The sequence below is a fragment of the Pagrus major genome, chromosome 12, assembly GCF_040436345.1.
Source record: "Pagrus major chromosome 12, Pma_NU_1.0".
NCBI classification, from domain to species: Eukaryota; Metazoa; Chordata; class Actinopteri; order Spariformes; family Sparidae; genus Pagrus; species Pagrus major.
Window position 1 is genome coordinate 25,768,602 of NC_133226.1, and position 142,089 is coordinate 25,910,690.

General features: G+C 41.6%; 8 protein-coding genes across 11 annotated transcripts in view; 1 reads left to right on the forward strand and 7 right to left on the reverse strand.

Moving 5' to 3' along the window:
• Positions 1–2,716: 2,716 nt before the first annotated feature.
• il1b (interleukin 1, beta) lies at positions 2,717–7,123 on the reverse strand. Its single transcript, XM_073477621.1, has 6 exons — positions 7,018–7,123; positions 6,092–6,143; positions 5,336–5,540; positions 4,993–5,172; positions 4,238–4,368; positions 2,717–3,422 (listed from the first exon to the last, which is right to left on the reverse strand). The coding sequence occupies exons 1-6, from the start codon at positions 7,059–7,061 to the stop codon at positions 3,210–3,212; spliced, it is 825 nt and encodes a 274-aa protein (XP_073333722.1). The 5' UTR covers positions 7,062–7,123; the 3' UTR covers positions 2,717–3,209.
• Positions 7,124–23,339: 16,216 nt separating this feature from the next.
• On the reverse strand, positions 23,340–35,908 carry LOC141005676 (metal transporter CNNM3). Of its 2 annotated transcripts, none has more exons than XM_073477620.1 (11): positions 35,225–35,908; positions 33,508–33,842; positions 33,255–33,431; positions 32,764–32,921; positions 30,953–31,096; positions 30,718–30,876; positions 30,148–30,317; positions 29,881–29,977; positions 29,018–29,148; positions 25,775–25,901; positions 23,340–23,678 (listed from the first exon to the last, which is right to left on the reverse strand). In XM_073477620.1, the coding sequence occupies exons 1-11, from the start codon at positions 35,900–35,902 to the stop codon at positions 23,629–23,631; spliced, it is 2,226 nt and encodes a 741-aa protein (XP_073333721.1). In that variant the 5' UTR covers positions 35,903–35,908; the 3' UTR covers positions 23,340–23,628. The 2 variants fall into 2 exon arrangements, with proteins under 2 accessions (XP_073333721.1, XP_073333719.1); XM_073477618.1 differs by lacking the exon at positions 23,340–23,678 and adding an exon at positions 24,912–25,543.
• Positions 35,909–40,933: 5,025 nt separating this feature from the next.
• On the reverse strand, positions 40,934–65,423 carry cnnm4a (cyclin and CBS domain divalent metal cation transport mediator 4a). The gene is made up of 7 exons (XM_073478388.1): positions 63,935–65,423; positions 57,138–57,281; positions 55,914–56,048; positions 55,227–55,396; positions 50,937–51,033; positions 45,908–46,083; positions 40,934–45,380 (listed from the first exon to the last, which is right to left on the reverse strand). The coding sequence occupies exons 1-7, from the start codon at positions 65,403–65,405 to the stop codon at positions 44,850–44,852; spliced, it is 2,724 nt and encodes a 907-aa protein (XP_073334489.1). The 5' UTR covers positions 65,406–65,423; the 3' UTR covers positions 40,934–44,849.
• A 1,710-nt stretch (positions 65,424–67,133) lies between these two features.
• On the reverse strand, positions 67,134–75,127 carry sec14l7 (SEC14-like lipid binding 7). 2 transcript variants are annotated; one of them, XM_073478389.1, is made up of 12 exons: positions 75,040–75,127; positions 73,479–73,554; positions 71,265–71,308; positions 71,115–71,177; positions 70,562–70,750; positions 69,823–69,918; positions 69,674–69,734; positions 69,485–69,568; positions 69,056–69,162; positions 68,824–68,963; positions 68,572–68,741; positions 67,134–68,002 (listed from the first exon to the last, which is right to left on the reverse strand). In XM_073478389.1, exons 1-12 carry the CDS (start codon positions 75,091–75,093, stop codon positions 67,872–67,874), a joined length of 1,215 nt encoding a protein of 404 aa, XP_073334490.1. In that variant the 5' UTR covers positions 75,094–75,127; the 3' UTR covers positions 67,134–67,871. The 2 variants fall into 2 exon arrangements, with proteins under 2 accessions (XP_073334490.1, XP_073334491.1); XM_073478390.1 differs by lacking the exons at positions 73,479–73,554; positions 75,040–75,127 and adding an exon at positions 73,044–73,434.
• A 1,329-nt stretch (positions 75,128–76,456) lies between these two features.
• Positions 76,457–103,092, reverse strand: zfyve16 (zinc finger, FYVE domain containing 16). Of its 2 annotated transcripts, XM_073477659.1 has the most exons (18): positions 102,879–103,092; positions 97,641–97,750; positions 95,364–97,420; positions 94,256–94,352; positions 87,966–88,142; positions 87,720–87,859; positions 87,242–87,458; positions 86,359–86,481; positions 86,086–86,241; positions 85,777–86,001; positions 85,362–85,444; positions 84,544–84,648; positions 83,940–84,090; positions 83,692–83,772; positions 83,437–83,599; positions 82,570–82,675; positions 82,298–82,474; positions 76,457–82,181 (listed from the first exon to the last, which is right to left on the reverse strand). In XM_073477659.1, exons 2-18 carry the CDS (start codon positions 97,708–97,710, stop codon positions 82,023–82,025), a joined length of 4,287 nt encoding a protein of 1,428 aa, XP_073333760.1. In that variant the 5' UTR covers positions 97,711–97,750; positions 102,879–103,092; the 3' UTR covers positions 76,457–82,022. The 2 variants fall into 2 exon arrangements, with proteins under 2 accessions (XP_073333760.1, XP_073333761.1); XM_073477660.1 differs by lacking the exon at positions 87,966–88,142.
• A 2,349-nt stretch (positions 103,093–105,441) lies between these two features.
• ube2l3a (ubiquitin-conjugating enzyme E2L 3a) lies at positions 105,442–112,267 on the forward strand. The gene is made up of 4 exons (XM_073478360.1): positions 105,442–105,535; positions 110,230–110,325; positions 110,451–110,637; positions 111,418–112,267. Exons 1-4 carry the CDS (start codon positions 105,509–105,511, stop codon positions 111,570–111,572), a joined length of 465 nt encoding a protein of 154 aa, XP_073334461.1. The 5' UTR covers positions 105,442–105,508; the 3' UTR covers positions 111,573–112,267.
• Positions 112,268–114,313: 2,046 nt separating this feature from the next.
• On the reverse strand, positions 114,314–118,975 carry ckmt2a (creatine kinase, mitochondrial 2a (sarcomeric)). The gene is made up of 9 exons (XM_073477836.1): positions 118,792–118,975; positions 117,249–117,447; positions 116,922–117,017; positions 116,594–116,815; positions 116,061–116,146; positions 115,569–115,692; positions 115,335–115,469; positions 114,897–115,022; positions 114,314–114,682 (listed from the first exon to the last, which is right to left on the reverse strand). The coding sequence occupies exons 1-9, from the start codon at positions 118,938–118,940 to the stop codon at positions 114,566–114,568; spliced, it is 1,254 nt and encodes a 417-aa protein (XP_073333937.1). The 5' UTR covers positions 118,941–118,975; the 3' UTR covers positions 114,314–114,565.
• Positions 118,976–124,391: 5,416 nt separating this feature from the next.
• rasgrf2a (Ras protein-specific guanine nucleotide-releasing factor 2a) overlaps positions 124,392–142,089 on the reverse strand; it is a 30,097-nt gene continuing 12,399 nt past the window's right edge. The window contains exons 2-28 of the mRNA XM_073477837.1: positions 139,482–139,588; positions 138,344–138,491; positions 137,946–138,035; positions 137,045–137,298; positions 136,868–136,947; positions 136,116–136,309; positions 135,895–136,004; positions 135,697–135,815; positions 135,447–135,610; positions 134,190–134,256; positions 133,969–134,105; positions 133,787–133,869; positions 133,451–133,699; positions 133,176–133,268; positions 132,249–132,757; positions 130,497–130,622; positions 130,331–130,420; positions 130,087–130,193; positions 128,237–128,349; positions 128,013–128,073; positions 127,600–127,703; positions 127,388–127,472; positions 126,432–126,629; positions 126,257–126,336; positions 126,054–126,171; positions 125,552–125,620; positions 124,392–125,473 (exon numbers count right to left, since the gene is read on the reverse strand). Of these exons, the coding sequence (XP_073333938.1) occupies positions 125,378–125,473; positions 125,552–125,620; positions 126,054–126,171; positions 126,257–126,336; positions 126,432–126,629; positions 127,388–127,472; positions 127,600–127,703; positions 128,013–128,073; positions 128,237–128,349; positions 130,087–130,193; positions 130,331–130,420; positions 130,497–130,622; positions 132,249–132,757; positions 133,176–133,268; positions 133,451–133,699; positions 133,787–133,869; positions 133,969–134,105; positions 134,190–134,256; positions 135,447–135,610; positions 135,697–135,815; positions 135,895–136,004; positions 136,116–136,309; positions 136,868–136,947; positions 137,045–137,298; positions 137,946–138,035; positions 138,344–138,491; positions 139,482–139,588 (3,651 nt within the window). The 3' untranslated portion in view covers positions 124,392–125,377. The remainder of the gene's footprint in view (positions 125,474–125,551; positions 125,621–126,053; positions 126,172–126,256; positions 126,337–126,431; positions 126,630–127,387; positions 127,473–127,599; positions 127,704–128,012; positions 128,074–128,236; positions 128,350–130,086; positions 130,194–130,330; positions 130,421–130,496; positions 130,623–132,248; positions 132,758–133,175; positions 133,269–133,450; positions 133,700–133,786; positions 133,870–133,968; positions 134,106–134,189; positions 134,257–135,446; positions 135,611–135,696; positions 135,816–135,894; positions 136,005–136,115; positions 136,310–136,867; positions 136,948–137,044; positions 137,299–137,945; positions 138,036–138,343; positions 138,492–139,481; positions 139,589–142,089) is intronic.

Here is a 142,089-nt window from a genome sequence, read left to right on the forward strand (position 1 = left end):
TGAACTACACCTGCCAAAAGTGTCACCATGCAGGAGGATGTGTGCATCTATTCATGGACGACAGGTTATGTTACAGCTCAGCTGAGGAGGACGCCATTAATGTTTACATCCCGCGCTGTCACAAGACTTTCATCCATGAGTTGATGGACGCTTCCTTCTGCACAGTGATACGAAGGAAGAGGATAGTTCCTACATGAAACTGCTCACAACAAGGTCTGTGGATTATCTTGAGTAACCGGGTCATGATTTCTGGAAAGAGACATCGCTGTTGAGTTTTTCAGGTGTTTTTTTCCCCCCTTCGAACACAACAAGCCGAGTGACATCTAGTTCTTATACCGGAGAGAAGGCAGACATTTCCATGGCTGATATCTCCAAAACTCTGCAACTCACACAAGAACAATCTAGATAAATATTCAGCTCTTCAAGTAAGAAGACAAATGTGTATTGTTTATATTGGGGTGAACTGTACCTTCAAAACAATAGCTCAACATTTGTGCCATGAATAAGATTAGAAGATCGATGCCACGCTCATATTTGTGAGGCTACCGCCAGCAGCTGGCTAGCTTAGCTTAGCTTAGCTTAGCTTAGCTTAGCGTAAAAACTGGATACAAATGGAAACGTGATAATACTTATGTATTAAATCTGCTGCTGTGACCATCACGCTGCTAATCCACACAAATGTAGGCTATTAATATATTTAAAAAACATAATTACATCCCATCGTGTATTGTCACCTGATGTTTGCACTGGCACCAGCTCAGTTTAATTCCGAGGTCAATAACAGCTACTTCCTGGCTGTCCGCTGCAGATTGGGATTAGTATTTTTTTTTTTTTTATCTGATAATTTCATCAGATTATCTGACATCTAAAGGACATCTGCAGGATATACAGCAACTGTGCAAATGTTCACTACGATAAAATGTTTATCTTGATTATCTTCTATCCTGACCCACCTCGCAGAGCAACAAGCCTGCAGACACTACTCAGGGCTGGAAAAAGTCCACCAACTACTCTGCATTTTCAGATAAATAAATAAATAAAAAGTAATTTTAATGTTTTTAATTTATTGATAATTCTAACTTTTAACTTTTGAACATTGTGGAAAGTTAGATCAATTTAATCCTAATTTATTATTTGCTACTAGCCAGGTGAGGCGGTGTGTCTTGCCCTTCTCATAAAACAAAACATAATTTATAACAACAACAACAACAACAACAATACTCCCTTTTTAACATAATTAATTTTTCTCAAAGTTTACCCAAAGACTACCTTCTAGCAGGGTTCAAATAACAGGGGACTGGAGGGGGTCTCATCACTAATTACGAGTTTGACCACCACAAAAGAGGTAAAAACAACATGAAATGCCATTTGGAACATTTATATGACCTTCGTACCTTTAATCTTAAAGTATTATAATCTATATTTCCCATATTCATGCCTAGAAGAATCTTGTCATACGATTTCAGACACCCCCACACTGGACCATACCATTTCCTCACCTTGACGTCAGCTGCGCGCCGTCGCTCGCTGTCATCACGTCCTCCTGTGTAGCTCCTGTCTGACGGCTAGTAAGTTAAAAAACTTCACTTTCTTACCTTTAAAGTTTCTGAATTTGATTGTATAAAACGTCTACAGGTGGATGAATGAAGCTAACGTTTGCCTTAATGTCTACCTGGTCGTTACTTCCCCCTGTATGTTGGTTTAATAGCTAGCTAGCTGCGTTAGCTACCAAATGTCATGCTAGCTAAATGTTTGCTAGCACTCAGCTCAGTTATGAGTCGTGAGGAGTGTGACAGAGGATTATTAGCTGCTGTAGAGATACTTTTTGACATAGATATAGTTTGTATTTCTTTAGGTTTTAATAATCTTTGTGTGGTTGTGGTGGTTTACCGTGTTTTCTCAAATAGAGGCCCAGGCCTTTATTTAACTCACCTGCAGCGGTAATGTGCCTGTATGTACAGCAATGTGTGGAAATGATGCTCTGTTGTTGTTATTGTTGTTGTTGTTTTAAATTGTTGTTGTTTTTTTAAAATTGCCAAAGCCTGTCACCATGACTGAAGGCATGGCTTGCACATGTATCCCCATGAAAACAAGTTAAATCAGATGTGTCTAAATGCTACTCCGAACTAAATAACGACAGGGAGATGATGTTACCACCATTTCCTTTTATTTGTGCAAGATTTTATGATTCTTATGACTCTTATTACTTTTTTAAGATTCTTTGATTGATTAGTTTTCACTAAAAGAAGCAGGGCCCCACTAACTTATAGGTTGGCCGATATTATCCGCCACGATTGGCCTGTTACAGATATATTGATAATGGCAGGTATGTTGTCAATATCAACTGATATGAAAACATTTAGGTTTCAGAAAAACAATGCAGAACAATTAAAGCTTTTGCAAATCTGTAAAATACAACTACAGTTCACCGAAGCACAGGCCTGCACTGTATTGAGCCCCCTTTACCCCCCGAAACACTGACGACACGTCAAAATTACATCTCTAAAGCCTTAAATCTGTGTAAACAACTCACAGATCTCATGTTATACGGAAGTCTATCAACTTCCTTTAATTTCAATTTATATCGACTTTTTAATCCAGGTTCAAAAAAAAAATATTATTTATTTATTTATTTATTCAGCCCATTACACTTTAAAAGCTTTATTTTCCTGTTGCAACAACAGAACACACAAAAACTCATTTGTAAAAACAGACAGTAGAGATATAAATTTAATTGCATTTACAATAATGATGAACAAGAGATGACAATAATTTAAATCAGTAGTTTTAAGGAATATCCAGTTACGACTTTCTCTGCCAAAGAAAATAAACTAAGTTAGCCTTTTTTTTTAAGCAGTGAGTAGAAATTATATAAAGTAAAACAAGGTTTAGTGGGTTGCACTGAATTATTTGTTATCTCTACCACAGCACCCACAGGGATTATTATCACTGCCGGCTCAGGAAACATTGCAGACGATTGCTCCATCTAGTGGTGATGCAGAATAAATTAATAAATGATCCTTCACTGGAGAAATTCACTTGTTACAGCAGCTTAAGAGTTAAAAACAGAGGAAAAAGTGATTAAAAGAAATTTAAGAAGGCATCATAAAATAATAGAAAGCTAAAGTAAAAATAATAACGACAATAATGACTGTTTACACACATTGTGGTTACATTCAATCAGTACACAAAAACGCAACCGTAGGTTTTTAGTTTACTCTGAAGCTGGTGAGACGTCTGGAGGTGTTCGCTTCACACATGTCCACGGGCTTTTCTTCATCCTCACAGGTGCTGATGAACCAGCCGCGATACTTCACCGACTCAAAAGTGGTGTAAGAGACTCCCGTGTCTCTCCTGTAGAAGAGGAAACGATCCCTGTCGTCATCTTTGCTGATTGTTTGTAAATCCGCCTCGCTGCATTCCTGACAGAAGATAGATAAAGATAAAGTCCTTATTATGTATGGAAGCACATTTCTGCCAGTAAAAGTGAAAAAGAAAATGGATGGCGTTTGTCACGATAGAAGAAATGCTTATGGTGAGTCAAAAGCTTCATTCACTGAAGCAAAAATGATGAGATAAATGTTTTAAATAGAAAAAACTTTTGAAATATTAACAAAAAAATATGAGATTAAAGCCAAAATTTGATTTTCTACATGTACTACCAAGTCAAAATTATGAGAAAAAAATTAGTTATGGTATAAAAAACATGTGAAACTATTAAATAAAAAAGATGAAAATGATAAAAGTCTGAATTATAAGATAAAAAGTCAAACTTATGAGATAAAAGGTCAAAATTATTTCATGATAAGTGAGAGTCATGGGATAAATCAAAATTATTAAATTAAAAGGTCAAATTCATGACATTGAAGCTGAAATTTGAATTCAAGCACTCAAAATTATGAGATAAAATTATGAAATATGAGATATGAAGTTCAAATTCAGGTCAAATTCATGACTTTTAAGTTAAAATCATAGGTAAAAGTCAGAATTTCGAGATAAGAAGTCAAAATTTCGAGATAAAAAAATCAGAATTTCAACATTTTTAGTTAAAAAAATCTGCATTGTTTGATAAATTGTTTTGTCAGTGAACTGAACTGAAATGTTTCAGGCCCGTGCAAGTGTCATGTTAAATATTCTAATATATTGATATTAGCCTATTTTGTCATTATCTTAACGAAGGACTAAAAAATCCGCTTGAATCACATCAGAAAGAGAGAGAGAGAGTTTTTCTGCTTGCCTCCAGATTCAACGCAGGTCGGCCGTCTGTCATCGAGCAGGAAATGTGCAAGTTGTTGGTGATGGACAGAACGACACTGTGACTGACCGGCGAACCCTCAGGGTGGATGTACTTGGACAGTCTGAAATTCACTAATGTGGGGAAAAAAACGACAAAACACAAATTAACATTTATTAGTCATTAGTTTGAGTTTGAACTACTTTATATCCATTTTCTGTCCAAGTCTGATCTAAATTGTGTTCTCTCCTGTGTTTGTGATTTGAGAAGTGGTGGAAAAAAAAGTTTTCCTAGGATAATCCGTCTAATATTGGAAAGGGAATGAGCCTTAGGGCGCGCTCACAGCTCTCCAGTCCCCCTGCTGGCCTGCACTCGCATTGCTTTCCCAACCGGGCCTGAACATGGGTACCTTGTGGACATACGTGCATGAGCAGTCGTATCGTGCCGAAGCACACCCCTCCAACCGTGCCAGGGCCGTGAAAGTGTATGGACCGCTCACACGAGTAAAACAAACTGGACTTTGGGGGTTAAACGTGTTTGGGCACCGTATGATTTTTTTTCCCTTGTTGGTTCCACCACACATAAATAAAAAATCTTTGATAATTACTGCAATTTTTTTTCACAGGAGAGAAAACAATTTAGATCTGACGTAGAAAATGGATAACCAGAAAAAAAAAGTTTCTTCATTTCACACAGTATCGATGTAAAGTATCATAAAGTAGATGTATTTTCTAGCACCAGACTTGTGCCTCTCATACCTTTGCGTTCGCGGTGTCCTCCTTTCAGCGTGATGGCCTGCAGTTTCATCTCTTCCGATACGCAGATGAGGTCTTTCTTTGAGGTGTCGCACAGAGTGCACTGCCTCACGCTGCCGAAACGCTGGAATTGACTTCTTCTCTCTTCCGCGGAGAAGTTCACAGTCGTCTTGACAATCGTATCTATGGAAAGGTGGAGGCAGAAGTTGGAGAGAGTTATAAAACAACGTGAAAGATTTCAGGTAATATTCACTTTCCATGCAGAACAAACTTTTTCAAGACTATTATCGCAGGTGTAACATAATAATAATAATTGCAATACGAAAAATGTCCTGTTGTCACCCACCTTCCACCAGGCTGTCCATGATCACGCAGCAGAGCTCATCGTCGCTGAGCCCCTTGCCACAGCGAGGAAGGGACTTTTTGAGCCTGTTCACCGCCAACATCAGGGTAACTACACACTGCATGGTCATTGGGTTGTGGGAAACCACCAGGTCCAGTCCATCCTCAAGTCTGAAGGTCTCATCCGGAACATCCTGCACAGTACAGGGCTAAGAAACAGAGGAGAAATCACACATCATGTCTTGCTAGAGGTTTTTTCTCTTAGCTGAGTCACATGAAGTGGTGACGCTTAAAGAATTTATACAAAAATAAATAATACAAAAGTAAATACATAAATAAATTAAAATAAAACTGCAGCTCAGGATACGTACGTGGGCCTCTCACACACATGAGAGGCCCAGGATGGAAAAGGATTCAATTTGCTAGGGAGCCTCTACCCTATAAGCCTGTTGGGGCAGTGTGTGATCTGGGGTTGATTCAGTTGGTCAGGTCTAGGTTCAGCAACATTATGAGGTCAGCTGACTACCTGAATATACTGAATGTCCAGGTTTTTTTTAAATACATATCGAATGCATACGTACAAAGACTCTCAACTTACACACATATATATTCTCTATAATATCCGAGTAGGACGTCTCAAAATAAAAATAGATGAACAAAAGAGTGAAAAGTATCTCTAAAATGAAAATATGGAAATATGAGAGTATAAGTTTATTTATTTGAGAGGCTTAAAGTGAATTCTGATCATAATTCATCTTACCGTCATGCTGAAGCAGCGGGATTCAATTTCTACATCGTCTAATTCAGTTGAGCTGAAATACAAAGCAGATAAATATTAAACAAAGAACAGACACATTTTTTTACTTTAACAAATGTTAATGAAGTAAATGTTGACTGGCTATAGAATAATGACACCGACAGTGTTTAGATTGGTTCCCTATAAACTTCCCTTTCACCTTGCTGTTCTGTCTGCCACCGCACACGAAATCTCCCGGGACAATGAAGCAGCCCGGCGCCATTTTTATCTGCTTTTACGTCTCCATTATAGACTAAATGAACAAATAAACTCATATTTGGTCCTGTGTTCTTAGAAGTTGTGACTCTTGGGAAAACAGAAAGAGATCTGTTTGCCTCTGCGACAGCGGCGCCAACAAAAATACCACTTGAAAATGCTAAAAAGGGGATAAAAGTTGTCTGTTCCACTTCAAAAAGATCTTTATCAATGTTCTTAAAATCAGAAGTTGGAAGGCGTCTATCTGAGGGAAGTTGAAATATCTATTCTGCTGTAACACTTATTTAGTTGTACGTTCATTTTATGCAGCCTAACTATAAAATCTTCACTCTTTTTGACCTGTTTTGTTCACCAGCCACATGTTCATGATGCTGTGAATGAGAAGTGAAACACATGGCCAGACAGGCGGGAACTGTTCCGGTTTCAGAGCAGCCACTCAGCATGTTGGGCTTTTTGCAAATATTTTTCAGGAACTCCTGATTTCACTGGTTTAATCAGTCACTACAACACGGATTTCGTGCTCTCAGCTCTCCTAAACAAATAAGGTACCATCTAAAATCTCACGTTTTTCACTTGTAAGCTCAGCACTTCCAATAATAAGTGAAGAAGAGACTCTTTCAGTTGTATTTAAAAGTAATGTATGGTTAAACAGAAACTTAACATCGTAGACTTACCTGTCTAAAGCTTGAGACAGATCCAAGTCGCACATTTTCTCCATGTAAACCGTTAACGAATGACTAAATATGGAAGATTTTTCTCTGTGCCTGGTTTCACTGAAGCTTCGAGTTGATACTCTTGTCGCACCTGCAGACTGACTGAGCCTCTGAGTCTGAGTGTGTCTTTTATAGGCAGCAGCAGCAGCTTCCTAGTTGTAGTAGTTGTGGGTTCACACACGAACTTTCTCTGAAATCGAAAAAACCACAAAATAGGACACATGAAGTGTGATTTCCACTTGTAGAGTAGGACAACAAAGGTAGTGGAAGAAATATATGAATATTTATATAAAGAGGGTTTTGTGAAATCTAACATCTTCTTGTCTCAGCAGTGGATTTTTCATTCATTTTCTGAAACTGGGCGCAATAACAAGACATGAGAATCACAAAAACAACCATATACGTGAACTGTAAAGCAGCTCATCGAGACCTGTTTTTGTTTTTCTTGTTAGGCGACGATCTCGAGCGGCCGTAGCAGTTAATGAGTGTGGTAAAGAAGAAAAATGGGGATGGACGGCTGTTGTTCGTGTGCAGTGTGAAACCACAAGTCAACAATGAGTTAGTTTTATTTAATGACATCAACACCAAGAAAACATTGTGGTTTGGGATAAAAAATAAACACATTACTGATGTAACTTCAGTAGCCACGTCACGTACTTCAGCTATGTTACATACCTAATGTAACTTAACTTCAGTGACATCAGGATGTACCTGATGTCACTGAAGTTACATCAGTAATGTGTTGATATGTCATTTTGAAGTCGCTGGTAATCGACCTATGCAGTTGTTTCGGTGTGAGGATGTGTTGGACTGTTCGCTCCACCATCTTTAGTTTCTGTTGCTCCGTCAAGCTTTACGTTTTGACACTTAGTAGGCGACAACCATGGATTTTGTAGGCGGTGATTCATTTTGAGTGTGGTGTGTGTGTTTGAGGTGCAGCGGTGGGGCATGCAGGGGTTGCTGAAAAAACGCAGCGGCCCTGCAACAAAAAAATTACGTAATCAACTCTTGGAGATCATGCTGCGGTGATCAAACACATAAACTATCCAATATGATCACCTCGTCACCAGCGTTGATGTTCAAGCTTTTTATGTTTTCTTGTAAGAGCTGGTGGACATGACATGTTTTGGTCTCAGGGTGAAGTTTCTGTTATGATGCAACATCGTGCTGCAAGGTGACTGCACCGACAGGGAAGGAGAAATAGTCTCCAACTTGTTGCGGATGGAGAGAGTAGGAGTTTTTGACCCTAGAAACCGGGTTACAATTAAGTTCAATTTCCTGTTTTATCTTTAAATACTCTCCTTGTGTGTCTGGTTTTGTTTTACACTTCCTGTCCTTTCCCTGCTTTTAGTCCAGTTCACCTGTTCTTTTGTTATTTGATCCCAGTGTTATTACATCAGTGTTTTCCCCTCACTTTTTGACTGTTTGTCTGCGTTTCATAGCTTTTCCTCTGTCTTGTTTTGCGCCTCGTACCTTCCCTTTTTGCTGCCTGTGTACTTTGAATTATACTGGTTTGTACTTGGTTCAGTTTTGGTCTTGGTTTCTTGCCTCTGTTGCCTACATTTTTGGACTTCAGCTTTGTCAATAAAGCTCGGCCTTTGTTTTTTAACCTGCCTACCCTGGTGTACTTGGGCTGGCAGTTTGAACAAGATATAAAGGTATAAAAAAAACTCAAGGGAGAGTGTGTATTTTCAGAACAATGGGCCTTTGGAGCAGTGAAATCTTCGTTTCAGGAAAGTGCTGTTGGACAAACAGGCTTTCAGTCCAGTGGGACATTTTTTGGACTGTCAGGGTTTCAGAATAATCGAAACAAAGCGTCTGTATGTGACGACCTGGGAGTGAAACCCAACAATCAACCATCGCCTCCCTACCTTCTTATAAACATTGAGGCAGTTAACATTCAGCAGCTTGTTCACTCTTTTCAAGTGATGGTGTGATGTGTGGTTTTGTTTTGGAGGTGACTGCCGGTAACATGAGCTTACCTGACCCAGATAAAAACTTCCCCCCACCACCTCCAGCTTCTCAACACTGAGAGGTGGTTTGTTGAAACGTGGCAACTTTCACCAACATTTACTCAATCTTTACAGACGTGACAGATAAAGTGTCGATGGAGCTTCCGGATTCCCCTTCTGTCCTACGATATGTAAATGAAGGCACAAGTCAGCGGTGGGGAATTTCCCACGGGTAAAAGGTTAAAGGGCTGATTTTATTTAAACTTCAAACTTTAAAACATCAGATCAGTTTTTAATCTGCCTGGAAGATCCCCGAACACAAGTATAGTCATCCAACGAGTAGCTAGTGAAAGGGTGTTGAGAGGGACTGATAACCAAAACACCAGAAGAGGAAAAATGAGTAATATTCACCACAATGTTTATTTGAATTTAAAAGTCTAGTGGATTCAGCTTCTCCTGACACATTTAGATAGTGCACTGATACTGAACTTCCTGAACAGTACCTGTACTCTGTGTTTATGAGCTGAAACCTTAAAGGTCCAATGTTGATGAGTTGATTATTGAGTCTCATCCCCAACTCAAATTTAGGTTTTGCATTTGAATTTCCACCACAGCTGGACTTCCTGCTTGAAGATGTGTCTTAAACCAGTGATGTGCTTGTCTTGATCCCTGCAGTTGGTTCCCGCTTGGAACCAAAAGACACCAAAAGGCACCAAAAGGCACCATCCTTTAATGAAAAACCAGAAAATTGGTGAGCTGAGCCGCACCATGCAGTGGAAACTTGGCTGTTTCCTTCCCTGCAGGCGTCTCTTCAGTTCCTCTTCAGTTCTTCCTTTTACTTTGTTTATGTGAACCTCACAACACTCACACTCTCACGCAAAGCCTACATTACTCCACTCTCCATGTGTTTTTTTAACTTAGGTTTACAAATTTGGAGCTTGTCTGCGATCCAGGTTAATTTATACATATGCAGGTATTTTAAATGTTTGAGTGTCTGTTTGGTTGGTGTGTTTGTGCTGATTAGTTGAAGTGGCCAGGTTGGGTTTTCGTCTTCTGGTAGTCTGGGAGACGCATCATATTTTGCAGTCACGCTGAGGAGAAGCATTTGTTTTCCCCTTTTGAAGATCATTTGTCGTGGTCCAAAGAGAGAGTCGATGTTGCCCGAATATAAACCTCTGGCTGTCGGGAGCACTGACTCTCTCCCTGCAGGTTCTGTTTGGTTGTGTTGCAGCTTTAGTTCCTCTTCAGTTCTTCCGTTCAAGCGCACCACATCATTCTCACACACTATTTCCACATGTTACACTTCTCTTGGTACGTGTCCACAGGGGTGTTTTTTGGACGCGTCCCAGTATTGGACACTTGACCAAAAAAGGCTAAACCTTCCATCAACCATGTAAACATTACTGGACAAATGCTACTCGTGGGCGGTCTGCTTTACTAACATTAATTTCTGTAAGCACGCTGTTGCTGAAACTGTCTTTATTTTAACTCGACGGCACGGTTTTTCCTGGGTTTCCAGCAGAGGCACATCACGGTGGATTATCTATTTGTCAGATTGTGTCACACATGATTTTCATTGGCTACACCAAACGGCGAGATACAAAATATCCGTCTGGAGGAGAGGGGTACCAGGCTGGTACTGAGTAATGGTGTGGAGAAAAGTACCTCTAATACTTTTCACATTCGGTATATTCCCGGTCGGCACTGGTTTGAGTGTTTTTGGTATTTGGCTCTTAGCTGTCTGGATGATGACTGACTCAGTCGGGGTTTACCGTTCGTCACGGCGGTGCTAAAGTCGATAAAAATTTGATTTTATGTTGATGAAAAAACAAATCGATTCAGTATGACATGTCCCCGGAAAAGATTTTTATCTCTGATCTTTGTTCGTATTTACATTTATTGAATTTGTGATCTCTGTTTTGATGAGATTGGAGGAGATAGCAGTGATTAGATTTGTCAGTTTTAATGATTTAGAGCTGGAATATGATGCATCTTTTAGGGAAACCCATAGTCTGTAATCATAAATACACCCACATCATTCTGTGCTTTGTTACAGCCATAAACATAACTTCTGTACCATTCAGGAAGAATCATTATGACAAATCATTCATGATGTAATCTCTAGGAAACACTACAAATATATGGACTGTGTTCATTTTGTTGCAGTTGTTAATCAGCTCAGCCCCACGTAGAAAGTTTCATTACACATTTAGAAATGCAAAATCTCAAAGTTTGTACTGTAGCAAGAGATGAATTATAGATAGTGTAACATACAACATAAAAGACAACTAAGTCAGTACTTGATGTTGCTGTTTCTGTGGCAGGAAGTGTCAAAACAGATACGAGAGCCGTGAGCGGGTGAGAAAACCCAAACCAAAGACAGAACTAAAGCTTCTCAGAGGCGAGGGCTTGTTCCTGATAAACCCCTAGAGAAGTGGGTTTGTCACTTTAAGTGACCTACTTTCACACCACACAAAGATTTCAAGAGAATTCTCCATCCATCATCTGAAACTGCTTTTCATTTTCAGGGTCACAGGAAGCTGCAGCCGATCCCAGCTGTCACTGGGCAGACAGCGGGGTGCAAACTGGGTAAGGACAGCACCGCCGTGCTGCCATTTTTTTTTTCTTGTCTGAAACTGAGTGATTTATTTTCTTTCTGTTCAGAAGTAATTTTTTTTTCTTTGGTTTTCAGGAGAATGTTTTTTCCCCAATTCTTTTTTGAAATTTTTTTTTCATGTGTGAAACCAAGTGAAACATAAACGTTCCTCGTGCTCACGAGATACTTTTCTCGTGAGCACGAGAAAGTCACTATTTATTCATTGAAGTATAGTTATGGTGAACTCGGCCTGCATCATGATCAGGACTCACAATGAGGATATGGAGTGTACCGATTCTGTGAGAGCTGTCACTGACTCTATTTACAGGCTTTCATAAATCACACAATCCATATTTGCAGGTGGTGACGATGATCCAGATGAGATGACCGGAGAAGGCAGAGTGTGCGGCGGAGACTGCGCTGTCTCCAGTGCGCTCTGCGCGCTGTCTCCTGTGCGCGTTGTGCGCCTGACAGCACAGTCGTGTACACTGCAGTGATTTCACACAAACTACATGAAAACTAAAATCATATTTGGTGAAACATGAACCGTAGGCTATTCATTCTTTAATGGTTTTTGATTTAATCTTCGATTTCTACCATCGATTATGATTACTGGATCAGTTAGTTACCAAAGAGTCCGGCCCTCTCCGCTGCGCTCCAGGACAGGGAATGATGGCACAGCGCTCAATGGGGAAATATTGATTTAAGATGTGTGTTGGCTGATATTTTTACAACTGAAAGGTGTTCATGGAATAACTATTACACTTCACTATTGTTACGACCATAAGCAAAGGGGGTATGAGGAAGTAACATAAGAACCAGATTTTAAGGTTTAACAACAAAGGATTTTTATTAAATGAAGCTTCAGGTCGTCTTAACTAAAGGAGGTGAGGTAAAAGGGAACAGAGGGCGCACGAGTGCTGTTCAAAATAACAAACAAATATAACAAAAGGAGAACTCTAAACAGAGCCTATAATCTTCTAACTGGAAAACCAAAACGGGAAAGAAAAACCTCACTAACTAATCTACTATAAACAACAAAATACACATCAAACAGCACCCCTAACTAGTGAATGTAACAAAGGAATATCTTCGTGATGAAAAAATCAGTGAACAGAATAAACAACTAAACCCTGCCCAGTCCCAATACATCCAGCTACCAACCTCCACCGTTTTCCACGATCTAATACACAAGAGTAGTTTTAACCGAGGCAAGCTCATCACCGATACACCACAACAAAAAAGCCGCCTCGATGCTCAGGCAGCTCCATTTAAATGCCCGAGCCACGGCAATTGTCTCCCGCTGATTGGTCGGCCCGAGCGAAGGTGCGGCACGGGTCGCACCAATCACAGTCCGGTTCCGGTTCCAACGTCACCTGCCGCACGTCCCCAGCTGGCAGCCACACCTAGAGATACAGGGGATAAACACAGACTCACCCGCGCCGGGACGTAACGGCGGGGGCCGTAACACTATAAACTCAAATACGGAATTGCAACGACACGAGTAACACTGCTGGTTTGAATGTTTTTGAAAACGTGCTCACGAAACTTTTCTCATGAGCGTTTTCATAAACCTCGAATTTGTAATAGCCTTGTATTTGAGTTTATAGTGAAGTGTAATAATTATGGGGACTGGAGACAGCGCGCAGAGCGCACTGGAGACAGTGCAGTCTCCGCCGCACACTCTGCCTTCTCCGGTCATCTCATCTGGATCATCCTCACCACCTGCAAATATAGATTGTATGATTTATGAAAGCCTGTAAATAGAGTCAGTGACAGCTCTCACAGAATCGGTACACTCCATATCCTCATTGTGAGTCCTGATCATGATGTAGTCCGAGTTCACCTTAACTACAGTTCAATGAATAAGTGACTTTCTCGTGCTCACAAGAAAAGTATCTCGTGCTCACGAGAAAAGTATCTCATGCTCACGAGAAAAGTATCTCTTTTATAAATAACTTTCTCAAATTTCTGAGTTTTTCTCCTCAACTTTTTCTCAAATTTCTGACTTTTTTCCCTCAACTTTTTCTCAAATTTCTGACCTTTTCCCTCAACTTTTTCTCAAATTTCTGACTTTTTTCCCTCAACTTTTTCTCAAATTTCTGAGGTTTCCCTGTCAACTTTTTCTCAAATTCTGACTTTTTTTCCCTCAAAATTCTGACTTTTATCCCTCAACTTTTCTCAAATTTCTGACTTTTTCCCCTCAACTTTTTCTCAAAATTCTGAGTTTTCCCCCTCAACTTTTTCTCAAATTTCTGGCTTTCCCCCTCAACTTTTTCTCAAATTTCTGAGAAAATGGCCATTTCTGACTTTTTCCCTCAACTTTTCTCAAAATTCTGAGTTTTTCCCTCAAAATTCTGACTTTTATCCCTCAACTTTTTCTCAAATTTCTGAGAAAATTGCCATTTCTGACTTTTCCCCTCAACTTTTCTCAAAATTCTGACTTTTTCCCCATCAACTTTTTCTCAAATTTCTGACCTTTTCCCTCAACTTTTTCTCAAATTTCTGACTTTTTTCCCTCAAAATTCTGACTTTCATCCCTCAACTTTTTCTCAAATTTCTGATTTTTTCCCCTCAACTTTTTCTCAAAATTCTGAGAAAATTGCCATTTCTGACTTTTCCCCTCAACTTTTCTCAAAATTCTGACTTTTTCCCTCAACTTTTTCTCAAATTTCTGACCTTTTCCCTCAACTTTTTCTCAAATTTCTAACTTTTTTCCCTCAAAATTCTGACTTTCATCCCTCAACTTTTTCTCAAATTTCTGATTTTTTCCCCTCAACTTTTTCACAAAATTCTGAGTTTCTCCCTCAACTTTTTCTCAATTTTCTGACTTTTCCCCTCAACTTTTTCTCAAAATTCTGAGAAAATGGCCATTTCTGACTTTTCCCCTCAACTTTTCTCAAAATTCTGATTTTTTTCCCTCAAATTTTCTCAAATTCCTGACTCTTTCCCCGTCATTTTTTTCTCAATTTTCTGACTTTTTCCCCTGAACCTTTTCTCAAAATTCTGAGTTTTCCCTGTAAACTTTTTCTCTAATTCTGACTTTTATCCCTCAAAATTCTGACTTTTTCCTTTGTCATTTTTTTCTCAAATTTCTGACTTTTTTCCCTCAACTTTTTCTCAAATTTCTGACCTTTTCCCTCAACTTTTTCCTCAAATTTCTGACTTTTTTCCCTCAACTTTTTCTCAAATTCTGACGTTTTTCCCTCAAAATTCTGACTTTTTTCCTTCAACTTTTCCCCATCAGCTTTTTCTCAAATTTCTGACCTTTTCCCTCAACTTTTCTCAAAATTCAGATTTTTTTCCCTCAAATTTTCCCAAATTTCTGATGCTTTTCCCCTCAACTTTTTTCTCAAAATTCTGAGAAAATGGCCATTTCTGACTTTTCCCCTCAACTTTTCTCAAAATTCTGATTTTTTTCCCTCAAATTTTCTCAAATTTCTGACTCTTTCCTTCAACTTTTCTCAAAATTCTGACTTTCTCCCCGTCATTTTTTTCTCAATTTTCTGACTTTTTCCCCTGAACTTTTTCTCAAAATTCTGAGTTTTCCTCGTCAACTTTTTCTCAAATTCTGACTTTTTTTCCTCAAAATTCTGACTTTTATCCCTCAATTTTTTCTCAATTTTCTGACTTTTTCCCATTAACTTTTTCCCAAATTTCCGAGAAAATGGCCATTTCTGAGTTTTTCCTCTCAACTTTTTCTCAAATTTCTGAGTTCTTCCCCTCAACTGTTTTTCTCAGGAAAAATATTTTTAAGTTAAGGGGAAAAAAGTCAGAAATTTGAGAAAAAGTTGAGGGAAAAAGTCAGAATTTTGAGAAGAAGTTGAGGGGGAAAAAGTCAGAAATTTGAGGAAAAAGTTGAGAGAAAAGTCAGAAATTGGAGAAAAAGTTAAGGGAAAGTCAGAATTTTGAGAAGTTGAGGGGGAAAAAGTCAGAATTTTGAGAGGAAGTTGAGGGAAAGAAGTCAGAAATTTGAGGCAAAGTCAGAATTTTGAGAAAAGGTTGAGGGGGAAAACTCAGAAATTGGAGAAAAAGTTGAGGGGAAAAGTCAGAAATTGGAGAAAAAGTTGAGGGGAAAAGTCAGAAATTGGAGAAAAAGTTGATGGAAAAAAGTCAGGAATTTGAGAAGAAGTTGAGGGAAAAAGTCAGAAATTTGAGGAAAAAGTCAGAATTTTGAGAAAAAGTTGATGGAAAAAAGTCAGGAATTTGAGAAGAAGTTGAGGGAAAAAGTCAGAAATTTGAGGAAAAAGTCAGAATTTTGAGAAAAAGTTGAGGGGAGAAACTCAGAAATTTGAGGAAAAAGTTGAGGGAAAAGTCAGAAATTTGAGAAAAAGTTGAGGGAAAAAGTCAGAATTTTGAGAAAAAGTTGAGGGGAAAAAGTCAGAAATTTGAGGAAAAAGTCAGAATTTTGAGAAAAAGTTGAGAGAAAAGTCAGAAATTTGAGAAAAAGTTGAGGGAAAGTCAGAATTTTGAGAAGTTGAGGGGGAAAAAGTCAGAAATTTAAGAAAGTTGATCGAAAAAAGTCAGAATTTTGAGAAGAAGTTGAGGGAATAGTCAGAAATTAGAGAAAAAGTTGAGGGGAAAAACTCAGAAATTTGAGAAGAAGTTGAGGGGGAAAAAGTCAGAATTTTGAGAGGAAGTTGAGGGAAAGAAGTCAGAAATTTGAGGCAAAGTCAGAATTTTGAGAAAAGGTTGAGGGGGAAAACTCAGAAATTGGAGAAAAAGTTGAGGGGAAAAGTCAGAAATTGGAGAAAAAGTTGATGGAAAAAAGTCAGAAATTTGAGAAGAAGTTGAGGGAAAAAGTCAGAATTTTGAGAAAAAGTTGAGGGGAAAAACTCAGAAATTTGAGGAAAAAGTTGAGGGAAAAGTCAGAATTTTGAGAAAAAGTTGAGGGGAAAAAGTCAGAAATTTGAGGAAAAAGTCAGAATTTTGAGAAAAAGTTGAGAGAAAAGTCAGAAATTTGAGAAAAAGTTGAGGGAAAGTCAGTATTTTGAGAAGTTGAGGGGGAAAAAGTCAGAAATTTAAGAAAGTTGATCGAAAAAAGTCAGAATTTTGAGAAGAAGTTGAGGGGGAAAAAGTCAGAAATTTGAGGAAAAAGTCAGAAATTTGAGAAAAAGTTGAGGGAATAGTCAGAAATTTGAGAAAAAGTTGAGGGGAAAAACTCAGAAATTTGAGAAGAAGTTGAGGGGGAAAAACTCAGAAATTTGAGGAAAAAGTTGAGGGAATAGTCAGAAATTGGTGAAAAAGTTTGAGGGGAAAACTCAGAAATCTGAGAAAAAGTCAGAAATTTGAGAAAAAGTCAGAAATTTGAGGGAATAGTCAGAAATTAGAGAAAAAGTTGAGGGGAAAAAGTTGAGGGAAAAGGTCAGAATTTTGAGAAAAAGTTGAGAGAAAAGTCAGAATTTTGCCCCATGTAGAAAGTTTCATTACACATTTAGAAATGCAAAATCTCAAAGTTTGTACTGTAGCAAGAAATGAATTCTAGACAGTGTAACATACAGGAACAGCAACATTAAGTACTGACCTAGTTGTCTTTTATACTGTATAAAAGTTGTCTTTTATACTGTATAAAAGACAACTAAGTCAGTACTTGATGTTGCTGTTCCTGTGGCAGGAAGTGCCAAACAGGTCACTACGAGTGAAGTGAGTACTGACAACTCGAGCTTCTCAGAGACGAGGACATGTTCTTGGTAATTTTCTGTGAGTTTGTCACTTAAAGCGACCCACTTTCACACCGCACACAGTCATTTCATTACCAAACTTACAGCTAACCTGCTAACATCATGTTTTTCTGACCGAGCTTTGCGTACTTAAAACCAGTGAGAAGAGCACAGGAAAAAAAACCACAAGCACATATCTTTCTGTCTCTGCCTGATAGTTTATTCTCTCCATTTCCAGACAAAGAATAGACAACAATGTTGCATGATGATCTTTAATTCAGAATTTTAAAATGGATATAAAAAAGAACAGACAAGAAGAAGAACGTCCAAAAGATTTACCAGAAACGAATCATACCCACACAGAGAAGGGGTTTTGTACGGAGGCCCTGAGGGACAAATGAAAAATGTTTTGTTTTCTTCTGGTGATCAATTTTCTAATTCTGATGTAAATTGTTTTCTCTTCTGTGTTTATGACTTGAGAACAGGTGGGAAATAGTAGTTTTGCCAGGATCATTTTTCTAAGTTTTTATTAATTTAATTTTTTTGCATTTGTGTGAAACAGTGAATAAAAGGTTTTGGCAGGAGAAAAAAATGTTTTTGTAAGAGTCAGTTTGTATACATCTATTATCTGTGTGTGTTTGAGAGACCAAAACTCATCGCTAATTCCTTGGTATCAAAAACATGTTAAAAAAAATCCTCTTTTATATAATTTGCTAGTGATAAATAATCTACTTTAAGATCATTTGTTGATATGTTGTTGATGAAGGAGCTGTGGGGTCAGACAAAAAGGTCAGAGACAGTTTCATTTCCACTCTCAGATGACTGTTTCTGCTCGACTTACTACAGTCACCTGCTAACAGGTGAATGAAAATGACAAAGGTGGTTCTGCTATTTTGCCTTTTAATGATATCGGTTCAAAATGTTCTGGTTTGTGAAGTGTATTGTGAACGTGAAGAGGAACTGAATGTGAAAGTTCAGGCCTCGGGTGCAGAAAGTTTCTGTGGTGCTGTGGCTTTTGTTTGTGTACCGTTTGTGAAAGTGTGTCAGCGTGAATTAAAGCTGCGATAATCGCTGTTGATCACTGTCACTGTTGTATTTAAAATGACAATATGAAACAATGTGAAAGTTACAGTAACAGTAACCTGTGTCGCTTTATTTTACCAGCTGTTAAAATGACATTATTACTCTGTATGACTGAATGAATTTTATAAGAAAATAAAAGTCTGAACAGCTTTTGGATATTGTGAAAAATATCACATATGACATAGATATTGTGATATTCGATAATATCTCATCTCGTGATACAGTCTGTGTGTGTGGGAACAGTAGAGACGAACAAAAACAACACCTTTAGAACAGGATTGAGTTTATTTCCTAAGAAACATGATTATTGAAAGTGTTAAATGCAATGGCGTCTCAATAATGCACCCAAAAACTGGCAGCATTCCCCCCCAAAAAAAGAAATTAATAATAAAATTGAGAAGTTGTATACAAATGTAACCTGGACAGAAAGAGGAATCGGTTAAACTGTTAAAGTCAACTCTTGTAGCAACAGTGTTGTACCTGAAAATTGAGACTTACAACCTAAAAACTACGTCTTCAAATGATATTCTACCTAAGCGGTCATATATTAATACACATCATCAACACCCTCCCACTGTTTCTCTCAATCAGTATAAGAAGCACAAAGTAATGATTCTTTTTTTTTACATTCAGTCTTCTGATACCATAGAAATGAACTTATTACAGCGAAACAAAATAAAAGTAAACAGCTGAAAAATATTTACTCAGAATCACACAGTTTAAAAATTTCTCCTGGAATACGGCAGAAATGCTCGAGAGTGATAACACTGAATGAATCGAAATGCAAAAGAGACAGAACTGGTGCGAATGTAACACAGCTGGTGCAGAGCCGACTCCTCAACAACCTGCCGACGCTGCTGCCGCCGACGCTGCAGGGTCCAGATTCCTCCAAGTTTATCTTCATACAATACTCACATGTGACACTGTCTGTATGCTGAGAGAGGAATTATTCCTCTCTTCATACCGGCTGTCAGGCTCGAGCCAACTACACTGTAAGAAATTGAGGACAAAATTCACAGTTTTCTTGTTTTGTGCAAAGTTCAGCCGATGTTGATGTGAGGGAATCATGAGGGAATCTCCCAGCGTTAGTCTCTTTAATACATAATTACAGACAGCGATTGTCCAATCAGGGTTCAGAAACGGTAACGGGGGTTAGAGAGGGAGCGGCAAAGAAAATCATGAGTAAAGTGTTTGACTGTGTCACAAGTCTAAAACACTTTTCGAAAAGAAGATCACACTTGTCCAACATTCTCAGAGAAATGTAATCAAAATGAACATTTAATGATTTAAATACAAATGTGATGTGGACAGAAGTTCTCAGGTATGGTGGCGCCAGTCTCCCTCAGCCTGAAAAGCATTTCTCCCACAGACTTTATTTAAGAAATGTCTGTTAACTATTTGTTTTATGATTTTTTATTCCATTATGTTTGTTTTAATACAGAGCTGCAGGAGTGAGTCCTAAAACATGAAAATGACTTTGCATAGTTGCACTTTGGGTTCACTTGTCTCAAAGACGATGGGTTTTTTAAATGGATCTTGGGAGAAATATTCACGTTTTGTTCAATGACATAAAATGTTAAAAAAAAAATGACTGTGATTTATCATTTTAAACTATTTGTGTTTACATGCTGAGCCACAGCGGAGGGATACGTCCTGGTAGCTGCTTTAGTACTAGTCTTTTGTTGAAGTCTGTTGCCTACGGAAGCCCCAAGGGGCCAGAGAGGAAAGTTGTGTTTCTTGTGATACATTTTCTAAGTCTGATCTAAATTATTTTCTATACTCTGTGACTTGGAAAAAAAAATCTACTGGAAAAAAAAAAAGTGTGATCGTTTCACACATGAAAATAATTTCTCCTGGAGAAAAAGACATTTCTTATTTTTTCATGTTTTCACAGATGGACTAGGGATGGACAGAGGGATTAAGGAATTTAGAAAGATTATAAAATTTCTCCTGAAATAATTTTTTTTAAAATAAAATAAAAAATTCACTCAGGCTCACCGATGGAAAAAATCCTGAAAAAAAAACTTTTTTTTAAATTTGGTTTCACGTGTGAACATTTTTTATTTTTCTCCTGGAAAAAATAATTCACTAGGTCTTACAAACACTTTTTTACCCATTTGGTTTCATGCATGAGAAAGAAAAAAATGTTCTCCTAGGAAAAAAATGTTGTCACACATGAACATATTTCTTTACTCCTGGGGAAAAGATTTTTTTTTTTCCACAGATGGGGGAAAAAAAAAAAAGCAGACTCTCTTGGGAAAACGTATTTTTTTCCCACCGGTTCTCAAGTCAGAAAATAATTTAAATCAGACTTAGAAAAAGGATCACCAGAAAAAAAAAAGTCGTTATTTATCATGACAATGAAGGTCACCTGACTTCATCTTTTCCTGCATGGCCAAAGCTAAAATTAAAAAATGAGGACATCGTTAATGAAACACAAAAAGCTTAAAATGCGTAGACATTAACACCAAATGTCCTTAAAAGTGACGTGCTATTAATACGCCATCCCGTATCACGTTGATTGTTTTGTCCTCCATTTTTTACAGTGTAGTTGCAGCATGAAGGCGTCTCTTCAGGCCCGTATGGACCGGAGGAATGATTGTGTCACTTCCTCACAGTACATTTGGGCCGATGAGTATTGCGCTGAAATACTTGATAAAACACTGATTTTGTTGAACGGCTCATGGAGAGTCGGCCTCGACATTTCCCTCCTCATCATTATTATATATTAATGTACACACACAGAGAACACAAGGAAGCGGGTCATTAAGAGGCCGGTTCTGACATAATCCACGTTTACACACATGCAACAATGACTGACAGATGCTTACAATGCATGTTTGGTTATCCACACACAATACAGGTAATGGAGTTGCAGTGAGGACTGGATGCTCGCTCGCTGACATGTATTAGTTAAATACTGTATCACACACACAAACACACACACATTCATAGACAGACAGATGTGAACATGTACTGGAATGTAACAAGACTCAGATGTATGAAATAACACAGACGGGATGACAAACGAGAAGCTCCTGGGCCAATTAAGTGTTAAACTGCAGGATGGATCTGACCTCGTGCACCGTTTTACTGTTAATCTGACTTCCAGTTCCAGGGTTTGAAATTTACAACGAGATAAGTGCAGGTGTCAGACTCACAGCGCCCTCCGCTGGACGACACGCTCCTCAACCGTCAAAGTGCATCACTGAGAACACTGAATGTATTATTAAAGCCTGATATATCTTCATCTCCCATTAAAAAACACATCAATGAGTCACACTGTTGTTCCTTCATTACCATGAACACACAGTCCCACACACACACACACCATCCTGCTGCACCAAATGCAGATTAATCCCCCGCTGAAAGTAGTCCCCCCAACAAATGCTCCATTTCCTCATGTTTGTTTGATAAAAACACTACAAACTATATGATTGATCAGCTGTTTTGTCTAGAAAAGGTAAGAATGGAGTGAAAAATAAACCCAAAGTGATTCTTCAGACGTCTCCTTTAAGAGATATTTAGATTATGATGCGATTAAGCAGCAAATTTCTAACATTTTTTCAAGTATTTTTGCTTGAAAAATTGCTTAATTGGATGAATTGATCATCAAAATGATCATTAAATTTAAATTTATGACGAAGTAATTTCCTTTGGATGGGACGAGAGCCTGACCGATATGTGCCGATACAAAAACCCTTTTTTTAGAAATCATAATTGTATCAGAATTTTGATTTATCTCGAAATTAAATCAGTCGAAATTATGAGAGAAAAAGTTGAAATTATGATTAAAAAAAAAAAAAAATTTAAGGTCGTGAAATGGAAAAAATCAGGAGAATTTTTTTTTTTCCAGGAGATTTTTTTTTTCATTCAGTTTCACACATGAAAAAAAAAAATTCTCCGGATTTTTAATCATAATTTCAATTTTTTCCCTCATAATTTTGACTCGTCTCAGGATAATCTTTGTAATTTCCTTAATCTTTCTCACCATGTTTTTCACAACGAGACACCAGAATACAGAAAAAGATGTTTGGGATAATTTACTATTATTGATTTTCGTCTTTTCTTCCCCGTTTAATCCAAGAAGCCGACGTTCTTAAATATTAAATATTGTTTGAACACAAGCGGCTGAACGAGAACGTCGCAGTTTCTTACTAGAAAATAAATTTTTCAATCTCATCAGAGTTTAAGAAAACTAGTAATGAATCTGACCGGACGTTTGATACTTTTTTTTCGTACTAAGTTGAGTTTTGACAGGAAGCAAATGGACGTGCAGCTCGTTAAACAGATTTAAAGCTTTACGGGGCTGCGATGTAACGATTGTTTTCATCAATCTGAAGGTAATTTTCTCTATTAAGCATTCAATAAATATAACGTCAGAAAATAGGGAAAAAATGTCGTCTTTAAAGGTCTTGTTTTGTTTGACAAAACCCAAAAATATTCAGTTTATTATCACATAAAACAAACTGCAGCATCTCTTGATTGTTAATAATTGTTCAAGCTCGACTTAAAACCACTCTGAGGTTTATCTGGAGGCCTTTTTGAGCTTCTGTTACCTTAAGCAATAAAACACTATCACTATTTGTCAGCGCTTATTTTTTATTTTGGTTACAAGCCTCAGTTTCTAACTTGAATATTTAAAGTAAAACTAAACATCAGGTGTTGAAAGGTCAAAGCTAAAATGATATTTTTTGGCAACACAAACACCTCGACTGTCGTGTGAGGCTGTAACAATCTGGACGTACGTTACAGCCTGTAAAATAGCTTCATACCATCAACAGCGCACTAATTTAATGTGCAAATCTGCTTTTGACCAGCTCGTGTGTTTTAGTGTCTCAAACGGACGGATGCTTCAGTACGCACAGACAACACACACACACACACACAGACACACACACATGTAGCTTTGGCACCCAGACAGGCAAAGTGATGAATGGCAATGCAGAGTTTAGTACGAAAGGCTAAACCTGGAAGAAAGGCACCGCCAACTTAAAATAAAATGTATTTATATATAATATATATACACACATATATAGTCCAGAGTGTATAAAACAACATAAAATAATAATATCAATGAAAAGCACATACAGGAATGGGGATGGAGATGAGGCGTGTGGATCGACAGACAGACAAATAAAATCACTCTCACTCCAGTCTCGTCCAGTAACTACGTTCCAGCCATAGATGATTCATCAAGAAAAACAAAACAAATAAAACTAAACTAAGATCTCTACTTGGTTGGAGCAGGTCTTTCACAGCGGGGCAGACAGAAACCGCACTACCCATGAGCCTCCTCTTCTGTGGAGCTCTCCTGGGTACTACTGCCACCTGTGGAACCCGACCAATGAGAGGAGAGCTGGGGTGAGTGAGGGATGTGGTGACGTCACAGCGAGGAAATCTCACACAGGGACGTTAAAGCGCATTAAAAAGGCGGGAAAAGACACTGACGTGAAAGATGGCACAAAAGAGACGAAGAAGAGCCGGAGTTTCAGAAGAAGAGGGCGTGCATAGAGAAACCAGAGCTTCCAGGTTCATTCAAAACCCCATTCACTTTTTCAGTAATTCTACAAACTGAACACCCAGTGGAGGAACAGTCCTTCTCAACGGTACGCTGCGATGGAGATCATTTCAGTTTTCACATCTGACGGCTGATTGTGCTTCTTTCAGGCTGTTTGTCGTCACTTTTGTGCATCTTTGTCAGTTTCTTTGTATCTGTATACTTGAGGCGATGTAACTCGTCCTTGAAGGGAACTGAACAGCTGAATGTGATCAGACATGCAGTCGCTGAGAGGTTTGTGAAGCCCGTTAATGTCAGTAACAGAGAAAGAAAATCAACTGAAAGTGTTGCCAATAAAAATGTAACCTTGGCAAGTCATGATTATTATGAGATTCAAATTATTGAACAAAAAGTCAACTTTTTATCTCATCATTTTCAGTTTTTATCATCATTTTGACTTTTATCTGAATTTTTGACTTTCTCTCAATTTTGAATTTTATATAAATTTTGGCTTGTTGTCATAATTTTAACTTTTTCTCTCAATTTTGATTTTTTTTCTCTCAATTTTGAATTTTTCCTCTAAATTTTTCCTTTTTATCTAAATTTTGACTTTTTAATCTAAATTTTGACTTTATGAAATTTTTGAATTTTTCATTCAATTTTGAATTTTATATAAATTTTGGTTTGTTGTCATAAAATTATGATAAAAAGCCCAAATTTATATAAAATTCAAAATTTAGATACAAATTCAAAATTGAAAGAAAAATTCAAAAATTTCATAAAGTCAAAATTTAGATTAAAAAGTCAAAATTTAGATAAAAGGAAAAATTTAGATAAAAAGGAAAAATTTGGAGAAAAATTCAAAATTAAGGGAAAAAGTTAAAATTATGATAAAAAGCCAAAATTTATATAAAATTCAAAATTTAGATACAAATTCAAAATTCAGAGAAAAAGTTCAAATTAACTTTTTCCCTTAATTTTGAATTTTTCTCTAAATTTTTCCTTTTTATCTAAATTTTTGAAATTTTCTCTCAATTTTAAAAGTTTATATAAATTTTGGCTTTTTATCATAATTTAAACTTTTTCCCTTAATTTGGACTTTTTACCTAAATTTGGACTTTTTAACTAAATTTTGGCTTTCCGGATCGTAAAAATTAGATTTTATTTCATAAAATCCAATTTGATCTCATAATTAGTTTTTTGACCTTTTGAGCTTCTTTGAAATCAAACATTTTCAGTTTTCTCTGACGGGCAGAACCGGGCTTCGATAGAGTTTACAGATGGGCCACATCTGCGAGAGTTTACGTACCCAACAGTACCCGAAGTGAGATGATCTCAGGGAACAGCAGGGAGGAGGAATGACAGAGGATGAAGGAACAGAGGTTACAAAGCCTCACAAACACACACATCTACACTTACACACATCCTGATCCCAGAAACACAATGCACCCAGTGGGACAGCTGATTTTACAGGGTAAAGGGTGGAAACGGTCCCGTTACAGTTTGAACAGGAGAGCAGGAGCGGGACGGGTCAGAGTGTGGGGGAAACTGTCCTCTCCTGTGTGTTTAGGTGTGTGTGTGCTGGATGTGCAGTCTGCTGTCATGCCACAGACGGGCTGCATTTCATTTACCTCATGCAAAATATACTTACAGTAGTTCTCAATGGTATCAAAGAATGAAAAGTCTACAGGGAAGTCTGGACGAGCCAGAGGACAGAGGAGACGTGGAGGCACGCGAGGAGGAAAAAGAAAGAGAAAGAGAAAATGATTTTAGTTCAGCTGAAGGCAAACAGGAAAGCACTCAGTAGAAATACTACAAAGACGTTTGTAAACTACTCCAAAGAGTTTCAGTGCGATTTATGATCATTAACACGTGTTAGCTCTGATCCGCGGGGCAGCAGGTCACACAGCGTGCTGAGCAAAGCTACCTTGCGTGGTGTTTCTGTCGTTGAGCAGCTTGGTCTGACTGTTGGGCAGGATCTTAATCTCAGGAGGATCTGGACTCTGACCGACCCGCGACGCCATGAGAGCGTTCAAATACTGGAGACGGGTCACCTGCGATTCAAACAGCGGGAAAAACACAGAAGCTGAAGAAAGTCACAACATCACTGAAGTGCAGTTATACAAGTATCATGAGGAAAATAGACTTTAAATATGAAAAGTCAAACTTCTCAAGTTTCACTGTCACACCTGATGTTTTAGATTAATATCACTGCTGAGGTAATGTGTATGTGGCTTTTTACTGCTGCACATGTTTAAGGTTGATTTTTCCTTCAAATCTCCACTTTTTATCTCAGAGTGATGTTTGACCCATCCTCATAATTTAGACTTTTTCCCTCAAAATCACAAGTTTTATCGCAGAATTTTGACTTTTTATTTATTTAGATTTTTTCTCAAAATCTTGACTAATTATTATGATTTTGACACTATTTTTTTTCCCCAAAAATTACTTTTCATCTCAGAATTTTGACTTTTTCCTCAAAATTACAAGTTTTATCCCATAATTTCACCTCTTTTTCTCAAAATCTTGACTATTTATCTCATGATTTTCACACTTTTTCCATAATTGACTTTCTTTTCCAATTTTGACTTTTTCCTCAAAATCTTGACTAATTATCAATTTTGACTTATTTTTTCAAAATCACAACTTTTCATCTCAGAATTTCGACTTTTTCTCAAAATCTTGACTAATAATCAATTTTGACTTTTTTTTCAAAATCACAACTTTTCATCTCAGAATTTTGACTTTTTCCTCAAAATCTTGACTAATTATCAATTTTGACTTTTTCCTCAAAATCACAACTTTTCATCTCAGAATTTCGACTTTTTCTCAAAATCTTGACTATTTATCTCATGATTTTCACACTTTTTCCATAATTGACTTTCTTTTCCAAATTTGACTTTTTCCTCAAAATCTTAACTAATTATCAATTTTGACTTTTTTTTCAAAATCACAACTTTTCATCTCAGAATTTTGACTTTTTATTTATTTTGAACTCTTTTCCAAATTTGACTTTTTCCTCAAAATCTTGACTAATTATCAATTTTGACTTTTTTTCTCCAAATCACAACTTTGGAGAAAATTTTTTGACTTTTTCCTCAAAATCTTGACTAATTATCAATTTTGACTTTTTCCTCAAAATCTTGACTAATTATCAATTTTGACTTTTTTTTCAAAATCACAACTTTTCATCTCAGAATTTTGATTTTTTCCTCAAAATCTTGACTAATTATCAATTTTGACTTTTTCCTCAAAATCTTGACTAATTATCAATTTTGACTTTTTTTTCAAAATCACAACTTTTCATCTCAGAATTTTGACTTTTTCCTCAAAATCTTGACTAATTATCAATTTTGACTTTTTCCTCAAAATCTTGACTAATTATCAATTTTGACTTTTTTTTCAAAATCACAACTTTTCATCTCAGAATTTTGACTTTTTCTCAAAATCTTGACTAATTATTATGATTTTGACACTATTTTTTTCCCAAAAATTACTTTTCATCTCAGAATTTTGACTTTTTCCTCAAAATTACAAGTTTTATCCCATAATTTCAACTTTTTCTCAAAATCTTGACTATTTATCTCATGATTTTCACACTTTTTCCATAATTGACTTTCTTTTCCAAATTTGACTTTTTCCTCAAAATCTTGACTAATTATCAATTTTGACTTATTTTTTCAAAATCACAACTTTTCATCTCAGAATTTTGACTTTTTATTTATTTTGACCTTTTCTCAAAATCTTGACTAATTATCAATTTTGACTTTTTTTTTCAAAATCACAACTTTTCATCTCAGAATTTTGACTTTTTCTCAAAATCTTGACTAATTATCAATTTTGACTTTTTCCTCAAAATCTTGACTAATTATCAATTTTGACTTTTTTTTCAAAATCACAACTTTTCATCTCAGAATTTTGACTTTTTCCTCAAAATCTTGACTAATTATCAATTTTGACTTTTTCCTCAAAATCTTGACTAATTATCAATTTTGACTTTTTTTTCAAAATCACAACTTTTCATCTCAGAATTTTGACTTTTTCTCAAAATCTTGACTAATTATTATGATTTTGACACTATTCTTTTCCCAAAAATTACTTTTCATCTCAGAATTTTGACTTTTTCCTCAAAATTACAAGTTTTATCCCATAATTTCAACTTTTTCTCAAAATCTTGACTATTTATCTCATGATTTTCACACTTTTTCCATAATTGACTTTCTTTTCCAAATTTGACTTTTTCCTCAAAATCTTGACTAATTATCAATTTTGACTTATTTTTTCAAAATCACAACTTTTCATCTCAGAATTTTGACTTTTTCTCAAAATCTTGACTAATTATCAATTTTGACTTTTTTTTTCAAAATCACAACTTTTCATCTCAGAATTTTGACTTTTTCTCAAAATCTTGACTAATAATCAATTTTGACTTTTTTTCTCCAAATCACAACTTTTTATCTCAGAATTTTGACTTTTTATTTATTTCAATTTTTTTCTCAAAATCTTGACTAATTATTGATTTTGACACTCATTTAGATTATTTTTTCAAAATCACAAATCTTATCTCATAATCTTTACTTTTTAACAAAATTGTCAATTTAACGTAGAATTCTGACATTTTCTCATCATTTAGACTTTTTCCTCAAAGTCTTGACTAATAATCTCATGATTTTGAAACTTTTGTTTTCAGAATCATAACTTTGATCTCTTAATTGTGACTCATCTCATAATTAAAACTTTTTCATAAAATCACAACTTTTTAATCTCTTAAAATTTCATTATAAAGTTTTATTTCATAATTTTGAATTTTTCCTCAAAATCTTGACTAATACTCAATTTTGACATTTTCTCATAATTTTGACGTTTTTTTTCAAAATCACAACTTTTTAATCTCTTAATTTTAACTTCTCAAAATCCTAATCATAATTATGAATTCTTGTGAATCTGTGATCTCAAGTTCAAACTCTTTAATTTATTGTTTGTCGCCACGTTCATTGTCCATCAGATTCCTGACACTTTGGTCTGAGACAAAAATTACAATTTGACGACCTTTAGTGATGACAGCTGTCAGAGCGAAAACACACACACACACACACACACACACACACACACACACACACACACACACACACACACACACACACACACACACACACACACACACACACACCCGTATGAGCTGCAGGTCAGTGAGCGCTCGGACGGTGTAGTCGGGACAATAGCTGGACGGGCTCGTAGCTTCTGCTGACTCAAAGGGATCCCTGGGGGAGTGACGCTGGGACGACACTGGAGACTGGTGCACTGTAATCACACACACACACACACAGTCAGCACAATATCCGCAGTCCTGCTAACCTCAGCCGTGGTGCTGTCTCCTTTTTATAGCCACTTATATAAACCTCACTTATATAAACACAGAGGAAACCTGCATTACTATTCAGCAGAAATCATTTTAAACAGAATGTTTCATCTTATAACTAATAAAATGATCACATCTGAGTATTTAAAGAGATAATCAAACCTAAAACTGACTTCACGTGTTATTTATTTGATATGATACAAGGCATAAATCATCATCAGTGAGGTGATCCAGAGAAAAGGCCACCAAGATGAGATCAACCATCTTTCTCCAGGAGTGTCTTCTACAGCTTGAAGCAAAGACGCTGAACATATTCTGCTGTCAGCTTCATAAGTATGAGGATTTGTTACTTTCCTGTTTCATGTAATTGTAAATTAAATATTAAAAAACAAGCAATTTCAACCTGCAATGAAACAGCTTTCTGCCCTTTTATATCCTACATCATTAATCAATATCAAAAATAATCATTAGTTGCAGCCCTCACTGGAAGTCTGACGTCCAAATAAAACTCTTGAATGAATCTCTGAATAAAATCTTCCCTGTCGATCAAACTCCCATCACGATCGATGACATCACTAATAATCTGATGCAGACGGCCGTCTGTGTTTGGAACATCTCGGTGTGAAACCTGTTTACACGTGAGGCGGACGGCGTCCTGCTGTTCCTGATCTCACCTGAAGATGGCAGCGTCAGAGCGGACACACCGTAGTACGTGAACGCCCCGTTCTCAAACTTCAGCCCCTCTTTACCGATCTCCACCTCCACACGACCCTGAGAGAGAAACAAACGGGAAGGATGGAAGTAAAAAGAATAGAAACTAAAAACCAAATCATTTCCAGAGATGTCCTACAACATGGTTGAAAGTGAAAATAAAAAGCAAAAATAAAAAACTGACTTCATAAACGTGTGACTGATGCAGCTGCGTGTGAACGAGCTCGTACCTGCAGCAGCAGGATGAAATAGTCCACTGGGTGGTTTCGCGTGTACAGATAGTGACCCGCGCTCAGACGGTTGTTGGAGTCAAAGTGCACTTCCTGGTTGACGCTCGGGTGACGGAGCAGGTGGAACAAGACCTTCTCAGAAACGCGTCCGGGGCTGAAGTGCTCCACCTCTGCAGGGGGTCAAAGGTCAGAGACACAAGGGATCGAGTCAACGCACCGTCTGGGCAGTGATGTCACACAACAGATCAAATATGTCCAGACTGTCGACTCGAATAACCTCAAAGAAGTTTGATCTCAGTTTGTTGAACTGCAGCCTGAGACATGAGAAGTCTAATGGTGGTTTCAACACATCCACCTGTTGTGTCTCTAACTGAGCTGAATTATAATCTACAACAGAAACATAATCATTACATGTGTGGTGTTAAACTGTCACTCATTTTATCAGTTTGAGTTACAAGATCAACCACAACCTCACTCAGTCCGTCTCAAAGTAAAGATTGACAGATAATCACACACACACACACACACACACACACACACACACACACACACACACACACACACACACACCTCTGGACAGGAAGCGGTGTGTAGCCAGCAGGAGCTGTGGCGAGGTTCGGATCTTGGGTTCTCCTTCAGGAGGCTTGAAAAGAGAAAACTCCTCATGGACGCTGCGAGGCTCCAGAGGGATCTCCAGCGGAGTGAGGGGACGCTTCACCTTCCTGTCCACTGCAGGAGGAGACGGGAAAAGTTTTAATAAAACATGTCAGACACTCGGGCTGTAACAACATTTACAGAAACTTACAGTAGCCATCAGATTCATCCAGGATCTCTGATTTGATGATCTCCTCGATGACGTCCTCTAAGGTGACCAACCCCAGCACCTCGTAGAAAGGATCCCCCTCCCCCTCGTTGTTCACCTTCTGGACGATGGCCATGTGAGAGTTGCCTGATAGAGAGAGGAGAGGTCAGAGGTCAAATCACAGACAAGATTTTGAGTTATTGTGACCAAGTTTTAAGATTTCTGTATCTGTATTCCTGTACAACAGATTGTTTTTTAATTATCAATATTAAAAATAAAACAAACTGTGTCAACTCTTTCAGTAGAAAGGAGGGTGGAGAGGGAGAGATGCAGTGTTTGATGAATTGTGCAATTTGCATTAAAAAAAATTGCATTTCTGTCAAATCTCATAAGTGTAGATTCAGTGTGACTGGAATACCATTATTTAATATGTCAATGGTGATAAATGTCCTTAAATCTGCTTAGAAGTCATAGAGAAAAAGTGCTCTTTCAAACTGCAGAACTTGCTTGAGAATTAACCTGTTTTAAAGTTTTCTTCAGTATCAAAGTTATTTAGTGACAGTTGTCTGTATATCCATGAGTACACTGCAAACGGGAACTATTAATAGCTAATTCGGCATACTGTAAATGCTGCTAATTGGAAAAAAAAATTAAAAAGGCTGAAGACAGCGCTCGAGTTGCATCCCAAAGCGCTGCTCAGTGAATCCAGGGCACACTCCTACTTCCTGTTTGTCTGAAGGTACTTTACAACCCTTGGAGCTGATGAATTATGGGTAAACTCAGTCAAATCTAAACACACAGACATGATACATTATTTCCTGTGTCCATTGTAAATAAATGTCCATAAATCCACTGAGAAAACAGAAAAAAGATGCTCTTCATAACTGCAGAACTTGCCCTAGAATTAGCACGTTTTTAAGTTTATTATGAGTATCAAAGTAGTGAAGTCATAGTTTTCTGTACATCCATGGGTACACTGCAAACAGGAACTGGTAATAGTTAATTCAGCTTACTTTTAATGGTGCTAATTGGCATAAGAAGTAAATATAGGCTAAAGACACTCAACCCATAGAGTCTGATTAAATATGGGTAAACTCAGTCAAATCTACACACAGACATGACACACATATTTTTAGATTCAGGTTGAATCACACTTCCCAATGATGTCTTTATCCTGTGTTCATTGTAAATAAATGTCCATAAATCTGCTTGGAAATCGTAGAAAAAACATGCTCCTCATAACTGCAGAACTTGCCTTAGAATTGTCTCGTTTTTAAGTTTTCTTAAGTATCAAAGTAATCCAGCGATAGTTGTCTGTACATGCATGGGCACACTGCAAACAGGAAGTGCTAACAGCTCATTCGGCATACTTTTAATGGTGCTAATTGGCAAAATAGTAAATATAGGCTATATAGGGCTCAAGTTGCATCCCATATCCCATAGCGTTACTTATTATTATGCTTCCTGTTTGTCTTAAGGTGCTTTACATGCCCTTAGAGCATAATAAATGATGGGTAAACTCAGTCAAATCTAAACACACAGACATAATACATAACCCACAGTGGCAATTGTGAGTAAACGTCTAATAAATCCACTTAGAAATCATAGAAAAATACACTCCACATAACTGCAGAACTTGCCTTAGAAACATCATGGTTTAGGGTTTCTTCAGTATCAAAATAATTTAGTGGTAGCTGTCTGTACATCCATGGGTACACTGCGAACAGATGGTGCTAGTAGCTAATTCGGCAGACTTTTAATGGTTTTAATTTAACAAAATGAGATGTTATTTTGTATGTTTTGTGTGTGCGCACCTTTCTTGAACTCCTCCAACATGGCGTCCAGCTTGGTGTCGTTGAACACAAAGTGCAGCGGGTGGTTGTAGAACTTGGTGATGGTCGTCATGGGGGTGCAGTCGTCCGGGTCCACCAGAGCCAAGTCCTTCACATAGAGGATCTCCACGATGTTGGACCTGGAGAATGAAACGCATGTTGTTGATTGGACACTGCTCTGTAGGGAAACTAAACATTTAATTCACTGTGAGTACACTGTTTGTTGGCACTGGGTGTGAAGTTATGTTCTCTAATTAAATCCAAGGCGTGGTGTAAACAATGACAGGTTCTTCTTCGTGGCGAGTCATCGTGAAAAGTTTAAACACTGAACTGCTTAGTGTTTTCTGCCTTATGTTGCAGTAAAGAAATCAACTTTTTAACTTATTTTAAATTAAAAATATTATGATAATTAGAGCTGCAACAGCAAATCTATCAGTTGTCAACTATTAAAATAATCTGTAATCTGTTCCCACCTCTCCTCCTCGTAGATCGGCACCCTTGTGTATCCGCTCTGCATGATCTCAGACATGGTGGAGAAGTCCAGGACGGCGGAGCTGGGCAGCATGAAGCAGTCCTTCAGAGGGGTCAGGATGTCCTCCACCGTCTTACTGCGCAGCATCCCTCGGCTGAACTCCTCCTTCACAAACTCACTGCACACAGGAGACGGCGTCCATGAGGCAGAGTGGTTAAAACACAAATCATCATCTGTGACTGTCTTTATTTTACCTGTAGGGATCATTGACGCTGGTGCGGATCATCTCCATCGCCCTCTCTCGTATCCCGCAGGTGCTGATATCCCTCCTCAGAGCCAGGTCCAGGATCAGCCCCAGAGGGCAGGACAGGGGGCAGGTGAGCACCATGCAGACCTGGGCCAGCCAAGTAAGACCCGGCGCCAGCTGAAACCCGTACCCGGAGCAGAGGATGTGAGGAGCCAGCTCCGCCAGGAAGAAGATGAGGAAGCCGCTGGTGAAGACTGCGGAGACGATGGAGCCCAGAGCCCGGTACAGGAGCACCCCGAGGACCGAGTGTCCCACCGCACACAGGAACAGCAGGGAGCACGTCTGGGACGGAGAAAGAGACATCAAGCAAACACAGCCTCCTCGTCACTGCTCACAGATCTGATGTTTTCAGCTCCTCACAGGAAGTTTAAGTCACATTACTGATTACATTTTGTTTTAATCAATACACCAACTTTCCATCAGCTTAAGTTTTTAAAGCTTCCACTGTTTATTTGTGCACAGATTACTCTGAACCTGAAGACAAACCTTGTTCATCTTCACTTCAGAGTGTTTGCTGGTTACTGGTTCAGCTTTGTGAACTTGCTGCTCTGGTCTTTTATTTATTTGTCTTCTATCATGATAAAAATAGCAGATCGACAACATGGAAACATGGAAACAGGCCGTCAGAGCAGCGTGGCTTCATGCAGTGTTTCCCGCAGGTTGGAATTTAGCTGTGATGGTGACGGCAGGTGTTGTGTTGTGTGACGGACAACTTCCATAATAAACCGGTCAAACAAAGGTTTGTGAATGACTCTTTTCGGTGCCGGCCGTGTACAGTTAACGATATTCATCCTAGCGCTGGAGGGTAAGAGCAGTGAGGTCAGCAGTCCTTGAATCTGGAATATTTAATCCAGGAATGTCGAGGTCACATCTCAAAAAACCGACGAGCCAAACGAGTCGATAATCACCTGCCTTTCTGTTTTGTCAGGAAATGTTTATTCCTTAAACTTCACCAACAAATACACATTTAATGCATTATGATCATATTTTAAATAACCTCTACAGAAAATGAATTTCTGATTTTTTTTAAGTTAATAATGAATGAGCTTTTAAATTAAACAAAACAGCTGTGGGCTGAGTGGAGCCTACGTGTGGGAAACACTGGTCCATGTCAGGACGGTTCAGCTGCCTCGCAACCAACACAAAGAGCAACTGTTAAACAAACAAACAAACAAACAAACAAATAAGTAAATAAATGACTTGTTAAATTTTAAAAGTCTATCTTGACCTAAAAGTTTGACAGTGATCTTCATCTCCTTCATTTTAAGGCCGACTTACCGGCTTTTTCCAGAGATTTCATCAGCACTCAGTTTGCTGACTTGTCATCAGATGACCTCAGTGTACTTAAAGGGGCAATGTGTGTAGTTTTAGGAAAAGAAACTCAGAAAGGTGATGTTAACCTACTGATAAGATAAAACAAACTCAGACATATTTATTTTTTATCCAGAACTGAATAAACAAGCTGCTCTCAGAGGAAAATAAGGTCCCAGAGCACTGTGTGGCAGGGTCCGCCACATATAAACAAAGTAAAACAGTCTGAGAGTGTGTTGTCCTTTGAGGTCAGTTTGTTTACTCAGTCAGAGAGTTTGTTCACCAGTAAATGAAGATCTGTAACATTTCTACACACTGCTCCTTTAAAGTGCGTGATGTGTCCCGACACTCACCAGGAAGTTCCCCCTCCTCCGGATCGGCTCCAGGCGCTTGGCGGCCCGCTTCTCCTCCTCGGACCCGCAGCTGTGGAGGACGTACAGCTCCACCGGGTCCAGCCACAGCAGGCTCAGGTTCACTGTCCGCAGCAGCCCGCACACCAGCAGCAGCAGCACCACGAGCACGGCCAGACCCCACGGCGGGATGTAGTCCGCGGGCGCAGCCTTGTCGGTGTTGACCCGCAGCCTGTACGGGCCCACGGACGCCCACCTCCCCCCGCTCCGCACGCACAGGTGGTGGTCGGTCCGCTCTCCGCCGGCGGGGATGCTCTGCCGGACCGCCACCGCGACCAGCACGCCGTGGTCCTCGTCCTTGGTGAGGTCCCCCGTCACCTGGAACACGGACTCGCGACGGCGGGACTCCTCCCCGCACGGCTCGGGCGCATCTCCGCCAGCTGCGAACGCCACCCACGGCTGGCTCCCATTCAGGTCCAGATCCGTCCCGAACAGACGGAGCTTGAACGTGGCTCCTTCCGGCGCCGAGATGGTCCGGTTCTTCATGCACACCAGACCCGCCGCTTCTTCCAGTCGCAGCCCGAGGACCTGCGGAGCTTCCCGGCTGCAGGCGCCGCACCTGATCCCGCAGAACAACAATATCATCAACAGGAACCGTAGACCTGCCAAGCTGGCCACCATATTGGAATTGGTCAGCCTGGCTCCGCGCGGGTCATGTGACTGTAGCCCCGCAGCGGGCCCCGCCCACCGGGGGGGAGGAGCCGAGCAAAACGAGCGCTGCAACTGAACTGCGCGGCGGCCATTTTGGCTCCGCGCACACAGGCGGAGCTGTGGGCTTCCGGGACATTTTGGGGCTCGACTCTTGAGTGTTTTTTGTCTTTTCTCGCCCCGCCTCCTCGAAAAACCAGCGAATCAGAGTCAGCTTGTGCTCACAGCCAATAAAAACGGGAGGAAACAAGATGAGGCCACGCCCATCTTTGTTCCATTTCATAACAACAAGTCATTCATCACTGCGGGACGCTAATTCACTGAATTCATGCTAATTTAATCACATTGTACACAATCTGGGGAGCAAACCTCTTAAAGGATGGTTCACTTTTTATTTTTTATTTATTTTTTACAAGTCTGTCTTAAAGCAGCAGTCATGTTCACATCTGACTGCAGAGCTGTTAGCTGTTAGCTGTGATTATGGGAGGAGATGAGGAGAAAAATCAGCCTTAAAGGAAAAGTTCACCCAGAAATGAAAGTCCGGTCATCATCTCCTCCTCCTCACCTCCACGCTGATGGAAAGTCAGGTGAAGTTTCGTCGTCCCCAAAACATTTCTGGAGCTTCGCAAACAAACGGCGTAGCGGCATTCTGCTAAACAGCTGACGCAGATGGAGACTTGTTATGAAATGTGAAAAACAACTGAAAAACACATAAAATGGCTCCATGCAGCTTGTCTGGCGTAATCCAAATCGATTTAAAAAGATGTTTTTTTCACCCTTTTCTCAGCCTCAATCTCCACTTTAGCTTTAAATGGTATGGAGCCATTTTATGTGTTTTTATTCAGATGTCTTTTGGCGTTTTAAAACATGTTGCAACATAGATGAACTATATTTTCCTCCTCCATTTTGGACTTTCAAAGGTCAGAACTGCCCAGATAGTTTCCTAATGATCAATGATGCAGCAAAACAGAGTTGCAGTGTTCTCCTGATCAACTGAGGTAGATGGAGACTTGTTTTAAAACGTAAAAATCAACGAAAAAAACACATAAAATGGCTCCATACGGCTCGTCTGGCATAATCTTAAGTCTCCAGAATACCTGAGATCCCAAATTGATCGTTTTTAATGCTGCAACTCTGTTTTGCTGTGAAGCTCCAGAAATGTTTTGTGGACTACGAGACTTCCCCTGACTTTCCATCAGCATGCGGGGGAGGAGATGATGACTGAGTTTTCCTTTTTTGGGTGAACTGTTCCTTTAAAGACTTACTCACATTAACTTCACCTTCGCGCTCTCTGACCTCTTCCAGTGAAGTCACACGAGGGAGGCAGAAATGAAACAAGTTTAAAGTGAGTTTCACTTTTAGCACAACACAGTTTTGAATGTGTCCAAAGTCGTACAAAAGTCCATCCTCTGTGTGTGTTTTCATAATGTTTGTGCAATAAGTGTGGGTGTCTGTGCAAGTGAGTGCAGTCACACTTGGTTTTGTAATGACAGACGTATAATAAGCAGCTTTTTTTTTGTTCAGTAAACACGTAGTTAGACAACAAAACTTCAGTCCTGCAGCTGAAAACTTTGCGTGTGAATCAAACAGAGGCAGATTTTCTGTAGAGAAATATATCTCAGGTTTATTAACCTCATAGATTTCTTCAAATGCCTTACAGTAGTTATAAAACAGTATGTACACATTGCTTTAAATCCATGTTTGGAAGTGCTCCTCCATCTTTGTTCAACCATCAAAATAAAAGAAAATCACAACCAAGTCAAACAGTCTGAATATTAAAACCTTCCAACCAGGTTCTCTGCATCTACTGTACATATCCTGGGGAGATTAATACCTATATTTTGTTTATTCCAGGTCCTTGAACTTGATAAATACTGCCTTTTTACTCTCTGTGTGCAAAGAAATCGTAACCTAAATGTTTCTGAAATGGACGATAAAAGATGCAAAAACATGTCGCCGGGCCCTCAAACAGTCCAGTCGTGAATGATACACAGTGTGGAAAACTGACTGGCCTGAGAAACGCGGCACCAGAAAATATTTAACCTTCACACAGGTCTAATCATCACACCGCCGCAGGGCTAAAAACAACACTACAGGAGTTGCTGATAAGCCCGGCTCCCCCCCTCGCTCCGGTCCCATGATAGAAAAAGGTCCGAACAATAAAAACGGCTTAGCAGATCAGAGGAATTTCAATACTCAGAGCGGCGGGAGAGGAGTCGAGATAAGAGGCGGGGTGAAAAATATGTCAGGAGAAAGGAGTCGTAGGGAGGAGAGAGGAAAAAAGGGGGAGACACAGGATGACAGGAAGGAGGGAGGATGGGAAAGGAGAAACAAGGAACGAGCTTTGGTTTATCTAATGAGAAAACAGAAGGAAGCTACAGAAGATAAGAGTAAATTATGATCTGAGGTCAACTCTGTGCAATGTTTATTGCTATTTAATGCGTCCCTAGCAAAACAATGGAAATGAAACTTAAAAACGACACCTCCTCTCTCGTTATAAATAGATCTATCTCTTTCAGCATCACACAAAATACCCTTCAACGTCTTCATGTACAGAGTATTTACAAGTATTATAACACAAACAGCAAATCAGGGAACCGAACACAGTGTTTCTGGGTGAAGTCACCCGATCGAAGCCGTGTCTCACAGCTGGAAGCCCGATTTTCACAGAACCACACCAGAACTTCAGGTGCCTAGAACTAAAATAAACAAAAACAAATAAATACAATGTTTACAATAAATACAACATTAATAAGTAGAACAGTTGTTTGCACATTTCCCAGTACACAAACTGGTAGTCACACAGCCAACCAGTGGCTTCACTGGAAAACCAGTATAAGACCAATTGCTACATGAGACCTAAATGAACCAGCAGGCAGGTCTAAATCTTCTCCAAATAGAGGGTAAGGCTATGACGACTATTGTATAATTTCATTTAACGAGCAGGCTCTTCCTCACCTGCTGAATAAAATCTGTTTTCACAGAGTGTTGATCTTCTCCAAGGCCGGATTCACCCAGCAGAGCTACTGGGCCCCCATTAACTCCCCCATTACTCCCACTCTCTTTCTATCGTGTGTGGTATTACCAGGAGGAGATCTGTTTTTTGTTTTTTTTGTACATAGGAGAATGAACCTGGTTTGTTTGATTCACCTGCGACTTAACGACCTCTCTGTCTCTGCACTCGAGAGGAGGTCGGCAGGTTAAAGGGGAATTTGGGTATTTTGGGGCAACTACACCTGCCAAAGCTACATCAACATTATGGAAAGGATTCCCAAGATGAACCTTTTTCTTTAAAAAGGTGTAATATGTGAGAATTTACCACCTGTCAAATTCATTTTGGGGCAAATAAGTGGCAGCATATCACCAGAGAAACTGCTCATTTCTGCTAAACTATGGCTGCTGTTAGCTCGTTAGCTCAGTTAGCCGTACAGCTCCTGGACTGGCAGCTCAGAGCAGGTGTATGTGTTGGTGGATAGGGACTAGCTGGTTAGCATGCTAACTTCAAAAGATATCTCTCCAACACACAGCTGTGACATAACATCAACAATGTTATTTCTTCACATTTGTTACTAGTTAAAATTCTCATATTTTGCACCTTTAACCAGAAACAGCTGCTTTACCGTCTCCTCACTACCACCAGACTCCATTTACAAAACCAGTAATTTTACCTTACCGATCATCATCAACACTAAAGTCGTCTTGGTTCGTCTTTTTCACTCTTCCAGCAAATCTCCAACTCTGCTGTCTGTAAACATTATGGAGACGATTCCCACTGAATGACACCTTTTGTTAAATAATATCATTTTTGTCTCGTTCAAAGAGGAGTCTCGCCCTGAAATCTCGTGAGTTATTGCAGCTGTTGCCTCGTCTAGATGATTAAAAATCAGTTACAAAAATCAGCCATGACTATAAAAAATTAATTCCTGCTGACAGTTCCTCGAGATAAACTCCTCTCTCACGTTTCCAACCTTATCCTCCTGCAACAACTCACATCACGTGAGATTTCTCTTTGAATGAGACTTTTGTTTCTTATCATTTAACGAAAAGCTCTCCCTCTGTAGGAACTGTTTCCATAATGTTGTCAGACAGCAGAGTTGGTGATTGTTGGAGCAGTGGAAAGACGAAACAAGACGACTTTAGTGTCGATGATCTGTGTGGTAAAATTACTGTTTTTGTCAATGGAGTCTGGTGGTTACGAGCAGAGCGATACAGCGGCTGTTTCTAGTTAAACAAAAAGGTGTATATCCTTTCCATTATGTTGTCAAACTCTGAGAAAAATACCAGAATTTCTCTGAAAAAAGGGGGATTTCTGTCATTTTGCTAACAAGGTGCCCGGCCTCTCAAACCCTCCAGGGTTAAGCTGTGTGGTCATTTTGGTAAAGCACAAATAAATCTTGCAACATGCAACACGTAAGCATATAACTGAAACAATGAAGGTCTTTTTGACACTGGGATCCTCTTCAAGACCTCAAGGTAAGAAAATAAACCTTTATACCGTCACAGTTGGGCGTTATTGGTGCATATGCCCAGTCATTTTTTTAAAAATAAGTCAAACAACCACAAACCAGCCCACACTCAGTGAACCTGGGGCTTCAGGGGGTCCCATCTAATCCAGCTTTTGATCTTCTCACTTTGGAGATCATCCCACAAAAAAAAAAATGCTTTGGAGTATTCAGTGTTCAGACTTCTGCTACGTAACTCACAAGTTTAAAGTGTTTTCAAATCAGTGCTAGCTTATACAACAGTTGTTCATCGTTATCTTTTTCAAATAAATCACTATATCATCCACAAAATAATTCATCTTTACAGTGTCACTGCATAAATAGGAGGAGAAAAAGAAAATAGGTAGATTACATGCTAGCAGCTTTAACGTCTGAGCTCAGCTGCTCACCCGCGGAGGGTGAAGGGTTGAGCTGCTACAGTCGTCTTCATGTTAATCTCTTTATCTCTGCGTCTTCAGTCCACTGGAACACAACCGAACGTCTTCCTTTCTGCTCCCAGCACAGTGTCATTTACACACACAATAAAATGTACTTCACATTGTTTTAAGTGCCATGTATATGAATTAATCCCTGGTTTGGATACGGACACACACACACAAACAAACAGTATGTACATTTGTGAGGGGAAAAAACGCTGCCCAGTCACAGGAAACATCATGAGGGGCGAACAACACCGAGTGTGGATCAGAGTGAAGACGTGCAGAGGAATGTTTGTCGTTGTGCTGCGAGTGTTTTCAGGATTAAAGCGTCGATCTTTAACTCTGGGCTCAAAGGTTAACACAACGTGTGAAACACAGGTCGAAGGAAAAGCTCAACATTTGGGGGGGAAACACGCTTTCTTGCTGAGAATCAGGTGAACAGATCAAATCTCATATCTATCTGTTAAATATGAAGCCACAGTCAGGATATGGTAGCTTAGCTTAGGCCGGGCTCACACTACAGGAGTTTTAAAACACATCGGGAGAATTTTCACATACTTCTCTCTAATCTCAAACATGCACACATAACAAGATCTTAAAATAATGGGGCATCACACGCTACATGAGGATTATTATGCCAGAGGAGCAACGCAACGCCTCAAGTGATCTCATTCATGAGATCTCGCAGTAGTATGCTAGCTAACGTTAGCCTGTTGTTGGCAGCTGCTCCAAGATGTCTCCCTCATCGGCTATCAAAAAAGCACTGACGTAATGACAGTCATAGTCATTCAGATTTTAAATCCTAAATATAAAACATGCTTGTCAGGATCTGTACACCTCTAATAATACCAGCGTCTAAGGCAAAATTTCTGGTTCGGCCCGATTGTCCAGGGCGAATCAGGCTTAAATCGCAAACAAAACTCCTGCAGTGTGAGCCTGGCCTTAGTAAGAAAATGGGAACTGCTCGCCTGGCGCAGACGCCAAAAACCTTTCTTCCTCGTTATGTGACACCACTGCACAGGTTTTTAAATCGCTTTTCTCAACTAGAGGAAAGTTTTTCAGATATAAAAATCCTCCATGGATCAAAAACTCATAAGAGACAGAGTCATAACCGACCTAGTTTGCAGTTCGAGGTGTCGAACTGAAGACTGAGCAGCGCTGCCGCATCCAGGCCTGAATAAAACATTCACGGTCCTAAAAGCACCTCTACAGCTTTCCTATGAACACATTATAATCTCTCCCTGAAACCTCAATCTGTGGTGTGTACATTTCAACACACGTGTCGATAAGTGAGCTGTAGAGGTGCTAACAGGCAGACATGGAGAAGCTAGCTGTTTCCCTCTGTTTCCAGTCTTCATGCTGAGCTTGCTAACTTGAACATCGACCTGAACTTGGAAGTTAGAGACCCGACTCGACCCAGAAAAGGACGACTCGGGACTTCAAACCTCTCGTCCGACTCTCAGCAAGAAAGCAGATAAACTCCATTTCCAAAAATGTTGCATTCTTTGAAAACAACTGCTCCCAAATTCATACGCTCATTTTTATGGTATGCGGGGCCTCGTGGTGACCTCAGTGTTTTTACGGCCCTGCTCAGAACCAGAACAGTCCAGAGCCTCTGAGAGTCCAGCTTGTTCTGGCTTGTGCAGAGGATACGTAGAAATGCCCTCATTAATTAAAACGCTGTGCTGTGAAACACACTTTCTACTGGACCCTCTCGGCTGAACTACATGTTTCTCTGGGTTATTTGGTCTTTGTGTCACATGCGAGGAAACACAAGAACTTCTGACATCAGTCCACAGCGCTGCAACAACATCAGGTCCGGTTTGGTTCGGCTCGTCGTGTCTCTGACGGCGTGAAGCTTTGAGAAGGAGCCGCAGCTCCGTTCACAGTGACAATATTATACAGTGTCTGTGCAGTTAGTTAGTGTCGTCTGCAGCTCGTCCTTCAGCTCAAACTGCAGAGTCGTCAAGAACCAAAGAAAGAAACAATAAATAAAATCTCTAAAATACAAAACAAGAAACCGAACGTCAAATATATATAAATTAAGATACAATAAATATTCTTATATCACTCTTGGAAATTAAATAATTTAAAACATATTGCCTTGGTCAAGAGGTCGGCCAGGAGGAGACCCACCTTCACATCACTAGTAACATTGACTTAAAGGGCCAAACCGGTGTTTTTGTTTCAGCCTCTTAAATACAAATCATGTGTAGTTTATATTATTGCATGAATTTTGTTTTTATTTCTACTTTTTCGGGCAGCCATTGGTTTCAACTCAGTTCTGTAGGGTAGATGTTGTTGTGTACGTCTAATATTACGACTTTGATTTAAAGTAACACAAGTGTCACACAACCCGAGCGTGTTTTAAAATGAATGGAAACCAATGGACGCCTTCAGTTTGGTAAAATATCTAAAAACTACAGCATGGTTTCTATAAATAATCTAAACCTTAGTGTTCAGGATTTGTATTAAAAGGGTGAAAACATTCAAAATCACCGGCGCGGCTGTTTAACTTCCACTCAGAACAGTGAATCTGGTCCGTTTGCTGGTAGTTGAATTGATTCACTGACAGCTCAGCACAGACGGGCAGGACACAGACTAATTCATTCATGACCACGCCTCAATAAAAGCCGTCTGAACTCGAGACAACACACTCGAAACGAAACTGGCCTTTTATAACAAGACCTGACTAAAAAGCAACCGTACTGAAATAAAAGCTGGACTGTTGAAACGTGGAGCTTCTGGAAGTTTCACTCTTTGGAAAAACTGAATAAAAACAACTGAACAGATTTCCCTTCACAGTAACCTGTGCAGCCGGGTGTCCAGCTCTGATCTGGATCTACAGGTGGGAATGTCGAGGTGTCTGTCAATGTCGTGCCGGTGGTGACTTAAAGGGTCAGTTCACAGAAGTTACAAAAAAAACAAAAACAACCTTCGAATAGTTTCAGTTTTACGTGCTGAGGTTTTGAGATATCTGCCTCTGAAAACATACAGAGGAGGTCAATTTTGTTTTGCGTCACTCAAAATATTAACAAATGACAACAGGAGACATGCTGTCAACTGCCACAGCGCGCTACGTACTGGAGTCTTTTTTTGTTTCCCTTTTCCAACAGGCACACGTAGTGTTGGCTGTTTACTGCACCATTAACAACAAGTTGAAGCTAGCTAGCCTACCTTGCTAAACATTAGCACTCAAAGAGCCTAGCTAGCATTAGCCGTCTCTTTTTTAATGAAGAGAGGGTCTGGCTTACATTAGCTCAGCCTGGCCGGCAGTAATCATCTCTCCTTCATGTCTATCCCCTTATAATCAGGTTTGACTACATCGAACAGTCTTTGGCGTCCATGTTTGTTTGGTTTTCAGGCACTTCCTCACTGTAAGAGCTGAGTCAGACATCAGATAACGTCAGATTATCAGAGCTTTCACAGTCGTAATTACAACTCGGAAGTTGACTTTGTGATGTCAACGATGTCCTAGTTATTCTGGACAATCCACAGATCTCACTCCTTTGTCCTTCGTATAAAGTACTTCCTCTGAAACTAGCTCACAGTGAAGTCTGTAAATGATCCAAAGAAACTGTAAAATTGTTTCCGTAAAGACGTTTCTGTTGAGTTAATATTTCACTGAGGCGGAGGCAGAAATCTCAAAACCTGGACGAACGAAACCGAACCGTCTGCGAGGTCAGAGGCCTGCAGAGACTCTTTTTGTAACCCGGGTGAACTGAGCTCACTCACATAAACATCTCTACTCCTCGCTCGTGCTCCCTGTGCCCTCTTTAGTCTATTCTTGATCTTCTTCAGTGTTGGGAGGGGATCATGCAGGAAGGGATCAAAGAGGATCTCTGTTTACAAAATACACAAATGTGCTGATCCTCAGCTTCCCTCAGACGTCTACAGAAAAGTTCAGGGGACAACAAGCAAACAGGAACAAGAAGTAGTGCGAGTGTGTGTTGCGTAGGTGAGTGCACAGGTAGTTTGGTTTCCCCGCAGGGACTGTAGTTAGATGGTGCTTTCAGTGTGTGCGTGACTGATGGTGTGAACGTGTGGGTGGGGGTGTGCCTGGGTGTGGCTGGGCCTGCGTGGGCCCGCACAGTTCTGCTGCTCACTGAGCAGAGTGGTGGTCTCTCCCGGCCCGTTCTCCGGCCCAGCAGAGGACGGGGACTGCTGGGACTTGGAGGAGAGGGAGGAGGTCTGAGTTGAGTGGGGGTTAAAGGTCGCTGTACTCAGGGAGGACGGAGACGTCTGGGAGAGGGAGGTGTGGTTGCTCGGAGGTGGAGTGGCTTGAGGCAGACACTGGCTCGGTCTGCGGCTGGAGGAGGAGGTGGTGGTCGGGGGCAGAGGGGCGCGAGTGTTTGACGGCTGGCGCCGTGCGGGAGGCGTGGCCAGCGGCAGTGGATTGCGGTTCCCCGGTGGCGTCACGGGGGGCAAAGAGGCCGACGTGTCCAGACGAGTGTGGCTGCCCTCCGGAGACTGCGGCGTGCTGTCCAGCTTGGACGCCAGGAGACCGTTCTGGTACTGAGAACGAGTGATCTGAGGAGAACAGGAACCATTAGACTGCCTGTATCCATGGCAACGGCTGCGTGAGCTAGCTTGCATTAATATTTTGTGCAGAAAGTTTAAAGCTAACAGGCAAATGTCAGGGTTAGCTTCTGCAAAAGACTAATATCAGTGTCCAACAGGCTCGGTTAGCCTCCCCAGTGTGCTAAAATGAATATTAGCTTCTCCAGCAAGCTAACATCTATGTTAGCCTCTCCAAAAGGCTACATCAGTGTTAGCTTTTCCAACAAAACAGCATCTGTATTAGCTTCTCTAACAGGTTACCATCAGTGTTAGCTTCACTCAAAGGCAAACATTAATGATAGCCTCTCCAGAAAGCTAGCATCCACATTGGCCTCTCCAGCAGGCTAAAATTGTTAGCTTCTCCAGAGAGAGCAGTACTTTTACTGCTGATACTTTGAGCATATTTTGCTGATTATACTTGGATATACTACAGGATTTCTACCTGTAATGTGTGTTTTTACAGTAATGTAACTGTGCTTATTGAAACTGAGGGTCACCTTGACGAACTGCAGGTCTGTGAGAGCTCGTACACAGAAGTCCGGTATGTACTGGAAGGGGGTGCCGGGGATCTGAGTGACGCTGCCGCCCACCGAGCCGCTTTCAGGAGCGCGCTCGGTGCAGCTCAGAGACGCCGAGCGGTTGAGGTTGCCCCCGTGTGACGGAGAACGAAACTCTGGGATCGACAGAGAAAAGAGTGAGTGAGAGAGAGAGAGGCACAAACAAACACACACACACACACACACACAGATAAACATTAACAAAAGCAGGAAACACACCGAGAAACATCAGGAGAAAATGAGCGAAAACATGAAAATATGAACTGAAGACGTCAGTGAGAGGCTTGAACACACGTCACACAAATACACAACATATACAACACATCATATGTATCGATGTTGATCAATGAGATGAGATCGTGTTTGTTAGCAGTGCCACAAACGTGCCATGCGATGAGGCAGAGTGCATCGTTTGAGCATTTCACTGGCTGAAACAGGACTGTCTGCGCTCTCATTGGCTGGTTTTTAGTGATGTCATGGAGGGTGACGTGAGGGCGGGAGAGGCGATCTCGACGTTTTGTGTGTGTTTTTTTTTTTTTAAAGGGTTGTGTTAGAGGAGAGAGAGCGTCGGTGATGATCAGAGGACTTCAGTTAGAGGAGATCAAGAGGGAGGTCACAGCTGTGCTTAAAGGAGCAGTTCAAACATTTTGGGGAATACTTTGCTTTTTTTCTTTCTTTCTTTCTGCGAGGTTGAATTGAGAAGATCAGCACCGCTCTCATTTTCATGTGTGGTAAATTTGGAGCTACAGCCTGAAGCTAATTAGCTTAGCTTAGCATAAAGACTAGAGGGTTAGAAGCTCGTCGAAACTTTACCCATCAACATCCTGTATCTTCTAATGTTCTTTTGTTTTTACGTAGATTATATAAACCATGCAAGGTTAGCCGCTTTCATGCTAAGCTAGGCTAAGCTAACTGGCTAACTTCATATTTACAGGACAGACATGTGTGGTGTCAATCTTCTCGTCTGACTCTCGGGAAGAAGGAAAGCAAGAAAGAAAGTCTCCTCCTCCTTACACCACAGGTCTACAGTCAGATTAGCCTCCTCCTCGTGTTGGTACGTGACAGGAGTTACGATTAACATCTGACCACAGATCAGCGGTTAAAGGGGAGGAGGTGGTGACGGGGTTAGCAAATAGAGGGGGGGGGGCCACGCTGAGAGCCCCATCCAGCAAGTTGTATCCAGATTCTGACAGGAGAAGACGCTGCGATCCGACGGGTCACATGACAGCAGAACTCTCTCTCTGATTCTAGTTCCACCCTTTAAACCCGACGCTGGCCTGAGCTGCAGCTACTGATCGTTTAGGTTTTTAGATTCTTCTCTCGTCTTCTGGGAACTTTGTTTTTTTTTCCACTTTCGAGGTGACATCTTTAAATTTAAAACAATTTTTCAGTGCTACAGAGAAAGGCAGCAAATTTCCAAATTCATAAAGCTGGAACAAGCAAATATTTGGCATTTTGTGCTGTTTTGCTGACAGCAGAACAATTTTATAATTAAATTTGCCGGTTAAAATAACGAATTATGTGCACTTAAGCTAAATTATTGCAGAGACGCTTTAATTTGAGACAATTTGCAACGTGTTTTGCTTCTTTCGCTGACGTAGAGTTTGACAGAAAGCCTCACGGTGACTCAAAAGTTCTAGCGTTTGCTCAAAAAGCATAAAAAAAAAAGAAGCAAACTAAACTTTAGAAAATGCACAAAGCCTGTACTTGTTGCCAACAGTGTGTATTTACTCCGGGCCTGGACTTGCTGGATCAGGGCTCTGAAGATGATGGGAAAGGAAAAAAAAAAAGGAAATGGTGAGATCGGCTCAAAGAGGAACCCTCCTCCCTCCTCCCTCCTCCCTCCCTCCTCTGGCCCATGCGAGTGTTTACCTGGGAAACGAGAGAACAGAGAAAACCTCTTAAGAGAGAGGCGTCGTGGAGGGGGGGACGCCACTGATGGGGAGAGAGGAGGGGTGACGGCTGAGAGAGAGGAGGGGGGAGGAAGGGCAGAGAGAGAGAGATGAGCTGGTTCACTTGTTTTTTCATTTCAGCCGATCGGAAACACGTCGCAGACTCTGCAGTTTATTCTCGTTAGATGCAGACGTTTTTTTACGTTTAGACACAAGATGATTTCTGTTCAACAAACGAGCCTCCGGACCGGGCACGCTGTCAGAACCTCGTTAAATTAAATCTTCTGTAACAAAACACAACAAAGAAATTCTCTCGTTTCAGTGTTTTCAGAAGAAGATCCACAAACCAGAAACCAGAGCAGCGAGAAAAGAAAAGAAAAACGGATCGTGTTGTAACGTGAAAAGTTTATTATTATAACAAGATAGAGAAGCTGAGAAACGTTAACGACGATAACTTTGTATTTCATAATAACACGCGTTAACTCATTTAAACGGACCGGCTCGTTATGATCCAGTTTCTCTGAACGTGGCCGGAGATTAAACATTCATAAAAATCTTCTGGGGGGTTAAAAATGTAACTTTCTGCTAGAAAATTCTGACTTGTGAGCATCTTTCACTGGAGTTCAAAGACGAGCCTGACTCTGGATTATTAACGCAAATATCAATATTTATAATATTACAATATTTAAAAGGTCAAATTCTTCTACTAATATTCAGTTTTTATTCTAAACACAAAACATAAACAAACATCTTTGTTAAAGCTCGCTGACGTGAACTGAAAAGGTCATAACACCTTTTTTTTTAATGAGCTCCCACAAAAGTGTTTCTCATCAGCTGATAAAAACACTCTTTACATGAAAAATCTGATAATTATACATCTGCTTTAAGATAAAATGGGTTTGGCTTTAAATCCTAATAATCACACGAGAACGCTGCTTTGCTTCCACGATAAATAAATAAATTCAACAGCTTCAGTGAATCGTTGCCGACTCGTTCATCTTTTCTTCCAGCAGCTGGTTAAAAACTGCAAACATCACATTCAGTTCAGTTTAACATCTAAACGTGTGCGTTCAGGATGAGAAATGGTCCGGTGTTTGACATGTGATGCTGCACATGCACACACACTGAGCTGCATAATGTGCACATGGAGAACAGACAGCAGTTTATCAGGGACGCAAACAGCTGACAGGAAGGAAACAGGACAGCAGAAGAAGAAGAAGAAGAAGAAGAAGAGGCAGTGAACAGCAGTTATGTTGCTGCTGAACCAGCAGGAGTCACCAGAGTGTCTCCGCTGGGTCCAACCGGCACTGATGTGGTTCACAGAAGCACACTGACACCGGCCAGCTGCACCTGTGGCCTCTCAGGTGCGATTACATCATTCAACACCTGCCTCGTTTTACACCTGCAGAGTGAAGCTGATGCTTCGACTCCATCGATCTTCTTTCTACTGCAGGAAACCGTCGACCTCGCTGAGAGAGAGAGACACCTCTGACTAAATGTTTCTCACGTTTAATAAACTGAAGTAAATAAGAAGTATTTGTAAAAGCTGAAACAAACAACAACATAAAGTCTCCTAAATGAGAGCTGAGCATGAAAACACCTCGATGCATCAGGGCGACCTCTCTTTAGTCTCTGCGGTCGACCTGTCAGCTGTCGGCTCAGACGACAGGAGACAAACTCAGACTGCAGTAAGTGTTTCCCTATTTGGACTAAGCCTCTTGACTTCTCCGCTGCTTCTCTTCAAACACTAACAGCTTTATTAGCAACACACTGACGCAGCAAAACAGAAAGAACGTCTCAGTTCAGTCTTTTGAATCTTTAAAGGGCGACTCCACCGATTTTTTTTGTGAATAAAGTAGTGTAAAGCGTCCAGAGGAAGCTGCATGTAATCTGATAAACTGCCCTTCAGTTATGACACTCGGCGGCTGCGTTGCATTGTGGGTAATGTAGGCAGCAGGTTTTTCTACTGGATCAGAAAGTAACAAAACCTGCCAACTTAATACAACTGGGTCTGCCTCCTCATAGCACTCACATCAGGGTTTCTAGGTCAGTTTGAATTCGTAAGTGTCGTCCACACCAAGAACGATCTGTGACAGTATTACAGTCTGTAATTAGCAACACTAACCACGTGTGTGTGTGTGTGTGTGTGTGTGTGTGTGTCGGCAGCTTTGGGAAATGGATATTGAGACCCCGTCAGCGCCAAAGACAGTTTGGCAGTGTGTAAAAATCATGTTTGTTATGTGTAATTTGCAGCCAAATATACGTTTTATTAACGTTTAATAAGTTGTTTAAATATCCAAGACGGAGTTATCTAAAAAGTTTCTTAAATGTCATCAGTTAGCCGACATCAAAGAGGTCGGCTACAGTTAGAAACCGATGTTATAATCACTCCTGCAACATTATTTTGTCGGTAAAAGTCCCTGAAATCAAGCTAAGTGATGCCAACGATATCGTTCCCCGCTGTCGTCGTCGTCATAGTTGTGGTGTGGACTCAAGTTGAGTTAGACAGATTTTTAAAGACAATCTATTTAAAGTTATTGTCACAGTGATCGTTCTCGGTGTGGACAGCCCTTTGTTGTTTTTTTGCTTTGGACAGCAGCCAGGCTGCTAGCAGTAGCTACGATGCTAACGCTGCCTATATTATCAATGCAGCACTTTAACTTGTAACAGAGTATTTTTACAGTCTGGTGCTTTTTACCAAAGTAAACGATCTGAAAACATCTTCCTCAAACAAAAATATGTCCTTAGACATATCATATCAAAATATCTTTACAGGCACAAGAAGAAGAGTTTCTCGACATAATGAGACACTGAGATGAAGTTTCTTGTGCAGCCGCGCAGCAGACCTCAACATCATAGAGCAGGTTCAGTGATTTAAAGTGATTCCTGCTCGTCTTAAACAAACTGATACAGTCAATGTGCCTCCTGTAGAAAACAGGACAGAGTGTGTTTACTGAACATCTGAAAGACTGTCATTGTATCCGTGTGTGTGTGTGTGTGTGTGTGTGTGTACAGTAGAGTGTGTGTGTGTGTGTGTGTGTGTGTGTGTGTACAGTAGAGTGTGTGTGTCGTCTCACCCAGCGATGGCGAGCTGAGAGCCATGACTCCGTAGTAGGAGAACGGGCCGGTCTCAAACTTCATGTTTTCATTTCCGGCTTCCACCTCCACTCGCCCCTGAAACACACACACACACACACACACACACACACACACACACAGAGGACATTTTGTGTAATAAGCCCATTTATCTCACAGTGTATATTACACTTGTGTGTGTGTGAGTCGGTCAGGAAGCTCTGTTGTGCAAATTCCAGCAGTCGTCTCCTGTGGCGGGTAACAGAAACACTTTGACATCCTATAAATATTACATCTTGCCACAGGTGCTCTGCTGCAGTGTCTCTTTACCTCACACACACACACACACACACACACACACACACACACACACACACGTATATGTGTTTCAGCGGGGAACAGGAGCAGCTGTGCTCAGGTGTCCTGCTGAGTGTCTGAAGTCACTTTATCCACACCTCAGGTGTCGACAACAAAGCCTCCGCGTTCAAACACACGCTTTCAAACACGACTCAACACAAGAGCCACGATACACAAACATTAACACACACACTGGGCCGGACACTTAAAATGAATGATAGAGACTGTGCGACAGATGCGTGTGTGTGCAGACTGACGGCTCAGATGTGGCAGCAGATGCTCACAGTTGTGTTGATGCTACATCAATAGTTTACATACACAGACGTGTTTGTGTTTCACGGCGTGGACAGCGTGTACGCGTGCTCGTGGTCTGGTGACGACTTCTACTTCACGCGGACCCTCGCTGCAAAACTATAAGTCAAGCTCGAGAGTGGACGATCATCATTATTCAATAATTATCTAACTAACAGGAATGTGGCAACGATATTTCAAAAACTGGAAGAACAAACAAGCTAACACGTCTCCAAAGTCGCCACTAGAGCTGCTTCTTTGACGTCATGACGGTTGTGTCTGAAGCTTTGCACCTCTCATGTGTAAGATGTGGCCAACATTCAAATAACTAACTAACATCATCAGCAGAGCGAGAAGAAACAACAGTGATGACGTCTTGTGAAAGAACGTCCCGTGTTGTTGAGATGCACCAGTTCCTCTGGCTCGTCTGCATGACTTTTAAACCAATCACTGGTTGTGCAGGTGTTGAGGTAAGTCCTGGTATTTAAATGGATAAATGCCAGCAAAAGAAAAGGTAACAGCTGCTAGCTTGTTTGTGGCATTAGCAAAGAGGTTAGCGTCGGATAACTAACATGTTCAGCGTGCAGGTTAACAGCTTGGAGGTTGTTGTCGTTTCATGTGGTGATGTGGATTATGACATTATGACAGATGACTTCAAGACATGACAAAAGGAATGAAACGTGGATTAACGATGCTATAAACAAGACTTGTAATTCTGCTACTTTCAGGAGTTAGTGTCTTCAGACGACTGAGAAGAATGAGCTGTACAAAATGAAAAATACTGTTGTTTTAAGCTCATTAATCCAAATGTCTTATATCAAAGTCAGGCTGTGAAGTTAGTCTTGTTTAGTCGGCACTAGAAAATCATTTAATACACAAAACAGCTACTTTTTAAGGAAACGGGGCGATGTGGAAACATTTATAGACATTCGTGTGACATTTTCTTGAGTTATGGCCAAAAACATGATCTGTGACGGTGTAGTGACCTTGACCTTTGACCTTTGACCTTTGACCTTTGATCACCAAATTTTAATCAGATCATTCTTCAGTCCAAGTGTCTCTGGTCACGTTAAAATACAGAGGATGTGTCCTGGAGAAGCAACGAGTAACGCAGCATTATAAATTATAACGAGGGGATTAAAATCAGGAATTAAGAACGAGACTAGAAGTTGTGATTTAACGTTCTCTGTTGACGTGTCGGTGTTCACACGTGAACATCAACATCATCTGTGTGTGAAGCAGAAGCAGCTTGTTCCCTCTCTGCTCTGCTCGGCTCGGCTCGGCTCGGCGCTGCTCGTCTCTTCCTGGTGCAGAGGAGGGATTTACTGACAGACAGCTCGTCCTCCTCTCTGCTGCCTTCATCCCTCAGCTCCTCTCCACTGTTTATTCCTCTGTCCATCTGCTCCTCCGCTGCTGCTCTGCAACGCCGTCTCCTCTCAGCTGCTTTTCTTCTCCTCCATCCTCCTTAACCCCTTCAATCCCCTCGCTCCCCCTTCGCTCGCCTCCTCCTTATGTAAGAGGATCTGTCGGTGAAGGTCGCGCACGCTGACGAGCCCCTCTGATACGCCAACCAACAGCAACTACTCACGACCCTGCACGAGCACATTTATATTATAACGTCTGTTTTATTTTGTTAAAACCTTTCAGGGACGTTTTATTTTGAAGGTTTTCTGCAGTGGACACAAAGCTGTTTGATATAAAACACTGTCCCAACGGTTATTAAGATATAGCGTGTAATGAGAGCTCAGTTAATTAGTGGATTAACTCATTAGTCGACAGAAAATGTATCCACACACATCTTCATAACATGACACATTTTTGTTGCCTTTTAGATGCGTTTTTATCAGTAAACTGTGTGTTTTTGCTTTTTCTTTATGTTTTAATATCTTAAATGCTACGTATCCATAAAGCCTTGTGTCTGAATGGTTTAATATAAATAAACTCGTCTTGTCTAATTGATTATTTGATCATTTAAGTCATTGTTTTTAGCACAAATGACAAATATCACCAAATTCAGCTCCTGTAACGTGAAGTTTTCATGTTTTTCTTTGTCTGTTGTGAGAATAAATCAAAAGTTTAATGTATTTTTTTATGTAACCGGCACTTTTCCACTGTTTCCTGGCAATGAAATGCCTTAATGTTGCTTGTTGCTTGTATAAACTGTGTAAAATTTGTTTTAACATGATCTAAAAAATGATTCTCAGAAAGCATTTCAGAAGTTCACGTAAATATTCTTGACAAGACTTTTTGAAAGCTGCTTGTTAATTCTTTAAGTCAATATTAATGTTTTAGATTAGCACCACAATTAGCAATCAAAATGAATTGATAATCAGTAAATTAAGTCACAAGTCAACATTTGCTGCTTTTCATTGTTGTAAATTGAATATTTGGGGGTTTTTGCATCGCTGGTCAGACAAAACAAGATATTAGAAGATGACAGAATTATTATTATTTTTTACATTAAATCAATAAAATTAGATTAAAACTGTCAGATTAATCAATAATTAAAATAATCACAGCTGCAGCCCTATTGGTTAGCAATTAAAACAAAAATAAAAAATAGATTAAAAATGAAAAACTGAGAATCATCGCTCCACCTGCGTCTGCACACCATTAATACTGTGTGGTGTCTGATTTAATAAACAACATCAGTATTGTTACAATTCATCACCAGTTTCTACCTGATAATGTAACTTTGTGTTTTGGCCGCCGACTATGACGAAGAATAAAATCATCACGGTTGTTTTTCAGTGAAATAAAACAAAACAACTTAATAACCTTAAGTCAGGCGAGTCTTAAAAGGTCGACCTGACGCGTGCTAATGCTCCTCCAGACTGACGCGGCGACCCGGGATAAACTGTACCAACCCTAATCTTTAACCAGCCAGAGTGAAAGGTTTTATCAGCAGGAAGTGAAACGTTTTCACCGTCATCGTTACTGTCGTTCTCAGTCTTTAGGACGTTACATTATTAAAGGGTAAATCCACCAATTTTTCCACATTAAAGTGTGTTTACAGGTCTTGAGGAGTTCTGCTGCATATGTGAAAGAAGTAGCATAAAGCCTTTTGTGGCTCCAGAGGAAGCTGCATGTAATCTGATAAATGACTTCCAGTGATGTCACTGAGTGGCCGAGTTGCATTGTGGGTAACGTAGGCAACCAGTCTTTTCAAAACAAATGATCAGAATCGATACAGCAGAACCAGAGATGTCACCTTTTCTATTCCACACATTCTTCTTACTTTTCAAAAGCCCGGTGCCTACATTACCCACAATGCAACTTAGCCACTGAGTGACATCACTGGAGGTCATTTATCAGATTACATGCAGCTTCCTCTGGAGCCACACAAGTCCAATTCATACTCAAAACAAGGGGGCAGTATATCGCTGGAATAACTGCTATCTGCTGCTATCTGTAGCTGCCGTTAGCTAGTTAGCTCAGTTAGCCGTGCAGCTAGCGGTCTAGACTGGGAGCACAAATATTGGTACAGATTTAAGTGAAAGTGTTTTTGGAGGATGTATAATGTATCGTTTGTGATGGCTGCATCTAAAGCGATTCAACACCAGGAGATCAAGTCACTGATCTTAACATTTGTGCTGTGTGTGTGTGTGTGTGTGTGTGTGTGTGTGTGTGTGTGTGTGGTGTACCTGCAGGATGAGTATAAAGTAGTCGACAGGTTTGCCCCGCTGGTACAGGAAGTGCTGCGGCGAGCGTTTGTCACTTTCGTTGAACTTGAGCTCCTGGATGACGTCGGGGTGTCTGAGGACCCTCAGCAGGACTTTCTCTGTGATCTGGAACGGGCTGAACAGGCTCACCTCTGGGTCGAGGACACGGCGACACCGAAAAAACATGTCAGTTTTTCAGAATTTGTTACTTTTCTAAGCACAAACTTCGACCCGTCATGGCTTAAAAAGCACACGCACATCCCCTCTTTATCTCTCGGCTGCATCTCCGGTTTTATTGATGCTGCTGTCAGAGGAGATATTGATGATTCTGTCTCTACTGTGATCAATTTCTGCCTGATAAACTCTGATTTTATTACTATTTATGTTGAAAAATATTCAGTGAAAATTATTATTCTTGACAAACCGGTCAGCCTGTTGTTCACTCAGCTATTTAACTGACCCTTACATTAACAAATATTACGCCACATCACCAAATATATAACCATTTAAATCAACACCAAGAGACTAATTGGACCAAAGCTCGACCTGGAGGTCAGCACGCATCAGTCCCACAGTGACCGGTGTTAATCCACTGGAGGCTGCAGAGAAACAGTCCGCTGAGTGACAGTGAAACAAATCTGTGCTGGCTCGCTGTGAGATAAGCCTCACCTGTAGCCAGGAAACGATGAGCCGCCAGCATGAGCTGAGGAGAGATCTTCACTTTGCTGTCGGCGTCGTGCTTGAAGGCCGAGAAGTCCGGCTTGTTTTTGTTGGGGTCGACCTTTTTCCTGTTTCTGTTGTCGGCTGCAGAGGAACAAGAGAAGACGGAGAGATCGGCGGTGCAGTGAGCGAGTTAGCAAAACAAAAGGAGCTTTAAGTAGGTTCACATTCGCAAGACGCCCCGAAATCGCTGTGAAGGCGACCTGTTCCTCTCCAGCTGTGGAGAGTTTCAATCACAAAGTTTCACCCAAGAGTAAGAAAAGTCTGACTACAGAACACGACTGCGAAAACATAACAAATTAAGTCTCGGCTGGTTGTTTGTAAACTTCACGGTGACAACAAGACTCCAGGATAAAACTGCACCCCGCCAAGAAATAGTCCCGCACAAACCTCCCACACTTTGGATTATACATGGATGCACAGATTAAACAAATGAGATATAACACGTTTTTAGTTTTGGAGCTGTTGTCAGACGGATTTTGCTAACTTTGGACAGAACCAGGCTAGTTGTTTCCCTCTGTTTTCAGTCTTTATGCTAAGCTAAGCTAACCAGCTGCTGGCTCAAACTTCGTATTTAGCTTCCAGACATCTAACTCTAAAATGAGAAGCTATTCCTTTAGGATTGTCCTGACATCATATCTTGTTATTGTCAATTTATTTACACTCTCAGATTACATATAGCAGCTTTCGTTGTTGGTGGCGGAGTCCGCCATTCACCATGCAGCAAGTAGAATAACGTAATAACAATAACTGTGCAGAGGGGCAGATTGTCTGTAGCCAATGAGAGGGAAAGGACCAATCCTGAAAAAAAGATCTTAAATAAAATTGGTGAATGTGTGAAAGTTTTCCCCACTTAAAGCAACACTATGTAGAAATTGGCATTTTGTGTGATCTGGCGCCCCCCACAGCTTCAGATCTCAGATGTAATGTAGGTGCTGACTACAAACACATGTATGTAACGCTGCGATCCTTCCCTCGAACACAACTTGTCCTATTATAAGACATCGCACCAGTAATACTATTAAAAAAAGAGGTCAAAAAGTTACATAATGTTGCTTTAAGGAGAAATAAGCAGCTTTATTTGCATGAGGTCAAACATGTCGAGGACATCGGTGTGTGTCGATGACGTTTGTTTCTGTGCCGCGGCCGGCAACCAGAAACACGCTGACTCACTGTAAAGGTCGGACTCGTCCAGGATCTCCGACTTGATGATCTCCTCGATGACGTCCTCTAGCGTGACCAACCCCAGCACCTCGTAGAAAGGATCTCCCTCCCCCTCGTTGTTCACCTTCTGGACGATGGCCAGGTGGGATTTACCTGGAGGGGAGAGAGAGAGAGGAGAGAGATCAGCTGAAGGTTACAACCGGCCGCCAGTGTGAATCATCACTTTATGAGCTTCTTTACTCTCCCAGCATCGCCACAAACTGTTAACAAATCAACTGTCGGGGAAAGTAGGGCAGCATCGAGCACAAGGGAGGAAGAGAAGTTTAGGTTTTTGATGTGAAGCGTTTCACTGTAGCTGCGCCTCTTAAACTTCAGCAGCTGGCCTTCAAACACATTCAGCCCGCCGCTACATCAAAACATCCTCTCTTGTTTTTTCCTGTTTGGACGGCAGCGATGCTACGGCGCCGCTCGATCCGTCGGTGGATTTATCCCGACTGCTGGGAGGACAGATTGATGCCTTAATATAGCCCAGACTGGACTTAGAGCTTTGGAGAGAAAAGAGCTGGAAGAACTGCCAAAAATGAGATAAAGAGGAGAGTCTGGAGGGAGGAGAGGACCGAGAAGAAAGATAGGAAGAAAGAGGAACAACAGCTTAATCCTCTCCTGGCTCTGTTCTCCTGAGCTCTCCTCATTAAAAAAAAAACCTATAAGACTGTTGTGCTTATGCTCAGGCTTAGTGTGCATGTTGTACACTGACTGCAGCGCAGTGACGTTCATGACCGCTGATGGCAGCTAATGACGGCTGAGTGAAGGCACATTATCTGGTGAGCAGGAGAGAGGCGGCCGGGACAGAAACCTGTCACAGTTAGTCGCCGTCAAGACACCGGCGGCGTCTATTTCTGTCCTCTGCAGTGATGCTGCTGCGTCTGCATGTGTGCGCGTCCCAAAATAACATTAATGTCAAGAAAAAGCACCTCTGAAAGTCTGAAGTTGGGCTGAAAGTTTAGGGATTATTCACGTCTCAGTTCTGAGGCTGATGAATCCACGTTAACACTATCGGACCACACAAAAGAAAATAAGAGCTGCAATGATCAAATAATCAATTAGCTGTTAACCTTTAAATTAATCGCCAAATACGTTGATAATCGATTAATCGGTTCAAGTAATTTTTAAGATAAAAGTCAAAAATTGTCTGATTCCAGCTTCTGAAATGTGAATACATTCTGGTTTCTTTCCTCCTCTGTGACAGTAAACTGAATATTTTTGGGGGGTTGTGGACAAAATAAGACATTTGAGGACGACGTCTTGGGCTTGATTGGGAATTTTTTCACCATGTTTTGGCCCTTTAAGTGAAATGTAGTGCTGAAACAAATCAAACTCACAGAAACATGACAAAAAATGTGTCTGCAGGGTTTTTCACACTGCTTATCTTTAGCCCGATGCTAACAGCTGACCCTGGGATAGCTCAGCAGCTTTTCACACACAGATTGTTAACAGAGTGTTCACGCTGCACCTCGACACGCCCTGAGGTGAACATTCAAGTTTTACTCCTCTACCTGGCGTTAAGTTGATTCACCAGTGGTTAGCCAACGCTGGAGCGTGTCCGTGTGGACGCTTTCTTAGCCCGGGGCTAACAGCTCCCTTAGCTTGGGGCTACGTGCCAGTGTGAAAAGCACTTAAACGTCAAGCTAAAGCTAGCTGCTGGGACGGCGTCAGCTAACACTAAAATTCGATGAACTCACTCATTTCCTCAGATATCGGCACTGAAAAAATATATTCTTTAATGAAGATTAACGCAGTATTTAAGCAATATGTCGGTCCTCTGTAGTTTCTGTAGTTAAAGCTGTCTGACATTAAGAGGCAGGAGGATGAAGAGCAACATGTTTTGCTCCACACCTTATTCACAATCACTGACATTTAAAAATAATGCAAATAATAGAATAACAGCTTGTAGCAGAGCCTCACTGACACACGTCATGTTGTATAGGATGGTAAGGACGGATCTTTTTTGTTGTTTCCTCAACATTTTTTGTTTTTGAAGCAGGTTTTGAATGAACACCATTTCCCATAAGCCCGCTGACTATCACGGATTAAACGTGGAGGGGTTACGATGAGGTCAGACGTGTGTGTGCTAACAGCAGGACAGCGAGGACTTTAGACGGCACAGATCACAGACACACAAACAGAAACACGACTTTAAAGATTAACTGCGCTGGTAACTTTTCATGGGAGATGTGGTTTTATTGTATGCTCGCAAAATAAGTTTTTGATTTGAAACTGCTGCAGTGGATGCCGAGTTATCTTAATATGGAAAGCAAACTTTAAATAAAATGCTGAGGAAGAGAGATTGCACTGACGTGGAGCAGCTGGAGAACATTAGATCTTGGAAGAAGTGATTTAGTTTTACATTCTTTCAGCTTAAATGAAAAAAAAAAACCCAAGTGCTGCGACGAAGCCTTGTAACGACGGAGAAAACCTGGACCTGACGTCAGGACTTTTGCTCTGTGGAAGACAGATTCAGTACAAAGCAGAAGTCAGTGTTGATGTGCGTGATGAGTCATCGTCCACGCTAACATCAGCCCTGCATGTGAGCAGCCACTGTCACAACCCAACAGAGCCGGGCCTGTTGGGCCTGATGAGTACGGTCAGTGGTGTAGCCGACAGCCACTGACATGATGACTCACGTATCATCATCATCACATCATCATCATCAGCTGGTCTGAGAGCAGAACACACCGACCTGATGTCAACTGTGTTTCCTGTAACCCTCCACAGGGAAAGGTCAGAGGTGACGGTCAGTCAGCCTGCAGCAGGTTCACAGTTTGCTTAAAGGCACGTCAGCAGCTGACACACGGGCTTCAACCTTCAAGTTCATTTCTTCTTCTGACATTTTTCAACACAAAATCCCCCAAATTCAAGTATCTAGCTTATAAACTGTGAAGCTCTGATACTTTCAGAGTACGTATCGTCCGTATCATCGATCATTACAAAGGTCTGTTTGGATATGAGAGCTGTAGACTATTGATCAGCTCTCTGATGTCTGACGGTGACGACCGGACAACAATAATTCTTTGGTTTATTTGCGATGAATTATAAAATATCTGCTATAAATAGCCACAGCTGTTTGTAATGTTTATGCAGCTTGACGGCTGGAATTACGCTCCGAGTGTGGAGACGACAGCTGAAGTATTGATGTGCAAACGAGCGATTCGAGGCGACGACGTCCATCTACGACTGCAGCCGACTGTATTTATAACACAGAAGCACGTATGTGCTGAGTTAATGAAAATACATCATCTGTCTGTGTGTATTCCCAGAGTCTCAACATGTGGTTGTGTGTAACATGCTCTGTTTACTGTTTTACTATGGAGGACTGACACTGCCAAAATCAAAAATAAACAAAAAAATGTGTCAATAAATCAATTAATATTCCATTAAATGCCCCAAAAATAAATGTTAATTGGTAATAAATTATAGTATTAAATATAATAAATAGTAATAAATTACTTTTCGTCATGCATTTATGTATGGAGGACTAAAACTGCCCCTAGAGAAATCACTAAATAAGTTCATATGTCATAAAATTTACTAAAAATAATATTTAAAAAATAATAAATGTATTTTGATTGAATTAATCATTTTGTAAAATGTGACCCAAATTGTCAGTTCTGTTTTTATTTGCTTCTGTATTTATTTACCTTTCTATTAATTGACCTATTAATTTACTTTCCTCTTTAATTTCCAATTTAATTCATTGATTTTATGCATAATAAAGCACAAGTGCAGACAGACATGTACAGTATAGAAATAAGTACGTTTTTGGTAATAAATAGCTTCAAAATGCAATAGAAAATGTGTTATATAGATTAATATGTAAATAAATAATAATAAATTAATTAATAGATACAATGAAAAAATTAATTAGGGAAGGTAGATAAAAAGGGAAATTAACACATTTTTAATACTATATTTATATTATTTTTTAGTGTTTTTAACAGCATATTTATTTGTTGAACCATTTATTTATTTCTCTATTTATTTTTTGATTTTGGCAGTTTCAGTCCTCCATATCTGACTAAAAGAAAAGGTCCCGAGATCTTCACACAGCATCATTATCATCATAATAAGCTCTAATCACTGCAGGTATGATCCAGGCTTTGTGGATATCAGCGCTGAGATTTCCAACACTAATCCCGTGCGCCTGAATGTGCAGGTTTTTCATCCCATCTGACGTTTTTTACACAGCAGCTGATTCACCGGTTAGTTTCTGAAGACGATCATCAGTGAAATCCAGAATGCTGAGTGTTGACGGAGAATGAAAGGCCGTCAGATTATCTGAAGCACTGATGTGTCCAATGCCTGGTGACTAAATGATAACTGAAAAGGTGCACTACGTAACTTTCTCAGCCCGTCCTCGTCAGAAAAACGACCACAGAGGTCGACTGTGAAAGCAGCTTGTAATGACCCATATTTACATTTGTCGTGTGTGTTGATAAATAGTCTTATAGTTGTTATCCTGCAGGACTTAACTCAAAATACTTCCTGTTCTGCTCCGATGCTAACAAACACAAACGTACACAAACGTAAACACACTGTATGGCTTCAAAGTTCATCTGAAGCTCACGTTAGCATCACGAGCCGTCTCTTTTTTGTTTATAGACCTGTAAGTTTATCATATAGGATCTTTTTACTGATTTTACTCCGTTACAAGTAAAAGTCCTGCATTCAAAAATCTGGCTTAAATAGGGAACAGACAACTTTTCCCTCCTGGCTTTTTACCAAGTTGGTGTTATTGTTGGCGCCACTGTCACAAAGATGACAAGATCGTTTTCCGTTTCCCTCACGACGACCGTCAACGCGAGAGAAAAACACGAGTTTATTCATTCAGTGAGTCTAAAACGCAGACAGAGATGCTGCCGGGCTGTCGGCCTCGACTGGATCACCGGTCAGCTTCGTCTCCCCGGGAGGTTTTCGTGCCCGGCGGCCGACAGAGAAACAACGTTTGTTAGCGCAGACGGTGTCACGATTCTGCAGCCATCACACGGTGTCATCTACGTTTACATCATCAGGACACACTGGAGAATAAAACTTGTTTACTGCCAGTTTTAGTTTAAGAAATACACTATATATACACTCATTATGCAGAAAGGCCCATTTCAGAATAACATAAAGTCTTATTGAGTAATAATTATTATTGTTCATGACTTTAATGTTGCAGCAGGTGAAGGTGGAGCTAATTAAAGCTACTTTATACACTGCTGGATATCAATTAACTCTTATCTTGCATTAACTCATGAAAATACATCATCATTTATTTTTGATTGATTATATTTTGTGCTATTAATCTCAATAAAGTTATTAAATACATATAGCGGAGTAAAAAAAGTATAATATTTACCTCTGACATGCAATGAAATAGACATATAAAGCAGCAGAAGATTAAAATAGTCGAGTAAAGTACCTCAAAGTGTACTTGAGTTAAAATTGCTGGATTATAACCAGTGTTGGAATGTAACTAAGTACATTTACTCGAGTACTGTAAGGTACTTGTACTTCCTCCTCCACTACATTTGCAGTAGTTTTTTTTAAATCAGATTGGACCAGCGCCTCCACACGTGCACCAACATGTGAGCATCATCAGCACCACAGCTGAAACGCGCTCAGTCCGGATGTTCGTGTCACTTTGCATCAGTGTGTTTCTGCAGCTCTGTGTGTTTAAATGTAGGCTGCGATGTTCCAGCCGTCAATAGTTCTGATCGATACGGACCGAGCTGCCGGCGGGTGGAGGAGGGGCAGAGGGTTTGTGGATTAGAGCTGCAACTGACCGTTATTTTCACCTTTGATTAATTTTCATGATTAAATGGATTAATCGTTTGGCCCAAACTAGAACTTAAAGGCCAAAAGCAAAACACCTGCTGTGTTGTGTTGTTTCCTGCACTTTGTTTGTAACTGGCCTCTCTGGGCTTCCGTAGAAAATGAAAGTTGCTCTTTCTGAGTCACCTCTGTCTGTTTTTTTTGTTTTTTTTACCTCATAGAAAGTTCTCATATCAACAGATATTGATTTTTGCTGTGATCCATTAAATGTGGTGATGGATCAGTTGAAGGTAAAGATGTAACGGAGGCAGGATGTTTTACAGACTAACAATAAACCCGTTGTCTAAAATAATATCAGTGCACTGAAACTGTGTGAAACTTCAAGTGTCTTTTCCTGCGTTATGTCCTGTAAAAAAAAAGGTTTTAATTTTTGCACGTATCGGACACCGACCACGATTTACCTGTGATAGACCGATATCGATTAAACCACCAACAATATTTAATTTACTGTCACGTCAGAGAAAGAAAAGAAACGTAAACTGTAAAATATCCTGCTTTCATTACCAAGTGCCTGAAAACCACACAGAAGGGATCACTGTGCTCGATGTGTGTCGATATCAGAGGTTTGTACTAAAAGTAAAGTATTGAACTGGAAACACTGTCACCAATAATCTGTGATCGGCCAATACCGGCTGTTTTTATCGGCTAACGGTCAAAATCTACTAAATTTCCCAACCAACGGTCCAAAGTTTTGTCATTTATCGTCACATCTGACAGAGAAAAGCCACAAATCGTCACATTTATGAGGCCGGAGCCAGAAAACGATCAATAAAATGATTTATGGATCAAAATATAATCGACTAATTGATTAATCGAGGACTCAGTGCAGCTCTAGTGTGGATGTAGTGATGATGATGATGATGATGATGATCCTCTGAGGAGCCTGCTGATGAACACACACGCACGCACGCACACGCACACTGCTGACACACCTTTCTTGAACTCCTCCAGCATGGCGTCCAGCTTGGTGTCGTGGAACACGAAGTGGACCGGGTGGTTGTAGAACTTGGTGATGGTCTTCAGGGTGGTGCAGTCGTCCGGGTCCACGAAGGCCAAGTCCTTCACGTACAGGATGTCCACGATGTTGGACCTCTCGTCGTCGTACACCGGGATGCGCGTGTAGCCGCTCTCCATGATCTCGGACATGGTGTTGAAGTCCAGCACCGCGTCCGCCTGGATCATGAAGCAGTTGGAGATGGGCGTCATCACGTCCTCCACGGTCTTGGTCCGCAGCTCCAGCGCGCCCTGGATCATGTTGAGCTCCTCCTTCACCAGGTCGTTGTAGGGCTCCGTCACCTTCAGCATCCCCACCAGCTTCTCCCGGTTGTACACGGTGCCGATCTCCTGGCCCAGCAGCACGTCCAGCAGCTTGCTGACGGGGAAGGACAGCGGGAAGGTGAGCAGCATGAACAGCTTGGTCACCGTGATGGTGTTGGCACCCACCGCCAGCCCGTGGCGCGAGCACAGCGCCTGCGGGACGATCTCGCCGAAGATCACGATCCCGATGGTGGAGGCGACCACGGCGCCCAGACCCGAGCCGATCAGGTCGTCCAGCAGGATGGTGAGCGTGGTGTTCACCAGCACGTTGCCCAGGAGCAGCGAGCAGAGCAGGTAGTTCCCCTTGCTGCGGATGGGCTCGATCTTCCGCGCGTATTTCTTCTCCTTGTCGGTGCCGCAGCTCTGCACGATGCGCAGCTCCATGGGGTCCAGCGCCATCAGCCCCAGGTTCAGCCCGCTGAACATGCCGGACAGCACCAGCAGGCAGGAGATGAGGATGGCCTGCAGCCACATGGGCAGCAGGGACTTCTTCTCCTCCAGCACCAGCAGCCTGCCGTCGGTGTCCCCCAGCTGCACCCACGCGGCGGCCGCCTCGCCGGGCGTGCACAGCGCGTACTCCTTCTGCGGCTCGCTCTTGCGCAGCGGCTTGATGTTCAGGGTGACCACCCCGGACGTGCCCCGGTTGCTGACGTTCATGAAGGTCCCGATGCTGATGTCCTTCGTGAAATCAACACAAGTCCTGTCCGGCGCCTCCATCATGCCGCTGCCGCCTCCCCTCGCCGCCGCCGCCGCCTCCTCCTCCTCCTCCGCCGCTTCGTCCGCGCCGTCCGTCAGCTCCGTGAAGCGGATCTGCGTCCAGGCGCCCGAGTGGAGCTGCACCCCGTAAAACCGGAGCTGCACGGTGCTCTCCTCGGTCACCTGGATGACACCGTCGTCATTGGTGCTGGCCGGCTTGTCGCTCCTCTCCAGCCGCATGCCGAGCACCTGGCTGCCGCCGCCGCCCCGGCCGGGCCCCGCCGCTGCCGCCGCCGCCGCCGCCGTCTCGGTGCGGCCGCCGACGGCGCCCCAGAGGAAGATGATGACAGTGAGAATGTAACCCTGCTGCCCGCTCCATTCTGTCGCCATGTTTGTTTCACTGCTCGGCGACCTGGCGCTGACGTCATTTACTCATGTCCGAGCGGCTCCGCCCCCCCGCCGCGCCATCACACACACACACACACCCCCGTTATCACCGCCTACCGGACGGCGACAGGTAGAGCCGACACACACACACACACACACACACTTTTCCTCCCTCACACACACTGGAGATGTGTTTGGATGCTCACACTGCTGCAGCAGGTTGAGGTAAACATCCCTCCCTCCCTCCCTCCCTCCCTCCGCGGCCATGTTACTGTCTCGCGGCCCGGGGCGATGCGGCAGGATGATGCCGCCGCCGCTGCCGCTGCCGCTGCTGCGGCCAGCGGTTCTCATCCAATTGTATCCGGAGCCAGCTGCTGTTATGTAAAGGCACATGGCATCTGTGCACCCCATCACCTCCCCCACTCTTCTTCTCTCCTCCTGCTCCTCCTCCTCCTCCTCCTGCTCCTCCTCCTCATCCTGCACCATCCCGCATCCCTCTGGCACCAGGCCCGGCCCGGCCCGGCCCGGCCCGGCCCGGCCCGGCCCGGCCTGCTGGCTGCGGGTACACTCTGCATTTTCTCCAGAGGAGAAGTCCCTGCACCTGGGACCTGATCTGTTACTGTAATAATGATAAATATAATAATAATATAATAATTATGACTTTATATCCAATAATTATGACTTTCTTTCTCATAATAACAATAATAATAATAATAATAATAACAGTAATAATAATAATAATAATAATAATAATAATAATATAAACTGCATGTAAAGGAATGTGTTACTTTAAATGAAATGACCTCTGTGTCAGATGGTAAAGACATCTCTCATCGTCTTTGGTATTTCACCATGAAAATCAACCTGATAATGTTCATATCATAATAAGCTATTTATGAACCATGTTTATTCATCATTAGCTCCTGATGCTCAGTGATGATCAGCTGTTATGTAATAATGCAGCCAGTGACACTTTCCTCTGTCCTCGCCTACACTGACACCTGGTGGTCAAACCAGATGAGGAGATTCAGGCTTGTAAAGACGAGAAGAAATGAAGCGTTGGAATAAAATGTTTGCTTTTGAGATTTACATTTAAATGTATAATCTGCGCTTTAAAGTACTTTTATAGATAATCCAGCGGACTGCAGTGTGTCCAGGCAGACCTTTTCTACAGGTGGGTCGTCTGTGTCTGCAGGTCCAGGAGGGTAAAACGTGAGGCCGAGGGTCGTGTGCTGACGGGGTGGGAGTCACAGAGAGTTTATTGCCCTTCGTCTTGGAGAGAGCAATGCATTGTTGAACCAGGGCGATGCTGTCTTCAGGGTTAGCCTTTAAAAAATACGTCATCGCCACCCCACTCTGTTTGGGCCCCCCCAACTTTACGCCTCTGGCCCACATTCGTTTCAAGCGGCAGACGAGTGTAACTCAGCTCAGGTCGTTGTGTTGTCTTCACCTCGTCTGTCTGTCTGTGTGTGTCTCTGCGGGCGGTTTGTCAGCGCGATAGCGTCACAACCAGGTAAAACACAGTCATTAAACTCCACAGGTGTGTAATCGAGAAGAAAATGAAAGGTCAAGTTTGAAGATGTGGTCCGACCCATAAGTGCTGAGGACTCGCGTAGTAATGCAGTAATCACTACTACTACTGGAAGGTGAACGTGTTGACGGGCTGCTGGTGTGACCTCATCGCAACATGGTGTGTAGTTGTGTTTAAAAGAAATCAAAAATAACGATCTGTTTGTCATCGATACACATTTTCTCTTTATTAAGAGTCACATGTACAAACTGAAGAGTTTATAAATTAAAAATAAATCAGCTAACTTTGTTCACAACATGAAGACGGTTATCATGATGACTTCAGTGTATTTATACATCAAATATGAGATTATTATCCACAATCCTTCATTTACACACAACATCAGTCATTTTCACACTGTAACAACAAACAGGTCGGCATAATTATCAAACACGATCTGACACAGAGCTCCTGCTGATGAATGACCTCGGAAAGTAACTTTACTCCTTCTGTCGCCTCAGTGTGTGTGTGTGTGTGTGTGTGTGTGTGTGTGTGTTGTCCGTCAAGCACAAACATTATCTTCAGTCGGGCGTGTGGGACGGTACATTGATACATGAGCACCTCGCTGTCTTTATATTCAATTACAAAAACACGATGAAGCTTCAGAAACTGATCCTGTGACATTAAAGGGACAGTTCACCTGGAAATCAGAAACAGTAGTAGTGTTATTCAACTCACACCAAAACAATCTGGATGGATGAAGAGGAAAAATACATATTTTCGATTTTCTGGTGAACTGTGCCTTTAAGTTACTTTCTCAATCAAAGCTAGTTGCTAATTACAGTCTAATACATGCACAATGCACAGGGCCAGAGAGGTATTACGCCCCAAAGAGGGTTAACGCGGCCCTGATGCAAAAGTACTGATGTTGCTGTCTGTGTCTTCTGCGCTGGACTCGGTCACTGCAGCCGTCTCTCTCCTCGGCTGCGTGGACTTTGGATCTGTCCGTCCAGAGGAGGCAGAACCTCGACCTTGTAGCTCACCCTCTTGGATTGAATGATGCTGTAGCTGTTGTCGAAACACAGCACGTCTGCACAAAACGGAGGACAGAGTTAGCAACAGCTAGCATCCTGCAGGATAATTGTTAAATATGAAACTACAGCCAGCCACTGATTAGCTTAGCTTAGCATAAAGACTGGAAACAAGGGGAAACAGCTAGCCTGGCTCTGTCTGAAGCCTACCCGCACCTGTTTTTTCTCTTACATTTACCACATTAATCTCCAAGAATTTCTAAATTGTGTCTTGTAAATTTACCACTTTAATCTTAGAAAATATTCCAGTTTTTTCTCATAAATGTACCATTTAAATCTCGTAGAATATTTGATTTTATCTCGTGAATTTGTCTTTATTTTCCCTCATAAATTTACTTCTTTAATCTCAGAGAATGTCCAAGTCTTTTTCTCGTAAATGTAACACTTAAATCATAAAAATTCAGATTTCTTACTCAGAATATTACTCCTCTTCCCAGCTCCATCATTTTTATTTAATCTTTTTAACCTGGCCCTAAAACACCATCGTAGGATTCACAGGAGATGGTGCAGCCTGTAAACTAATCCTCCCCTTCCTGTAACGACTCGACATGAATGTGCTGTAACTCACAGACTCCGGGCTCGGGGCAGGTGAGGCAGCTGTCTTCAGGGACCAGGTGAGCGTTGTAGCGTTCGTTGGGCAGAACCTGCAGCATCTCGGCCACTTTCTGACCTTTGCCCTCTGCGGTCCGTCTGTACACTCCGAACCCAATATCTGCTCCGTCGCTGGCAAACTGCCACCTGAGAAGGAACAGACAAAGTTCAGTTTGATTTGATGACAAACAGGGAATGAAGGTTATCTGTGTTCAGATTTGAAGCTGACCTCAGGAGGCTGCTCGGTGCTGTGACATCAAACTCCAGCTGGAAGACGGACCCGCGGCTGATCGTCACGCTGCTGTCGTACTGGATCTTCACCGAGTCCTGAACGTAGTACGACCTGGGTACTGTGCCGCCATATTTGATCTGCAACAACAAACACAGCCGTCGTTTAAATCGTGTTCATTCAGAAAGACAACACTCGGGTTCTGCTCCAGGAGGTACTGGTTTCCTCTCACCATGGTTCTGCAGCTCGGGTCTCCATCAGGATCAGTGAGGGTTCCTCCGTACGCCACAGGAAGCTGCTCTGGATCGATATGTTTACGTAACACTTCCTGCCAGTTACCTACAAAAAGAAAACAGTCAGGACTGGTGGTGCTATCAGATTCATGGTGCCCAGAGGATGAGTCCTGCTGATCTTACTCCTGACACTTTGACCTTTACGCCAGCACCACCTACAGGTTCTGGGCAAAAGTTCTTGGATGGATTGTCGTGCTGTTTACTCTCAGTCTTATTTTTACACTCTGTGATGAAAAACAAAATTCAGAGAGGAAAGGAAAGGAAAGGAGAGGAGAAGAGAGGAAAGGGAAGGAAACCAAAGGAAACTAAAGGAGAGGAAAGGAAAGGAAAGGAAAGGAAAGGATTGATAAAAACAAAATTCATCTTACTTCCTAAAACGATGATCTTCCGCCGTGTTTCCTCACACAGGAAGTGTTTGATGAGGTTGTAGGCCATAGGAAACATTTTGGGAGCTGCAGCAGAGACAGAAAATCAGGAAACAATCACAGATTAATCCAAAAAAAAACTCATAAAGAAACAATCAGATGTTGAAACAAAGAGTCATCGAGCTGAAGCACCTTTGATAAGAAACACTCTCTTCAGGCCTTCTGGATAGTTTTCTTCAAACATGGTGAGGACCTGCAGGAGAAGATCAGTGATGGTGAGATGAAGTGATCAACGTTTATCAGATGAAACTCGGTGATTCAGTTGTGATTGTCTGACAAACCTCTCCGTAAGTCTCAATCGCAGGTTTCCAAACGTGTTTCAGTCCGAGTCCTTCACAGTCGTAGATCAGAGTGATGGCTTCAATGTTCTTCCCCAGCTGAGACAGAGACGAGGAGACGTTATTCAGAGGAGACGAGGAGGAAGGAGAGGTGACGAGGAGAGGAAAGCAAACAAGAGAGGAGAGGAGAGGAGAGGAGAGGAGAGGAGAGGAGAGGAGAGGAGAGGAGAGGAGAGGAGAGGAGAGGAGAGGAGAGGAGGAAACAAGAGGACGGGTCAAGAAAAAGAAGAGGAGAAAATCAGAGAGGTAGCAAGGAGAGGATAGCAAACAAGGGAGGAGGAAAGGAAAGGAAAGGAAACAAAAGGAAGCAAGTGGAAAGGAAAGGAAAGGAAAGGAAAGGAAAGGAAAGGAAAGGAAAGGAAAGGAAAGAGGACAGGAGACACAAGGAAATGAAGAAGGAATAAAGGAAATTGAAGGTGAAAAGAGAGGAGAAGAAAATAAAGAGTTGGAACAAATAGGGAGGAAAGGAGACAAGTTGAAATAACAAAAAAAGATGAGATGAAAGCAGATAGAAAAGAAATTGACACAAAATGGACCCCAAGAGAGCCAGAGAGAGGAAAGACAAGAGGAGAGGAGACTAAAGAAAGGACAGGAGAGGACATGAAATAAGGGTATTGAGGAGACGAGTCAGGGGCGGATAGGAGACTGGAGAAGGAAATGAAGTGGAGTATCTGTCGCTGACCTTCTCCGTCTGCCTCCGACACTCCATCCGCATCATCTCCGTGTCTCTGATCTTTGTCTTCAGGAAGTCCTGTTTGGTGGCGGACAGCAGCAGACCTTTAGGATCCAGAGGACCGATCACGTCGTACCAGATGGGACTCCCCTCCATGTCGTACCCACACATCCCTCCAGACACGTACTTCTCTATCACCTGACGGACACAGGAAGGAGAGGACGACACAGAGGTTACGTCTTTATCACAGCGGGACAATAAATTAAACATCCAAAAATACATTATACTGCTGCCTACATTACCCACAATGCAACTGCGCAAACCGGTGGAGTTACCCTTTAAGTAGCAGTGTGTTGAGCTCTCAGGGCCACCGTACTTATCCTTCCTTTAAATACCAAAATAAAATAAACTCTGACTCCTCTTCCTCCTCACAACATCTCTGTTGAACGTCACATTTTAAAGCTTTTTACTGTCCTGATGAATTAGTTTAATTTTGTGTAAATGGGTAAAAATAAAAAGTAAAGTCTTTATTTTAACAGTCAGTGTTAAGGAGCATGTTTACCTCTGGAGGTTTCCAGTCGGACACGATGCTGTCGACCTTCATCTTCCTCCTGAACTCCAGGTGCTGCAGAGAGAAACACAGAGGCGTGATGAGAAACTCACCAGACACACCTGAGAGAAGGTAACGTGAGTGTTTAGAGGAGAGCTTCACCTTTCTGATCATGGCTTCAGACTTTTGAACATTGAAGCTTCGGGCTGCGAGAAGAAGAGAAAAAAGAAAAATCCTGATCAGTGAAGTAGAGACACGATTTAAAGGGACATTCCACCAGTTTCATTAGTGAAGGAACATGACAAGTACTCAGTAAAGTAAAGAAAATATATGATCTGGATAAAACTTGAGTAAAAGTCTCAAATCAATAGAAAACCTGAAGTCGAGTGAGGAAACTGTCCGAGGTTAACAGCTAATGCAAATATTGATCCACAGTCACAGAGTCCTCCATTGATCCGAGCCTCGCCGAACTCCGGGTCAATTCACAGAAGAGTCGAGTCCAGAGACACAAAGTCCAGAACAACGTCTCTACGGAGGCCGGCAGCGGTTAGTTAGTTTAAATCTATGCAGCTTCACCGAGGTCGAACTTTCTACAGCGTCGAACAAACATTTACTGTCGGATAAGAGCAGATCAAACCTCCGGCTGAGTCAATAACAGGCCTCTGTGCTTTCAAGGCCACGAGGTCAGACGGACGAACGCTGAAGGAAATAAATTACTGATTAACAGAGAGAAACGCTGGAAATGCCATCAATTATAAAAAAATGTTTGAGAGAAGAAAGGACACATTGTTTGTGAGGAATAAAACACGGCGTCACTCAACTCTTCAGGATGACTTGAGCTAAGCGAGTGTTAGCAAACATTACGTAGATATATTCAGTCAGTTAGCAGACGTAATAATGACTCTTTTCTACTTTTGTTTTTAGCATTTATCATTTGTCACTTGTGGACATGAAAAGCAGACAAAGCAGCCAGCAACGCTGACACGAACACTTCTCTGTATTGTAGTTCACTGCTACATTAACCGCCGTTAAACAGGCTATCAGCATCATCCGTCAGTACAACTGGTTTCATAGAGAACCGACCGACACACCTTCATCTATTTAGTGATGCAAACATTGGTTCTGTCAGACCTGAAGTGATTTGGACGAGGTGTTGAATGAGCGGGAAGACTAAAGCTGTAAGTGACTTCACATCGAGGTGAAAACAGTGCTGACACGTTTATTGGCCCATTAGGTGATGAGCGATACCCACGATAGCACAATATCATTAAAGAAAGAAATATGTTTGTACACACCAGACAGGCTGGTACAGCAATGCTGCAACAAACTGACACTTTTCACAAGGAAAGAAACATTTTAATGTGTTACCTTTAATGCCGAATTCACAAGAAGATACTAATGATTAAGAGTTTGTTAGAGACAACATTTCACAAAGTTTATAAAGTCTCTTCTCACGCCACAACTCACAAAATCGTGCAATTTCTTAGGGGAGTCTGGTGACTTTCTCCACGGGCATCAAAGAAGCAGCCTATCTTGGTGACTGTTTACTGTATTTGCATAATGTGACATGTTAACAGTCAATAAAATGTCTTCTTCCATATATTTAGTGCGAAATCAGTTGAGACGGGGTGTTGAAACAACTTCTAGACTCACTGAAGTCACAGAAGCAGACAGGCTGGTCCGGCGATGCCACGATAAACTGACATTTTTGTTGTGACAGGAGTGGATCTCGATACCGAGGCCTCCGGCTCAGGTATTTCCTCTCAGTCCTGCAGTGAAACCGGCTGCAGTTTGAGGTCACGGGAACAGGTTTGTTTAGAGCAGCCTCAGACAGCAGAGAGTGTGAGCGTAGCCTCGGGCGGCAACTCTCTGAGACAATTTGAATAATGACGGCCAACACACAGACAGTGTGATTGTTTGTTTGTGTTGGAGGAAATGTACCTGTTGTGGTTCCCTCTCATCATCATCAGTGTGAGAGTTTCTCTCACGGTTTACACGAGGAAGGAAAAGTACCAACACAACTCTGTAGAAAGTCTCCAGCTGCTTCAGTTGTTTAGCAGAACGCTGCAACTCTGTTTCGCTGTGAAGCTTCAGAAATGTTTTGTGGACGACGAAACTTCACCTGACTTTCCCTCAGCGTGAAGGTGAGGAGATGATGACTGAATTTTCAGTTTTGGGTGAACTGTTCCTTTAAAAAAAAATCTGTCCTGGACCTGCTGGTTCTTCCTCTTATTATTAAAGATGTCGCCTCGTGCTTGATTGACTGATGTGTAATTAATGTTTCGCCCTCATCGTTGAGACAATGCGAGCAGGTTTCAGTGTGTGTGTGTGTGTGTGTGTGTGTGTGTGTGTGTGTGTGGAGGTGTGCGCTCTCACCTCTGAGCCAGCGGAGGAGGTAGTGGTCGTGCTGTGCGGGGAGGGCGGGCAGGATGTCCTGGATCCTCCCCCGAAACTGGAGGCAGAGAGTCAGAACATAAACATCACAATCGCACGGCGGCTTTAAATTAAAAACAACATTGTTATTTACAGACGAGTCGAGTGTTGAGATGAGAAGATTGATACCACTCTCATGTGTGTGTACGGTGGATATGGGGCTGGTTAGCTTAGCTTAGCATAAAGACTGGAAACAGGGGGAAACAGCTAGCCTGGCTCAGTCCAAATGAAACACAACCCTCCGTCTACCAGCAGCTCTGGAGGTCACTGATGAACCTGTTTCATCCTGTTTATTTAAAGTGTAAAGAAACAGACAGTTCGTGCTGTCGGCCAAGAAACAGTTCCACGATTAACGTCCTGTAAAACAGCAAATTAGCGCTTTAATACTTACGTTTAGTTTCCTGAGCCAGGGCGGCTGTTGTCACAGCTTTTCTACACGTTTACACAAGTTAGATTCAATTCGACTTTATAAAAGTAACTTTAACTTCACAATCTGATCCATTTTTAAAACTGTAGGTCAGATTATTTGATTTTAAACTATTTAAGACAGAAACCCTGATGCCTGTTTCAAGTCTTCATGCTAAGCTAAGCTAAGCTAAGCTAAGCTAAGCTAGCTGGATGTAGCTTTTTATTCACTGTACAGACATGAGAGTGGCATTAACCTTCTGATCCGGCTAAATCTAAACGTGTTCCCTAAATGTTGAACCTTTCCTTTAAAGTTTCAGCTCCAGAGATTAAAGCTGGTTCATCGATTAGCGGCCTGATTTGCAGCTTTTCTTAAATCTTTGAAAAGGTCATTTAATTTAATCTCATTGGTCTTTTTTTTAAGGACATTTTAAAGTACATTTTTCTCCTAATTCTGACATTTTAACACAATTAATTGAACAACAATCAACAGATGAATCAATATAAATAATGTTTTCTTGCACTTTATCCAAAACAGACAATATTTTAAACTCAATTTTTGTCATTGTGTCCCAACGTAAACTTAATTTATAAATAAAAAGGACTACTGAGATGTTAGATATTATTATATCTCCCTCAGAGAGTTCCAGTGGAAGAAGTACTCGCATCCTTAACTTAGAGTAAAAGTACTAATACAGAAATACAGAAAAGTAAAAGTCGGACATTAAAAATGTGACTTACTTAAAGAAATTTTACTAACAAAACATAAAATCACCCTGTTATAAATGGATTAATACTTTCTGTCTGGTAAAAAAAACTACAATATTTTCCGCTTGTATATACTTAAGTACAAAGAAGAACAAAATGGAAATACTCAAATGAAGTACAAGTACTTCAAACTTGTATTAAAGCACAGTAAATCTCAGTGTATATAACAACAGTGTTAGTATGAACACACAGGAGACAGTTACCATGAGATCCATGTGTTACTACAACAAAAACAACCACAGATAAAACTAAATACAACAGAAGGAACTCATCAATATTCACAGATCAATACCTTCAGTGGATTCTTATTGATTGGAATATTTTTTTTTACCTCGGTTAAGATTTCATCCTGTTTTGGACTCAAGTCTCCGACTCGTCCGCTCATGTTTCCTGCTGCTGCTGCTGCGACAGGGTGTGAATGAAGTGAAGTGGAGGGAAGAGCTGCAGGTAGACGAGGCAACACCACGCCTCCACACACACACACACACACACACACACACACGCACACACACACACACACACGCACACACACACACGCACACAGCGGTGGACTTTCATCCCTGGAGGCAGTGTATTACGACACACACACTGTGGTTTGTTGGAGCAAGTCAATGGAGGAATAAACAAAGTACTACCAACAATACTACAGTTTAAAAAGTAAAAGTACTGCTTTACTGTAAAAGATAGAAAGTGTTATCTTTTTTAAAAAATGTTTTATTTTTTATTGTGCTTGCTCACTGGTTTATTTCCAACATGTTGTATATTACTGTTATTATTGTGTATTTTTATATTTAATTGTCTGATTTTATTTGCTTCATTTCCTCCTGAGATGTTTCGGTACCGGCTGAACCAAGTTTGTAACGTTGTTTTGGAAAGTGCAGTACAAAACAAGTTCATTATCATTAATATTATTATTATTATCATAAACAGCCGGTTCACACGTCCCGTATCCCTGCCCACTTTATCCAATCAGGACAGAGAACTCCATAAAGAGGCGGTCCTATCTGCACCCGAACACACAAGAAAACAGGATCCTCCTGTTTCCCCCGGTGACGGCTTATACTACAAAACACAGCAGGTGGAGAAACAAAGTTGGAGGAAAAGAAAGAGGAAAAAGCTGCCTGGAAAAACAGAAAGGAGTCGTGCAAGTGTGGCGACGTAGAGAGGAGGGAGGAGACTGCTAACTGCAAAACAGGAAGTTAGCCTAAACGACGACAAGGCTTAAAAGGTGCAGACTCTGAGATGATCCCTGTCCACGACATCTTTCGACCATCCAACACCGCTGAACCAGCTGGACTAAAGTCCGGTCACAGGAAACAGAAACAGACGAAGTGAGAGGCGACTCTGTGTTTACGTCACTGATGCTCACAGTCAAAGTGGATGCAGTGTTTACCTGATGTCAAACTGTTAATGTGACGATGACGACCATATAATCATCAACATGTTGTTGCTGCTGTTTATATTCACCCTGACACAAATTTAAAAAATACACTACAGACAATAAAGACGAACTACAGATAATATTTCCCTCTGAAATGTGACGGAGTACAAGTATAAAGTGTCTGAAAATGGAGATACTCAAGTAAAATACTTCAAAATTGTACTTAAATACAGTACTTGAGTAGTTGTACTTGTATCTGTAAAGAAATGTGGAGATATTAAGACTATTTGTATTTTTTTGGAAGCTATAAGAGAAGAAATCCAGGCTAAATTAAATGTCAGACAAGAACAGAAAGATTACAAACATGTTTCATAAAACTCATTTTATTCTTAAATACACGAGCTATTCAGAAACTGATCAGGACCCAGATACCAGGTTCACCAAATAAAGCTGGTGCTTATGAATAAATACATGATTTACACAAAACAACACAATCAGAGCAGAACAGTCCTTCTCACGTCGACTCGGTGGGAAGTTGTTTTGATCACCCCAGAAAGAAAAAGTCATTATTTGCCTCCCAAATTAAAAAAACAAAACAAAAAAAAACCTCAGTCATCCCGTCTGCAACGCTCCAAAGTTCAATGGATGAAAATAAGATCGATCAGCTGTCCACAAACTGTCGCTGCATGTTTTCAGGTTGTTTCCTCGGCAGGTGAGCAGGTCAACAAACTACCAGCCTACAAACAGGAGGAACTGTGACGTCTTCTCACGGCTTACGATGGTTATTTCAAATTCAGACACTGAATAACCTCCACATTCATCTGTTGGAGGCGGCTACTGCTTCGATAGACCGTCACAAGTTATTCTGGGGACTCTGAGAGGTTTCATGACTCTAACTTTGTGTCATTTTCTGCGATTTGAAAGCTGAAACACTGATTTGTGAAAGTGAATGAAGATGTGATGGTAGCAGCTCTGAGAGGCTGTACTGCAGGCACAGCGGCGCTTTGAGCTAAATGCTTACGTCAGCACGCTGACGTATGATGTTCACCATCCTTGTCTGCTAATGTGTTAGCATGCTAACGTTTGCTAATTAGTGCTAAACACAAAGTACAGCCGAGGCCGAACGTCGTCAGTTATGAAGGTTGGTACAAAAAAGTGTTGGACGACCTCCTGTTCAGCGTTTAATACATGTTTATAACACACTATAATGGAGTTGTTAGCAGATATAAATCTTTATTAATGTAATCATCAATGAGTGTAACACCTTCTGTCACACCTGAACCTGGAGGCTGGCAGATAATTAAAGGGTAACTCCACCAGTTTTCCACATTTTAAGTGTTTACAGGTCTCATATGTCAAAAAAGTAGCATAAAGCCTACGTTACCCACAATGCAACTCAGCCACTGAGTGACGTCACTGGAGGAAATTCATCAGATTACATGCAGCTTCCTCTGGAGCCACAAAAGGCTTTATACTACTTTTTTAACATGCAGCAGAACTCTGATTGGTGGAGTTGCCCTTTAATGAGCGTAAAACAGTGTTGTTATAATATTAATAAACACTTAAACTACATTATAGTGAGCTATAAACCACTTATTCAATGTTTGTACTATGTTGCTGATAAAACAAATGTTTTTAAGGTTTAGTGTGAGGGGTTTAGTGGCATCTGAACACCGTCCTCTACCGTAGCTGCGGCTAAAGACAAGAAAAACATGGAAGTCAAGAGAGTTTGGTTTGTCCCTTCCCACGCACCGCCGTCTGGAATAATCATTAAAAAAATATAATCATAATCGTAAACTAACTGAACAAATATCTGGTTGTTACGGCTGCTCTGCTTGTAGTTTGTCTTAGTGGTGTTTCCGTATGTAGCTGTCCAAGATGGCGGACACGCTAGCCCATGCGCTACTCAGATTGGGTAGTGACAGAGCTGCTTCCTCTGTGGATATAAACGGGTCATTCTGAAAGTGACGGAAACACGATGATTCTTAGTTTCAGGTGACTGTAATAACATTATATCACATTTCTGCCCCTAAAAGCTCCTAAACCCGACACTGGGGCTTTTAACCAGGCGTTACTCATGTCTCTATAAAGCTTCAGTCGACCGTGAATGTTGAATTGACCCCACAGATTTCAGAGTGTACAGCTGTGTGTTCAGTTCTGCTGTTTACTAAACACGTCTCCTGTGAGGGCAGGTGAGTCAGGTAACAGAAACCACCGGCTCAACGTTTTTCAGAGCAGCCTGTCAGTCAACAAACTGGGCAGAATTAAACAAACATCAGCTTCTGTTCAGTTTTGCCTGTTTTGTACAAACCCGCTGATGACACAGAGCTCAGTTTACCTCTGAATGAGCCATTTAACAACTAAATGTGGAGGTTTATAATGAAAAAAGCAGTTTAATTCACTTGTTTTATGATATTTATGGTCATCAAATATCAAATCTCTGAGCATTAAGACAGTTTGAGTCCAACACAAGAAGTAAATAAGCCGTTTGTTTGCCTGCACATTCGTCTCTCTGCGTTGCATTTTGAGATTTTTCTTCCACCTTCTGACAAAATGATGAATTAGATTTGTTTATTTCTGGAATTAACTTGAAACTTTGCTACACAAACTGCAAACTGAACGAAGCCTATGTGTCCTATCAAAAATATGAACTCTGTTTCTGTTTTGTTAAAACTTTTATACCAATGATTCCAAAAATAACTCTTCAATATTTAAAAAGAAACAGAAAAACAAAAGTCTGGATGCATTCAGTCCATCTTTTATACATTTGGACAAATTCTTGACTGCAAAGTGAGAGTCTGGGACGAGATGAGCTACTTTAAAACATGCTAATCTGGAATGGCTTCTTATATTCTGACGCTGAAGAGTATTTATCGGCCGCGAGTCTTTAAACGCAGCGCTCGTACGTGAAAAGCTGGCAGTTCGGATGAAGCGTTAGATTCTGTGGAAAAGAAAAGAAGCTGGTGGAGAAAAAAGTTTTATCCTCCGGTTACAAACCAACATGACACTTCCTGTACAGCCGCACTGAAAACCCTCAGAGCTGTTTTAATGGTTTTAAAGTGCCTTAAAGCTGAAGAGTGAAAATACATTAAATAAACTCAAGAACAGGAAACGGCTCTGAAGCTTTTCACCGTGTGGTCCAACACTTTGTGGCCACAGCAGATGTTTGTTTACATTTTTATATTTTAAAATCTTCTTATTTGCTTTCTTTTTTACAATTTGTACAAAAACTAAAGCGTAAAAACAAAAAGTTGCAGTTTTAACTGGGATTTTGTGCCAGATTATTCCATAAAATTACGGTTTTACTTCAGTTTTTGTACAAATTAAACAAACCAGATAGAAAAAAAGCTTCATTAGTGATTTAGCTTTAGGTGCTGATAGACAGGCTCGCTGTTTCCACCTGTTCCCAGTCTTTATGCTAAGCTAAGCTGTAGCTTTAAATATAAAGGAACAGTTCACCCGAAAAAGAAAATTCAGTCATTATCTCCTCCCCCGACATGCTGATGGAAAGTCAGGTCCACAAAACATTTCTGGAGCTGCAACTCTGTTCTGCTGTGAAACTCTGGAAATGTTTTTATTGACCGACTTTCCATCAGCATGTGGGTGAGCAGATAATGAGTGTTTTATTTTTTTTGGGTGAATTGTTCCTTTAACCCTCAAATATAAGACTGGTCTTCTCTTCTACCTCCTGCCAAGAAAGTAAATCAATGCAATTACCAAAATATCAAACTATTTGTTTTAAAGTTTCCATGGAGCCTAAAGGAGCCTGTACATCTGTGATTAATAAATCTTAAAACAGAAAAAAGACGTGAGGTGAGTAAAAGTGTGATGCAAAGATCCCATCAGCTGTGCAAAATGATCATTAACTGAAGCAGACACGTAAAATCTCTTTAAATAAAGAAAAATCATTGGTTTTTGAGTTTGAGCTGAGAAACACTGGTCAGCACTGAAGAGAGATCAAACAAGAACAACGGTAAAAAGTCAGCCTTGGTTTTAAATGAACTGGAGCTTCATCAGGACACGATGAACCCTGATTATAGCTGAAACTCCATATTCACCTTTTAGAGAAATAACGTGTGAATGAGGACGAAGCTCTCGTCGGATGATCGCAGCTCTCCGTCTGAACACAAACCTGTTACTGACACAAACAACGGCCTCATGCAGGAAACATTTGTACCAACAGATCTCAAGTGCCATTTTCTTAAGAAACTGTCCAAAATTCTCTGATTCCAGCTTCTTAAATGTGAATATTTTCTGCTGTCTTTCCTCCTCTGTGACAGTAATCTGAATATCTTTGGGTTGTTGACAAAACATTTGAGGACGTCGAGATTTCTTAGTGATCGACAGATTAATCGATACCGAAAATAATCATCAGTTGGAAGTGAGCCACAATTTGTGGTACGAGTCCAGCAAAGTGAAAATACTTCAAGAATTATAACGTACTAATCTGAACAAGCTACTTACAAAAATATTCTTTTCACCACATCGGCAGCATCACGGAGGCCACATTTTGGCAACTCATCAGCCGCCTCACGCCGATGCTGCTGAACACCTGTAACATCACCTCTGTACGACCTCATGACGACGTTCCCACCCCACATTTCTTCAGCGTCTAACTTCATGTCAGAACATTTCTACTTCACCTTCTTTATTTCTGTCTTCTCTTATGATGCTGCTAAATGAGTTTTTCTTCTCAAACTTAGCAGAACAGGTCGCATTAAAAAGCTATTTGCTGTGCGTTTTGATTAAGATAATTAATATATCTCAGAAACAAATCTTCATTCATCAGGTTGAGACGAGACAAACTTGTGCAGAGTTTGGTGAAACTGATTTGGGACAGCCCGACGTGCCTGATCGTATGTTACACAGAACCATCTGGGAAGCCACCTTTAGAAACTTTTTGGAAAAGGGCAGACACCTTCAAAAAATAAAAAACTTAAACCAGATGATTGAACGAAACATCTGGTTAATTTCAGATTGACAGAAGGAGAGCACTCCCACCAGTGGTGCCAGTCGTTTTACATCCAGAAAAGCCTTCAGTTTTGTTCTTTGCTCATCTTTCCAAAAAAACAAACTCTCCTTTTTTGATATCACTGATGCTAAAGCAGCTACGCTAACCTCTTGAAGAGCCGCCATTGTTTTCAAACAATCAGCCGCTTCTCTCGCTGGTCGTCACACCTGAACCACAGCTTTAACTTCCTCATAGGAAGCTGACTGGTTCAACTACTCTGTGTTCGGCCGTAAAGTGCATAGCTTGAAGCCTGGAGAGATGGATTTACAAGATGACATGATCAGATTTAAAACACTCGTACGAGCGAACTCGGGACACAAAAATGTTCCTGCATGAGGCCCGACGTCGTCCTGTGCAGTGTCATCATCACAAACCAGCACGTGAAATGAAAGCATAGTACCTCTGAGAGGAAATGAGATTCTTTTCGTTCCTGCGGTGAACATGTTCAGCTACGTATGTACAGAATCACCTCTGAAGTACTGAATACTGCGGTCAGTAACACCCCGTCCTTTAATGTCATCATTTCATTCAATAAGCCCATATTAAAATATAATAAATACATCCAAACGAGAGACGTTTCCATCGAGTGTCTGTGGGAAACATTCACTGAGGAGCTCCGAGCTGACGGAGGCCAGCGGGGAGCCTGGAAGGCAGAGCAGAAGAGAACGCTTCGAGTAGTTTGGTTGTATTTGGTCGTGTTGTCGTTTTCCTTTGTTTAGTGTTTGGCTTCTTGTATTAAAGCAGCTTTGGTGAGCACGAAACACGCAAACACACGACAGATCAGTTTACACTCCGACCTCAGAGTGTGAACGTTGTGCCAGCGGCTGCTCGTCCGTCGTCCCGCCACAGTCAGCAGCTGCTCTGTCTGCGCTCAAATACCTTCTGTTCTCTGGGTCTGCTTGTGTCGCGGTCTGCGTGTGCGTTAGATGGTGTGTGTGATGTAGAAGATGAACTCCATGTCCATGGCAGTCTGTGGGACGCTCGCGCTGCCTCCGTGGATGACGGGGATCAGGGCGCTGTCCAGCTCGTTCATGTAGCGCTGAGGGAGGAGGTGGCCTCCGCAGCCGGCCTGGTACTCCACCTGAGAGCAAACGCACACACACAGACACACACTGACTTCAACTGAACAAACGAGATATTCTAGATAATGTCGGGCTGCAAGTAACAACTGTAACTTTGATCAGTTATTGTTTTTACCATGTCAGCCTGTGTCGAGATGCGGAGTGAGAGCGAGTTGATGCCGCTGGAGGTGAGAACGGCGAGGTGAGGAGTCAGAGCGCTGCAGGTGGCCACCGCCATCTCCTTCTGAAACACGCTGGAGTTCGACAGCACCGACGCCAGGCTGCAATCTTGAGTCTTTAACTGGTAGAACACCTGCAGGGACGTTCACACATTCACTGTCAGCCGGCTCTGAACTCACACTGGAAAAACTTGGTGTCAAGAATCAGTTCAGTAAACCGAAGATTCACCTCAGTGCATCTGATGGAGCGTCCGTCTGACTCAAACTCTGCGTCCTGCTGCACCCTCACACTGTGGACTCCATCCAGAGGTCGCCCATCCACTCCGCTAGTTCTACTGCAGATGAGCATTATAGACAGAAAATCACATTACTGATAAACAATTAATGTATTTGAGTGAGAAGGACAAGGCTCAAGACAACAAGTTCATTTCCTTTGGGGCTCAGTGAGCAGAAACTCTGGTTGTCTAACCGGTGCACAGAAGAAGAAGCATCGGCCCGGATATCCGCTACACCGCAAGCCCCAAAATATTAGTTGTTAATTTTCAGCTTTTTTAGTACCTTTTCTGTGAAGAGTTGGCGGCCATGTTGGTCTTTGTGACGTGTTGAGTGAGACGAAGTAGTTTACTGAGCAGTTTAACATATACTAGATGAGATTTTACTTTATTTGTCTCTCCCCGTTGACTACTGAGCAAATTTCTTCCGAAATGAGGTGACGTGAGGTTCACTGGACTTCGACTCTCTATGGGAATCTCTTAGTAGCCAGTATGAACACGAGGAACGGTCACACCAAGTTTAAACCCGACTGTTTTTTGAAGACAGACCTCAAAGAAATCTGAACTTATCTTTAATTTAGACTACAGGACAAAAACCTCTCAGACTTTCTGTGGCTGACAGCTGGCTCTGAAGTGTCTTTTGTCTGTTTATAGTATTTTCTTCTTTTGTCACCACCTCCTCTCTTGTCATGTTGAAACCTTGCAACGCAGAGATTTAGTCCATGTAGGACCAGCCGGATCAGAGAGTGTATAACATGAAAGTAGTGCAGCGGTGAACAGGTTGCACAAGAGTGTGTAAACAGCCGTGTGTTCTGTGTCGTTACCCCGTGTTGACAGGTGAACTCCAGTCGACCCAGCGGACGGTGACGTTCTCTCGGACCTCCCCTCCATCATTCCTGCCGCAGGGAATGTTGAAGTCTGTCTGCTCCCTCAGGGCGCTGCGCAGAGACTCCATGGTCTCTGGAGGGATCTGCACCATCAACCCGTCTGACACGCGAACACAAATCAGAGTTAGGGTCCAAAAACACGAGTAAAATCACTGAGCTCCTCCCTTTTTCATAGCAAATCAGTAACTTCACCTTCAACAATGCTGGACTTGGCGATGAATCCCGAGGAGGCTTTCAGGGCTCCATTGAACACCACAAAACTGGCCCCAGTCACTGTAACAACACACAGACCAGCACAGAGTCAAGAGACAACAACAGACGTCACATCATCTCAATGTTTGTCATGTTATTTCTGCTCACTCGTCCCTCATCTTCCTCACCGTCTTTATTTTTAAACAAATAGAAAAATGGCCGATGAGGCTGAATCGCTCGTCTCTCACCTGTGCGGGTCTTCCCCGGCATGCTGTTGGCCTGAGTCTGATAGTTTCCGTCCTCGTTCTGGAAACACACCAGGTGAGAGTCGGCCTCCGAGCTGAAACGTGCTCCGATACTGATGACGTGCTCGTTGGAAGCGTTTACCACCTTCTGCATCTGTAAAACACACAACACGTGTTATTTACAGTCTGTACTGCCGACCTGCCTGTTAACCGGCCTACTTGATTTATTTTTTTATGTTAATATGCGAGTTTGGGCTGTCCCAGGTCAATATTGACAACTGTGAGAGAAATGTGGTCAATGGTTATCAATCCAACTACTAATCTACACGGGGCGACCACTTTGTTGGACACATCTCACACAGTGTGACACAAAACAAGATTATTGTTACTGCACTGGTTATACAGGTGACCTTCAGGACGTGTAGTGGTAGTTTTTGATTTGGGGAATTCTCTCTGATTTTCTCGCTGATGTTCGATGAGAAGATCGATAGCACGCCTTAAATATGAAGACACGAGAGTTGAATTGATCTTCTCATCGTACTCTCGGCAAGAAAGCCAGTGAGTTTAGTTCCCAAAATGTGCAATTATTCCTTTACAGCCGTCATACCTCGTTGAAGCTTCCTTTGGGAATGTCAATGTAGCTGTGGCCCATCTCCATGTGGATCCTCAGGCCCTCCACCACTGACAGACTGTACTGGTAGTTCCTCAGGTCCTGTCAGAAAACAGTCCAGGGAAACTGAGTCACGTCTACAAAGTGTCCTTCATTTTCAGCACAAATAAAAAGAAAGTCCTAAAGCCTCAGAAGGCTTCATCCACCAATCGTCACTTATTTTCTTGCATAGACTTTGGAGTCATGGCTCCTTATGAATCAATAATGTACATTCAGATAAAAAGACAAACTGACCCTTGAGGCAAACATAGAAAAAGTCACACTACTTAAAAAAGCTTTCATCCAAAACCACAAACTCTGTGTGAGGTTCTGCACAAGTCGAACCAGCTGACGACACCGCCGGAGGACAAATAATTCATTTCTTTAGAAGAACTGTGTGATCAGCTGCGTCAACTGTTCTCAGATTCATTCTGCTCTTATTAACCACTTACAGCCGCTGTGGGTCCAAAGACATAACTGGAATATTTCTGTGGTCGCACAGCTTAAAAATATTAAACTGTCTTACTCACTAAAGTAAAGCTGTGACACTTGTTTACAATCACACAGCGATGGAGGTCTAAATTAACTTTCTTTGACTGGATTTAACCACAACAGTCCTCTGTGTCATCTGGGAAACAACCTAATTGTTTCGTGAATGATTAACAGCAGACTGGACCTCCTACGACACTTAATTAAAAACATGGTTTCAGTGGGATTAAAAACCAAAGAACATGGTTTAAGTTGTGACATCGATCCGTTTGTGTTTTCGTACTTACAGCCAGTAAATTCATGATGGTGTGTCCCGTCTCTCGATACACAGAGTCCCGAAAACGGATACTTGTCAGTGGAGTGGGATACACTGAAAAACAGAAAATATTAGATTGTTATTACTGCGGATTTCACTATTAACCAGGGTTTAAAATGTCACAGTTTTGAACAGTGTTTCTGAATAAGAGGGACATTATGGAACAACATTTTTTGAAGTAGCGCTTTGTTAAGAGTTGGGCTTTCAGTCATCATGACTTTTTTTTTTACCATATCGTGCACCAAGTCAAATTCCTTGTAAGTGAAAGGAAGTAAACCTTCTTCACAATAACCTTGATCCTGATTAAACTGGCGTCAGGTCAAGACTGTACAAAAGCTAAACCAGAGAACAAAGACAGGGACAACAGTAACCAGGAAGCTACACACCGCTGTATTCAGCTCCGAGCCGGAGAAGCAGCCTGAGAGGAAAGACTTTGGCCCAGGGGACCTCCAGCTTCTGGATGAGAAGGCCAAACAGGAAAGGCTGAGGGGGGAGAGTGAGGCCATCTAGAGGCTGACAGGTGGGAGAGAAGAAGAGCATCCCAGCGTGGTCCTTACTGCCCAGAAAACTGCTGGTGAACGTCACGTTATCCAGCTCCTCCAAAAACTTCCCTGTAACAGAACAAAGTGATTCTGTAGCTGTCAGTTTTTCCTGTCAACAGAAACTCAAACACACGGTTTGTATGTGCTGTCTACCTTTTTGGGCTTCTTGGTAAATGTTGAGATAGAGTGTGAAGAGGTCTTTTGGAAGAACTTTTTCTTCTGGCAAACACTCCAACAAAAACACCAACTCTCTCTGACCCAGAGCCTGCAGCCCATTAGAGCCAAAACACCAGCACTGTCGGCTGCCGTCTGGATCAAACAGAAACACAGACGGTTGACAGGGAGCACGTCTGTGGGAGAACATCTAAACACAGCCATTACTCTCTTTTTATATCATCTTAGAAGATCTGAAATAATTCCACTCACGTGTAACCAGTTTGACGTTGATGAGCAGATTAGCGTTCAGAACGAATGTCAGGGGTCGAGGTCCTCCTTCCTCTAATAAGTGCAGAATCTGGCACGGAGCTGGACTCTCCTCAACCAAAACGTCTACAAAGAAAAAAAATTCACATCTCAAATTACATTCATGCGTTTCAAATCAGCAGGGTGAATATGAAACACTGCCGGTCTCATCCAATCTGTCACAGTGACGGCATTTTGTCACTCAGACCTCAGACTTAAGTGGTGTTTACGTAATTGTTTGCTAAAGCTCGAGATGACCCAAATGCTGTGATGATCGTCATCTGAATCTATACTCCAGTACTTCATTTTCAATGCCATGGCTGATAAAGAACAAGAAATGGAGTTTAATTTGTCTCCACGACTGCGGTCCCACGAGAAATTCTCAAGCTTCGAAAGCCCTGAAACTGTGATGCAAGACAGCCCGAGTTAACTCAGACATGATGGGACATTTAAGGAAGAGCCCTGTGCATGATATATGTTGTCAGGGCTGGGAAACAGTGAGCGAACTTGAAAAGTGACGATATGAAGGAGGACGAGTGTTTTCTGTTCTCACACAGGCTGAATCAGACACGGATTTTAAACCTCTCAAGCCAATACTGTCCTCTTTAAACTGGATTTCTTCAATTTTCCATCAACTTTATCACTTCTTAGACAGTCCTATTGTCTGTTTTATAAAGCGCTGAAGGACAGAGGGTGTGTGAGGCAGTGTGATTCAGATTTTGTGCTCTACAAATACATTAGATTTACCTATTTAACTTTATTTTTTACCAACCTAGTAGCTGTGATTTTACCAAAAACAATTCGGCACCTATTTCGACATTAGACTTGCACTGAAACAAACACACACCTCCTGCTTCATCCTCTCCGGTGGTGATGAGCAGAGGAGGGAGCTCATCCTCGTTATCTGGCAGCAGACTGGGAACCCTCTTCACTGAAGTACCGATTCCAGAGAGCAGAGCGTAGTCCCAGGGTCCAGACACCGGAGGTCGAACCACCTCTACGACCCCTGAAGCTTCGGAGGAGGAGGAGCTGCCGACTCCAACCTCTGACCCTGCCGGGCCGGGCTGAAATGAGAGGTACCAGTCCCATTATACTACGAAGTTATTTTTACTGCTCACGATACTAAAATATTTATATCTGTAGAAAACTCAGTGAAGCAGACAACAGCCTATTAAGCACCTGGGGAAGAATCAACTTTCTCAAAACAAGTTAACAGGTTTAAGAAACAGTGAAAACAACGTGAACTTCGGTGAAAAAGTCCTAGAAACTAAACTGAAGTCCCAAAGACTCTGGTGTTTGTGTGTAGCCAGGCTGTGTGGTCTTACTGTGGTTTGATCCGGACTGACACCGCTGAACTCCTGGGAGCTCCTGCGGCTCGTCACCGACAGCTTGGTTGTGTCTGCCACCTCTCCATTGGGCAGGATGCCATCAGCGAACCACACGCGCTTCTGTTCACGGGGACAACCTGAAGACACACAGAAAACGGACGTTTTTCAAGGGTTCAGTCCAGGACAACAGACTGACAGTGAAGTGAAGCACAGACTGTGTACAGTATTTAGGAGTAATCATACTGTCGTTGTTTGGGTGTTTGAGAACGGACACAGGCACCATGACGGTCGGTGGAGGTGAGTTAAGAGTGCCGGCGGCGCGAGCCTGCTGCAGAGGGGGGATGGTGCTGCAGTACTCAGACGGGACGTTGGGGTTTGGACTCGGACCCGAAGGACTCATCATCCGCTCCAGGGCCTGAGCTACAAGGAGAAACATGTCACAGACGAGCGTTAATTTTAGAGCAAATTTCAAGTTGACTGATTAAATTGTTTTCATCTACCGTTATCTGAACTCGGTGGCTCCAGAGATGCAACGTTGGTCCAGACGTAAATATCTCGGCAACTATTGGATGGATTGTCGTGAACTTTTGTGCAGACATTCACGGTCCACAGACCGCACAAGTTTTCCTCTAGTGACATCATGAGGTTGATATTTGTGGATTTTACTGAAATATTGTGACAAACATTCAAGTTCATGTTGGGATGAATTATAAAGATTTTAGTGATTTTTTATTTTATTTTATCTGGTGCTATCACAACAGTAAATTGTTATTTGTCCAGTATTTTGGTTTATGACCAAAGAACTTTCCCATCACAGCGTTACTTTGTGTTATCTGCTAATTAGCAAATGCTAGTATGCTGACATCCTAAACTAAGAAGGAAGACATTGAGCTGCAACGACTGGTTGATAAGTTGTACTATTAAATAAATTGCTAAACTATTTTGATAATCGATTAATTGGTTTGAGTAATTTATAATACAATTAAAAGAAGAACAAATCTAAATTCTCTGATTCCAGCTTCTTAAATGTGAATATTTTCTGGTTTCCTCCTCTGTGACAGTTAACTGAATATTTTTGGGTTATTTTGGGATGTTTTCCACCATTTCTGACATTTTTTAGACCAAACAACTAATCGATTAATCAAGAATCTATAATGAAAATAACCGTTAATTGTAGCCACACTAAAGAGCACTAAAGAGAGACTTCTGTCTCTATTTGTGTGCATCTTTCAGTAAAACACTGATCAGTACCAACGATGGTTTGTTCTGGTTTTGCTCTAAAACCACAGACTGCTGCTCTCAGCTTACACAGGCTGATCGAACGCAGAGAGCTAAAACCAAACTAATGGATAAAAAGGAAGGAAATTGCGGTTCCTGATGGATGGGTCTGACTCAAGTGTTGGCCAACACACTGACCATAACAACTTGAAAATTTAATTCAGTGGTCGATATCGAGGCTCGTTGCTGTGAGGAGGTTGTGAAATCTATTTTCTGCCCTCTAATTAGTCGAGCTTAATGCAGCAGAGTAGTAGCTCAGTTCTTTAGAGCCACAGGAAAATATTACACGCCGTCTAATTTCTTAATTTCATCTAGTTAAACCCTCAAGCTGCTTCTCTTCATCAAACTACTTTTTTAACAAATTGTTGGTGTAAAATTGCTTTTGTTAATATCTATTCAAATGTTTTAATGTTTTATTAATGTTGAACGCCCTGTTTGTAATTCATTTTGTTTGGTTTTATTTCTCTATGATTCGCTCCTCTTTGGTCTGGTCATATATTTTGCGAAGCATCTTGTAGCTCTGGTTTTAAAAGGCACTGTGGAAATAAAGTTTATCATTATCAGTATTATTATTATTACATTATTGTTTTTTCTTATGGTCTTTAAGAAGTTTAAAGGGTCCACAGGTGAAATGTGGGTAAACCAGCTAAAAATGAGTGATTGAATCCCATTTCCCATTGCCAGGAGACGAGTTTGCCTTTTTTTGCGGGTGAGTCATGTTCAATGTCACGAATGCGCCGGAAAACAGGGAAGTGGACAGCAGCATGGAGGCCAGTGATGTAACAGCGATGACTTTTCTTGTCTTTTACTTTTGTCTCTCTTTCAAACTCAGTGCCAGCAAGATGATGTTTGAGCTCTGCTTGAATGGAGACCGATGGAAAACTATTCGCGCCCCAACGTCCAAAGCTTCAACGTCCGTATATGCGTCTCGCCGGTGAATCAGTGTCATGTTGTCAACACAAGCGATCAGAGCAGACTGAAGCAGGATCAGTTGACATGCCGATCGTACCCTTTCCCACTGAGGACAAAGGCGGGATGTTAGTGGTCGTTAAACCATCTTAAGAACAAAATTAGCGGGTTTTTTAGCGGGTAAACCCTCTAAAAATAGATGATGAACTCCTTTCACATTGCTAGGAGGCAAGTTTGTCTCTCTGTTTTTGTTCTCGTGTGTCACGTTCGTCATCACGAACGCACCGGAAAAACAGGGAAGAGTAGCAATCGGCAGATCGTATCATCAGACAACATCAAGAAGACGTTAAACTTGTTTTTTTATCAATAATATTCTGGATTAGACACACTGTTTTTCCTGAGCTGATGATGGAAGTTGCTCAGGAGACATCTTGCTTCTTCATGAATATTATTATGTTTACCCAGGCGCTGTGATCATATTAAAGCCGATCAGAGGCGGAGACGACAAATACTCGTGACTACTGCAGAGTCATTTGACCCAGGAGTGAATGCCTGAAGACAAAGCAGTGGGTATTAGTTTTTGCTTCGTCCAGTGTGTAAGGGGGTATTTTGTGTGTTGTTATAGGCAGCAGGGAACAGCAGGTAATGTTTTCGTGAACACAAGGAAGAAGAATTTCCTTTAAGTTAGCTTTTCTCTGACATTGGAGGAATGCGACGACAGAATCTCTGCCTGAAGCGATGATGAGGTTTAGACTTTTGTGCCAAGTGATCAGATGTCAGATCAGATCATGTAGAAGCAGAAGTGGAGCATGAGGATGACTGTGCTCGCTCAGGGGACATAAGCTTGACAGAAAAAGTGCACACAGCCGAACAGTCATGTTTCAATGACCACGGGGGGAGTGACTGATTACTGTAATGACTAATTTGTGTTTGGTTGCTGCTCAGCAACAACACTGCAGTACATTCCTGTAGCTACATGTCATTGTTTTCTACAAGACGAGATGAAAACGCTTCTTTTGTGTGGTCCTGTCGCAGATTTATATATCGAACTATTAAATCAGACACATCCAACATCTGACTGACAGCTCGGCTTCACCTGCACGACGTGATGTAGTGCAGATGAATGAAGGTTATTACAAACGGGACCGACATGAGTTGTTACTTCTCAGCCTTCCGGTTGCACTCCCAGAAAATGCTGATGTAGCACTCGTCTACATTATATTGATTAAACATCATGGATCTTTATCGATCTGTTTTGTACGGACAGCAGCTACAGAGTGGCTGACAAGAGCACAAGAGCACAAGAACACACAGCAAAGACATTATAATAATTCAGAGCCTTGTTAAGAGAAAAAGTCTCTTGTTCGTCACAGAGCTTCACTACAAGGAGACTTGTTTCACCTTGTTCTTGCAAGGAAAGGATGACAAGGCACAAAAAGTCACCAAGGGCTTCGGGCTAATTACTTCAAGCCCGAAATCCATCTGCGACCCCATTTTAAGCAATTATATACAAAAATATTCCTCTTTAAAATCAAGACAAAATGGTGATTACAAATCAATAAACAACAACCAAACACAGTAGCAGTTGCAACACAACAACACAACAACAACAACAGTCGGCTTGTTAAGAAGTCAGGTGCCTCTTACCTCGTCATCCCCTCTGCTAAAACTCAACCAGTCCACATCACCGTGAGTCCGTTCATTAGCCTGACTTTACACACTCCCATCACTGCTTTCCTACTCCTCGCTAATTTCCACGAGTCTCTTCTGTCTGTTGTTAGCCGTAATAGCCTGTTAGCTTTAGGCTGGCGTGTGTGCGGTAAGCCTCACATGCTGCTCACCATACTGATATGGAAGGAGGGAGGGAGGGAGGGAGGAGAGAGGTGAGGGAGGAGAGAGGTGACGGAGAGGAGAGGAGGATCGCATCGCACCGCTCGAGCATCCACCGGCCACAAAAAGTGGATCACCCCTTTCTCTTTCGTCTTTATTTAGACATCGTGTGTGTGTGTGTGTGTGTGTGAGCATCACATGTCTACTGCGTTAGGCGGGTCCTGAAGCACACACACACACACACACAATCAAGGACAAATGCCAGTGTCCTGTTATAACTCTCCTCCCTCTCTCCATCCATCTTCCCCCTCCCGTCTCTCCCCCTCTGTGTCCACGCTGCAGTCTTTAACTATAAAAAGGTGCCTCTCTGAAGCCTTTTATCATCAACGCACACCAACACAACACAACATACATGTGATTTCAAGTATTTCTTTAAATTTAAAGACACCAACATGCTGTTTATGTTCCTTAAAAGACACAGTTCTTTAAATGAATGTTTGAATGTTTTATAGATGCTCAGAAAGACTTAAAGAAAGCCCCCGAGCCACTTCGTACGGGGCTTTTTTTGTGCGTCATGCCTTAAATATTCATCAGCTGCATAATGAAAAAACGTTACTGTGATGTTATTAAGTTTTAATGACGAATACTGAGTTCTGTCTATTTTAGGATTTTAAAGATGACTCTGAGGTTTTAGTCCTGTGAGGGGATGAAAATACTCAAATCAATTCCACCCTGTTAAATATATTTATCGTCATACAGAGGCAGTGAAATCCCTTCAAAAAAGGGGATTTTTTAAAGCTGCATTAGCTGATTTTTTAATCACAGAAGCCGAGAGGCAAATGAGAAAAAATATTTATTATGACCCATTATTTAAGTTTAATCTAAATAGTTTTCTCTCCTGTGTTTATGACTTAATGACAGGTGACAGGTTTTAAAGTCCCCTTAATTGTTTTTTTTATACTGTGAAAAGTTAGTTTCGTTGAAAGTAAAAAAACTGTTTTGCCTGTATAGTTACTTTTTTGGTTCATCTGTGCAAACAGTTAAAAAAAAGTTTTGGCAGGTGAAAACATTTTTTAGTATTTGTTGTTGTAATACTCGTTTCGGCCACAAGAGGGTGAAGTGCATGACTTTCTTATTATGGATCCAACTGGGTTTTTTTGGCAAGACTCGCCCTACGCCTAAGTAACTTTATCTGTATGCTACGGCTCTATATTCAGCACTTTTCTGAGTGTTTTTGTTTTTAAATTATGATTGCTGATTCAAAAAGCACAACTTTGGCTCTGATGCAGCATACAATCTGCAAAGTAACTAGTAACCAAAGTTATCAAATAAATGTAAAAAACTAAAACAGAAGGCTTTTTCAACTACTTTTTTTTTTTTAGAAGGGGCAGATTTCAAATAAAGTAAAATGCCAACGGGCCCGACTTTTACATTCCCGGTGTCTGACCTGCAAAGCTCAGAGTTTAAATGTGTTAAAACAATTCACTATTTATTTTTTTATAATTTTGTTTATTAGTTTCCGCAATTGAAAAATATATATTATACAAAAGTAAACAAAAAAAATCAATGCACCTTTTTTATCTTTTATTTTAGTAGTTCTTTAACTAAATAATGCTATTTTTGTACTGAAGCCGTAAACTGTCACAAGTCAAACATGTTGTTATTGTATAAACAAAGTTTGTCTCCTTGAGATCTTGAGAAAATGATCCCGTTGTCTCGGTAAAACAACATTTGTTATTCCGTGAATATGACATAAATAACTTGTGCTGACGAGAAAACAAATACATTTTAACTCGTTATCATCATATGTCTGACCCAGGACTGTTTAGGGCTTCCATATTTTTCTGCTTATTGACGAACAGAACTAATGAATGGGCTAATTAGCCTGCTAACAAATATATCAAGGGGCTGGAATGAGGTTGTAAAGGGCTGCATTTGGCCCACGGGTCGCCAGTTGTCTCATGTCAGGATAACGCTTTAATATCGATATATTACCCAGCCCTACTTCAAACCTGTACTCATTACACACTCAGTCTCTAATCATCTATCAGCAGGAGAAGCGCTGCAGAAAAGACACTCTCTCTGTCTACAATGGAGACAACTAACTGCTGTGTGGCCAACCACCTTGTGCACTCACAGGTTTCTTCATTTAAATCACAACATTAAAAAAGCTTCTTCAAAGGGCTTCAAAAACCACTGTCCTCTTGTGTTATATGCCCCTCCAGGGGATGCACACAGACAACAGCTATATCCCATCTCAGAGGTCTGTCAATAATTCACAACTGATCAGAACCAAAGCAGAAGGAATAAATCGCCTCTATTGTTTTACTGAAATAATTCTCAGCCATCAAACGACTCCTGAACGACTGCGTTTCTGTTAACAATCGCTGCAAAACCGAAACCCTATTTGCAGACCAGCTCGGGCCTCATCTCTGCTCACACGTCAGTACAAATATGAGGAAGCGAACAGTTAGTAGTTGAGCCGGATCAGGGATCACGCTGAACTCTGGTCTTACCTCTTTGTATGGTATCAAAGCAGACGACACACACACGAGCCTCTTTCTCCAGGTACTTCAGTTTACACTTCCTGTTGCAGCACACAGCACAGTAAACCTGCCACACAGGAGAGAGGAACACAGTGACCGAGGGGACAAATTCACATACACAAAATGAAAGATACAACCACCTGCAGTATATGGAGACACGTTTGTCTATCCAGTCACGATGGGAACAATAACACATCCTATACCGTACTCTCTAATGCTGTTTTAATCACTGGTCTTTAGAGGACTTAGCTCCATCTTTAGGACACACGGCTCAGTATCTTTAGATGAGCTGAAAAAAGAACTGCTGACTCATGCTCTCAGCGTCCATGAATCCGCTGTGCTATATTTGCCCCTGGGACGTAATCTCTTTTGTTTAACTATTTCTGAAACACGCACACTTCAGGACATCTTTCAGAAGGTATCAGCGTCGAAAAACAGAAGTGCACGTAACTTCTCATTTCCACAATCATACAATCTGAATGTGGAACAAGGACATAATTGAGGCTGGTAAGAAAATATTTGGTCAATTATGTTTTATCCAGAGCTGCAAGGATTAGTTGATGGAGCGATCGAAAGAAAATTATTGGCCAACTATTTTGATAATCGGCTTATCTTTTCAGACACTTTTCAAGCAAAAAAGTTCAACATTTGCTGGTTCCAGCTTCTTAAATCTGAGGATTTGCTGTTTTTCTTTGTCATTTATGACAGTAAATGTAAATTTGAAGACGTCACTTTGGAAGCATTTTTCACAATTTTTTTATATTTTAAAAGACTGAACAAAATGTTGATTAATCGTGGAGATAATCGGTCAACAGTCAATAAAAATGGCTGCACTACAGAAGGATTAATTTGTCACCGATAACACTGCTGAACCTTTCACCTTGAGCTGCAGCAATTAGTTGAATAATGAAAAAAAAAAAAAACAATTTAGACAATCGTTTTAGTCTTTTAAGACTTTGTTGGTTCAAGACTCAAATATGAGAATTTGCTGCTAACCTCCCTCTCACATTACTGTAACTTAAATATTTTAAAGGTTTTGGTCTGTTGGTCAAACAAAACAAGACATGATGACGCCTACCTTCCCGCAGGCTCGACAGTGATGCCGCCTCTTGGTGAAAGTGAACCTCTGGTAGCAGTTCATGCAGTTGGGAGCTTCAGAGTCTGGTACCCAGGCAGGCTGTCTGCTCCCCAGCTCCTCCACACCCTCTCTCTTCCAGTTCACCGGTCTGGCACCATCTGTGGGCGGCTCCCCCGGGTAAGGCGGGGGCTCTGAGAGTTCATCATACCCCACGCTGTACTCCTGATGGTCCTGAGTGGTGTATATAGGGCTCAAATCCCTAACGTTGGAATGCTCCTCTGAAAGACCGGGGCTCGTGGGTGAACACTCTTCATCCTCGGCTCCGCTCTGCTCTTTTGTGGAATCGCAGAGCGTCTGAGCCTGCTCCTCTCCTTCCTCCCCTGCTGGTGGAGATCTAGCAGTTTGGCAGTGAAGCTGTTTAGGTCGTGCTCCTCCATAGGAGGGCTGCTGATCAGGGCTACTGCTGTGCTGGGACTGGAAACTGTTGCTGGGCAAAGAATCGCTTCCCCCGGAGGAGAGTTCTGGCTCTTCTTGGCAAGAGTCCTGCAATTTTGATGGAGCACCAGGGTTTAAACTTCCCTCTACAGACACACACATTGTTCTGTCACTCTCTGGAGATGACAGGCCCTCTAGATCTTCCTGTCGACCACAGCTTCTCAGCTCCTCTTCCACGATCCTGCCCTCCAGATCTCCATTAGATTCAGAGAGACTCTCTGGTTGAGTAAAATCTCCAGAGCTGCTGCAGTAAGACATCCCACCGCCCTGCTCTGCTTCTGTGTGAGCCTGCAGGAATGCATCCAACTCCTCGTCTGTAACCAGCAGCTCAGCCTGGTCGCTCTCAGGCAGGTATTCAAAGCCAAACTCAGGAGGATCCACTGGGCTGGGCTCTGGGCAATCACAGGAGGCGAGGTCTGCAGAAGGGGCAGCAGCAGCAGCAGGTTCAAGAGACAGATGTTGCCCCTCTGGTGACATCCGGCCTTCTGCAACCTGCTGGGACGAGTCAACAGGTTCCTCTAAACGGGCCCTGTCCTCCCTGGCTTCCAAGGCTGACAGGGAGTCTGCCTCTGTGCTCTCGGAGACGTCTGCCTCGTCACACTGCTCCACAGCTTGACCCGACTCATCTTCTGTGGTCTTTGGGTTCACCAGAGCTCCACACATGGACACAGCTAAGGGCAGGCATGATAAACCCACCGGCTCGCAGACCGAGGCGCCTGATTTTAGACCTTCATCAGACTCCGCCTCAGCTTTATCTGAGGCTTCTTGAGACTCGTCCTCGTTATTCACTGAGGATGTTTCTTCAGTGCCGTCAACGGGCAGAGTGCCCTGCGGTTCAGAGTGGTCTAAGGAGTTCACCACCACTTGGTTTGTGCAAGCCACCTCCTCACAGTCCATCTCCTCTCTGTCAGCTGCCTCAGTGGTCCTTTGTGAGAGTGAATCATCTGTGGGCTCACAGCTTCTCTCCACTGCGGCAGGAAGAATGACGTCCAGCAGACTTAGAGAGGCAGAGTATTCACCGCTCTGCTCACAGGAGTCTAAACCCAGCAGCTCGTCTCTCCCTGCAGACGCTTGATCCTCCTTGGTATCTCTGCAGCCAGCAGCCTGCTGCTCTCCATGTACACTGACCACAGGGCTATCAAAGTCTACAAGCAGAGTCTCCTCCTCCTCCATTTGCTTTTCCACCATGTCCAGCTCGCTGAAAGCATCGTGGCTGTTGGCCCTGACCAGGATGGCCGAGCTGGTGTCGTTCACCAGGTCGCACACCGGCTTCAGAGCTCTGTCCGGGCAGGGAGGGGCAGAGCTCTTAACTGGCCTGCGATCCACAGAGGAGAGAAGGTCCACTGCGGTGAGAGGCTGACCTTTGACCTCTCTGTCGTCAGTGTTGCGGTTATGACCGCTGGAGCTGTCAGGACAGCTGTTGGCAGAACCATAATGAAGAGAGTTGAGGTCAGGGAGGTTTGGTGGGACAGTGGACGCCTCTGAGGATAAACACTGAGGGCCCAGGGAGGAGAAGGGGTACACAGAAGGCTTCAGGAACACAGATTTGCATTCGTGTTCCTCTGTAAAAACAAACAAACAAACAAACACAACAAGTTAAACTCAGATACACTCAAAATCAGAAACACAGTTCGATATTTAAATTGTGTTTTTTAAGAGGTACAATTATAAGTCAATGAAACTTTCAGACTCCCAATATTTTATTTCTTTGATTCAAACAAACCAACTGATTAATTGAGAAAACAATAAACAGATGAATTAATGATGTGACATAACTCTTACCAGTGTTGAGCTCAAAGTCATCAAGCAGTTTGTCCAGATCACATACAGCTGCCTTGAAGAAGCTGTCCATGCTGGGCTATAACAAAGGGCCCTTTACCCCCCACCGATTCCTACAAAGACAAAAAAAAGGCTTGTTGTTTAAGCAGGAAAGGACGAATTATTTCAAACACCATATTTTTTCAGTCTCTGCACTTTGGGCGGTGGTGTAAAAATCTCCCTAAGAGCAAGAATCTAGGTCAGTCCTTGACACATTAACCCAGTGTGACATTCCTGTTTCCTCATTCAATGTGTAGCAAAGCAGGCTGCACATATTTATAGCAACAGCTGCAGGAATTAATGCAAACAACAACACAATGTCAAACATGACAAATTGTAGTTAAACTAAATATATGCATGTAAAAACCTGATGAAGTGAAACCAAATATTCAGCCTTCAGAGGTCCATTACAGGAGCCTTTCCAATCAGGCTGCAAAGAACCGACCACACCTTAAAACTGTATAAATATTTACTGCCAGTAGATTGACGATGACGCACAAACACATTCAACCGACTCTCAGCTGCTAATGGACTCGATGAACACACTGCCTGGTTCTCGGCCAAATGATAAACTTCTCGCTTTGGCGACAAAGTTCATCAAACTGTTTTCTCGTACAGCTGAATCATTAAATCAAATGTGAGCATATTTGGGGCCTGGTTGTTAATCTAGGCCTGTCTCGGTCACTGATTGTAGATATCTTATCAGCATATCGATGAATGTTTATGACCTACATCATTTCTGCTGACCTCAATATTACCCAATGTGTTTATATTTGTTTACATAAGAACGTCACCAACATTTCAGCCAGCATGGTGACAGATAAACAAGCAGGGTTTTCCCAACCATTACTAGACTATGGCAAAGCACCTACGAGTTTTCAGTTTACCATTTTATTTATTGAAAACATGTTAGAGAAATATTTAAATACACAACTTAACAAAATATACAACAAAGGCTAGATATTTTAATGCAGAAATGTTACATATTTCATCTTTAAAATGAAAATTGTATTATTTATTTACTGTATCATTTCTGGGACAATATATAGTCCAAACAAAGTAGTTATCATGACTGTATTCTGTATTACAGTAACTGTCAGAGTATGTATTGTATTAAGTGTCAAATATATAGACACTATGTTGCTTTATCGCCCCGCTTTTGTCGAGCTGATGACTCATGTCTCCTTTGTTTGTGTGAAATCATTGCGAAACACCCTTCAATGTGCACAAAACTGTACCTTATTTTAAGAAAGCCGTTTCATAAACCCTACATCTGATTTGTCACTGTAAACAGCTTCTGAGATTCAAAAGCCGACATAATTAAAAGAATAGCAGAAGTAGGAAAACATCTCTGGTTGTAAGTACAGTACACAACTTGCATCAGAAAGGACTATTCTCACACACACCAGTTTCACAACACGTTGCATCATGGGATCTTATTTCCCAGTTGTCAGTCAACATGTTAGTACTGGTGATTACTGGCTACACCAACTAATTCACGGTTTAGACTTTATTTAAGCATATTACTTTGAGACACTGTATAGCACAGAACAAGCTCATTTCATTCTGTATAAACAACGATGCAATTTGTATTGATTCTCTATAAAAGGTCGAGGCTTTTTCCACTGAGGCCTGAACACGACCACCTGAAGGCCACACCATGTCATGTTGCTCAGGAGTTGCACTATAGTTTCAGATGAGCCTGCAGCTCTTCGGCTGGGCTGGGAGGGAAATATTAATACTCATGTTTTTGTCACCAAATGTAAGTAAAGCAATGTGATAGGATTGTCTCAAATGTCTAATCTGAACAACTGTGCAGCAACGTAAGGAATATTAAGGGAGGATACCTGCGTGAGTGACTCACTTTAAGAGAACTGTGTAATGATAATGTGCTTGTGTGGCACAGTGGGAGTCTGGTGATCTCTCTGATGAACGGTCTGGCAGCTAACCGCCTGCAACAACACACAGCGATGCTAACACAACAACACCCATGGTGCTCCAAGTCTCTGAAGGGCGGATCGTTGTCAGGCCCACAGGGAGACATGGAGGTAAAGGGGGCGAGCATGTGAGTTCAGCTCTTTGTTACTTCTTCATTCCCCAAGTACAAGTCCACGGATCAATAAACTAAAAAAAATCCCAATACTGATCTGACTCAGCTCTTGTTTGAAACAGAATTTGTGGGAAGGCAAAAATCAGAAATGGGTTAATATTACTGGAAATGTAAATGGGTCAAACTTAAGGAAGGCGTGGCTAAAAATAGCTCTCTGTTGAAACGGAGGGCAAACATCTAATATTTTCTGAAAATCTGCTTGATGAAAGGAGTGTGAATGGCTATTACTAAACACCTTTGTGTCCAAAAATAACAAGCAGCTGCTTTTAAAAGAACCTTTATAGGCAAACTTTACAAAATAGACACGGAGCCAAAGACAACATTTAGTAGTTTACATACGTTCTGGATAAACGGCTTATGTCAGCTTACCTCTGGCGTCCTGGTGTTTTGCTCAGATGACGGATTTCGCTCTGTTTTCATGCAATTATTGTAATTAAAATAACTCTTAAGACTGTTTGTAACAACTTTTTCCTGACTATTCTTTATCCCTGTGTGCCTGAGCTCAAAAGTACTGTGGACTTTAACAGACAGATTTTACAGAAATCAACGGACGCAGACGTTTCAACACTGTTAACAAAGAGGCAGCAGGCTGTAGTCACTCCACAGGACAAAGGACACTAAAGAAGAAACTTGAGGGACGCAAGTCAGTGTTTGTTACTTTGATATAACAAAAGACTTTTTCGCTTCCTCATCCCTCTGTACACAATCACAGATATGTTTGGAAGCTAAATATAGATGGGAATGAGGAAGCTGGCCCTACAAGAAACACGTCTTACGGTTAATCATCATAAATCAGCACTTCACTTGTGCCATCACTCTGACAACTAAAAATCATGACTATGATCATTTCTCCAACAAAATCAAACCCAAGCCTGTTTTGGGGGAATTTCATTTAAGTTACGTATGCTGAGTTTGAATGCAGTGTGTTTTAGGCTCGTCTTAGGTTGGTAAAAGGAAGAAACTTGAATTCAGACGGTGTGATATTGTATTTCTTCTGTTTGGTTAGGAAAATAGATCCGAGGTCACTTCCTTTCCTGATGTTTTGGGAGTTTTCATTGTTCATTTATCGCACGGAAAGAAATTAGAGTCTGTAAAACGTAGCTGGTTAAGGTGAAACTAATTTCAACTACTCTATACACTTTTGGTTAGTTTGACCTTAGTTTGACTTTGTTGCTGTACTTAAGTAGATTTTTCAGGTATCTGTACTTGAGTATTACATTTTCTGGCAACTTTAGGCTTTTCCTCCCTACATCTGAACACAAATATCTGTACTTTCTCCTCTTTACATTTCAAAACAGGTAGTTATGGATTATTTTTGTTTTTGCGTCATTGTACGCCGCCTTCCCAACATCACAAGACAGATTTCAATCTATATCACAGCACATCACGCACGGCTGACGGAGCGAGACTAAACAACGTAACAAGACACAAGCAAACAGAGAAGGCGTGTTAGTGTCTCGTATCTGCAGAGATTTTCTTATGTTCTCTCTTTGTTGCTGCTCGGGACGCTTTACCAACCCAAAATGTGGCTATTTGACGTCCTGGGAATGAGACTCAACAATCAACTATCTTTGTGGTGCGTTTAGGAACAGCTGGGACAAATCCTACTGATTCTACCTTTAACTTTAATAGTCTTTGAATTACATTAATATGACGTGAGCTTCAGTTAGCTTTGACCAGAAATAGCAAACGGTAGAAATGTCCTTCAGAGGACACTACTTCTACCTGAGTAACGAATGTATGTACTTTTACCACCTCTGCATGTGTTGCATTTAAAATCATGATATGGAGTACAAAGTACAATATTTCCTGAACTGTAGTGTAGTAGAAGTATAAAGCCGAATAACATAGAAATAACTCAAGTAAAATTCAAACAAGTATAACTGCACTTTATTACAGTTCTTGAGGAAATGTCAGCACTAGTTATGACCGTATATTAACAGTGTAACCCTGTCTAAAAACCATAAAGTGATAAACACCAGCTATCAACATCCAGTGTAACCTGGTGGAGATGTACCACCGATAGCAATCGTATCAAGCTATGTGTTACTGATTTAATAAATCAGTTTAGCTTAATGTGAACTCACTATGACATTTCCTCGTACACAGAAAAGACAGCTCGGATGAGCAACGTTAACATGAAAGCGAACGGTTGCTTACTCTGATACTTTGAGTACATTCCTGAGCCTGTACTCTATTACTTTAATTTGAGTAAAGAAGTTGAATCTGTACTTTTTTATACAAGTATCTGTAGTTCTACTCGAGTAACAAATGTATGTACTTTTACCACCTCTGCTTATATTACATTTAAAATCATGATATGCAAGTAACCAGTAACTATAGTTGTCAGGTGAAAGTAGTGGAGTAGAAGTATGAAGCAGCATAAAATTGACACAACTCAAGTACCTCACAACTGTACTTTACAGTACTTGGGAAAATGTACTTAGTTAAAGGGCCTCACTAGTTATTGCTGTATATTAACAGTGTGACCCTGTCTTAACACTAAAAGGTGTTAACCAGCAGCCATCCAGTGTGACCTGGTGCAGCAACCGTATCAAGCTATGTGTTATTGATTTAATTAATCAATTTCCCCTCTGCCTCTCATTTAAAGAGGTTTAGCCTTAATGTGAACTCACTATCACATTTCACAAGACTCCTCGTACGACAAAAAAAAAGGAGGCAGCTCGGTTGACTAACGTTAACAATGAAAACCAAAGGTTGTTTACTCCTTAACGTTACCCTGCAAAATTAGCATCATGCTAACTGACCTATATAGCATAACGATACATATCAAACCCGCTGACGTTAGCGGGTCACGTTAGCAACTGACACTTCACCACAAACAAAAACACACTTAACACTCAGCGTGAGTGTTGATTAAAGGGCTGCCTGTATCTTAACAGTTTAAGACTCTTAAATTAACTAACAGCCTGTTGTTTGTCACCTGGAATTAGCGCGATCGCAGCAGGTGTTAGCTAAACTTAACTACTAGCCTGTTAGTTATCACAGAACGCATTAGCTGGCTAATGTAGCTAGCTAGCAAGCTAACTGTGGGGGGTTAACCTGGGTTTTGTTTCTGGGATTTTTCTTACCAGTTTTTTTTTTTAATCCATAACTCCGACGTCGTCACCCGACAATTAATCTCATCTTCTGTTTTTTTTGTTTTCAAAATAGGAACAACCGTCGCCCGTGTCGTCGTCTCATCCTCCGGCAGAGACAGTTAAAGCTGTTGGATGAGTTTTATTGGAGATGTGTAAATTCTCCACTCAGGCCGCCATCTTGAACAGACTGTGGGGAGGTCACAGGATCTGCTGCTCAGCCACAGTGTTGCTGAACCAGCCTGCCACACTCTGTCATTCCTGCACAAACACAGCTGCGATTATTCGGGATTATAGTGCAGATAAACGGAGGTAATTTACTTCTTTGAGGCGGATATATTCATTTTAATAAAACACATTATTGTGGATGAGCCCCACTGACTTTACTTCACAGGATTTTGATGAAGACCTACATTCATTTTCAATTTGTTTTTGTTTTTTAATGGATGAAAATAATGAACAAAACAGCATTTTTTTTAATTTTTTTTTTTGAATATCAAGTTACCAATACACTCATGTTCAGTGCAGTATCTGAATAGGGGAGACTGGGGACAAATGTACCCTTTTTTTTTTGTTTTGACATCATTACTCAAAAACCTCTTGAACTATTTAAGGCCTAGTCCACACGTACACAGGTATTTTTAAAAATGCATTTTTTTCCTCATTCGGTTTAAAACAAATTCCCGTCCACACTGCGCTATGTCAAGCATACGCCAAAGCAACAGGTGGTGATATAACCTCTGCCGTAAGGCCACGTTGGCCAATCAGAAGCCTGTCAAACAAAGGAGACAAGCCGAAAAAACCTGTCTTTTTCCTCTCTACACATAAACACCGAAAACAACATTTTCTGAGTATCTTCACCCTGGCAGGAGTTTTCCAAAAGCTCAGTTTTCAGTGACCTGAAACACCCTTTGCGTGTGTACGAACGGCCAAAACGCGTAGCAACAGTATCGTTTTAGGAAAAATGTTAAATAACATCAAAATTTACATCAGAATAAACCAGAACTGACCTAAATCTGGACCACAGTTCTCGGTCGATCCGGCCCATGCTATGGCCTGCTTGTGGCTCAGATCGGACAAACAGGAGCGGACCGCCCAAGTGTCCTCATTCCACGCAGTATGTGGGCCAGATGAAGGTACAATTTTCACCCAGCCATCCGTGAAGAGGGGATCTCTCTTTGAAAAGCCTCCTCCAAGGTTTTTCTTCCCTATCGGGGAGTTTTTCCTCGTCTTGTTAGAGAGTGTGGGCTGGACATCATGCAGTGTCTCAAAGGGCCTTCTGAGACACTGTACGTAACATCTGGGCAATAACCTCCTTTAAGTTTCCCTCAACATCAAATTTCCCTTCTCCTTTACCTCCTCTATAAGAATATCAATAAAAAGGTAATAAATAAAACAAATAAACTGATGATGAAATCTGTTTTTGTTGCTCAACACACAGATATCTGCTAATCAAATGCAATCCTGTGTAGTAACACTTCAGTACCACACGGTGGCAACTGTTCCCTCTCATGTGCTGTTCATTCCTCGCTCAGGTTTGTCATCTGCTGTACAGTGGACACCTGTTTAATCCCTCCGATTAAAGCATTTACATAAAACATCAGCTGCTCCGATTAAAGCAGAGTACAATGACACATACTGTAAAAACAAATAACAGTGACAACAATAAACATTTGTACCAGTTCTCATCTAAGTGAATTCAGTATATTTGGTGTAACATGAATACATACATGATCACTGTTTTGTGTCAATAAAGTTTTAATTTCAATATTTTGAATATATATACAGTATGTCTAATTTATTAGGCACATGTGTCAGTGCAGTCCATACCGCTTCAGATTGTATATTTGTTGACATAATACACAAAACGTAATACTTTTTAAAATTGAAAATGATAAAATCTGCTTCACAATTTGAGAGAAAAGTTTAATCTTTGAAAAATGTCTACGAATATCAGAATGTCAGTATTTTATAAAAGTATAAAAGGTGCATTGTTTTTTCCCTGTACTTGTTATAATAATATTTTTTTGTTTTTATCATAGCCCTATATTCTTTTTACTATATTTTATATACTTTGTATTTACATTTTACTGTTGTTCTTATTATTCTTATTGTATATTTTATAAACTTTTTTAAATCAAATTTTACTTGTAATATTTTATTTTCTTTCTATCATTATTTTTACAGCTTGTTTTTATCTTTTATTATTTTAACTTTTCATTTTACTGCAATTGGTGTGCATTAGTCTGTCTAACCTGTTTTTATACCATGTTTTCAATTACTTGTAAAGCACTTTGAACTGCATTTTGATTTGTTTGAAAGGTGCTATATAAATAAAGTTAAAGCTAAAGTGATAAAATAATTTCTATAAATGTATAAATAATGTTTCCTTTTGAAGACAGTGAAGCAGAATAACACATAAAGGCTGAAAATGACTGCACTGGATTTTTCTGAGCTCCACTCCAGACCAGCAGGGGGCGGTAATGCGCCACTTCGCTGTTTACCGGCCGCCCATGATGCTGAAATAAAATAAAAAGTAGAAGAAGAAGACGAAGAAGAAGAAGAAGTCGGGGAGGAACGCAAAGAAACAGGAAGAAGACGAAGAAGACGACAGCGGCACCACAATGGCTGGTTGTAAGAGACTACTGAAGGTAAAAAATAAAATGAATTGTTAAATTTACGCCACTTTGCGAGGGTTTGGATAACTTGTTTCGGCTTCGCGCGTGTAGCTACACGCCCGTCGACGAAGGGAAAATGAACGCGAGTGTTTTGCGTTCGTGTGTCGGACAGAAACGAAAGGATAATGACGTCCGACAGACGGTGACTGAGAGGTAACTAGTTTACCGTAGTTAGTTTGGGAGGCCGGCGGGGCGTGACTCGGCAGTTTGGAGGAAAAAAACTGCCCGATAAAACGCGAAGTCGACCGACGTGTTTATCTCCGAGTGGAGGCGCTTATCAAACACGCCGTCGCGGTGAGAAAACCGTGGCGGCTTGTTTTTACGCGCTGTCACCGTCTGAAGGCAGACACGAAAACATGGAGACTTTGGGGTTGGGACGTGACGTCAGACCCAAACTGGGCGATTTATCACACAGAGAAATCATCGAAATGTAAAAATAGTGCGGATTGAGCTCGTTAATGTCGCGATAAACGTGTGTGTTCGTGTCCGAAACTCGAGAAAAACGCCGAGTTTTGGCTCCTGAACGTCTCGTACTTGCACTTTCGGTGTGACACACCACCATTTTTGGTTTTGATTCGTTGGATGTGATCGTTTCAGGGCGCCTGTGAGAGGAATTCCCCATGTGATACTGTGACTGAAGAGTCATGTCCCCACTTCCTGAATACCTCCTGACGTTTCTTTTTTTTATATATAGTCTTACAGTTCAGGTAAACGGTAGTGAAGTATGTGGTTACAGGAAGTAGAACAGTTTGTACAGATTTAGTTGATAGTTCAGTAGATATGAATCACCTGCTCTTCAACATGTAAGTGAAAGTACCAGAGCTGCAGCTGAAGGTTACTTACATCATTATTAATCAGCTGGTTATGTTCTCAGTTAATCTTTTCAGCTGTAAAACGTCAAAAATGTCCACCACAACATCCTACAGACAACACTGGGCTGCTGCTAACTAAAGATAAGGGATGCAAATTTTAAATTTCTTTAATCGATAGTCGGATGCCTCACCGATCGGTTAATCATTAATAATATATGAAATATGTTGGATGTTACTTCCAGCAGAAAACTCTTTTAACCACTGACATAATCTGGGTTTGATGCTAAATCAGAGTAGTCTACATTAAGAGTTGGACGAACAGTTAAACACCAAGTCACTTGATTGATAAACTTAATAATTATTTAAAATAATGACTAGTGGCCCGACAAAATCCAACCTACAACTGTAATATCAGTTTGTATAGAATGTCCTTTAACATTCCTAATAGATTAATGATTAATGGATTAATCGCCGATTTAAGAATTTAACCGATTAAAAATGTCTTAATCGACAATCAGAGACGGGCAGGGATACATCAACAAGTATTTTACAGTAACAGATTGCAGTTGCTTTCCAAATATATCCTTTTAAAACACAAAATACTGGTGTGAGAAAATGTATTTAATCAAAATACAAGTAATTTGTAATTTAAGAAATGCAAAAAGACATTTGACACAAACTGATATCACATTTTAGACATTTAGTCGCCTCAGTATGAGCTGGATTTTGTTGCCAGTTGTTGAACCGCGACAGACAGAAGCTCTGTAATTAAAATGAAGTCATTATTTTGTGTTATTTCATTTAAAATTCAAGTTACTTTATTCTTACTTGATCTGTTCTTTTATCTCCTAATGTAGCCGACTCTGATTTTACATCAAACACAGATCATGTCAGAGATTAAAACAGTCTGCTACAGGATAAAGGTCCAACATATTTCATATATTATTAATGATTTATCGGTTGTAAAGGCAGCCGATTATCGTTTAAAGAATTTACTTAAAATTTGCATCCCTGCTGCTCACTGTTATTTCCATTGTTGATTATTTTCTCGATTCATAATGATGAAAAATGACGATCAGTTTTACCCAAAGCCCAAGATGACGTCCTCGGATGTCTTGATTTGTCCACAACTCAAAGACTGAGAAGAAGAGTCACATTGAGGAAGCTGGGATTAGAGGAAAAATACTTAAATTGACTTCCAAAATTAGTTTTAACTTAATAGTTGACACCTAATCAATTAGGGGTCGACCGATATGTTTTTTTTTGAAGGGCAGATACTGATAATTGGTTATCAAGTAGATTGATAACCAATTTTCAGTAAAAAATAAAAATCTTTACAACAACTAGTGATGGATACTTTTCTTCTACTGTATCCTTCACTCCACTACATCTATTTGATAACTTTACTTCCTAGTGACATGCAGATTCAGGTTATTCGGTGTTGATTGGCTGTTACTCGTGACGTGTAACCAATCAGAAAGCGTTGTGGGCGGGACAGAGTGGTGAGTCAGAGAAAGGATGCTGCATCAGAGCCAAAGCAGAGCACTTTTAGCTTTCTTAAGTTTAACAGGAAACAAAAAACAACAATATGCTGAATTTTGGCCCTGATAATCAGTTAGTCATCCCAAAACCACAAAATATTCAAATTACTGTCATGTATAACTAAGAAAGAAGCAATTAGAAATAAGTAACCGGAAGCATCACAGACCATTATTCAAATATCCAAATAGTTTTTGATGAATTTTGTTTCAATCAAAAGGATTAATAGATTAATCGTTATATTTGAGTCGCATTTGATTTTCCCCAAGAAGCATCATGTTTTAAAAAAAAAAATGCTCACACCTAAAGGTTGAAAAACATTTTCTGCTGCTCTAAAGGTATTTCCAGAATCCTCAAAGACTCCTCTGACTACCTGGGTGAAAATATATTTGGTCTCTTATACCATTAAAAAAGATTTTATGTTGGGACTGTATATCCTCATCCAAAAAGACATGATGGCTAGAAATGGCATATCTCAGTTTACACGAGGTTTCGCACATTTCTCTGATAGCACTTTGTATTTATGCTTGTTAGTATTTGTCTTTATATTAAACAAAAATAACTGAGCTCTGTGAACTTGAATGTAATGTTCATACACAAGAGGCACAATTAGGATTACCAGCTCATCTCATTGACAGATTAAGAGGCACATAGAGCCGTGTGTTGTACTGCAACTAGAGCTGAAATGATTAATAGATTACTGCATTAGTTGACGGACAAAATAATAATAATTGGCCACTATTTTGATTTAATATAAACTGTCAAGTATGAATATTTTCAGGTTTTCTTAGTCTCATGAAATAATAAAATGAACAGTTATCGAACGATGTACATTTGCTTGTCCGAGGTATTGACATACTGACATAATGGTGTTAATAAAAAAATATAAATATTTCAGGTTAATAGCAAGTTTCATGTCTGTCAGGACATAATATTTTGTGAAATTTATTCAATTGTCATGCCATTAAAGGTTTTTATGACATCACCTGGGTAAATTGCGATATGATCACATGTTGAGTGATTGCTAATGATAGATGAATAGTTAATGAAAGCTGTGATAAGAGAATATAAGTGTTGGTAAAGATGAACAACACAGTGCTCTGTAGCAGAAATCAGTAGAGAGCAAGACGACATTGTGCTTCACGACTGAACACTAATTGAAACCTGTGATTCTGAGATGTCCTTGTCAACGACTACAGTAGTCATGTGAAAGGTGTGTTGGGAGAACGCACTTTGTATCCAATAAACTGAGCAGAGGAGAGTGGATCTGACTCACTGAGGAGAAGTGATGTAACTGTGTGCATTGTGACTGGATTACACAGCTCCTGTAAGTCACTTTCACGCAGCAGATTTTATTCCCCCTGTTGTTTCTGAAGCGTCACGATTATAATCAGAAACGCTCGGTGGCCACTGTTTTGGTAAACCTGTACAATCTATGGCAGCGGTTTTATTGAAGGTCAGGGGTCTGACAACAAAGAAACGTTTAAATTTCAATTAATTAATATTGCATCTTTCATATCAAGTTTTTAATGATTAATTATTTTAAAATGCAGTAAAACAACTTGACAAGTATAGGGTACTTGGGGACCAGTTGTACAAGAGTGTGGTCGAGTTCGACGATTAAAATTTTGAGACAATTGTATTTTTTTAATAGGATTTTTTAAATCCACAGTAGAAATGGATGGTTGAAGCTAGAAAGGTGGCAGGGTCCGCCACATATAAACAAAGTAAAGAGAGTTTCTTTCTCTTCTGATAAACATTTATTCCGCAAAACTACAGAATGCTCCTTTTTAAAAGCGCCGTAGTGAAAGAACAAGACAGTTGTAACAGATGTAGGCCTAATGTATCTCAACTAAGGAAAATAAAAAAGGAAACTGTCTCATTTTAAAAGACCTTCATGGCTATTTGAGGAGAGATTACAGAGTTTAAGACGTGCACCTGAACGCACCATGACTTCCCTCTAAGTGTGTCAAACTCCAACAGTAGAGGACAGACGCAGAGATAAATCTGCAGAGATAAACGACTCCACAACACGGCAGAGACGTTCAGCAGAGTTTTTATTAAATAACTTTCGGTACAAGCTGCTAGTGTGGCAGAAAAGTCTTCAGAGATTTATTTACCAAACAGAAACTATGCCCACATTTGAAGCTTGGCAGACTCTGTTTCTGACTCAGACGTATTCTTATAACTAGCCTACATTTACAGTAGTTGTAGAAAGTGTGTATATGACTCTTCAGTATTTCTCATTAGTAGGCTTTACTTGGCTGCACCATTATCCAAATGTGTGTTTTGACCTTTTTTTGTTTTGTTTTCAAGGAGCTTGACGATATGCGCCTGAATGGCATGAAGTGTTTCAAAAACATTCAAGTGGATGAATCAAATTGTATGGCCTGGCAAGGAGTCATTGTTCCTGTAAGTATTGAATTGTTGCTACCAGAGCTTGTGTTGCTCTTTTAAAATATTAGAATATTAGTACGATTTTATTTTTGTTTCCCCAATCTACAAACTCATGTTTTATGTCTTCTTCTTTTTTCTAGGAGTTTCCTCCATATGACAAAGGAGCCTTTCGCATTGAGATCATCTTCCCCGCAGAGTACCCATTCAAGCCACCCAAGGTCACTTTCAAGACAAAAATCTACCATCCCAACATTGACGAGAAGGGCCAGATCTGCTTGCCTATCATCAGCGTCGAGAACTGGAAGCCAGCCACAAAAACCTGCCAGGGTGAGGCGAGGGACACGTGTGAATGTCCTCACTCTGATCTTTTTGGAAAAAGTTCATTAATATTTTCTCAAAGTTGTCGTCTTTCCCTTCAAATCACATTTTTGACATGATGCTGGTGTTTTTCAGCTGCAAGTGATTCAATGTATTTGCATTCTGTGAATCACTGTTTGCTAAACTCTTCCCCTGAGCAGTGATTGTAAGAGCTAAGTTGTAGCATCGATTAGAGGTTTAACGATCCATCGATCAAGCGTGATAGATGCAAAGAAAAAACATCGAACAATATCATCATGCTTAAGATGCGCCTTTATTTTGAAAATCCCCTGAAACAGCAGCTCACTCAGAAGTCCGCTAACTTGTTGCTATCGCTACGTCAAAATCAGCGGCTCTGTTTCAACGATGTTCAGCTGGAGAGATTTTTTGTTTTTGAACCACACGTTCACATAAACAACCGTGTGCGTGGTGAACATAGTTGTTCACATACTGGCCTATATATTACACATGTTACCGGAGGATACCACTAGATGTCGCACATTGACAACAACCTGCTGCAGCTGACTTGCTTATTGACTCCTGACCATAGATTTATATATGTATTGGATACCAGATGCAAAGACAGCCATTCAGATTAATGAGAATTAGTCTTAGAATTAGCCGAGCACATAGGCGGAGGCTTACAGCCGTGATGTGGTAATTGTAGTTCAGCTGTGAATATTTAATGAATATGAAAACAAGTGATTTTTCAATCAATCTCACATATATCTGTTCCCTTTCTCTTTCCAGTGATTGAGAGTCTAGTTGCTCTGGTGACCACCCCTGAGCCGGAGCATCCACTGCGGGCCGACCTGGCGGAGGAATTCAGCAAAGATCGTGCAAAATTCATGAAGAACGCCGAGGAGTTCACAAGGAAACACAGTGAGAAGCGACCCGTTGACTGACGACACAACACTGACGCTCACAGCTGCTGGCCTCCTTTCTGTTTCCCGTTTAAAGAGCCCAGCCTGACTCTCTGTTCTTATTCCCAAACTACACAGAGATGCCCCTGTTCTGCGTTCCCGCATTGTTTTAGCACTCTCCAACCACTCCGTAATAGAGGCTTGTGTTTCTGTTTCACTTTGCCAAAAAGAAAAGCAGGACTTTTAGGTGAATAGGCAGGCTCTGGCCTCTAGGTGTCACCCTTTGGTTGTTTTGACTTCTTTCTACTGATTTCTTTTTAGAAAAAATAAGAAAAATATCAAGAGGTGGCATCCAGGAAAAGTTAAATGTCAGGAAAAAAAATTAAAAGTGCTGTTCTGCTTACTTAAACATTGGAATGTTTTCTCAGATTAATCATTAGCTTATGCAAACCTGTTTACAGATTTTTATTAAGCTTTGTTTTCAAAAGTTAACAACCAATGCACAGCATCTAATGCTGTTGTTTCTATCTGTTGTCTCCTTTTCTTTTGCTTCCTGTTCCCTCAAGATACACTGTACTTTGTGAAGTCACCTGTCGCAGTACATACAAAATTAAAGTTTATTACTGGTGCAGAATTCCATATGTAATCACCGAAATCTATGAAAATGCAACAACATTGATGTTTCCTCTGAAATGTTTTTGTATTTTGAGATGAAAATTAAAAATTCTTCCACCTCTGTTGGCCTCCCAGGTAGTGCGTAGTGTCAGTGAGCATTATATCGTGTGTTTCTGCAGATGGGAAATCGGATGTCTTTATGTTTTGACCTATTACTGGATGTTGTAGTTCTCCAGGTTTCCTTTTTTCTAAAGTTTTGTTAATTTATGTTGTCTATTAGTTTAAGCACCGACATTAACAAAGAGCTCTTTACTTCTGCAGACGTAACAAAAACAAAAAAATCTACTCTAAATCACGTGCAGTTGTTCTCTTTTTGATTTTACCAACTCCTGTTCATCTGCTCGGCACAACGCTGACAATATTTACATACTTAAAGATATAAAAAGCACTGATTGGTTTTCAACCTGCAGTTAAACGGCTCTAATTGGCTTCTTTCATTAATACACAACATTAGCTAGGTAACGTATCCTGATGGCTGACGAATCATGGCTCACCAGCAGACTCTACGCTGTAACACATGTAAGGCAATACATCCAGCTGCAGGTGGAGCGCTGAGGGTGATTTAATGAATAAAGATTTGCGATGGATGCTTAATCAAACTTGTATTGTTGTGTTTATTAACTGGAGACTCTTCACCAAACTCTTCATTTTAAGATCCACTGGAGTTTTACCAACAATATTAATTACCATTCCTGAAAGTGTTTGTAAAATTATCCTCAAACATCGAGGCCAAACTAAATTGTTGAACCATTTTTAGCACTGACATGGTTTTGGGCTCCTTCACAAGACTATAAGCTGATTTTGATTCCCTCTAGTTGCTGCTGGCATTGATCCGTAGGAGTTTGAACACACTGAATTTATATTTGTTGCCTGAATTTAAAGAAAAAAATCTAAAATAAGTCTCCAGGTGACCTGTAACTGCCTCTGTTAGCTGGAAAACACAATGAGTCCACATCATATCGACTTAAATGCTCCATGTTCAAAGTAAATAATATCAATGAAAATTAAACACTTAACGTGTTTTTCCTGATAAAAAATATTATAAACGTCTGCTTAAAATGAAGACTAGAACCTTTGAGAGCCTCAGGAGTGTCGAGATGAGGAGAAGATGGTGGAAAGACAAAAGGGGGAAGGAGAAATATACACTAATAATAATGTTAATGAAAGGCTACGGTTTAGATCGTGCAGGGAGAACGTTTGTGGTCACATCCCTGACACAACACGACGATACAACAGCAGAAATGAAACTGATCACAACACTGAGATACTGTAAGGAATATGTATGTGTATATAAAGATGTAAAATTGGGATTTCTGACACAACTTTCCATCAATAGTGACCACACAAACAGTTGTAGTTCACCTTCAGTCTCCCACGTGTTATCCAGCACTCCTCACTGTTAACAAATAGTGGAAAAGTAGGATTCCCTGCATGGAAAACACATGTAAGCAAACAACTATAAACCATTTTTGTAGGCTAACCCGGAAGTTAGCATCGCTCTGGTTCCCTCCACAAAAAACCTATGGGAATTTACAACCTCTGAATTTCATTTAGACGCCTGTTAGCACACGGAAGAGCTTCATAATTAAACTGTGGGACAAAATGTATCATGTCCTAGAACAAAACGTGTAAATATCTTCAGCCTGTGGTCACCACACACCTTATTTCACACATTTCACTGAAAACCCATTCAAGAAACCCACTGACTTTGAGACGAGGGGAGCCGGATGTACAAAAACGCAAACTGATTTCTGGGTTTTCAGGACTACAAACTACACTCTACACGCCTCCTCACTATGATAAAAGCTTCGGTCTCTTCCTCGCTCAGAGTTGCTCTCAGAAGTTTCTCGCTAGAAGTTTAGTTAGGAGATCTCGCCTCTTTCACACTTTGTTACCCGTAGGACCCAAATCAGCTACAAGATGAAGACAATTACGACTGATCGATGTTAATGTTGTGGCTGATTTCTGAGTCCTGTGAGTTGTGAGGTGAGGACTCCACGGATCTGACTCGTTCTGGTATGTCAGTGTACTCACGACGACACAGACGGCTGCGAACACGAACATAAGATCTGTAAAAAAGCTCGAGTGAAGTCAAGGACGGCACAGTCGGTGATTAATATTGTTGGTTTTATTGAAGTCAGGGTTACAGTGAAGACCTTAACTTGAGGTAGAATTCTCCCCTAACTGCAGTTCATGTCTAAGATTAGGTTGCCCTAAAGATTTGTGCTGTTTGCAGGAGGACTAAAAGACGTCCTCTGGAGCAGTGGACAGACGGCGTTCTGAGGTCGTCCGCCGGCTCCACTGTGAGACGGGAGCACCGAGCTGAGAGCCGACACCGACGGCACGATGAGTCCCGGCTCTTACTTCCTGAACTGAACGATGGGAGCTGGGACTTTGATGTCCTGTCCTTTCTCCAGCCTCTTCTCACACTCGATCAGGTAGTTGACCCCGTCGACCAGCAGCTGGACCAGCTCCACCTGAAAACACACACAGCATCGTTCACCTTCTGCAACGAAAGAGAGGCTCCGACTCTTCATGCCAAAAAATGTCGATGATCCAAGTGGCTGCAAGATGCAACGTCAGCCGACTCCATTTCTAAACTAACGTGAACAAACGACCGGCTTCCAGCACAACACAGAAGCTCCAGAGAGCCTCATGAACAACAGAAGTCAGTGTTTGATGGATCCTCACCTCAGATTTTCCCAGACGGTCGTTGTTGGAAATGTCAAAGGTGTCTCCGGTGGCGGCTGTGTCCACGCCTCCTGTGCCTCTCTTCTGCAGCCGCAGGTTGTCGAGGATTTTGGAGAAACGTGAGTCCTGCAGGGTGATTTCAAACATTTACATCATGTCGTAACCACAGGGATAGTTAGTTTATTCCCAAAAGCACATTATGCAAAAGTGAATATTGACTTGACATTAGATACATGTTGGTTTCAGGGTTTCAGGGTAAGTTCATCTTGACTAAAGACTAAAACCAACAAGCTGTTGTTCGTCTCTCAGTACTCTCTGATTTCCTGACCCTGTCTGTGGCTCTCAGCTCCAAGCGCTCCTGAAGATGTACATCTTTAAAAAAGGAGGCATAAATATTTACTAACAAAATCAATATGTGTGTGTGTGTGTGTGTGTTACCTTGCTGAGTTTTGGCAGGCGTACGTGCACTCCCGCCCTGAGGCCGGTGCCCAGGTTGGAGGGACATGTGAGGACGTAGCCCAGACGCTCGTTCCACATGAACTCCCAGCCTCTCTCCTGGATCAGATGCTCCACCTGTGGGGAAAATCACAGGTCAGAGAGACGACCGTGGTTTAACGTTCACTCTGACGACCTGGTTGCACATCAGCGTCGTGTCTGTGATCTCCACTGTACCTGCTTGAGTCCTCTGCAGAATCTCTCAAACACTCTCTTCATGTTGCCTCCCTTCTCCATGGAGATGACTCTGGTGTGGTCCTCCTCGTTAATCCAGATCAGGAAGGTCTTCTCATTGTTGTGCCTGAGGAGAACCAGCTAAAGGAACTCAATAAAAAGCTCTCCGGGCGAAACACTCTTGTCATCAGAGGAGGTGACTCACGGTCATAAAGGACCTGATTTTGTAGACACTTTAATATTCATGCTGCTCGTTGTGAGAGACACATGCATTTGTAATGTACAATAACACACACCACACGGGACGCACAAACACAATATCCTGTTGGTATTTTTGCATCGAAGGCAGAGCAATAACTGAATTATTTGAGTGTCAGAGGATGTAGAAAGATATTAAATATATCACTGTTAATAATATAAATATATGACTGATGTGGAAGTTAGAGTGTAATTGTTCACACAGCAGACGTGCAGGAGCAGCGGCATGGACCCTACCAGATGCCTCTGGCGTCTGGCCAGTCTCGGGCCATAAAGGCACATGTCAACAGTGGAGAGACGGGCTTGTCAAACAAGAAGTGGTCCTAAAGGTGGGAGGGGTGAAGGGAGGTGGAGACAGGTGGAGGAAGAGAACAGGTAGGAGGACGTTAAGGAGGAGTAGAAGGACTTCTCTGGACTTTGAGAGAAAGACAACCATTTGTTTCTTTGGTGGAGAGAAGAGAGTGCAGGTGAGGGAGGACTTCACAGATCTGCAGTGCTTGCAGCGCTAACAGTACGGGGGATGAGATTTCACTAAACTGCGTCGGCCTTACCAGATCCCTCTGGAGTCAGGCCAGTCTCGGGCCATGAAGGCCGAGGTGAGCAACGGAGACACGGGCTTGTCAAACAGGAAGTGATCCTTGTGTGGCGCAGCGTGAAACAATCAGAACAGAAATCTCAACGAAAGAGAACAGACACGACCTCGCCATCATTTCTACGACCTCCAACACTTGGATGGCGAGTCAGATCACAGGAGTCAAAATGAAACTCACATCGATGAGCTGCTGCTGCTCCTTGTCCGTCATGTCTCCCAGGCTGTAGTAGCGTCCGGACAGGTCTCCCTTCAGGCCGGCCAGGGCCGTCACCACCACCCGCTCCACCTCACGACGCTCGGCCCTCGAGCAGGCCGGGGGGAGGCTCAGCCCGCGGATACTGCGACCGGTACGGACGCGAGACGACAGGACGTAATGGTCATCAAACACGCCATTGGTGATCTGGAGGTCCACACAGGAGAGACAGAAAGATTTAAGTTATTGTTTTATAAAAGCTGGAGCAGCAGATGGATGGGGGGATCTTTGGGGGATGGTTTGGGTCGGACACCTTGGAGGCGTCCAGGTCGGTGGGGTGCGTCATGGTTTTGGGGTCGTAGCCGTTGTGCCTGTCTTTGATGACGGGGTCGAAGAGTTCAGCAAACACCTGCAGGGACAAACAGCGTCAGAGGTGTAGCTCTGAAACAAATCTTTGGACCTCTGCTTTAAATCATGTTCAACCTCCTCGATAGATGTTGAGTATTTTTATCTTAAATTACTGCCTCTTTTCTGAAAATGTAGATCCAACGTTGGGTGTTTTAATCCCAAAAGAATAAATAAAACAGAAACACAAAAAAAAAATGGGTCATGACAAACTGTGACCTTTGACCTCTCTTACCTCGTAGCTCTCCTCATCACCAGCCACGCAGCCCACCGTCTTGATGAAAGGGTGTCCCGGGTTGTCCACTCCAGTCTGGATGCACTGGTCCAGGGTCCAGTTGTTGGGGGTGAGCTTGTCCCTCAGTTTGGCATAAATGGCCGGAGTCAGACACGAGGCCATGCAGTTGTTGTGTTTCCTCAGGTCAGGGAAGTCGGAGCTGACGGAGAGGAAGAGTTGGAGAGGGGCAGGTGTTTTAAAGTTGTTTCCTGCTTGTGCTGCCAGCTAGTGGTGACAGTTTGCATCAATAGCTGCTACAGTGAGATATGACACAGTGCTCCATCACTTGAAACGGCCCAATCACCAGGATAAATGTTAGCAGGTAACTGTTCTGCAAACCACAGATTCGTCCACGCGTACGTTTCATAGGTTACGTAATGTCATATCACGTTCACGTTACACTTTTATTACCTCACTTTCATATTAGCAGGTATATAAGTACTTTCTATATTTATTTTTACTTACTCTTTGTTGTATTGTCTCTCTATTTAAACCTTTGTTATATCTACAGTGCGATATTTCTATTCTAGAATAAAGTATTTCTGATTCTCATAAAGATATGTATCTGTGGTTTTACAGAAACATACTTTACTAACATTTATTCTGGTGATTGTGTTGCTTGAAATGTGTCTTTTTTCTTTATATCTCCATTATTTATTCTGGCTATTGACAAAAACAATGTCTAATATTAAGTTAAGATCGCCATTCAAATAAAGTACCTTGTGAATCCAGTTGCCTCACAACGTGAAGGCCATTATAACCACAGGCGACCAAATTAAAGGCGCCGTTATCTTGAGTAAAACGATTGATTTCTCTGGTTTGAACATTGTTGGAAACATTTGGGATCAAGTCAGTACACAACTCAACTAAATATAAAACAAAGGTCTCGTCATTTTTAGACATTTAAATGCAGAAATGTTACACAGAGTTTATTTTGTTTCACCATCGTCATCTTTTCTCCACAGGCGCCACCAGAACCATCAAAAATGTTGAAGCTTTTAAATAAAACCAGATTTTTGTGGATACTTAGGGCTCATGTACAGCCACTGGTCATTACTCTGCTTGCACATGAAGAGAGATGGTGTTTAAGACGAGGAGGTGAGAGAGTCAGTGAGTCAAAGGTAGCGTAGATGAAACCTGAGAGCGTCAGTGATACTGCAGTCCAGTGCCAGCGCGGCTGCCGTGACCTCAAGTGCTCTTTCATAAAAAATATCCCCACGGTCACACTGATCCTTGAAATGTGTTTACTGATGCTGTACAGCTCTTATCAGACACATTAAATCACACGAATGGGTTCATAAACAGTCCTGGTGTCGCCTTTCAGTTGTGGAAACAAAGCAGCGAGTCATTCATCTGAAATGTGAAGCACGTGGTCAGTTTCTGTGTCGTTGAGGCCGATAATTATAGAGCTCGGCCTCATCAAGGTCACCACCCTCCACACCTCTACCTTTACCTTCATTATTTCACCTAATCAGTAATAGTTTGCACCTTCATGCTGTCTCACCTGGGAGGATAGAGCTTCTTCTTGACATCTGCAGCCAAGGAGCTGTTCTCGCTCAGCAGGAAGCCGGTGGCCACCGTCCCTGCGCCCAAACCGGCCAACAGCACCTTCGTGTTGCGGCCGGAGATCAGACGGGTGAAAGAGCCTGCCATCTTTCCGCTAGATTGGAAAATCTCTGTCAGAAGCAAAAGAGCTGGAAAGAAAAAAAATAAGAAAAAAGACGGTTTTATTTACGTTGATGAGCGTTTAAAACCGCAACAACTCCCAGAGAAACCTATTCATTTCAATGGAAATGCTGCAAACATGGATCCTAACCCTTGTGTGTACGAACAGATCCACAAAATCACAGAAAATACAGATTACAACGACAGAATATCTGATGCAAGTAGATTATCAAAAATAAGTGAGAAGCAAATAAAGTTTTTCAGCTGTGGTGAACTCGATCTGTGACTTTGAGCAATCACTGTGTCGCCAGTGGAGAGCCGGAAAGTCCAAGGTCGAGGAAGCTATCGTCACGTTAGCTCGTTAGCTGTGTCACACCATTTACCTTTCTCTGTGGGAGCATGAACTGATCCTGACAGCTCGTTAGCTCTGAGAGCTTTTCTCTGACTGACTGACTGTTTCAGAGTCCGTCTTTGTCCTCAGTTGGTGTTTTGTTGTCTGTTGAAGATTGAGGTCTATCAGTCCTGTCTTAGCTTTGTTAGTTTAGTTTATGTATTTTCTCTTAGTTTAGGGAGAGAAGTTCTGGTTCCTACGGCCCACTGCACGGCTGACCCAGACTTCCCCCATCCTTTTATTCATTTTTAGCCTCCAGACTCATAATTCTGTTTAGTTTTTGTTATTATTTGTAATTAAACATTTAATTTCTTTTGCAAACTTGTACTCAGGTATGGCGTCCTTATTAATATGTTGCTGGTCACAAGGTGGAGTTAAATGGTTCCTACTTTTACTTTAAATGTTCCCAATTTCTGCTGCTTCATACTTCCACAGACAAATACTGGACTTTTTACTTCACTACATTTATTTAAAGACTTTAGTTACTGGTTACTTTGTAGATTACATGCTGCTGCTGCCAAGTAGAACATTTTTAAAATTAATTTATATTATCAGCAATCAGACAATTGGAGGAAACACTGACTCAGATGATCAGAAAAATGTTGAATATTGGATCTGACGGCCCACAGTATACAGTACATAGATATATAATTTACTTTTACTTGTACTTTTGGCACTTAAGTACATTTACTATCAGATACTTTTACTCAGGGAGCATTCATATGGGTGAATTTAACTGTTAAAAGAAGTCATTTATGCCCTTTAGGAACTTCTTTACATATTTACATTATTATATTTGCAACTTCATGTTTATTTTTTGGACTTTATCCTGTGTTTTTTTTGTTTTTGCAAATACCATCCTATTTGTTTTAAACTCCTTTTAGGTCTTTTCATTTTAAAATCTGAAAGACTTTTGACATATTTCTTAATTTTTTTTTGTAAATTTTATATTCATAATTCTCGACTTTTGTGGTACTTGTGTTGTATTTTTCTTTTTTTTTTCTACTATGAATGTTAAACTCCTCTTCGCCTCTTCAACTTCGACAACCCCCCTCACGCAGACACCTTTTTGTGTAATGCAGTAACGAGCTTAGAGCGGTCGGGGGGCCGCGGCAGATGCTCTTAGCCTCTTAGCATTACCAGCCTGCCGCCCACAGGACGGCTGGTTTCACGGGTTCATACCTGAAGACGTCTGTGTTAAGCTCGCAGGAAAGACTTTTACAGACGTTGTAACATGTTAAATATCGTCTGAATAGATTTAAGATGTTAAATTTAAAACCCTAATGAAAGTTTTGTGACTGGAAGGTCAAGTTTTAGCTCGTCCTTCACAGAGACTGTGTCTTAATACAGAGGGAAGCTGTGAGGACCATCAGGACTCTGTTAATCCTGGTCAAAGAGAAGATGGCTGATCAGTCTGATGACTTTTATCTACTGAATTTACCCCACTGACTCTTTTTCCCCTCTCACTCTGTGGAGGTCAGTGTCTTTGGACTCGGTGGGAATATTATTAATAGATCACTGGAGGACAGTTGTGCTGCCAGGATCCAGTGCCAAGAAACAAGCCATCTCTGGCTGACAGCGCAGTGACATTCTGAACTGGTCACAAGACCGGACCTCTCATGAAGCCAGGACCGACAGCGGGATGGAAACAGGGACGAGGGCAAGTGAAGAACGTGGGGACGGCAGATATGAAGGACAGAACTGGAGAAACAATCGATCGACAGACTTTTACTCCGGATGAAAAAGTCAAATTTAGACACCAGTGGACATCCAGGTCATTCTGTGCTCTGGCCCGGTAAAGCCTCTGCTGCTGACTGACACTGGATCAGATCACATGGTCTTATGGTCAGGATTAAAACAAAACCACTACCGACCTCGGATCAGCCTCCCCCTCCCCTGAGCAGCCTGACCTTTTAACTCCGGAGTCTACGTGCAGCTTCGTCCTCTCCAGAGGACACGGGAGAGTTAACACTTCATCAGGTGTTTCGAATAAAACATTTAGGAAAGTTGTAAAAACAAATACATGTTCACTGTCAAAGTGCACCAGAAAGATTCTCAGAGGGATTTTTGACTGTGAAGTTAGACTTTCTCTTAATCTCATCTCCCTCGTCGTTGAGTTTGTTCAGCTTCATATCACATTAAAGTCATCACATCCTGCATCAAGCCTCCATCTACCTCTCCTGTTTGACATATTTCAACTTTTTGAAACATTCGCTCACTGGTAAACCCCTCAGATTAACTGCAAATGTCAAAAAAAGAGTATATCAAATTAAAGCTTGCAGCTCTGATGCTGTACAAATGATTTAACAGTTTAACTACCAGAAGCTAACTGAGCCTCTCTACATGAGAAATAAAGAAAAGGAGGTACAGTACCTGTAGGAAAGCTGCTCTGCCTTCTTGCTGAAGGTCTCTTCTTTAAGAGCTTTTCACGCTCCTCTCTCAGGGGGCTCCACCCCCTCGAGTGGGATTAAAAACTGGAGGCCAATCATAAGTTCAGAGACAAACCTCGATAAACCAATTGAGGGCCACCGGCGTGAGCCACGACCGCGCAGACCGCTCATGTTGAGCCATGATTAACTATGACCAGAGGAGTCCGATATCACTGTCCAGCTTGACCTTGATATTTTCACCTACAGCCACACACACACACACACACACACACACACACACACACACACACACACACACACTTCCTTATTACTCCACTTACACACTGAGAGCTTCACACACAGCAACTTAAGAAACTCAAATAGAAATAGTGTCTCTGAAACGTCTTCTGCAGCGTACTCTTGTTTTGTGTAACTAGCAGCGTTTCTCTGGCGTTACTGTGTTTTTTGTATTATGAGAACATTTCTGTATTTGCTTGTATTTTGTTTTTTCTAGTCCGACCTCATCAGAAAAAAGGCTGTATGGGCCGACCGTGTAGGACGCTTGTTACGAACCATATTTACACTTCAGGCAGCGACCTCTAGTGGCCACAGTGATTATTGCAGCAGCAAAGGAGGAAGTCAAGCGTCACAAGAGAGATTAAAGCTCCCTGTGAAACGGCTTCTTCCCTCTTCTTCTCCTTCTTCTACTTCTACTCTCTTCTTTACTCCTCCTTCTACTTCTCCTCTATTCCTCTCCTCTATTCTCTTCTCCTACTTCTCCTCTATTCTTCTCCTCTCTTCTTCTTCTCCTCTCTTCTTCTACCTCTATTCTCTTCTTCTCTTACTTCTCCTCTCTTCTTCTACTTCTCCTCTCTTCTCCTTCTTCTTCTCCTCCTTTTTCGAGTTGTATTGGTTGGTAACAACTTGTGTTGTTTCCAGTTTGCATCCTCTACTTCTTCTCCTTTGCCTGCCATGCATAATGTATGTAGCCTACACCACCAAGATTTTTCTCATGAAGATTTTTCTTAATTTGTATTTAATATTTATTTTGTCTATTTGCAGGGTATTTGTGTTCTCTGACGATGACGTGTGTTGACCTCTCGGGACAAACCAAATCTTCCTCTATCGGCCATAAAAAACGATTTGTAGCTACGTTATAAGTCACATTTTTTGCTTTTATTGTGTGTAAATATCTGTACATTACACAGAGAAATTCATGGAAAAATACAACAGCAAAACTGGAATTTCAAAGAATACAGTAATGTAAGAAAGCGAGGGTCGTATACACTAATGCACTGAGTCAGGAATGTGCCAACATAAAGTGAAGCTAATAAAAACTCACGAGGAAAACAGTAATCTCAGGACGTCGTGCTATATTCATGCTAGGAAGTTTAGAGTCTATTGACATTCTTTACAAATCAATAGTGCAAATATATTACTATTATTCTAAAACAGTCAACAAGGTTTAAAATATAATCATGATAAAATAATCACATTGACGAGGAACTAATAATAATAACAACAATAATAACAATAACAGTGATACATGTAAAATAAATTTATCTGTAGGGGTTTGTACCATTTAAGAAACCTTTCAGGCCGATTCTCTTTAAAAAGAGCAGAAATTTGATTTAAATTTTATATAAATATTACAAAACTGAAAACACATGATTTGTAATGAAAACGCTTTTTTGATTGTCGAGCAAAAGATGAAACAAATAATAATTTAGATTAACGATAAACACAGTTTCAGATCAGGAATGTGTGTAAACTCACAACGTTGTTTTTTTTTTTTGTTGTAACATGCAGAACTGCAGAAACACAAAGCGTTAGTGTCAACAGAGGAGTCGAGATATGAAAGCCAGACATCAACGCCACCGAGAAACAGGCGGTCAGAACTCAGCTGTTCACTGTGTGGAAACTGGTTTGTGGTCATTCATTTATATATTTAAATATATATATATTTATTTTGTTTGGGAATATTGTAACGTGCACGACTAAGGCTCAGCATCGACTGACATGATAAGGTATAAGATATATTTTTACTACCTGATTCTGACGTCCTTGATTTAAAATCTAGTTTAAAGACCCTCATCAGCTGTCAGAGTAGTGGACAGTCAGTATCGACATCTGACGCGATCATTACAAAAGTCTTGAATGTTTTTTTTTCCCCAAGTCTTGCAAACACTTTTCAGTGAAAGCCGTTTGATAAAAAAATGTTTTAAAGCATCAATAATGGATTTTTTGGTGAATGAGAACAAGCTGTAAACACCAAACTGATTTATTTTCCTTCTCAGATTTTCATAGTGTACATTTGCCATTTTACACATCGACAGACACAAAGGAACCGACGACTTTAAGTCCAGTATTCGCTCTCTTTTAGCTCCGCTTTTGGTCTCCACCAACGATACTGGATTTTTGGGGCTGATAGCAATGCCCATATCATAGAGAAAATAAATCCAGACATCGATATTCTTATATGTACACAAAATATAAACATAAACACACAGTTTTGCACTGATCCCTCAAATGTCGTCATCAAACACTTGAAACAAAGATACGTGTGTGACGGAAGAAGGACATTTTACAGTTTAACAATAAGCTTTGTTGTTCAAAATGACATCAGCGCACTGAAACATTGGGAATTTATTAATTATAAATCAAAACATCTTTTTCTAATTATGTTTTGTTAAAAAAATAGAAAAAGTTAGACAACATAGACAACAGATATATCTGTGATGAGCCATCGAGTGTATCTTAACTCTCTGTTCTGTAAATAGTCTCTAATTATACAAATAAACACAAATGACGGTCAAACGACGCAAATAACCCGAAGTGAAAGTTTGCGGTGGGTGTGTAATGTGGAAAGTGTTGCTCGTAGTAACAACGCCAGAGAACTGTCATCCAGTTTAGCATCTTTGAGCTCATTGTTTTGGTTTTACAGCCCAAAATGTATTGTTTTGGTTGAGTCTCGCGGCTCTCATCAACCTTGAGTCCAGCAGCAGCGGAGAGCTAAAGAGCAAGAGCTTTCCCTCAGGTGGTGGAGACCAAAAACAGAGCTAAAAGAGAGAGAATACTGGACTTACAGTTGCTTCGTGTTTTCTGGATCTAACCTGGATCTTGTGTTTGCAGCTTGTCCACAGACAACAAAAGAAAAATGATACATATTCCCAAAATAATTTAGAAACTACCACACAGTAAACCTGTGGCTCATTTTTTTTTTAACCTCCTGGGACCCAAAGCAGGTTAATACGGGCATGATCGTACAAATAATGTAAAACGTATCTGGAAATGTTCACGTGAAAGACTACGAGGCAGATCCATTGGTATTTACAGTGTGATAGCAGCAACAGGTTACTTTCTAGCGCCATGTTCAGTAGCTAACATGGTTGTTTCTACAGTCATAACTGTTCGATCTTATGGCAGAGTTGTGTTGGTTATACAGTTCGTTCTGTTTACTTAATACACACATCAGATGTTCATTCAAAGGCACGTTGTCTCCTGAGTTTCCTAAGCACAAATACTGGCGGTGTTTTATGAAACAACCCCTGCTTTTTATTAAGAAAAGAATCTCAAGTTGTGTTAGTTCATGACTGGTACTGTAAGACGGTAAATATGTAAAATCATGTGTGTGAATATATGTTTGAGTGTCAGTTATACAGTAATCAGCCAGGAGGTACTCGAGGTTCGATCTTCAGCGAGAGCTCGTAGAGGGTGTCTTCATCCATCACCAGTGTCTTATCCAGGAGGAACTGAGTCACCTGGAGGAGAGAGAAGATTTTACGATCACGTCTTAGTGCAGAAATGATGTAACGTTAAAGGTATTTAATCAGACTTACCTTGGGTTGGTGCTCTATCCTGTAAGGTGCTTGCTGGAACTGACGAATCTCCCGGATGATGTGAGAAATCTGAGACAGCAGAGATCAGAGTCAATGGAGAACTTCGGTAATAGCGGTCAACTTTTATTGACCCCATTCCCAGGTGGCAAACCTAACGCTATTACGTAAGGTTGGCTGGAGATCAAGTAAACTTCAAAATGTAATAAAGAGTAGGACAGAGACGCTAACGTTAGCGACAGAGCTGCTAACAAACACACAGTGAGGATGCGAGCCATTTCTTTAACGTAAATCCACAAACTAACGTCACACGAGTTAATAATGTGGTCTTTGACCTTCGAAGCAATGCTAGCATGTTGTAAGCTAGTTAGCCTGACGAGCTAACAATTGCGGCTTTAAGTTGAATGGTTTCACACCCTCTCTGCTGTGGTTTTGGTTTTGGAAAAGGCTTTTGTTCCTTTAAAAGGGATAACAGAGGAACTGGAGCAAGGACAGAGTTTCTTACCATCCTCATCTTGGAGAAGTTAACGAGGCCCTCCTCCGTGAAGTTGGGTGTTCCCTCCTCGATGAAAGCCAGGTCGGTGAGGTACATGCCCAGGTACGGGACACATGGAGGGTTACAGCTACAGACACAGATGCACAGTGCAGAAATCAGACGGGTTTTAAAGACTGAAATAAATCACTGTATTTTTCTCTGCAGCTTTTTACTTTTTCAGCGTCTCTCTGAGATTCTTGAACCTCCCCTCTGATGACACCGTCTTCTGCAGCCGGTCCATGAGCGCCTTCGTCTAAAGAAAAACACAAACAAGGATCATCAGGAGGGTTTTGTGCAGAGAAGATGTTGTATTTCATTAACAGCCGTTTAAACGAATGGATTTCCAACCTGCTTGCAGACTTTGGCCCAGGTCTTCTTCAGCCTGTAGATGGCGCTGCGGTTGAGAGCGGAGGTGATCTCCAGCACGCCGTTGTAGTTGTTGAGGCAGCGACAGATATCGGCCACCGCCAGCCACTTTTCTATGGAGCTGGCCCTGGAGCCCACGTCAGTGTGGGTCATGATCTGAGACGCCACCAGGTTGCTCATCTGAGGCGACACAGCAACACTCGGTTACCAGTTTATTAGGTACACATAGTAAAAACTCAGGCAGTCTGATGACGTTCAGAGGTAAATATAACTATTTTCATGTTGCACAGGGAGGTGTAGCATAAACAATAACCTCTCCTAAAAAAGGTTGATAAAAAAAATTGAGACACTTCTTAGTAATGCCCGATAATCCCTCCAAAATGGCCGTGCAGTTAAATCAACCTCTCTGAAACGTCATGACGTTAGGATTTAATGTAGGGCTGCAACTAAAGATTATTTTCATCATTGATTAATCTCTTTAATCTTATTATTGGATTAATGATTTTGTCTATATAATAAAGTTAAAATGTTCAAAGGTCCAAAATCAAAAGGAATTAAACTGATGTACAGACTCTGTAGGATGAAAAATGCAGTATCAAAGCCAAAGATACTCAATTTCTTATTAATTATGACAAACATAAACATCAAATTTTGACATTTTTGCTTAAAATAACATCAAATAATTCAGAATTGACCGCAGAAGCTGCTGACTGAATTTTCTGATGTTCGACTGATCGATTAATCGCTTCACGTCTAATTTAACGCAGGACTTTTGCACCAAAAAGCCAGATGTTAGAGGGCGTTGGTGGGTTTTTTGTCCAGTGTGAAAGGGGCGAACTGAACTTCATTAACTGTAGTTGATAACCCCGGTTTAATATATCATCAGACTGCCCGACCCCACACTGAGGCACAAGGTAACCTGGAGCGTCTGCTCTTACATCGTTGAAGTGCTGGCTGGTCTTCATGATGTACGGAGTCCTCTCTGTCTTGTCCACCTTCATCCAGCCCTGACCGAGGAACTCCCTGCAGGATCACACAGGGCGGTCAGACAAACAGTTTGGTCTTCAGGCGATTTACTAAAAAAAAAACTCTCCAGACCTTCTTGTGTTTGTGGGAGTGCGAGGTGAAGCTTTTAGAATGAAGTACTCACTCGTAGGGAATGCTCCTGAACACGATGTGATCCAGCAGCGTGATCTGTTCTGCCAGCTCCATGGCCGACAGAGACTCGAAACACTCGGCCTTCGGACTCTCTGCCTGGAGAAAAAACACACACACACACACAAACTGTTTTATAGTGAAGAGTTTTCATGAAGCTGCTTCAAAAGATCTACGTTACCAGACCGACACTAAGATCAACCGGGAGTCCACCTACGCTACGACTACTGAGAGAGTTCGCTACAGCAGCTACTGTTTCCGTTAAGGGACGTCGTCATGATAACATGATTCTTACCACGATGAAGTGAAGGAGGGGGCAGCTCTTCTGCAGATAGATTAATTCAAACAGCTGTTTAAAAATCTGTGTTAAAACCCCGTCTGTTGATGATCACAGGTGTGAATACTGACCATCTGTAAAATGTCCTCGATCCTCAGCTGAGCGTCGTCTTGTTCTTCTTGAGAAAGGGCACTGCAGACAATGAGACAATGAACAACAGATGTATAAAAACTATACATATACATGAAAATTCACTGGGACAATTAATCTTGTTTCAATGTTGAGGATCCTAAAGTGTCTAATATTATTTCCGTTAATAAACAGACTGAGGGATGGATGACGTCGTTGTGTTCACCTTAATATGTTAGAAGTTGCTTTCCTCTCCTGTGGCAGCAGGTCCGGATCTCGTAGAACTTCTTCCAGGAGTCCGATCACCCCCATCTTCAGCTCGCCGTTCATGTCGAAGTCCTGACGGATCAACACATTCATACACGTTTACAGCTACAGACCATCGAGTCCATGAAAACATTATTCAAAGACATTTTGCTCGATTTCACATAAACAATGACTGTAATTTTAAAATATCTGCTCTATAAATGACATTACAAGTGTGAAGAGTCTTTTTAAATTGTTTACATCTAAGCTTTGCTCTCATCGTGTCCGTGACTGCAGTGCTCATGAAAACGACGCCCCCTACAGGACATTTACATCAGGTGGTCTGATTCAGTTTTCCCTGTAAGACTACTACTTTTAATTCCTAACGCTCATGCAACAGATAAAAAACACAAAGTTACTCAGACCAAACTGCCATAAAAACACTATATATTAATATTATTATCAACTGTCACTGGGTTACATTGTTCAGCCGACATCAGTTCTGATAATAACGACAAATATTCATTAATTTTCAGGATTTTAACCCTTTAAATACCAGTTTGTTTACACGACGCCACTGTTTTATTAAATGAAAAAAACCACAAAAAACTGTTATTTTCCATATACTTTATATATCGTATTTTTATGGTAGTTTTTGACATTTTTTTGTACTAAATGTGTCTTTTATCAGTTGCATGAGGGTTCAGTTTTACTATTAATATGACTATTAATTATAAAAATGACACAAACTCATTCAGGATCGCAGGATGTAAGCCTGCTAACATGAGATGCAGGATTTTATGCTGTAATGACAGTGGCAGCTGCCCGTCTGTAACATACACAGCATATTATAGACTTATTACATGAGCTGAGGTTGAAATTTAAAAGAAAAAAAATAATACCTTTCCCAAAATGTATGTAATATGTATTAATACAGCCAAAATGATCCAAAAATGAAAGTTAAAAGCACAAACTGTATCGACAGTTGCACGAGGGTTAAACAAAAACAGAAATAAATAAATATAACTGTGATAAAAGGGACATTTTTACAGAGACGTCATGAGTCTGGATCCAGACTTGTTTGTAGAAATGTAAAGTGAACTTAAGACTTTACAGGTGAAAACATTGTGTTTAGTGCACAGTGACGTCTTCTTTCAGACAAGAGGAAAGAAAATGCCCAAAACACATTTAGGTGTTAATTTATTGCAGATTTCTCTTCTGGACATTTATGCAAAAAAATCTGAAATCCTGTCCTACAAAAATAATTCTCTTAATGTAAGTAGACGTTTTATTTCTTTGCTGTTACAAATCTATCAGCTGTTGATGTCAGTGTCTCTCATATTTACCTACGTGGACCCAGAACTGTGTTTATCAATCGGACCGAAATAATGAAAGGTTCATTTTTTCCCCGGCTGCAGCATCCAGGTACAAAAATAGCATCTTATATAATGTGAAATGAAAGTGATCGTCCTTTTCGCGTCCCTGAGGAGGAAGCTGACCTTTCTGCTTCCTGGTGGGAGAAAACGACATGCAGAGCAAAGAGCACCTCCATCAGCGAGACGAGTGTGACACACACACACACACACACACACACACACACGCACGCACGCACGCACGCACGCGCGCGCACACACACACACACACAGGAGGAGGAGGAGGAGGCGGCGGCAACGGAAGCAGACACAACAACAGACTCCTGCAGGTGGGCTCTCAGCGTCCTGTCGAGGGTTCAGGTCGTCTGTAAACTTTCTGGATGCGTGTAAAGACGTGTTGGGAAGTCGTCCTGCTGATGAAGTCTGAAGGACTCACAGAGGTTTGTCGTGTCCTCACCTGGGAGTGCTTGGAGACCCAGTGTCGCAGCACATTCAGGACTCTGTTGGTCGCAGCTCTCCGGATGATGAACTCTTTGTCGCAGGTTTTCTCAGAATTACTAAACCCTGGGAGATAAAAAAAAGAAAAGAAATGAGGGAACGTCTGAGGTCATTCTCGTCGTTTATCCACCTGTAAAAAGCCATTTGCACAGCTCCCCTCCCCTCTGTTGTGTCTTTTGACCTTCGTGGCTTGCCGTGCTCACCCTGGGAGCTGCTGTGTCCGGCGGCGGCGGTGGCGATCGCAAACGCCGACGCCGGCGACATCGTGCAGCGAGAGTTCTCTCCCGATGTGACTGAGAGGAAGCAGAGGCATTAATAAAAACATATCTTTATAAGGAAGCTGTTAGTGTGTGTGCTGTGTGTTCGTACCTCCCGTCTGCCTGTAGCGGAGATGCCTCGGCGTTGAAGGTGAGCGGCAGGGAGACAGGTCGCCCGGCTCGCTGCTGGCCGGTGCTTCAGGGATGAACTTGTCCAGAGAGACCGACTCCAGGACAGCTGTGAGGGGTCGCAATGAGACGTGGCGTCAGCAGCAAGACAGCGGGCCTCATACCAGAACATTTTGTATCTTATCTGAAACTTTGTTTACTTTTTTTAGCAACAAAAATGTCCTCACTGTTTCAAAGTCACAGTTTTTAGTCTAAGAGGCTGAAATTTGGCGTGGAGGTCCAGTATGTGTTAGTTTTTCTTCATGCCATTGAACACTGGTCTTAAGTGAAGCCAGTGCAGAAGTGCCCTACATCTGCCAGCAGGGGGCGACCCCACTGGTTTAAAGCATAAGTCTGATTTTATGTAATCTTATGTTACGCGTTACAAACCGTATCCGCATTCCTGGTTCTGTGGACTAAAATAAAAAGGCAGAGAAGAAGAGATGTTTGTCTTGTCGTGTCATTATAGAAGGTACAGGTCTGTTGTGTTTCATATAACTGAGCCTACAATTCAAAATATGTATTCCTGTCTCATAATATATCAGACTGTGATCCTCTGTCTGCCTGCTCATCCCCGAGTCCAAGGCTGTTCATTTATTTAAAAAGATCTCGGCTATTTAACTGTTTTATAAAGGTTATTTGGGCATTTTGTTGAAAGTATTGTAAAAAGTAATATATTAGTATGTATGCAAACAGTAATATTGTAACGTAATATATTACTTTAAAATGAAGGTAACTAGTAATATGTAATATATTGCATTTTGAAAGTAACTTGCAACTAATGATTATTTTCATTATCGATTAAAATGTCAAGAAATTGTGGAAAAGAGTCAAAAGTGACGTCTTCAAATCGCTTCTTTTGTCCAAAACCCAAAGACTTTTCAGACTTATTGCTTGAAAAATGATCAATTAATTCTGCTAATAGTTCTTGATTAATTTTCAGCTTTCAAATAAGACATCAATGTGATGAACGGTGTGAAAATATTGATTAGTGCAGCTTTAAGTTTGAGTATTTTTCATATAAACACACACGACAGCTGAAACATGACGCTCAGTAAAACATACATAAATACAAAACATGTTTCTGTTTCAGATGTGATGTAAACACCAACAGTCTGAGCCTTCATGTTACAGCCTGTTGTTCATGTGACTCTTCGGCCTTCGGGGTCACGAGCTGCTGTGTTCGGGTGTTAGTGGAGGGCTCTCACTTTCACCCATTCAATGTGCCATTTTCCTCTCAGGAGGCACTCGGCTGCCGTGTGAGAGCTCCATTTATCTCTTCATTTTCCTTTCTCTCCTCTCCAGTTTGTTGTCAGAGATTTTTTCCTGACCTCGTGCTCCGCCGCTGTTTTTATGGCGAACAGGCTGTCAGCTGGAGCCAGATGGTGATCTAAGAGCACGATTATTCCTCCGTTGGGTAACGGTGACCCATTTCTGTGTCTCGTCCCCTCGTCTGTTTGGGCTGGCGAGAAACTATCAGTGATGTGTGGCATTCAAGGGCGATATCAGTAATAAATAACTCGTGTTCATGTGTGTAGATTAAAGAGAGACCTGGGCTGCATTTACCTGCTGTTTAAACCACCATTTCATAACGGTGTGTGTGAGCGGACTATGCAGCGTGGGCCCACACGTGTGCTGATGATCATACAGGACTGACACAGTGTGAATCATATGCTTTTGTGCTCCAGCTACATACCCCTGCGGATGCTGCGCCTCAGCTTCCCGCAGAAGGCGTCGAGGCGAGGCAGCTCTCCGCTGACATCCTCCCCTGCAGCTGGGCTCAGCTCAGGGGAGCTGGGACCGCGGCTCAGGTCCAGAGGGGCCTTGGTGCAGATGGGGGGCGGCGAGGACATCCCAGAGGCCTGGGGGAGGCTGGGGGAGCGCGTGGCGGTGGGCGGAGGGGAGGAGAAGCCGGAGGGGGGCCTGGTTGAGCCGGGAGGAGGCGAGGAGATGGAGGGGCTGTGGCTGGAGGTGGGGGAGTTGGCCGCGGAGGAGGAGGGGGTGGCGGACAGGTCCAAAGCTCCCACCTTCCCGCTGACCGGGGAGCTGAGGGAGAGCTTGCGGCTGTGGACGGGGGAGGAGGTGCGAGGGGGGATGGAGAGAGGAGGAGGAGAGGAGAACTTGCGGCAGAGCCTCGGGGATTTGTTGTTCAGGGGGTCGGTCGCCCACGAGCCCTGGTTGGTGGCGAAGAAGAGCTCCAGAGACCTGAGAGAGAGCAGAGAGGAGAGGATCTGCAAATCTGACACATGTAGGGTACTGAACATCTAAAGTCGGGTCAGAGATCGAGACCCTGAACTGTTTCCCTACGATATTATTTTGGGAAAATGAAATGACTTTTTGTGTGTATGAACACTGGTTGTCAACTATCCTGATAACAGATTCGTTGGTCTGAGTAGTCTTTGTCAAATATCTCAGATTCCAGCTTCTTAACTGTGAATATTTTCTGGTTTCTTTCCTCCTCTGTGACAGTGAACTGAATATCTTGTGTTGACACTTGAGGACGTCATCTGGGGCTTTTGGAAACACTAATCGACATTTTCATAGATCCAAACAACTAATTGATTAATCGGGAAAATAATCAACAATTAAAATAATGGTTGGTTTCAGCTCTGCTGGTATTTACTTGGTCTGGTCCAGTGCGAGCTGTGTGATCTTCAGACTGTAGTCAGGACAGAGGGACATGATGGACAGACGGTCACATGAATGTTGCTCGATCCTGGACAGTGAGAGGAAGAGGAGGAGGAAGGGGCGTGGCGGGGTGATGGATGAAGAGAGAACAACAGAAAATGTGGAAATGGAGAGATGGAGTGAACGTAGGCAGCCATGCGTGAGAGGGAACGAGGACGATGAGGATGGAGGAACGTGTGGAGGAACCACGTTGAGGTAGCGTCACGGTACCTGACGGGGATGGAGGTGAACGGCTTCTTGTAGATGTCAGCCAGCTTGTCGATGACGACGGCGGCGGTGGTGAAGATCCGGTACGTGTGGAGGAAGGTGTTGAGGAAGTCGATGGAGAGGAACCGCAGGTCGGTCAGGCGCTCCAGCAGCCGCTCCACGCTGGCATAGCGGATCTGCGGGACCTTGCAGGAGTTGAGCGTCTTGCTGAAGCAGATGTCGACGTCGTCTTTGTGCAGCCGGGCGTCAGACCTTCAGAGGAGACATCAGCTCAGGTTGTTACCGAGTTACGATGCGTATAATTCAGATTTTAATCCATGTAATTTTCTCTTTTCTTACTTGATCATGTGCGGCACAGAAACCTTGGAGTTCTCCTCGAACACGCTGGTCATCAGGCCGTTACACCGGATGTTATCGATGCACTGAAGCAGAGAGCAGAGGAGCATCATCAAACATCTAGAATCGGAAAACTGCTTCACTCGACTCGCTCAGGTCAGTTCAGTCTGCACGGTCGGACTCACCTGGCTGATGTCGCTCGTCCACGCTGCCTTTTCTTGGCGAGACGGAGCCAACAGGACGACGGAGAAGGACTGACCGTCGGGAGGCTCCACCACGATTTTAAACTCCAGATGGTTGAAGCCTTGACCTGCTGCGTTGTCTGCAAGAGCAAAACACACAGTGCACGCCTCAGTGAACAGCAAAGACATACAGGTTGGATATAGTCCGACATAAAGATACTCACAGTCCTCATCACTGGCATCCAGCTCTTCAATCAGAGTGCACTCTATCAGAGACAGCGTTCCTCCTTGCTGTTAGAGAGTCGGATGAAGGAAGTACAAAGTTAATTACATACCGCCATTGTTTGTGTGTAAACAGTAAACACATTTCTGTATGTGACCCTGACGCTGCATCCACATGGATTCAGACAGACAACAGATGGGAAACCGGATTTCATTTGAGTGGACGAGAGCAGGACGGGGAAATTACGTGAACCAGTAAACAAGTGGTGATGAGAGTCGAAACTGCCCTTCACAGTTAAATTATTCTGACTTTTTGACGCCCTGTGCAACATTTCATTCCATTATTTGTAAGAAGTGTTGTCAAATATCGATAAATACTGACACTGATTATTTAACACAGTTTCAATACTCATTTCTTGCAGTATTGATGCTTCAGTACTTTTACTTCAGTACGGTAGTTGAGCAAGAATCACCACCAACATCTTCATCTGCTTTTGGAGTTTTTGATTCTTCTTTATACAGCTTATATTGTTCAAACTGCTTTATTTACTTATATTTTTAACTTTTGCTGATAACTTGTTGGCTTGTCCTCTTCCAGGTCACCACGCCGTCGTCCTGCTCAGTCGTCCTCCTGGATCCACACGCTTCACATATATTTTATATTGTTTACTTGTATCAGATATTCTGTCAATGAAATTTGTGAACTGTGATCCTGAGGTTTCTCAATATGGTCAATAGTTTTTCCTCACTTGAATCGAGGATGCCGTTCACTGTACAGATTGTAAAGCCCACTGAGGCAATGTGATTTATTTTGGGCTATATAAATAAAATTGATTTGATTCGACTTCACTGTTTTAACTTATGCCCTCTCTCTCTTTTGCTCTCCTCTTTGCTGCTGTAATAACACAAGTGTCCCAGCTGTGGGACTAATAAAGGATTATCTTATCTTATTACAGGCTCAAGGACTTTGGGATTTGACTACAGACTGTTGTAGCTGCAGTATTTGGTGAGTTTGAACAAGGAGTTTATTGTAGTTTTCCTTTCATATCAGCCACATTATAATATTTTAGGGACTGCGTGTCCTGTCCAGAAGTTCTCCAGATAACAGGACTGACACCCAGCCCGGTACTGAGATATCAGCCAGCTGACTCCTGCGACTGTGTTATTTGTAAATGGTCTGTCCTTTCATAGATGTTCTGGCATGGACTTCAAATGTTAAACAACTGTGTAACTTGTGTCTGTGCTCGGGTGAGGCTGACCTTGAGCAGGTGAAGCTTTCCTCCAGATGTTCGCGTACAGATGAGGAAGTGTTTGGTGAACAGGAAACACTGGCGCTCTCCTTCCTTCCTCAGTGACAGCGAGCCCAGGCGGACCTTACTGAGCATGCCCCGCTCGCTGCTGGACGGCAGCTGGATGAGAGAGCCTGGACGTGGAGTCAGAGTGAGGAAGTGAGTGAAAAGTGACGGAGTCAAAGAGACAAGAGAGGCCGACGACCAAGAGGAGGCTCACCTTGTCTGACGAAGGTCTGACTGGTGTCTAACAGGATGTCGCAGCCCTCCACGATCATCCGCTCGATGGCCAGATTCTTCCTGATGTTCTCGGTGTCGCTCACTTCATCGTGCATCATCCTGACAACGCGACCAATCAATCGTTAGCATCGTTATCACCGTCTGTCAACACACATCTCTGAAACGTGCTCGCACTCACTTCGACAGCTCCTCCAGTTTGGATTTGGCGAATTCGAGACTCTTTCGCTCCACATGTTCGTGAGGTGTATGTGCCAGCAGCTCATGAAGGGTGATGATGTATCGAGGAATCTAAAACACCAAAAGACACCGGTGACACGGATTATAAACAAAGCAGGTGACAAAGCTGCTTTTTGTTCGTCAGTGGATGTTTGAATGTGAACGTGGAGGTGTGAACAGCACCTGGAACATGGGGTAGGTGAGGAACGTCTCCAGCATGCGGCCCTCGCAGGCAGCGTTGGACTCGTACTGTTTGAGCAGCTTGTCGAAGTCTCTGTTCTGTTTGCAGTTGGCCAGAACCTGCAGACTGTACTGATGGTTCCTCACAAACTCCTGATAGATGTTCAGCATGGGCAGCAGGATGTCGAACAGGTCGGCTGGGTGGCAAAGAGGAAACGCATAAACTACGTTTGAGTTAACAGACAACAGCAAAGAAATGGTCCAACATTTTCCAGAACATGAAATATGTTATTAACCGATTTCTCTCCCTCCAGACAGCTTCTTTCAGTTCATGACAGAAGAAGAAGAAGAAAAAGAAGAAGAAGAAGAAGAAGAAGAGAGTAGTAGAAGAAGAAGAAGAAGAAGAAGAAGAAGAAGAGAGTAGTAGAAGAAGAAGAAGAAGAAGAAGAAGCAGAAGAAGAAGAAGAAGAAGAAGAGAGTAGTAGAAGAAGAAGAAGAAGAAGAAGAAGAGAGTAGTAGAAGAAGAAGATAAAGGTTCTGACATGTGTGACATGTGGGATATGCCGACATTATTCAGGCTTTAGAAGTAAAAACCTGTGAACATAGTTGATGTGGTCTATGGTGAGCTACGGATGTCTTTCTAAAGCCCTTCTACAAAGACTGTGCAGTAACGTAATGCCGTGCAAACTATAATAAATCATCACAAACATGCAAACTGTTTATGCAGACTGGACTGTGGTCTCTGCAGTACTCACCCAGAACGAGCGTGGGCCAGTTAGCGATCCGAGCTTTAAGACCCTGATGGAAGATCTCGTGGAGAAACATGATGGTCTCACTGGAGAAACACAGAACTGGTCTCAGAACGCTGTGAACGAGTTTCCTGCTGTAACGTTAAACTACAAAGATCACTTAAAAAAACAAGATGGCCGCACCTGTTGAGGAATATGGTGCTGACGTCATCGTGGCTGATGGGAGGTTTCTTGGAGCTGGCGGCCATGCGGAGCGGCCGGAGGAAACAGTTCACCAGGATGGAGAGCTGGTGGACGTACTCCGTCTCCGCCTCCACCATGTTGAAGACGATCTGGTTCCTTTTCCTCATGCTCTCAGCGTGAGGGGAACAGATGTAGTCCTGGACGATGATCTTCCACTTCCTCCGGCAGAGCCAGCCACGCATGAAGCTCTGCACCTGCACAGAGGAAACACATTCGGTGTCTCTCTTTGTTTCACATCGTTGTGTGAAACAGAGCTGGGAATCACCCGATTCAACTCGATCTGATTCAGATTCAGATTCAGAGGTAGCTATGGTGGCCTTGAGGGTCAAAACACAACAGCAAGTGTTGTGTTTTCTAAATGTTGTGTTATTTATGTAACAAGTATTGAAAATAAAAGTATTGTCATGGTTTTTCCCTTGTAAGAGTAAAAACAAACATTGAGAAAAATGATTACTTTATTATTTATTTACTTATAAGTCTTGGATGAAACAGTTCAACAACCTCTGTGGCCATTCGAGTATTGATTTCTGAGTTCACGAGGTGCACCTGAATGCACCGTGAAGTCCTTCTGTGCGTGCAGCAGAGGACAGAAGCAGCGTGTCCGTAAATGACACCAAAACACAGTCGAGACTCTCAGCGTAGTTTTAATCACATGACTGTTTCGGTACAAATGTTAATCCGTTGGGGAGGTGGTGGACAGCCTTCACAGATTTACTCGCATTTGGTGCTTTGAGGGTGACAAACCTCCACAAAGAAAAGCAAAATTTATGAATATCAGATCGATTTGAATTGGAAAATCGATGTTTCAAACCCCGCCCCTCGTGTGAAACCAACGTTTTACCTTCTTGATCTTTTTAATGTCTGGGTCTTCCTCCTCCTGGTTGCTCTGGCTCGGCTGCATCCTCTCCTTGGTTTTGTTCAACACTACAATCTGGCACAACAACAGTGTCCATGTGAACAAACTGGCACAGAGGTTAAAATATTCATGGAGCCACTTTGGAGGCTCAAAACAAAACAGACATCTCGTGTCGTGACGAGGAAGTTAATGCTCCTGCAGTCACTGGAGCCCCTGCTGAGCGTTCATTTAAAGACACACATGGTGAGCTCTGAACTCCAGTGTTTCCCCATCAGGTCTGCTGCATCTGCACGCTTTGATCCGCTCCATCTGAGCATGTGCGCGACAGTGTGTGTGGATTTATGTATGCATGCACACGCAGATGCGGATGCACTCATGCATACCTCGGCTTTGAGCCTCTCGATCTCAGTGTCCTGGTCCTCCAGCTGAGTGCGGAGCTGATTGGCCGCGACCTTCTCGGTCTCCATGATCTGGACCAGGTGGATGTACTTCTGCATCAGGATCTCACGCTCGATGATGATGTCAGAGTAACTAAAAGGGAGGACGGGGACAGAGTTTGAGGACGAGGAGAGAGCTTCGTCTGATAATTCATGTTCGACACAATAAACAACCTGACAGAAACTTGTCATGATGTCAGAAGAAACAAAAGTGTTTTGATTGTATTTTCTGCTGAACGTTGGGATGAAAACAGGAGCGACAGAAACAGAGAGGCAGAGAGGAGAGGAAGAGAGGTGGAGTGGCGAGATCAAGTCTGTGATGTAACCGGCGTAGCAATACAGCACCAGTGTGACCTAAATGTGAACCGCTGCGAGCAAAACACGTCCACACACACACACACACACACACACACACACACACACACTCTCAGATGTTAAACAAATATGGAATAACACGTGGTCGTTATGCCGAATGTGCATCAGCACAAAAAGAAAGCAGGAAAGTAGAAAAACAGTTTGAGTCTCGAGCGAGTTATTAAAGAGGAGGAGCAGGTGATGCACGATAAAGATTTTTGCAGCCGATACCGATTACCGATAATAATTTCACATTTTTGTATTTAAAAATAAGCTCCTAACCTGTAAAAGGCTCAGATGTAGCGGGCAAAGACGGATGATTTATTGTTCATATTATTCAGTTCAGAACTGAAGAAGCTTCTTGGATGAGAGGTGAAACATCTTAGAGAAACTGAAACACGTCCAGTTGTCTACAGCACGATACAGCAGTTAGCTTTACCTGAGTATTTCCATTCGTCAGTGTTGATAGGGTAATACATGTGAGGTGTGACCAATCAGATATCGTTGAGGGCGGGACAGAGTGCTGACTACAGACTGAGAACTGATGCTGCATCACAGCCAATGTAGAGCATTCTTATAATTATTTTAATTTATTGCCAATCAGACGCAAAAAAAACAGATACCGTTGATCAGAGAAATGCTGAATACTGTCCCCAGTAAACAGTCTATCCTTAAAGAGTACCTCAACATCGTACTTCAGTGCAGTACTTGAGTAAAAGTCTGTTCTCACCTGGCCTGCTGGATGAACTCCACCCACTCGTTGCAGTCCGACTCCTCCTCCGTCCGCAGCTCCAGAGGTTTCTGTCCATCGTGGCCAAAAATGACCAGGAAGTAGTGCTGCAAAATATAATCAACAGTTAGTGATGATGACAAGTTAAGACAAGACAGAACTTTATTGATCCTCGGGCAACTTTTTAAGCTACCCAGTTAAGGATGTTAATGATTAATCATTTATCAATTAGAATCTAACCGACTGAAAATGTATAAACTGACAATCAGAGATGGGCACAAATACATCAGAAAGTATCTCGTTACAAATCACTAAATACTTCCATATCAAATATATCAAAATACCGGCATGAGAAACTTTATTTAATTAACACATATGTAGTCTGTGATTTACAAAAATGCAAAGAGACCTCAGATACAAGCTGATGTCATTACATTTTTGTCATTTAGTCGCCTCAGTGAGGGTTGGATTTTGTTCTCGGCTATTAAATTCAAATTATTTTGTGTCATTTTGTTCATTATTCAAATAATTAGTTGTTTATTTTATCTGTGCTTTTAACTCCTGATGCAAACCTCCAACATATCTCATATATTATTAAAGATTAATAGGTAATCGATTGTTGAGGCAGCCAACTATCGCTTAAAATTTGCATCCCTATCCCCAGTAGTTCATCAAGTAATAACAAAGGTGAGTTTTGGCACAGAGGAAGAAGAAGATACATCAGGCTGTTACTTCAAGTATTCACAAAAAGGGTTTAAATGAGGCTGGGAGCAGCTGATTGATCGCCTCTGTCGTGTCCACACTCTCTCTAAACTTTCAATCCATCGTTTTAATTTCAACATCAGAGGCTGAAACATCTCCATCACCAACATCATCACCACACAAAATCAATACCACGAGCTCACAGCAGCACATCTGTAACACGTGAACATTAACTTCAGACCAACACGGTGTTAATAACACAAAGAGTGGAGCCTCAGAACTGCACGTTAATGTCGACATCTGTGTTTTAGTGCGGCTGGATCGATGCTTCCTGCTGGCAACATTAATGCCCATCGCATTAAACTGCACCACTCTGCCTACTTTATGTTGTTTCGGTAACTTGATCCTTGTAGATTTGTTTGAGATCAAGACGCTCAGAACAACAAACAACAGCTCTCATATCTCTGATTATTAAGCCCGTCGATGTCTGTCTGAACTTTAAGCAGTGTTACCATCCAATAATAACACATTTTACCTGCCAGGAGTTTATTAATCAGCCATTAATCTTCATTATTAATGAATCTACAAATTATTTTCATGATTAATCGACAGACTGAACGTACTACTACGTACTAAGTGGATTTATGGACGTTTTTCCTCACTGACCATCTGAGATAGTCACATCCTCAGGAAGTGTGGGTCACATTTAATCTAAAAATCTGTGTTTCATGTCTTTGTGTTAAGGCTTACAGAGTTATGAGTATGATTTTTAACTCTTTTGAATCTTTTTCCCCCCTTAAACTCTCTTTTGTCTTCCTCTTTTGACTGTTGAATGTCCAGAAAACATCCTGTAGTTTCCCGAAAAATGCTGCCCTACAGGTCAAACTACGGAGGATCTCTCCCCACATCCTCCTGCTACAATATTAATCCCATCTGAATCGGTCTTCAGTCCGATTTTCAAGGCTAAGTCGAGAGGATAGCTTGCTCAAAAAACACAAAGAAAGAATAAAAAATAAACTCTGTCTTTGGCTGATATCATCACAAATGTGTGTTTGATTCATGACAATCCCTATCCGTCAACGTCCTGCTGACTGTCACTGACGGGGAGCTGGTAGCACTCCTGCAGCTCCGCGAAAAGGGTCATGTCTTCTATGAAAGCCGAGACGCCGCTGGGTGATAACCTACATGGTCACCCTGTCTTCGTAGCACCACGTCCTGCCAGTCTGTCACAACGCATTACCAACGACGGGCCGTCATGTCACAGCACGTCGGATCACCTCCAGCATCGCCGCACCAATATCAGTGATCTAATTAAGTGATTTACATGAGCGGCTCGGACATGTCTGTGCTAAGTTAAAGGGATAATGCGGAGAAAAGACGGCGCCTAAGAACAAACGTGAAGTAACGACAGGAGCGACAGTATTTTGACAGTTCAGGGCAGTTTTTCATTTATTCATGGTCCGCTTAAAATAGATAAAAATCAAGATTTCTAAATGACACGTCTGCTAGAGGAGGAAAGATTTCAGTACAGAGTTCAAAAGAGTTTTATATTGGAGTTACATATCACAGTTTGCTGCAGTCAAACTGAAATGCTCCACAAGGAACTTTTAACTGGTTATGAAACAGTCTCGATTTAATACTGACACCTCTTTATGTCTGGTAAGTTCAGAAAATGACGTCTGTTTTGTGGATTAGGTGTGTGTTGTAGTCCCATGTGAGATAAGGCAGATTTTTGGCATGACGCGGAGAAAAGGGCTGGGTGATACGGCCCGAAAATAATATTGTGATATTTTTAGGCTATATTACGATACACGATATGCATCTTGATTTTGAATTCTCCTCTAGAGCACTTCATAAATGTGAGGACTGGGCGACAAAACCAAAATCATAATATTTTCGACCAAAT

Coding starts and splice junctions, on each gene's coding strand:
- zfyve16 (XM_073477659.1), bottom strand. CDS start 97,710: ATGGACAGCTTCTTCAAGGCAGCTGTATGTGATCTGGACAAACTGCTT. Junction 86,002..86,085: donor TTACCAAGAAGCCCAAAAAG/GTAGACAGCACA, acceptor GTTCTGTTACAG/GGAAGTTTTTGGAGGAGCTG. Junction 84,649..85,361: donor CCATCATGAATTTACTGGCT/GTAAGTACGAAA, acceptor GTTTTCTGACAG/GACCTGAGGAACTACCAGTA.
- ube2l3a (XM_073478360.1), top strand. CDS start 105,509: ATGGCTGGTTGTAAGAGACTACTGAAG. Junction 105,536..110,229: donor GTTGTAAGAGACTACTGAAG/GTAAAAAATAAA, acceptor TTTGTTTTCAAG/GAGCTTGACGATATGCGCCT. Junction 110,638..111,417: donor AGCCACAAAAACCTGCCAGG/GTGAGGCGAGGG, acceptor TTCTCTTTCCAG/TGATTGAGAGTCTAGTTGCT.
- LOC141005676 (XM_073477618.1), bottom strand. CDS start 35,902: ATGGTGGCCAGCTTGGCAGGTCTACGGTTCCTGTTGATGATATTGTTG. Junction 31,097..32,763: donor GTTGGAGGAGTTCAAGAAAG/GTGCGCACACAC, acceptor TCTCTCTATCAG/GCAACTCTCACATGGCCATC. Junction 25,544..25,774: donor CGACAGAAACACCACGCAAG/GTAGCTTTGCTC, acceptor TGGCTCGTCCAG/ACTTCCCTGTAGACTTTTCA.
- ckmt2a (XM_073477836.1), bottom strand. CDS start 118,940: ATGGCAGGCTCTTTCACCCGTCTGATCTCCGGCCGCAACACGAAGGTG. Junction 117,018..117,248: donor GTGATGAGGAGAGCTACGAG/GTAAGAGAGGTC, acceptor TTGTCCCTGCAG/GTGTTTGCTGAACTCTTCGA. Junction 116,147..116,593: donor AGCAGCAGCAGCTCATCGAT/GTGAGTTTCATT, acceptor TCCCACCTTTAG/GACCACTTCTTGTTTGACAA.
- il1b (XM_073477621.1), bottom strand. CDS start 7,061: ATGGAGAAAATGTGCGACTTGGATCTGTCTCAAGCTTTAGACAG. Junction 5,173..5,335: donor CATGGACAGCCTGGTGGAAG/GTGGGTGACAAC, acceptor ACCTTTCCATAG/ATACGATTGTCAAGACGACT. Junction 3,423..4,237: donor GACCTGCGTTGAATCTGGAG/GCAAGCAGAAAA, acceptor ATCTTCTGTCAG/GAATGCAGCGAGGCGGATTT.
- cnnm4a (XM_073478388.1), bottom strand. CDS start 65,405: ATGGCGACAGAATGGAGCGGGCAGCAGGGTTACATTCTCACTGTCATC. Junction 56,049..57,137: donor GGACGAGTCCGACCTTTACA/GTGAGTCAGCGT, acceptor GTTCCTCTGCAG/CCGACAACAGAAACAGGAAA. Junction 46,084..50,936: donor TCTCAGCTCGCCATCGCTGG/GTGAGACGACAC, acceptor TGTCGATCCCAG/AGTTTCGTTCTCCGTCACAC.
- sec14l7 (XM_073478389.1), bottom strand. CDS start 75,093: ATGAGCGGACGAGTCGGAGACTTGAGTCCAAAACAGGATGAAATCTTA. Junction 69,919..70,561: donor GTCGGAGGCAGACGGAGAAG/GTCAGCGACAGA, acceptor TCTCTGTCTCAG/CTGGGGAAGAACATTGAAGC. Junction 69,569..69,673: donor GAGAGTGTTTCTTATCAAAG/GTGCTTCAGCTC, acceptor TCTCTGCTGCAG/CTCCCAAAATGTTTCCTATG.